At 44.5% G+C, this 144,179-nt stretch overlaps 1 protein-coding gene across 1 annotated transcript; it reads left to right on the forward strand.

Annotated features, from left to right (window-relative positions):
* Positions 1–25,196: 25,196 nt before the first annotated feature.
* Positions 25,197–111,394, forward strand: klhdc4 (kelch domain containing 4). The gene is made up of 11 exons (XM_078400872.1): positions 25,197–25,525; positions 37,210–37,301; positions 52,457–52,535; positions 61,389–61,487; positions 62,003–62,139; positions 78,826–78,918; positions 82,655–82,814; positions 92,649–92,727; positions 100,579–101,205; positions 104,826–104,930; positions 109,238–111,394. The coding sequence occupies exons 1-11, from the start codon at positions 25,427–25,429 to the stop codon at positions 109,405–109,407; spliced, it is 1,740 nt and encodes a 579-aa protein (XP_078256998.1). The 5' UTR covers positions 25,197–25,426; the 3' UTR covers positions 109,408–111,394.
* The last annotated feature ends 32,785 nt before the right edge of the window (positions 111,395–144,179 follow it).

Raw genomic sequence — 144,179 nt, forward strand, 5'->3', positions numbered from 1 at the left:
AGACTTACCAAGGACATTTCATGGCCCCTTTTAACCCTCCTGCTTCCCTGTTTCAGTTCTTTCCAGCCTGTGTTTATAGTTCTTAAAGATGTTGCCCAATTTCAGCTTCCTAAACCTTGCATATGCTTCCCTTTTCTTTTTAATTACATTTACAACATCTCCTTCCTTTAGGTATTCAAGTTTGGGGAAACATCAGCCATGAAACTAATTGGCCAAGCCCCCTAAGATTAATTTTGTACGTTTCGTTAAGATAAGCACAGGTTGTGAATCTAGCTGCTTTCTGAGGACAGTTATTAAAAAATGGTTGTCGGAAGCATCATCGCAAACTCTTTAGTCAATTTAAGTAGGCTAACCCAAGCTAGTTTCATGTTACTCCCCTGTCCCACTGTTGACCTTTGTCAAGAGCTTAATTTCTTGAATCCTGGCTGCCTTGACCAAGATAGCTATGGAAGGTATCAGGACCCCTAACAAAGCCAATCAACACTGGTTTTAACTTCTGGCAACCATTAACCATTATTTATTAAAAGACCATTTATCACGATGAACTTCAGAACCAGCATGTTCTAGTAAGAAGCAGGAATAAGGATGAGTCAAAAGAGTCAAGAGTGTTTTATTGTCATATGTTCCAGATAGAACAATGGCCAATGGCATTCTTACTTGCAGCAGCACATAGAAAACTGTAAACAATATATTTTGTTTAGTTTTCACAAGTTATAAGAGTAGAAATGGGCCATCGAGTCTACTCCACCATTCAATCATGGCTGATCTCTACCTTCTAATCCCATTTTCCTACTTTCTCCCCATAATCCTTGACACACGTTCTAATCAAGAATTTGTCTTTCTCTGCCTTAAAAATATCCACTGACATGGCCTCCACAGCCCTCTGTGGCAATGAATTCCACAGATTAACTACCCTCTGATCAAAGAAGTTCCTCCTCATCTCCTTTCTAAAAGAGCGCCCTTTAAGTCTGAGGCTACGACCTCTGGTCCTAGACTCTCCCACCAGTGGAAACATCCTCTCTACATCCACTCTATCTATGCCTTTCATTATGCTGTAAGTTTCAATGAGGTCCCCCCCTCAACCTTCTAAACTCCAGTGAGTACAGGCCCAGTGCTGTCAAACGCTTATCATATGCTAACCCACTCATTCCTGGAATCATTATTGTAAACCACCTCTGACCCTCTCCAGAGCCAGCACATCCTTCCTCAGATATGGGGCCCAAATTTGCTCACAGTACCTCAAGTGCGGCCTGACCAGCGCCTTAAAGAGCTCAGCATTACATCTCTGTTTTAAGAATCAGCGCGGAACCAGGCCCTTCGGCCCACCGAGCCGCACCGACCCCCACACATAAATACTATCCTACACACAATAGGGACAATTTTACATTTATATCAAGCCAATTAACCTACAAAGCTGTACGTATTTGGAGTTTGGGAGGAAACCGAAGATCTCAGACACACCCCAAATGGTCACGGGGAGAACATACTGAGAGCACCCGTGGTCGGGATCGAACGCAGGTCTCCGGCGCTGTAAGAGCTGTAAGGCAGCAACTCTACCACTGTGCCACCGTGTCGCCCAAGTCTAATGTATGGCATTTCATGGCAAAGGTACAATTCCAAATAATTCTGAGCAATGAACTCGGTTAATTTACTGCCTGATACTGTCTGTTGGTTTATCCATTTCCATCCCCATAAACAACGTTTGTTTTAGTTATATTTTTAGACAAAGAATGATCTTTTGTTCATGTTTATCAAACCAGATTAATCAGGCATCGATGAGAATCAAAATGAACCAGTGATCCGGAAAATCTGGATATTAGAAGCTTTCCCTGGGTAACCTTTAGCAACCTTGAATTAGAATTGTAAAAAAGGCTGCCATCTCACCCTGAGGGAGAGATTATCGTCTGCCAACTGGTATTTGCTGTTGAGAGGATGTGCAACACACAATACATTATTTTTGGTAAAACTTTCACCAATATATAGAGCACAATTTTAGGTTCTAAATTTTAGGGCTAACTTATTTATGTTATTAAAATGGTAAGCTCAACCAGGTAATATGAATGAAATACTTATTTCAAGAATATTTACTTAGAACCATAAAAGCCTATTCATCGGCTTGTTATTAAAGTAATACAACAGAAGTTAATTTTTCAGGCGATTGTATGTATAAAGTTGGCTGCCATGGGAAGTTTATAAACTGAGTCAGCATGTTGGTATAACATCGTGAGAATGGATCCTTCTTATCATTTGTCAAATCGTTTTTTCAAGGCAAATGATAACGTAGCTCCTGAAATTTGCATGAAATACTGCCAATGCAAAGTGTTCCACATGCACTTTGCACACAGGATTTAAATACGGAAGCTATTTTGTTTTCTCCTGAGTTGCTTTACCTTGACACGTGATGGAAGGCAAACTATTGATTGCACGATTTCCTGCATGTAGTTATGGAGAAATGCTAAAGTTCATAAGTTCCAGGAGCAGAATTAGGCCATTTGGCCCATCAAGTCTACTCCACCATTCCATCATGGCTGATCTATCTTTCCTTCTCAACCCCATTCTCCTGCCATCACCCCATAACCTCCAATACCCGTACTAATCAAGAATCTGTCAATCTCCGTCTTATATATATACATGTACGGCCTTCACAGTCGTCTGTGGCAATGAATTCCACAGATTCACCACCCTTTGACTAAAGAAATTCCTTATCATCTCCTTTCTAAAGGTATGTCCTTTTATTCTGGGGCTATGGTGTCTGGTCCTAGACTCTCCTACTAGTGGAAACATCTTCCCCACATTCACTCTATCCAGGCCTTTCACTTTTCTGTAAGTTTCAATGAAGTCCCCCCTTGTCCTTCTAAACTCCAGCGAGTACAGGCCTAGTGCCTTCAAATGCTCATCATATGTTGACCCAATCACTCCTGGAATTATTGTCATAAACTTTCTCTGGATCTGCTCCAATGCTAGCACATCCTTTCACAGATATTGGGCCCAAAACTGCTCACAATACTCCAAATGTGGTCTGACCAGCGCCTTATAAAGCCTCAGCATTACACCCCTGTTTTTGTATTGTAGCCCTCTTGAAATAAATGCTTGCTTTGAATTTGCCTTCCTTACAACCGATTCAACTTGTATATTAACTGTTTGGGAATCCTGCACCAACACTCCCAAGTCACATTGCACCTCTGATTTCTCAATTCTCTCCCCATTTAGAAAAATAGTCTACATCTTTATTTCTACCAAAATACACGATTCCACACTTTGCTACGCTGTGTTCCATTTCCCGCATCTCAGCCCACTCTCCCAACCTGTCCAAGTCCTTCTGCAAAGTCCCAGCTTTCTCCACACTACCCTGCAAACATGGCCACAAAGCCTGCAATTCCCTTTGTCCAAATTATTGATACACTGTGAAGAGTAGTGGCCCCTGCACCGAGCCCTGCGGAACTCTGCTAGTCACTGGCAGCCAACCAAAAAAAGTCCCCTTTACTGTCACTCTCAGTCTTCTGCCGTCCAGCCAACCTGCTAAAGATAGACAAATGCAAAATGCTGGAGAGAAGGAATGGGTGACGTTTCGGTTCGAGACCCTTCAGACTGACAGAGGGAGTTACATAGATAAGGAAGTGTGAAGGTGTGAAAACAGAGCAAAGGGAATGAAGTTCAAGGAAACTGTAGGATCATTGTTAGCTGGGAGAAGGTAATAACAAAGCAAACAGACATAAAGTGTAGTTGGAGATGGTAAGACCCGTCGGAGAACTGGGAAGGGGAGGGATGGAGAGAGAGGGAAAGCAAGGGTTACTTGAAGTTAGAGAAGTCAATGCTCATACCGCTGGGGTGTAAGCTGCCCAAGCGAAATATGAGGTGCTGTTCCTCCAATTTGTGATGGGCCTCACTGACAATGGATTACCAACCGGGAGATCAGGTAGGTTTAGGCAGACTGAGCAGAGGTGTTTAGCGAAACGATCGCCGTGCCTGCGCTTGGTCTCGCCGATATATAGGAGTCCACGCCTGGAACAGAGAATACAGTAGATGAGGTTGGAGGAGGTGCAGGTGAACCTCTACTCCCCTGAAAAGACAGTCGGGGTCCTTGGACGAGTCGAGGGGGGAGGTAAAGGGACAGGTGTTGCATCTCCTGCGGTTGCTGGGGAAAGTACCTGGAGAGGGGGTGGTTTGGGTGGGAAGGGACAAGTTGACCAGGGAATTACGGAGGGAACGGTCTTTGCGGAAAGCGGAAAGGAGTGGAGATGGGAAGATGTGGCCAGTGGTGGGATTCTGTTGGAAGTGGCGAAAATGTTGGAGGATTATGTGCTGAATGCAACGGCTGATGGGGTGGAAGGTGAGGACAAAGGAGACTCCGTCCCTGTTATGACTGGGGGTAAGGGGAGCAAGAGTGGAGCTGTGGGATATCAAGGAGACCCTAGTGAGGGCCTCATCTATGATGGAAGAGGGGAAGCCCCATTCCCTAAAGAATGAGGACATCTCCGATGTCTTGGTATGGAACACCTCATCTTGGGCGAAGATGAAGGAATTGGGTGTAGGGCATAGAATCTTTACAGGAAGCAGGGTGGTCTATCTTCTGGCTTAAACCAGCATCTAAAGTTCCTTCATACACATTTTGCCTGCTATCTTAGCGCAACGGTAGAGTTGCTGCTTTACAGCGAATGCAGCGCCGGAGACTCAGGTTCGATCCTGACTACGGGTGCTGCACTGTAAGGAGTTTGTACGTTCTCCCCTTGACCTGCGTGGGTTTTCTCCGAGATCTTCGGTTTCCTCCCACACTCCAAAGACGTACAGGTATGTAGGTTAATTGGCTGGGTAAATGTAAAAATTGTCCCTAGTGGGTGTAGGATAGTGTTAATGTACGGGGATCGCTGGGCGGCACGGACTTGGAGGGCCGAAAAGGCCTGTTTCCGGCTGTATATATATGATATGATATGATATGATACCATGGGCTCACTTCTTCTTTAACAGCCTCATGTGTGGCACCTTGGTGAGATTGGTGAGACAATTGGTGAGACAATATGGCCGCGCCGTTGTGTTTGGCTGCCTGTCGTCGCTCACCTGGAGATCGTAGTGTTCTTCGAGCCACTTTGGTTTACGACCGCCGAACCCTCCTGTTGATCCGACCCTCCGTCGTCGACTTCTTCAGTCCAGGTCCCGGACAAAGTTTCTTCCAGCGATCGCTCCTCGATCAACTCCCGGTAGATGTGCGGGCCCAGCCTTACATCCACCGCCGCACGCACCGCGCTAGGAGGCGGGGTAAACGCGCGGGAAACTTCGAAAATTTAAAATACCTCGCCCGCGCTCATCCAACAGCGGCCTACCTCGCCCAGCGCTGCGAAGTCGGACCTGGTCGACCTTACAGCTCCATCCACCGGCGCTCCCTCGAGCTCAGATATGCCGCTCTTCGACCGATCATCCCGGTCCCTGGACTGCCTGCCCGTGGGCTCCCAGCAAGGCCATCTGTGAAGCGCAGCGGCGTGGTCTCCCTGAACCTCCGCCCGCTGGCGTGGGAGCCGCTACCGGACCGAAGCTCACCTGCTGTCCCTGCTGTCCCTGCTAAAGTGGCCCTAATCAACGTAAGATCCCTACAGAACAAGACCTTCATCCTCAACGACTTCTTCATCACCCGTGGATTGGACTTCTTACTGCTCACAGAATCCTGGCTTAACCCTGGTGAGCTTGCTCCACTCGTGGAACTCTGTCCTGATAACTGTCACTTCTTCACCTCGCCTAGGCTCTCCGGACGCGGTGGGGGCTTAGCCACTGTGTTTAAGAAACATTTCAACTGCCGCCTCCTGAACGCTGATCATTTCTCCAGTTTCGAGGTGCAACTAATTAAAGTAGGCCTAGCCTATCCCCTCTTAATTGTTCTTGTGTATCGCCCACCAAAAATGCATAAGGACTTCATCACCCAATTTGCTGATCTGATTTCTAGCATTTTGCCCAAATTTGACCGGATCATGATTCTTGGTGACTTTAATATTCATGTTTGCTGTCCCACTAAGCCTCTTGTGAGTGAATTTATGCACCTGGTTGAGTCCTTCAATCTGACTCTTCACACCACGGGACCCACTCACAAGTTAGGCCATACTCTCGACCTAGTGTTATCGTCCGGATTCCCATTCAACAACATTGAAACTACTGAAGCCTGTCTATCGGACCACAGCGCTATCATTGTTGCCGCATCTCTGCCTTTATCTCCCGCAAAATCTCATCTCCCTGTTCGCTACTCCCGCGACATAAATTCATTGACTGCCAGTAATTTCTCCGAGGCTCTCACAGCTGCCCCCAACATCTGCACTATTGAGGCCTCTCCCCCCCATCTCAGCACTGAGGATCTCGCCTCTTTATTTAATATCACTTGCTCTTCCATCCTGGATTCTATGGCTCCCCTTAAAATGAAAAAGCCTAAGCCCAAAGGTCGGCCGTGGCTCAATCACTCCACCAAAGCCCTAAGAAGGGAGTGCAGAAAATCAGAAAGGAGGTGGAAATGTGACAAGCTTCAAATTTCCTTCGAAATTCTGAGAAACAATCTTCTCAAATACCAGGAAGCAGTAAAGTCTGCTAGAGCACAATACTTCTCCGACCTTATTTCCAAAAACTCTCATAACTCCAAGGTCCTATTTAGAACAATTACCTCTGTCATATGTCCCGCCCCCAGTACCAGCTTAGTTGGGTCCCCTGCTAAGTGCGAAGAATTCGCTAAATTTTTCACCAACAAAGTTGAGAATATTAGAATGAACATTTCCCTTCCCACCCGTGACCTAGCTGTCTCACTAGTCTGTTCATCTAAATTGGACTGCTTCCAACCCGTCACTCTATCCTCCCTTGCAAAGCTTGTCTCCGCTATGAAACCTGCAACCTGCCCCCTTGATCCAGCCCCCACTGCCCTTCTGAAGGATGTCATTGCAATAGCCGGTCCCAGCATCCTCTCTATTATCAACAGTTCTCTGGCCACTGGCACTGTTCCAACCAGTTTCAAGCACGCGATGGTCCAGCCCCTACTGAAAAAACCTAACCTAGACCCCACCTTGCCTAGCAACTACAGACCCATTTCCAAACTGCCATTCCTGTCAAAAGTCCTTGAAAAGGCAATCCTAAACCAATTAGTGCCCTACCTGCACCAAAACACCATCCTGGAAAGTTTCCAGTCAGGTTTCAGAGCCCACCACAGCACAGAATCTGCCTTGTTGAAGGTACACAACGACCTGCTTCTCGCCATCGACACCGGCGACTGTGCAATCCTGCTCCTTCTCGACCTCAGCGCAGCATTCGATACAGTGGACCACACCATCCTTATTGACCGTCTCCGGTACGCAGTTGGCATTGATGGCACTGCCCTGAGCTGGTTCGCTTCATACCTCAAAGATAGGAGTTTCGCCATCAACATAGGCAGTTATTCCTCTGCTCCAGCTAGCCTCTCCTACGGAGTTCCACAAGGCTCCATCCTAGGCCCCATTCTCTTCTCTCTATACATGCTCCCCCTTGGCCAAATCATTCAAAGGCACGGCATTTCTTTCCACTGCTATGCCGATGACACTCAGCTTTACCTCCCCCTGAAACCCAACAACCAGTCAAATTTAAACAGCCTCTCACACTGCCTTGAGGACATAAAATGTTGGATGGCACAGAACTTCCTCCAATTAAATGAGAGCAAGTCTGAGGTCATCCTATTCAGCCCCCCCGACTCCATCAAATTGATAACAGGCAGTCTTGGAAGCCTATCCTGCCTAGTCAAACCGCATGTCAAAAACCTCGGCATGATATTTGACTCTGCATTAAAATTTGATAAGCAAGTCAACGCTGTGGTAAAAGCCAGCTTCTTCCAACTTCGAACCATAGCTAAAATCAAACCTTTCCTCCAATTCGACGACACAGAAAAAATCATTCACGCTTTCATTTCCTCCCGCCTAGACTACTGCAACTCCCTATACACTGGGATCAGCCAATCTTCCCTGTCCCGCCTGCAACTGGTCCAAAACGCCGCAGCGAGACTCCTGACGGGTACCCGTAAAAGGGACCACATCACCCCGATTCTGGCCTCTCTCCACTGGCTCCCTGTACGGTACAGAATCAACTTCAAGCTCCTCCTATTCACGTATAAAGCCCTAAATGGACACTCCCCCCCCACATCAAAAATCTTCTAACCCCCCTCTCTAACTCCAGGTCCCTCAGATCGGCCGACTTGGGGCTATTCACTATCCCGCGGTCTAGGCTTAAACTCAGGGGTGACCGCGCTTTTGCGGTTGCAGCTCCTAGACTGTGGAACAGCATCCCTCTCCCCATCAGAACTGCCCCCTCCATCGACTCCTTTAAGTCCAGGCTCAAAACATATTTCTACTCCCTAGCGTTTGAGGCTCATTGAGGAGGCGCTGTGAACTGTTTGCGTGCTACTGTATGTTTTCATTTTTTTTTCTATTGGAACCTAATCAAATGTACAGCACTTTGGTCAACGTGGATTGTTTTTAAATGTGCTATACAAATAAAATTGACTTGACTTGACTTGACCTTATCAAAGGCCTTCTGAAAATCCAGTTAAACAACATCCACTGATTCTCCTTTATCTATCCTGCTATTTACTTCTTCAAAGAATTCGAACAGGTTCATCAGGCTATATCTCCCTTTCACAAAACCATGCTGACTTTGGCCTATTTTATCGTGTGCCTCTAAGTATTCAGAAACCTCATCCTTTATAATGGACTCTAAAATCTTACCAACCACTGAAGTCAGGCTAGCCGGCCTATAGTTTCCACTCTTCTGCCTCGCTACCTTCTTGAACATCGGAGTAATATTTGCAATTTTCCAATCGTCTGGAACCACTCCTGACTCTAGTGATTCTTGAAAGATCACAACTGATGCATCTACAATGTCTAACGCCACCTCTTTCAGAACTCTGGAGTGCAGTCCATCCGGTCCAGGTGCCGCTTTAATCAAAGACCTGACAATGAGAAATTGGATTGGGCATCTAGCACCGAAATGCAAGTTTCATTTGTTCTTCATCTTTACCACATCATCTTCTCAGACAATCTCTGGGGATCATGGATGATCCAGTTACACTCCAGTTTATCTGGGGTCTGAGGTGGTCAATGAAGCCAATGTGGTAACTGCAGACTGTTTCACAGTAGATGCAGGTGTGACTGACGGAGTGGGTAGATGAAGGAACTGGAGATGCTGGTTTAAACCGAAGATAGACAAAAAATGCTGGAGTTAAGGGCCTGTCCCACTTTGGCAATTTTTTAGGCGACTGCCGGCGACTGTCAAAGTCATAGCAGATCGCCGAAAAAAATAACCGTACGACAATGTCCACGACAATGCCCGCGACAAGGTAAGACAACGTACCACATAGGCGACGGCAAGCTGCCGAAAACCGACGACTTAAGTCTTCGCTACCTCGGATGTCCACTACGACAGGGACCACGGCAAGCAAGACAACCAACGAAAACCTGCACTTATGTGGAGGTGTCACAAGCACAACTCACACGTGAACAAACCCACAGCAAGGTCCGTCCAGTGAAATTTTGCATTTGTTTGAAGTGCCCGTTTAAAAAAAAAATCTTTAAAAAAAAATCACCAAGATCAACTTTATTCAACAACAATTTTTTCCTATTAAAGATGTAAAACTGCATGCATCACGGACTCCGCCCACAATCCACACCTGGCTGTTGCAGCTGCTTTTCAGTGGACGGGTTTAGACCACAGGTGTCATGCTCGGAGGCAGCATTCACGTGTGAAAAGGGCTGGCCAGACCTTGCTGGCCAGACCATGGTCAGGTGTGCATTTCCCCTACAAACAACACAGCAGTAAAACTCAGTATATCTCTTTAGTAGTGTCTGTCTATTCTGAGCCTTTAATAAATGTCGTGAAATGCCTGTGTATGTGCTTGCCTCATTGATCTAAACAAATAAAGAGTTCTCATAGCCTAGCGCCTGTGCCAGCGTTTGATTTTAATGGTCAAAATGAATGCTAATAGAATCTGTGAATGACATGTCATGAAAAAGTACAGGCGCCAACCTTGCATACCTGGGGTCAGCACGCGACAACGCCCGCTGCAATAAGCTACGGTGCCGGGCAATAAGCCAGCTGTCGCCGAGAAATTTCAAACCGGTTGAAATCTTCGCGACGCGCCGAGATCCACTACGATTCTTTGAAGACTCCCCACGATCATGCCAGCGACACTCCGGCGAACTGTGGGGACAGCCTAGTCACCATCTGTCGCCTTAACATCGCCTAAGTGGAAGTGGTGGAGGCTGGCTCGATTTTATTATTTAAGAGTAAATTGGATAGGTATATGGATAAGAGGGGATTAGAGGGTTATGGTCTGAGTGCAGGTAGATGAGACTAGGTCAGGGAGAATGGTCGGCGTGGACTAGTAGGGCCGGACAGGCCTGTTTCCATGCTGTAGTTGTTATATGTTATATGTTAAGTGGGACAGGCCCATGAGTCGTCGGTTTTCGTCAGCTTGCCATCGCCTATGTGGTACGTTGTCTTAGCTTGTCGCAGGCATTGTCGTGGTCATTGTCGTGGACATTGTCGTACGGTTATTTTTTTTGGCGATCTGCTACGACTTTGACAGTCGCCGGTAGTCGCCTAAAAAATCGCCAAAGTGGGACAGGCCCTTAACTCAGCGGGGCAGGCTGCATCTCTGGATGGAAGGAATGGGTGACTTTTCGGGTCGAGACCCTGTTATAAGGGAACAGGTTCAAGGATCTGACTAGTAGAACAGAAAAAGGCTCACTCGTCTGTTTAGTTACAAATCAGATTTATTAGCGCTATGAGGCTTTAAAAATAGCGCTACAAGCCACGGTGCTGTGAGGCTTTAAATAAAGCGCTACTGACCAGCGCTATGAGGTTTTAAACATAGCTCTACCGACCACCGCTATCAGCCATGGGCTCTTATTGCAGACCCTTCTTCAGTTTGTGATGTGGTCTTCGCCTGTTGGCTCTCTATATTCCGACACATGACCTTGAGGTTCTTAATACCATACCAACTAAATGCTCCTCTCTTTATAATCATCTTAGGCAAGAGATTCCCAGGAGGTCAGTAGTCACGTTGCATGTTTTGAGGAGACTTTGAGCAAATAGTTGCATTTGTTTTCCATTGTTCTCTCGGCAATTTTTCCTCAGGTAAAGGGCGCTACCTAATAATGTCATCAATATGTATGGCCTATTTTAAAATCAGAAATTGAATCAAAAGTTTGTTCTGACCAACATGATTAACTCACAATTAAACTAGGAACACATCATGTTGAAAGTAGAAAACTATGTGCAATTTAAAAGATCCCCCTGGGATATAGTTTTAAGGTTAACAAAAATCCTGCCATTCAATTTTTATTTGAAAAGATCATGGCTTCTGCAAATTTGTGAACATAGATCATTGACTCCATGATTATGGATCCTATGACTGTAGCTTATTGCAGAGGGTTGTGGCCGTGTGTGAGGGCTGGATGGCATCCGCCCCACTCCATGGTTGAGGGAAAGCCTCTCTTAGGAGACCCAGTGACCTGTGACTGCTTCCCATTTCCAGTGATTAGTTTTTGACTTACGCCCTATATTGTTCACACAATATGCAATACTACTTTTCTTGTGAACTGAAAAATAATTCACTGAATGGGGATAATTTTAACTTCGGACAAGGCTGTGTAATATTAAACTATCTGTTTTTCTCTTTTGTTAACCAAAGGAAACAAAATATTTGGATGATATTCAATGGGCAGTTTATTCAAGATCACCCACTTTAACTAATCCTAAAATTACAGAGTCAAAGTTCAGCCACGTTGTGATTAATTGCAGGGTGCAAACAAGTAATTAATTGCTTAATTTCTTTGCAGCACAGACACAGTATTTACATTGTACTAATTCTCTGTGTCCCCTTAAGCAACCCTGAATAATAGCCAGATTGGCTCCTTGGAGATAGAACAATAGCAACCTGTATTCACATAGAACGTTTAAGGTAGTAAAACATTTTAAATATTTCACAGCAGAAATGGCAAACAAAATTTGATGAGTCACAGGATTTATTAGAAAATATAACCACAAGCAGTGACAGAAAGGTGGATTTTTTAAAGTATCTTGAAGTAAGAAAAGGCATTAGATGGGTATTTGTCAGAGAATTCATGTGCATTTAAGAAACAAAGGAAGAATGCATCAACTAGAACAATCATCAAGAACACCGTAGCCAGAAAAATGAAAAAGACAATGATTTGTTTTTATAAATGTCAAACAAAATTTCATATCCAGTCATATAAATAACCTAAAACCTTGGTCTTAGGAGGAAGACAAAGGGAAGGTAAGGCAATTTTAAAACATAGTTCTTTAGCGACTGCAAACATGGCTGCCAATGCTGACCTGGTTGAATTAGGGATGATCAAGATAATACTTTATGGCTGGAGAAGGTAACAGAGATAGGAAGGGGCAACAGAATGGAGAGATTTAGAAACGAAACATGGGAGATTAATGTCAACGTGTTGTTTGACTAGAAGCCAATTTAGGCCAATGAGACAAATATTCATATTGTGTGAATTTGGACACATGAGCAGAGGTTGGATAACCTAGTTCAGAGAACATGAAACATGGGAGGCTTTATGTTCTAAATAAGTTGGCATAGTCAAGTTGAGATGCTGTTATATACAGAAGGGACTTTTTGCAAACTGTTCATTTTTGAAGCAGGCTTTTTAGTCAAGTCAAAAGCAGGACCTCCAGGGCGGTTATCTCCGGTTTGCTTCCAGTTCTTCGTGCTGGTGAGAGCAGGAACAGGGAGATACAGGACCTGAATGTGTGGCTGAGGAGCTGTGCAGGGGGCAGTGATTTAGATTCTTAGACCACTGGGATCTGTTTTGGGGTAAGGGGGAATTGTACATAAGGGACGGATTGCACCTTAACAGGGATAGTTAATGACCCCAGAAGCTCACAAAAGGATAGGAGAGTATGGCCAAGTGTAATAGGGATCGATGTGAAGGGTGAGATGAGTAAGGAATTAAAAGTATTGTATATGAATGCGCGAAGTATAAGAAGTAAAGTAGATAAGTTTGAGGCTCAGTTAGAGGTTGGTAGATATGACATTGTCGGGATTACAGAGACGTGGCTGCAGGAGGATCGGGCCTGGGAACTTAATATTCAGGGTTATACATCCTATAGAAAGGACAGGCAGGTGGGCAGAGGCGGTGGGGTAGCTCTGTTGGTGAGGGACGAAATTCAGTCCCTTGCGTGGGAAGACATAGGGACTGACGAGGTAGTCACTGTGGATTGAGTTGTGGAATTGTAAAGGTAAGAAGACACTAATTGGAGTTATCTACAAACCCCCAATTAGTAGCCCGTATGTAGGGTGTAAGTTGCAACAGGAATTAAAACTGGCATGTAACAAAGGTAATGCCACTGTGGTGATGGGGGATTTCAATATGCAGGTAGACTGGGAAAATCATGTTGGTTCTGGACCCCAAGAAAGAGAGTTTGTAGAGTGCCTCCGAGATGGATTCTTAGAGCAGCTTGTGCTGGAGCCTACCAGAGAAAAGACATTTCTGGATTTAGTGTTGTCCAATGAACCAGATTTGATAAGAGAATTCGAGGTAAAGGAACCGCTTGGAGGTAGTGATCATAATATGATTAGTTTTAATCTGCAATTTGAGAGGGAGAAGGTTAAATCGGAAGTGTCAGTGTTGCAGTTGAACAAAGGGGACTATGAAGGCATGAGAGAGGAGCTGGCCAAGGTCGACTAGAAAGGGATCCTAGCAGGAATAACAGTGGAACAGCAATGGCAGGAATTTCTGGGTATAATCCGGAAGATGCAGGATTATTTCATTCCAAAGCGAAAGAAAGATTCTAAGGGGAGTAGGAGGCAACCGTGGCTGACAAGGGAAGTTAGGGATGGAATAAAACTAAAAGAAAAGATGTACAACACAGCAAAGAGTAGCCAGAAGCCAGTGGATTGGGAAACTTTCAAAGGACAACAGAAGGTAACAAAACGGGCAATACGGGCTGAAAAGATGAAGTACGAGGGTAAGCTGGCCAAGAATATAAAGAACGACAGTAAAAGCTTCTTTAGATATGTTAAGAGAAAAAGATTAGCAAAGTCAAATGTGGGGCCCTTGAAGGCAGACACGGGTGAAATTATTATGGGTAACAATGAAATGGCAGAAGAGTTGAACAGGTACTTCGGATCTGTCTTCACTAAGGAAGACACAAACAATCTCCCAGATGTACTAGAGGACAGAGGATCTAGGGGGATAGAGGAACTGAAAGAAATTTGCATTAGGCGAGAAATAGTATTGGGTAGACTGATGAATGAATGAATATAACTTTATTGTCATTCAAAACTATACACCAGATGAGTGCATATTTGAACAAAATTCCGTTGATGGGACTGAAAGTTGATAAATCCCCAGGGCCTGATGGTCTGGGAGGTGGAAGGTGGTTCTCGAAATAGTGGATGCATTGGAGATCATTTGCCAATGTTCAATAGATTCAGGATCAGTTCCTGTTTATTGGAGGATAGCTAATGTTATCCCACTTTTCAAGAGAGAAAACGGGGAATTACAGGCCAGTTAGCCTGACATCGTTGGTGGGGAAGATGCTGGAGTCAATTATTAAAGGGGTAATAACGGTGCATTTGGATAGCAGTAAAAGGATAAGTCCAAGTCAGCATGGATTTATGAAAGAGAAATCATGCTTGACTAATATTCTGGATTTTTTTGAGGATGTGACAAGTAAAATGAATGACGGGGAGCCAGTGGATGTAGTGTATCTAGACTTTCAGAAAGCCTTTGATAAGGTCCCACATGGGAGATTGGTGAGCAAAATTAGAGCACATGGTATTGGGGGTAGGGTGTTGACATGGATAGAGAATTGGTTGGCAGACAGGAAGCAAAGAGTAGGAGTAAACGGGTCCTTTTCAGAATGGCAGGCAGTGGCGAGTGGAGTGCCGCAAGGCTCAATGTTGGGGCCGCAACTGTTTACCATACATATTAATGAATTGGATGAAGGAATTAGAAGCAACACTAGCAAGTTTGCAGATGACACAAAGCTGGGTGGCAGTGTGAACTGCGAAGAGGATGTTAGGAAGTTGCAGGGCAGTGTGGAGAGCCAGTGAGACAGCCTATGCTGAATATAGACATCAACTCAGGAGAAACGGAATAGGTGAGGTTTCGGGTCGAGACCCTTCTTCAGCCTATGCTGTTGATCTGTAATAGCGATAGGAAAATGGAAGCAGATCCAGATAATTTTCAAGGCAGTTGATTCGTGCCATAACCAAGCTCTCAAAGTACTTCAATCACGGTGGATGAAAGTGCTACCGGATGATAGTCATTGGGGCAGGTCACCATTCTCTTTTTGAGCATCTGTATGATACATGCCATTTTGAACCAGGCGAGAACGTCAGGCTACTTTATTATGTAGACACAAGGAACTGCAGATGCTGGTTTACCAGAAGAGACACAAAGTGCTGGAGTACCTCAGCAGATCAGGCAGCATCTCTGGAGAATACGGTAGGCAGAATTTCAGGTCAAGACCCTTCTTCAGACTGATTGTAGCGGGGGGGGGGGGAAGCTGGAAGAGAGGTGGGAATGGGACAAAGCCAGGCAAGTGATGGTGAATACAGGTGAGGGGGGAGGGTTGATTGACAGATGGTTGGACAAAGGCCAGAGATGAAAAGACAAAATGTATGAGATAAGGGTAGAAATGTGAAGCCAGAGGAAGGAATATAGGAGGAAGGGGATGGGGGGTAGGGGAAATGGAGAAATGGGTGAGCATCCAGGTGGTGCTCAGGGGGAAAGGGGGGGGGGGGGTGGGGGTGGGAAGGAGCTGTTTACCTAAAATTGGATAATTTGATATTTACCCTGCTGTGTTGTAAGCTACCTAAGTGGAATATGAGGTTCCTCCAGTTTGCATGTGGCCTCACTCTAGCAATGGAGGAGGCCCAGAACAGAAAGGTTCGAATGGGAAGGGAAATTAAAATTGTTAGCATCTGGGAGATCCAGCAGGCCTTGGCAGACTCAGCATGTGTTTGGCAAAACGGCCAGCTAATCTACACTTGGTATCGCCTATGTAAAGGGAGCCATATTAGGAGCAGCAAATGCAGTGGATGAGATGACAGGTGTTACATCTCCTGCAGTTGAAGGGGAAAATCCCTGGGAATGGGCAATTTGGGTGGAAGGGATGAGTGAACCAAGGAGTTGCGAATAATGTGGTCTCTGCAGAATGCAGAAGGGGTTGGGGATGGGAAGATGTGACTAGTGGAGGGTCACTTTGAGGTGCCAAAATGGCAGAGAATGATGTGTTCGATGCGGAGCCTGGTGGTGTGAAAGGTAAAGACCATGGAATGCTATCCTTGTTCTGTCTGGGGAGAGGGGTAATGAGAGCAGAACTACAGGACGCAGTGGTGATGCAGGTGTGGAACGCACCTACAACAGCAGGGCCAAAACACATTTACTAAAGAAAGAGGTCAACTCGGATGTATTAGAATGGTAAGCCTTATCTTGGGGGCAGGTGCAGTGGAGACGGAGAAATTGGGAGTAGGAGGTGGCATCTTTGCAAGAGGCAAGGTAAGAGGAAGTGTAGTGCAGATGACCATGGGAGTCTGTGAATTTAATACTATATGTCAGTCGGTGGTCTGGCCCCTGTGCTGGGTGCAAAGAGATCAAGAAAGGGGAGAGGTGTCAGAGATAGTCCAAGTGAATTTGAGGGCAGAGTGGAAGTTAGTTGTGAAGTTAATGAAACCAACGAGTTATGCATGGGTGCAGAGGCATCTCCATTGTAGCCGTTGATGTAGCGGAGATAGTGCCTTTGTACATTTGGAAGAAGTGCTATTCAATGTAACCGACAAAAAGGCAGGCATATCTGGGGACCAGTAAAAAAGCAGGCATGGCTAGGGACTAACCTTTGCACCTTTTGTCTTTTCACCTCTGGTCTTTGTCCAACCATCTGAGAATTAAAACCCCTCTCATCTGTATCCACCTATCACTTTCCGGGCTTCCCCCACCTCCACTTAGCTTCCTCCCCTTTACTACAATCAGTCTGAAGAAGGGTCCTGACCTGAAATCTCACCTATCCATGTTCTCCAGAGATGCTGCCTGACCCGCTGAGTTACTCCAGCACTTAGTGTCTTTTATAGACCACTGTACTATCTGTATTTATGGTGTTTGTTCAGGAAGCAGGGAAAACAAAATATTTAGAATTTGTCTACAACCTTCTGTTTCTTTGATATTATATTGATTCCAAGATGAAATGAAAATAGTTCAGTTCACAAAGTAACCTCAGCTGCCATCTAATCTAACTTTATCTAACCATTTTACCTCTATATTGCTTTGCTGAATAGAAATCAACAAATCATAATTTGAAAATGACCAATTGAGCTAGTATCGGCCACTATTTGTGAACAAGGGTTCCTCACTTATTGCATCCTTGACATGATGAAAAGTTTCCTAATCGATCCAGAATGATCTAGTTCTTGGCTTAGCAGTTTGGCCCCATGTCCCAATCAGTACTAGTGAACGGGGCGGCACGCTGGAGTAGCAGTAGAGCTACTGCCCTACAGCACCAGAGACCCGGGTTCGATCCTGACTACGGGTGTTGTCTCCCCGTGACCTGCATGGGTTTTCTCCGAGATGGTCAGTTTTCTTCCACACTCCAAAGACGTACAGGTTTGTAGGTTAATTGGCTTGGTATAAATGTAAAATGATCCCTAGTGTAAATGTGCGGGGATCACAGGTAGGTGCGGACTCCTTAGGCTGAAGGGTATGTATCCATGCTGTAACTCTAAACTAAACGTCTCTGCCAGGTATTCTATTTCTGCTATACACAAACTCATCAGCACCTGTGTTTCAGTTAACAATTTGTAGGTGGCGTTGGAGATGTGCTTGAAGGGTCATTGTCCTGAAATATAAATTCAGTTTCTCCACAGAAGGTTGTCGCACCTGCCGAGTGTTTCTAGCATTTATTGTTTTTCTTTCAGATTTCCAGCATCTGCATTTTTGATCTAATGACAGCATTTTAGTTTTGTGTTGATAGACATCCTAACTTTCTTTGGATTAGTACTGTTCCTAGCAAATTGCTGTGATCAAGGCTGTCCAGGTGACTGGAGTTGGTGTGCACCACAATCAGCCTCATGAAGGCCACTGACAGCTCCATTCAGGGGCCACACACAAGAAATAAAATTGAGATAAGGAAGGGTATGGTGAGAAAACGAGACATCAAAGGAGATGTGGTTCAAGGAAAATGTAGAATAGATCATTGTTAGCGAGGAGAAAATGATAACGAAGCATACAGAGATAAAATTTAATCAGGAGTGCAATCAGACTGGTCGGAGAACTAGGAAGGGGGAGGGATGAAGAGAGATAGAAATCAAGGGTTACTTAAAGTTAGAGAAGTCAATATTCATGCCGCAGGGGTGTAAGATGCCCAAGCGAAATATGAGGTGCTGTTCCTCCAATTTACGCTGGGCCTCACTCTGACAGTGGAGGAGGCCCAGGACAGAAATGTTAGTATAGGAATGGGAGGGGGAGTTAAAGCATTTAGCAAACGGGAGATCAGGTAGGTTTAGGCAGATTGAGCAGAAGTGCAAGTGAACATCTGCCTCACATGAAAAGGCTGTTGGGGTCCTTGGACAGAGTCGAGGGCGGAGGTATAGGGACAGGTATTGCATCTCTTGTGGTTGCAGGTTTAGCATGACTATAGGTGTACATGAATTCATTCCTGCTTATGTCTTGCAAATTGACAAGGCATTGGAACTCTTTCATCAATATTTTGTAATTTATATAAAGTAGCAGGGTATGGAAAAGGTCATTTTAGAAAATTATATTGTATCGCGCAAGTCAGGCAGGGAATTACAAGTTTAAACCAGTACCAGGCAAATTCAGCACTGATTAACCTGACTAGATCAACCAGTTTCTAGTTATCGCAGGTTTTATGAAATGTTAATATTCTATATTTAAATCTATCTTTTGAATTTGTGATGAGATAAAATAAAAATCATTAAATTTTTTAAAGTATCTCTGCTTTAAATATCCAAGAAAAGAAAACAGATTAGTTATATTATATGAAAAGGCCTTCAAACTAAATTAAACACTTGACCTGTGCATGAATATGAAAGATTGGTATGTTGACTGGCTTGCAGCACCTCCCCATGGAGAAAATAAAGTGCTGCAATTATTTCATTTATTTGTTGCAATTGCTCATGATGGCAATTAGCAATAAGCGAGTTCGGTAATACAACTGTGCATGCCCAGGTCATGGGTCATTCGGGATAAACGTTCTCGCCAGCTGAGCTACTGTGTGTATACAGACCTGTGTTTCATACGTGTTTTCCAGTTTTGCTTCTTCAAGGTAAGAAAATACTGCTTTCAAAACTATTAACTAGGTGTATTTATGGTTCATCTGTACAAAACTACGATGACTTTGATGGTTTCATTGGCTTTTCCTTGGTCGCTTGCTGGCCCGCTTCGGTGAGTGAGCGAGACCGTGACGATTAATAACAACCATTTTTTATTGTTTTTGTTTTGGAGGCGGGGAGAATGAAATGTATGATTTCTATAACTATCAATAGATAATATGAAAAGTATTTGTTTGGTTTTGACCTCTTAGTATACTAGTCCACGGTCAGGGACTGTATGCACGTTTGTTGACTTCTGAATGAGTTCTGCATGTACATGTGAAAGTAAAGTTGTGTAGTACAAAACTTAATCACGAGTCTCCTGACTAATCATGTCTCTTCTGATTCCCATTATATTGGATAATTTTAATCAGTATTTGACATTCTAATTTTCAGTTATAATCTTGTGATTGTATAAATTAGTTCAATATACTTGCACCATTTTCTTTTGCATTGTAACTTGTATGTAATGGACATACTTACAGATCATGATTTGATAAGGTCCACGCAGCCGAAACAGATAATAAATAAATGGCCAGCACTAGGATGCGTTCTCGACTGCACAAGATATTTATAGAACGACCACGGCATTTACAGTTGCAGGCTTTGACATGGTCTGACTACAAGAAACACAACACTGTGAAACTATTGGTTGGAATTGCCCCAAACGGCATGATCACATTCTTAACAAAAGCTTGGGGTAGGCGATCATCTGATACACACATTGTTAGGAAGCGTGGATTTTTTAACTTAGTTGATCCTGGGGATTGCATAATGGCAGATAGAGGACTTCCCATTCAAGAAGACGATGTTTCGCCAAGCCTATTTAGAGATTCCCCCTCCCTCCCAGCGGTAGTTATCAGCAAATGACCAGAGGAAAAGTACACAAAACCAAGAAGGTTGCATTGTGTATGTGTATGTGACAAATAAAATTGACTTGACTTGACTTGACTTGATGTCTGCATTCATGTCATCTAAAGTGGTTTAACATCCTGAGAAACACTTTACCCATCACTTTAGTTCCGCAAATTGTTGATACTTTCACCATGTGCGCAGTATTATGTAATTTACTGCCTCCATTGGTGTGTAAATGAGATGTTGTTGCACTTGCAGATCATGTTAATCAGAAGTTCAACTTTATGTTCAACCAGATTTGATATGAACTGAAATCCAGAACTCAATCAGTAAATGTACAGAAGTTCATACAACTCTTAATTTCTTTCATTTCATTTAATCATTTATCAACCATTGTTTCAGTGTACATTGGACATTAAGTTCTCAAGCAATGCTCTTTGTTTATCCCGAATGACCTTTGACAAATCCCATGATTCCTCACGTTTAGAGTGCAAAATAAATATATTGTAGCTTTATTTGTGTATTTTTCCCCTTCATTTCTCAATGGCCTTTCTAAGTTGTGCACAAAAACATTAAGTAACTTATTTCCATTGTGGTGTCAGGGATGGCGCTGAGTACGATGCTGTCCCTAGCATTCAGAGCGCATGTGCTGTGGCCCTGGCGATCTCGGGCTTTTAGAAACATAGAAAATAGGTGCAGGAGGAGGCCATTCGGCCCTTTGAGCCAGCACTGCCATTCATTGTGATCATGGCTGATCGTCCCCAATCAATAACCCGTGCCTGCCTTCTCCCCATATTCCTTGATTCCACTAGCCCCTAGAGCTCTATCTAACTCTCTCTTAAATCCGTCCAGTGATTTAGCTTCCACTGCCCTCTGTGGCAGAGAATTCCACAAATTCACAACTCTCTGGGTGAAAACGTTTTTTCTCACCTCAGTTTTAAATGGCCTCCCCTTTATTCTAAGACTGTGGCCCCTGATTCTGGACTCGCCCAACATTGGGAACATTTTTCCTGCATCTAGCTTGTCCAGTCCTTTTATATTTTATATGTTTCTATAAGATCCCCTCTCATCCTTCTAAACTCCAGCGAATACAAGCCTAGTCTTTTCAATCTTTCCTCATATGACAGTCCCGCCATCCTAGGGATCAATCTCGTGAACCTACGCTGCACTGCCTCAATTACAAGGATGTTCTTCCTCAAATTAGGAGACCAAAACTGTACACTTGGCAGCTCAGTCCTGGTCTTTGAAAGAGGAATTGTGAAGATCTCAGGCTTCTCCCTGCTGTTCACCCTTGCCTCGAGAGGAGGTGTTGGTGGTCTCGGGTTTATCCTGACAATTTAGCTTTGGGCTTGAAGAGACGATGATGGAGGTCTCGAGGTTATTCTGGCGTTTGTCTTTGCCTCTGTGTGTGGGCACAGTCCCTCAATGGCCGTGGACAAGAATAGTCACTGGCATCTTAGGCTTGCCCCAGCCACTCGTGTTAGCCTCCGCTGGCTGTCGAAGGTTTCTTCCTGGTTGCCCAGACCTGACCACACAGTGGCGCTGGTGGTTTGGGTTTGTCCCAGTAGCACAGTCTTCCTCAAACTTGCGACAGAGGAACACAGCCAACAGGGACCCTTCCCCTTCCCCTCCCCTTCGCCCCCTCTCCAGCATTTTGTATCTATCTTCAGTATAAATCAGCATCTGCAGATCCTTCCTACACATTAATGCATTGCTATATTAGACAGGAGCAGTCAGTTAAAGGTCTTCAATAACAGGTGTTCCACTGATCTTTGCAATAGGTGGTGTTGGAGAATCCACAGCAAGTTGTTGGCATATTGACACATGAGGGAGTAGACGCACAGCAATCCATTGCAAATAAAGTAGGGGTTGCTGAAAACAGGTGCTGCATGTCATGCTTATGTTGGTGAGTTTGAGATATACAAATAGTATTAGTTGCTTTCTTCATATGTGGAATGAATGGAAAGGTTCCTGAGGGGGAATGATGCTGTCAAATGGTCTGGTTTGGTCTGGTTCAGCCACCAAGCACGACATCCGGAGGCTGCAGCGCATCGTTCGATCAGCTGAGAAGGTTGTTGGCTGCAACCTTCCCCCCATTGACGAACTGTACACTGCAAGGGCCAGGAAGCGAGCGGGCAAGATCATCTCTGACCCCTCTCACCCTGGCCACAAACTCTTTGAAGCACTTCCCTCTGGGAGGCGACTCCGGACTGTCAAAGCAGCCACAGCCAGACATAAAAACAGCTTTTTTCCACAAGCAGTAGCTCTACTCAACAGCCAAAAGTCTGTAGCCTTCTTATGCTCTGTTATTTTATTTTATTCTTCACATGTTTAAATTATGTTTTATTTTTAATTGTCTACTGTATATCGTGTTGTTAGTCTTGCAAACAAAGCACCAAGGCAAATTCCTTATATGTTTACACGCTTCGCTAATAAAATTTATTCAATTCAATTCAATTCAAATGTCACCTATTCCTTTACTCCAGAGATGCTGCCTGACCAGCTGTGTTACTCCAGATTATTGTGTCTATCTTCGGTGAAAACCAGCATCTGCAGTTCCTTATTACACCTTAATGCATTGTTATTTTAGACAGCAGCAGCAAGTTAAAGGTCTTGAATTTTAGTTTAGCTTAGTTTAGGTTTAGTTTAGTTTAGTTCAGGTTTAGTTTAGTTTAGTTTAGAGATACAGTGCAGAAACAGGCCCTTTGGCTCATACCGACCAGCGATCACCCTGTACACTAACACCAACCTACACACTAGGGACAATTGAAATTTTACTGAAGCCAATTAACTTAGTGTGGAAGGAAACCGGAGCTCCTGGAGAAAACCCACGCAGTCACGGGGAGAACATACAAACTCCGTACAGCCAAGCACACGTAGTCATGATCAAACCAGAGTCTCTGGCACTGTAAGGCAGCAACTCTATTGTTGTGCCACCATGCCATCCCAAACAGGTGTCCACTGATCTTCGCTATAGGTAGTGTGAGAGAATCCTCAGCCCTTTGTTGGCATATTGGCACATGGGAGCGCAGCAATCCAATGCAAATAAAGCAGGGTCTCTGTCTGATAACAGGTGCCGCATGTTATCTTCATGTTGGTGAGTTTGAAATATACAAATACTCTTAGTTGCTTGCTTCATATGTTGAATGAATGAAAATGTTCCTGAGGGTAAATGATACTGTCAACATTAGATTGGAGGACACAGAATAGAGAACCATATTCATGAGCAAGAAATGGAATGTAAAGCCAATATTTTATATGCAATGCTGCTGGATGTGGTGGGGGCACAGAGACAAAGTAATTTTTGATAAGTTTAGGAAGGATCTGCAGATGTTTGTCTCTACACTGAAGATAGAGATAAAATGCCGGAGTAACTCCACGGGACAGGCAGCATCTCTGGAGAGAATAGGTGGCATTTCAGGTCGAGACCCTTGTTCAGACTGAGACTGAGGGGAGAGGGAGACAGAGAGATATGAAGGGTAAGGTGTGAAAATACAGATCAAAGGAGACTGTGACCATGGACCTCGGGCGAGGTTTCATATGAGGACATTGAGAAACTCTTAAAAAAGGCTCCATCAGAGATTTTTGTGAGTCGCAAGTTTGCAGATGCAAGCAGGAATCAGAGAAAATTGCTGGGGAATGTGTAGGAAGAAACTGCAGATGCAAGTTTAAACTGAAGATAGACACAAAAAGCTGGAGTAACTCAGCTGGACAGGCAATATCTCTGGAGAGAAGGAATGGGTGGCGTTTTGGGCCGAGACCCTTCTTCAGACCGAGAGTCAGGGGAAAGGGAAATGAGGGATGTAGATGGCAATTCCACCGGGTGGTGCTTCGACGTCTGTCTGTCCTTTTCGTCTTTTTTTGTTATTTTTAGTGAGTTTTAAAAGTATGTGTTAATGTTCTCTGGTTTGTTTTATGTGGGAGGGCGTCAGGGGAAACTTTTTTTCAATCTCTTACCTGTTTTCCGGATCGTATCTCCGGTCGCTCTGCAGCCTAACATCGTGGAGCTGGCGGCCTTGCTCGGGACTGACTTTGAGCTCCACCGCGGGGCCGTAGACTTACCATCGGAGCCGATCCCTTGCCCGGGATTGACGCTCCAACCGCGGCCTGCGGACTTTAACATCGAGGAGCTCGCTGTCTCGGGTTGAGACCGACGTCGGGAAACTCCAAAAGCCGCACGATGTTCGACTAGCCCCGACCCGGGGTAGATCGCCCGGCGAGGGGGAGCTGAGATCCCCCCCACCCCCCGATGCAGGAGCTTGATCGCCCCGATGAGGAAGGCCCACCGCCGGCTACGGGAGTCAAGATCGTCCCGTCAACGGAAGGTTAGAGGCCCCTGACCGCTGGAGGACAAAGAAGGGAGAGATTGAACTTCATTTCGCCTTCCATCACAGTGAGGAATGTGGAGGAGTCACTGTGGTGGATGTTCATGTTAAAATGTATTTAGTGTGTCCTGGTGCTATGGCTGCAGATGCTGGTACAATGAAGTTCCTGTATGTTGCAAAACATACTTGGCTAATAAAGTATGATGATGATGATGATATAAAGAGATGCAGAACAAATGAATGAGATGCTGCCTGACCTGCTGAGTTACTCCAGCATTTTGTGAATAAATACCTTCGATTTGTACCAGCATCTGCAGTTATTTTCTTGCAAACGAGTAACAACGATAAAGGAAAGAGGCCATTGTTGGCTGTTTGTTGAAATTGCTGGGGATCTGACCTGACCCGCTGCCTCTTCTGCCATCTACAGCTGCCTCTTCTGCCATCTACAGCTGCCTCTTCTGCCATCTACAGCTGCCTCTTCTGCCATCTACAGCTGCCTCTTCTGCCATCTACAGCTGCCTCTTCTGCCATCTACAGCTGCCTCTTCTGCCATCTACAGCTGCCTCTTCTGCCATCTACAGCTGCCTCTTCTGCCATCTACAGCTGCTTCGTTGAGTCACTACCTGCTGCTGGCCTTGATGTCCATGTTGTCCATCCTGGGCGGGCGCGGGCGGCGGCAGTTGGGGGAGCGCCACCTGAAGGCCCCACTGTTGTTTCACGGATTTACTGGGACGCAGAGCTCGCTCGGGCGGGCGCCGGCGTTTTGTTCACTGAGCTGCTCAGGCGCTCTGTGCCGCCGCCCGCCCGCCGCCGGCAGCAGTAGTTGACCCGGATACGCATGTGGGTTGTTTGCGGCTAAACAACACACACAGTGCTGGGAGAGGGGGAAACCATGGGCAAAAAGAACAAGAAGGACAAGAAAGGAAAGGGAGTTGAAAAAAACGCGGCTAAAATGGAGAAAAAGATCTCCAAACGGTCGAAGAGAGAGGAGGTGAGGAGAGGAGAGGAGAGGAGAGGATGGAGGCCGAGTGCTGCGAGGCTTGTTCCCGGCCGGCGGTTGTGTGCAAAGTCTAAACGTCCTGTTTCTCTTTTCCACTTGCAAGATTTGACCCCAATATTAACAATTAATGTAGGAAAGAACTGCAGATGTTGGTTTAAACCGAAGACAGACACAAAATGCTGGAGTAACTCGGGTGTCTATCGTCAGCAAAAATGAATGGCTAGTGTTTGTATAAGAAAATAACTGCAGATGCTGGTACAAATCGAAGGTGTTTCAGACAAATCAGTCTGAAGAAGGATCTCGACCCGAAACGTCACCCATTCCTTCTCTCCTGAGATGCTGCCTGACCTGCTGAGTTACTCCAGCATTTTGTGAATAAACACCTTCGGCTAGTGTTTGTAAGTCTGCTCGGTGGGCGATAGGATTTCCTAATTAATTCAGTGAGATGGGACTTTAAGAACTTTCACTTATTCATGCATGCTATTTTTTTTTAAAGTCTAGAATTGCAATTGGTGTTTTCCTTCAGTGGAACTGAACCTGCATTTGGATCACGGGAAAAGGGAGAAAATGTGTAGGAAGGAACTGCAAATGCTGGTAGAATATTGATTTATCTAACTTCAAGAATGAATATTGATTTCTCTAACTTCAAATAACCTTGCGTCCTCTCTTTCTCTGTCCCTCCCCACCCTAGTCGTATGAGTTTCACTGTTTGGATAACTCATTATCACCTTCACCACAACCAATAATGGACCATTGTGGGCTCATCGTTGAGCCTTGATCATCGTTGCATTTTGCATATCTTTCATTAATTTGTTCTATGTATCTTCCATATCTCCCGAAGATAGACACAAATTGCTGGAGTAACTCAGCGGGACAGGCAGCATCTTTGGAGAGAAGGAATGGGTAATGTTTCTGGTCAAGACCTTTCTTCAGACTGGGAGTCGGGGAAGGAAAATGAAAGATATAGACAGTGATTTATGTAGCGAGATATAGAACAAATGAATAAAAGATATGCAAAAAAGTAACGATGATAAAGGAAACAGGCCATTGTTAGCTGTTTGCTAGTTGAGAATGAGAACCTGGTGCGACTTGGGTGGGGGAGGGATGGAGAGAGGGAATGCAAGGGTTACTTGAAGTTGGAGAAATCAATATTAATACTGCTGGGTTATAAGCTGCCCAAGCAAAATATAAGATGCTATTCCTCCAATTTGCCATTTAGCCTCACTCTGATAACGGAGAAGGCCTAGGATGGAAAGGTCAGTGTGGGAATGGGAAGGGGAATTAAAGTGTTTGGCCACCGGGAGATCAGGGAGGTCCAGGCGGACGAAACAATCGCCCTGGCTATGTTTGGTCTTGCCAATGTGTAACAGTCCATATCTTGAACAACAGATATAGTCGATGAGGTTGGAGGATGTGCAAGTGAACCTCTGCCTAACCTGAAAGGACTTACGGGATCACTGGACAGAGTCGAGGGTGGAGGTATAGCGACAGGTGTTGCATCTCCTGCGGTTGCAGGGGAAGGTACCTGGGGACAGGGGTGGTTTGAGTAGGAAGGGATGAGTTATCCAGGGAATTGCGGAGGGAATGGTCTCTGCGGTAGGCGGAAAGGGGTGGAGATGTGAAGATGTGACTCGTGGTGGGATCCCGTTGGTGGTGGTGAAAAAATTGGAGGATTATGTGCTGTATGCGATGGCTGATGGGGTGAAAGGTCAGGACCTGGGGGGACTCTGTCCCTGTTGCGACGAGGGGGAGCAGGGGCAGAACTGCAAGGTACTGAGGAGACATAAGTGAGGGCCTCATCTATGATGGAAGAGGAGAACCCATGTTCCCTAAAGAACGAAGACAACTCGGATGTTCTAGTATTGAACACCTCATCTTGGGCACAGATGCGGCATAGACGGAGGAATTGGGAGAAGGGGATAGAGTCTTTGCAGGAAGCAGGGTGGGAAGAAATGTAGTTGAGATAGTTGTGGGAGTCAGTGGGTTTGTAAGAGGGGCATTCAATAGTCTATCTCCTATGATGGAGACAGGGATCAAGACAGGGGGAGAGGTGTTGGAGATGGTCCAAGTGAATTTGAGTGCAGGATGGAAATTGGTGGTGAAGTTAATAAAGTCAATGTTAATGTCGGGGTTGCTGCAGAGTGAGTGGAAGGGTTGTATGTTCTACATCTCTTGTTTCCCTCTCCCCTGACTCTCTGTCTGAAGAAGGGTCTCGACCTGAAACACCGCCTATTCCTTTTCTCCAGAGATGCTGCTTGACCTGCTGAATTACTCCAGCTTTGTGTCTACTATGGAGAAAGAATGTGTGAGTTTTTACTTGGAACTCAGATATTTGAGGTCAACGTCAATAAAGTTCAAAGTTATGAAGGGCTTCAGTAGGGTAGATGGTAAGAAACTTTCCCCCCTAACAGATGTGTTTAAAATTAGGAAAAAGTTTTAGGGTAAGAGGCCTAGAGGTGATCTATAAGGAAATTTTTTCATTCAGAAGATGGTTAGAATTTGGAACAAACACACTGGTGGTGAAAGCAGGTACTCTAACCTTTAAATATTTAGTCAATCTCTTGAATCACTAAGTCGTGAGAAGTAATAGATCAAATGATGGTAAACTGGATTTGTACAAATGGCATTTGATGGTTGACGTTATCATGGTTAGCTGAAGGATGTATTTCTGTATTGCATGTCTGACGGAACCATCTGAATCTGGGTTGAGCTCAACACCAAATGACTGCAGAGAAGCAATTATTTTAAGATAACATTTTTGATGATTACATTAAAATAAGTGGTATGGTAGACGGATAAGACGAATAATTCTAGTCTTATCAAGAATTGCAATGGGTTCTTGATCAGTTGGGCAAGTAGGCCAAGGAATGGCGAATGGAGTTTAATGCAGTGCAGGACCTTCAGTGAAAGGTAGGCCCTGGGAAGTGTTGTAGAAAAGAGGGATCTAGGAGTACATGTACATAGTTCTCTGAAAGTGGCATCACAGGTAGAGAGGGTTTGGCACGTTGCCTTTCACCAGTAAGGGAATGGAGTGTAGACATTGGGTCATTATGGTACCGTTCTACAGTACGATGGTGAGGCTGCGTATGGAGTTTGCTGTTCAATTTTGGTCACCCTGCTCGAGACAAGGTGCCATTAAGCTGGTCAGGTGCAGAGAAGATTTACAAAGGTATTGCTAGGAGCCGAGGGTCTGAACTATCGGGAGAGGTTAGGCAGGCTAGGACTTTATTCCTTGGAGCTCAGGAGGCTGAGGGGTGATCCTGTATAGGTATATAAAATCATGTGGGGAATAGATGGTGTGAATGTGCAGCCATCTTCCCAGCATAGGGGAATCAAGAACTAGATGGCATAGGTTTAAAGTGAGAGCGGACGAAGGAACCCGAGGGGCAACTTTTCTGACAGAGGGTGCTGGGTATACGAGCTGCCAGAGGAAGTAGTTGAGGCAAGTGGGATGACATGTAAAAGACATTTGGATAGATAATATGGATAGATATAAGAAAATAACTGCAGATGCTGGTACAAATCGATTTATTCACAAAATGCTGGAGTAACTCAGCAGGTCAGGCAGCATCTCGGGAGAGAAGGAATGGGTGACGTTTCGGGTCGAGACCCTTCTTCAGACTGATGTCAGGGGGGCGGGACAAAGGAAGGATATAGGTGGAGACAGGAGATAGAGGGAGATCTGGGAAGGAGGAGAGGAAGGGAGGGACAGAGGAACTATCTAAAGTTGGAGAAGTCGATGTTCATACCACTGGGCTGCAAACTGCCCAGGCGAAATATGAGGTGCTGTTCCTCCAATTTCCGGTGGGCCTCACTATGGCAATCGAGAAGGCCCATGACAGAAAGGTCAGACTGGGAATGGGAGGGGGAGTTGAACTGCTCGGCCACCGGGAGATCAGTTTGGTTAATGCAGACCGAGCGCAGGTGTTCAGCGAAGCGATCGCCGAGCCTGCCCTTGGTTTCGCCGATGTAAATAAGTTGACATCTAGAGCAGTGGATGCAATAGATGAGGTTGGAGGAGGTGCAGGTGAACCTTTGTCTCACGTGGAAAGACTGTTTGGGTCCTTGGATGGAGTTGAGGGGGGAGGTAAAGGGACAGGTGTTGCATCTCGTGCGGTTGCAGGGGAAAGTGCCCGGGGTTGGGGTGGTTTGGGTAGGAAGGGACGAGTGGACCAGGGAGTTACGGAGGGAACGGTCTCTGCGGAAAGCAGAGAGGGGAGGGGATGGGAAGATATGGCCAGTGGTGGGGTCCCGTTGTAGGTGACGGAAATGTTGGTGGATGATATGTTGGATCCGCTGGCTGGTGGGGTGGAAGTTGAGAACGAGGGGGATTCTGTCCTTATTGTGGGTGGGGGGAGGGGGAGCAAGAGCGGAGCTGCGGGATGTAGAAGAGACCCTAGTGAGCGCCTCATCTATAATGGAGGAGGGGAAGCCCCGTTTTCTGAAGAACGAGGACATCTCGGAAGCCCTGGTATGAAACACCTCATCCCGGGCGCAGATGCGGCGTAGACGGATAGATATATTTGGATATATGGAAAGATTTAGAGAGATATTAGCCTAATGGGGGAAACAGCACTAGCTTAAATGGGGCATCTTGAGATGTCCCATGGTTGAGATGCATCCAAGGACCTGTTTACTCTTGAGTAACATATAAGTGTAATACTCTTCAGTAACATATACATGTCTTGGTGTGGCATTAGTTACTTCAGTAACATGATTTCATTTTGGAGTTATTCCCTGTTCAAATTCTTGCTATCATTGAAAAGCAGCATTATAATTTCACCTCTTGGGATGGACTTGTCCAGTTTTAAGTACAGACCGATACTTGGGAAAGATAACATGTTTTGTTATTATGGGGTGTTACCCGAGTACGCTGTGTTGCCAACTATATTGCAAATAATAAATACTCCTCTTTAAACCAAACAAAACCATAGGAAAAGCGATCTAACTGGCCCTTGCCGAGGGGGTATTGGTGATTTTGAAGCACATTAAACTTTTTCACAGACAGGGTGGTTAGTATATGGAACAAACAGCCAGAGGAGGTAGTTGAGGCAGGTACAATAGCTGTACTTAAAGACATTTGGGCGGCACGGTGGCGCAGCGGTAGAGTTGCAGCCTTACAGTGAATGCAGCGCCGGAGACTCGGGTTCGATCCTGACTACGGGCGCCGTCTGTACGGAGTTTGTACGTTCTCCCCGTGACCTGCGTGGGTTTTCTACGAGATCTTCGGTTTCCTCCCACACTCCAAAGACGTACAGGTATGTAGGTTAATTGGCTGGGAAAATGTTAAAAAAATTGTGCCTAGTGTGTGTAGGATAGTGTTAATGTGCGGGGATCGCCAGGCGGCGCGGACCCGGTGGGCCGAAGGGCCTGTTTCCGCGCTGTATCTAAATCTAAAAAAAATCTACATGGATAGGAAAAGTTTAGAGAGATATGGGTCAAATGCGGGCAGATGAGACTAGCATAGATGGGAGATCTTGGTCGCCATGGGCAAGTTAGGCTGTTTCTGTGCTGTTTAGCTCTATTACTATGGGATTATAAAAGAAATGTAAAATGTGAGAGTAGGTTCATGGGAAACATAAACAAGCTTTAAGATCTCTACGTTTACACATGTATAGATAAGCTGAAGTTAAAGATTATGGCACATGATTTACAGTGAGAATGGTAGAGAAATATATTTAATCTGTCTTCATGGAAGACACCTTTCTCCTGGAAATAATGGGTCTAGAATAAGCATACATTCCATAGATTTTAGATGCATTCCAACAGATTGGATATTTTAAAATGGAAACAGTATGCCAGCCTTTACTTAAAGATGGACACCAAAAGCTAGAGTAAATCAGCGGGACAGGCAGCATCTCTGGAGAGAAGGAATGGGTGACATTTTGGGTCAAGACCCTTCTTCAAGATGATTTGAGCACAAAAATGAAGGCATCTTATTTGAATTGCAAACATCTCGGGTGAGCCAGCATGTGGAATATATATCTTGTTTTGGTCCATTCTCCCCCGTGCAGGGAAGGATCTTCTAGCTATGAATGGAATGGTTTGCCTGATTGATCCCTGGGTTGGTGGATTTGTTATACAAGGGAACATGAAGCAGAGTAAGCTATAGTCTAGACACAAGGAACTGTAAATGCTGGTTTGCCACAAAAAAGGTGTGAAGCGCTGGATTAACTTAGCGGGTCATGTAGCATATCTGGAGAGCATAGGTAGGCAACGTTTTAGGTTGGGACATCGAAGGAGCGTCCCAACTAGAATCATCGCCTATCCATTTTCTCCACAGATGCTGACTGACCTGCTAACTAACATGAGCACTTTATATCATTTTTGCATTATCGTCTTTTGATTTTTGAGGCGATCTCATTGAAACTTGCAGGATGGCATGGTGATAAAGCGGTAGAGCTTCTGCCTCACAGCACCAGAGACCTGGGTTTGATCCTGACTATGTGATGCCTCCCTTGTGTACAACGTTAGGAAATAAAAGGTATGAGAAACTGCAGATGTTGGAATCTGTGGCACAAAATCAGACCCGGGTTCGATCTTGACTACGGGTGCTGTCTGTACGGAGTTTGTATGTACTCCCTATGACTGTGGGTTTTCTCTGGGTGCTTCAGTTTCCCCCCTATCCCAAAGATGTGCGTGTTTGTAGTTTAATTGGCTTCGGTAAATAAAATTACAAATTGCCTCTAGTGTGTAGGTTAGTACTAGTATATGGGTGATCGCTGGTCAGCACATAATCGATGGGCCGAAGGGCCTGTTCCCGTGCTGTATCTCTTAAAAAAAGTAAAATCTTTGGGATTAGAAGCAAAGTAGCACTCTTGTAAAATGTCAGCCATGATCATATTTGATGGTGGAACAGTCACATGATCAAATGATCTTTTTACCAAATGATCTTGCTTCTATTTCTTTTTTTAATTCATGATTTACAGTGAGTCATCCAGCACAGAAACGGACTCTGGCCCAACTCCTTCATGCTGACCCAGATGCCTCATCTAAGCTGGTCCCATTTGGCCCATATCCCTCTAAACCTTTGCTACCCATCCAAGGGTCTTTTCAATGGTGTTATTCTTCTTGCCTCAACTAGTTCCTCTGGCAGCTTATTCTGTATACCCACCCCTCTTCGAGTTAAAAAGCTGCCCATCAGGTTCTTGTTAAATCTTTCCCATCTCACCTTAAACCTCTGTCCACTGATTCCTCAACCCTAGAATAAAAGACTGATTCACCTTATTAATTACCTTCATCATGATTTTATACACCTCTACGGGTGCTGTCTGTACAGAGTTTGTACGTTCTCCCCATGACCGTGGGTTTACTCCGAGATCTTTGGTTTCCTCCCACACTCCAAAGAAGTACAGGTTTGTAGGTTAATTGACTTGGTATAAATGTAAAAATTGTCCCTAATGTGTGTGTGTGTAGGATAGTGTTAATGTGTGGCGATCGCTGGTCGGATGGCCGAAGGGCCTGTTTCCGTGATGTATCTCTAAACTAAGCTAAAAACTATACAATCACTTCTTCGTTTCCTGCGCTCCAATGTATAAAGTCCTGGCCTGCCCAATCTCTCCCTGTAGCTCAGGTCCTCGAGTCCTGGCAACATCCTTGTAAATATTCCTGCTTTCTTTCCAGCTTAATGACATTTGAATAAGTTTATCAGAATTTATTATGAAGCTATTGCAAATAAGGGTAGTTCTCAATGCTGCAGTGGTACTCCCAGTAAGAATTACAATAATCAGAAACTTGGGATGCAGTGCCTTGTGTGGTGAGCATTGTTTGAGAATTTTAAATGAAAATCTGGAAATTGTATAGTTCTGGTGCCATAGGAAGAGAACACAGTCAGCATTAAATGACAGAACAAAAGGGGAACATGAAGAATAGTGCTTTAGCAGGGGCTGGATCTAATCGGTGCAGCACTTTGAACAGCAGGACTTCATGCTCTTGTGTTTTTTTCCGCTCCAGCACAATCAATAAATGGAAGGTATAATTACTTAAATGATGATTATCATTTAGACCTTTTTTAAACACTGTTTAAGCACCCCTGCATATGATCACTTAGGAACTTTATGACAATGTAATTGATTGTCACACCATTCCCCTCTCCTTCAATAAATCATCCTGTTGGAGTAAGAGATTTTTGATAATTTCAGAAGTGCCCAACTCTGTCATCTACAATAATTGAACACAAGAAGAACTTGTGTAAGAAGGAGCTGCAGATGCTGGTTTACATCGAAGATGAACACAAAATCTGAGTAACACAGTGGGTTAGGCAACATCTCTGGAGAAAAGGAATAGGTGACAATTTGGGACAAAACCAGTCTAATGAAGGGTCTCGACCCTTTCCCCCAGAAATGCTGAGTGACCTGCTGAGCTACTCCTGCATTTATGTCTATCTAAAAGAAGAACTTGGTCTGTTTCTGTGTGTAATCTCAGTTCATGTTTGAAAAGGAGCCATCATTTTCGAGTTAGGAAAATTGAAGGTGTCACATTTGTTTCCACCCAGATAGGCTCCATACCTTTGATCTCCAACATTACTCCAATGAAGCTCATGGAATAAAAACAGAAAATGCTAAGAAATGGATCAGACAACATCTGTGGATTAAGAAATATCAGAACTGGGAATGAGTCAAAAACAATTTAGTTTAACTTTTAGAAAATGTGTGGATGCAATGAATAGAGCAAAGGAAATATTGTAATAGGACAAGGCTCTAGTTGAATCAGATAAGATATCTGATCAGTCAAGATAAATGTAGACTGTGGAATTGAAGAAGTTATTCAATACGTGGATGGGTTCAGCTGAGCATCTGACTGACGAAGGAGAACTATTGAGAACTGTTTAAGGAAGGCCCTCAGACCTTCCTGATATGGATGGAAGTGTAGATTCATTGGATGTTTAAGGTAAAGATAAGCTGGTTGGGACTGTGGACCAGGTAGGTGCCGAAGCAGCAGAGGACATCTGAACTATTACAGATGTAAGTGGGAAGGAACAAGGATAGAGTCAAGGAGTCAATTGCAGTGGGGCAAGAACTGGTTGCAGCCGTGTTTCCCCATGGGGATGAACTCGTCCTGCCGGTGGATTTTGTGCAGGGTGTGGATAGAGTCTGGTACACTACAGGGCAAGAAGGTGTGGAGGGAATGTCTCCTAGGAAAGTTAGGTCACAAGTGCTTGGGAGTCATTGGTGGTGAGGGACATTGTTCGGACAGAGGTATGAGGAAGTGTCTGAAGGATGAAATTTGGCCTCTATGAGAAAGATCTAATTTCACCAGACCACCACATTTGTCGGAGGTTTGATATTGATATCAGGATTGATTTTAGTGATCAAAATACGTCTGGTTTAGGAGGACTAGGTTAGAGTAAGTGAATGGGAATACGAAATGTCCCAGAGTTATCAATGAATAGATCAAAGAAGGGCGGCACGGTGGTGTATGGTAGAGTTGCTGCCTTACAGCGAATGCAGTGCTGGACACTCGGGTTCAATCCTGATTATGGGGGCTGTCTACGGAGTTTGTACGTTCTCCCCGTGACCTGGGTTTTCTTCGAGATGTTCCCAATGTTGGGGGAGTCCGGAATCAGGGGCCACAGTTTAAGAATAAGGGGTAGGCCATTTAGAACGGAGATGAGAAAAACTTTTTCAGTCAAAGAGTTGTAAATCTGTGGAATTCTCTGCCTCAGAAGGCAGTGGAGGCCAAGTCTCTGAATGCATTCAAGAGAGAGCTAGATAGAGCTCTTAAGGATAGCGGAGTCAGGGGGTATGGGGAGAAGGCAGGAACGGGGTACTGATTGAGAATGATCAGCCATGATCACATTGAATGGCGGTGCTACTCCTGCACCTATTGTCTATTGAGATCTTCGGTTTCCTCCCACACTCCAAAGACGTATAGGTATGTAGGTTAATTGGCTTGGTAAATGTAAACGTTGTCCCTAGTGTGTGTCAGAAAGTGTTAATATACGGGGATCGCTGGTTGGCGCGGACCGGGTGGGCCGAAGGGCCTGTTTCCGCGTTGTATCTCGAAGTTAAACTAAAAGAATAGATTTAAGAGGCAAGTGGGAAAGGTCTACCTGAGGAATGCTGGAGTTCTAGAAAGGGTCCACACTCTGCGGTGAAGATTTCCTGTCAAAGGAAATGGAGACTGCAGAAGAGTTTAACGTCATGCCGGGCCTGAATTCATTAAAATAAAGATGTGCAGGGATTAAGCTGTACATCTTTTCCAAGGACTCATTGTTTAGGATGGGGAAGAGGAAGATTGAAAGGAATTGTGTAAACCTGGCACGGTGGAACTGGTGGTGATAAAATGAGTAGGAAGGAACTGCAGAAGCTGATTTACACCGAAGATAGGCACAAAATGCTGGAGTAACTCAGCAGGACAGGCAGCATCTCTAAATGTAACACCTCATCTAAAAGTTGGATAGTTTGGACTCTTCGCTAGGTCCAAATTGTATAGGGATCATCAATTCACCTTTTGACTATATACTTTACTTCCTGAAGGAACATTGAGTTTAACTGTTGCAAGCATTGACCCTCTACAAAACAGTAAAGAAAAATTTCACTTGACTGCAAAAAGCAAGACATTAGTGCAAACACAATCTTAAATACAAGTAGATGTTAGTGGAAGAGGTGGGCCACAGGGTTTCATTGCAGAGTGAGATTTGGGTTTTGTAAATTAGTTCAAGGATGCAATGGTTGTAGGAAAGTAGTTGCTGCTGAACCTGATGGTGGGCAACTTTAGATTTCTGTACCTCCTGCTCGACAGTAGCAGTGAGAAGAGGGCCTGGCCCAGGTAGTGATGATCCTTGATGATAGATGCCATCATCTGGAAATGCTTTTGATGGCTGTGCCCCTGATGGACTAGACTGAGTCTACCCACCTCTGCAGCTTCTTGCATTCTGTGCTCTGGAATTCCTGTACCAGGCCATGATGCAACCAGCCACGATACCTTCCACTGTGCATCTGTTGAAGTTTGTTTAGAGTATTTTGTGACGTTAAACTGCTAAACTCTTTAAACTGCAGGAAGTCGAGGTGCTGCTGCACCTTCATGATTCCATCTATGTGCTGGGCTGAGGACAGATCATCTGAGATGTTAACACCCAGGGATTTCAAGCTGCTAATTATCTCCACTGCCAACCTACTAATGAAAACTGGCACGTGGTCTCCCAACTTAGATTGTTGCTGAGAAGCAAAACTGGTAAACAGTGCTAGAAAGTTGCAGTGAAAGGAAATCCGTAATAATTTTAGGATGGCACGATGGCGCGGCGGTAGAGTTGCTGCCTTACAGCGAATGCAGCGCCGGAGACCCGGGTTCGATCCCGACTACGGGTGCTGTCTGTACGGAGTTTGTACGTTCTACCCGTGGATTGCGTTAGATTTCTCAGAGATCTTCAGTTTCCTCCCACACTTCAAAGACGCACAAGGTATGTAGGTTAATTGGCTTGGTAAATGTAAAATTTGTCCCTAGTGGGTATAGGATGGTGTTAATGCGCGGGGATCGCTGGTCGGCACGGACCCGGTGGACCGAAAGGGCCTGTTTCTGCGCTGTATCTCTAAACCATATTTATAAACATAATTTATTGTGTGTATTTACTTTTATCACATTTTCTTAACGTTATTTGTATGTAATCATATTGCTTGTTATGATTATAGTCCTTTTAAGTGATTTTGTTGAATATATCTGTTTTTCATACTTAGGAAGATCTAGAAACGTTAATAGATGAATTCAGACAACTTGATGCAAAGAGGACCCAAGTGGCAGAAGTGACATGTACTTTTCCTTTGCCACGGTGAGTAGAGCAGACATGCTGGTTATTGCTTTTTGATTCTAATGATGCCTTGATTTCACCTTTGTAACTTTGTGTTCAGAAAAGAAGTGACAAAACAAGGTGTCATATTTCAGAATGTGATCTGACTATTGTAGGAAAAGGCAAGAATAGGGAACTACTTTCAATATATTCACATTTATGTTGCAAAGCAAATAAGAATTTCATTGTTCTATCTGGGACATATGACAATAAAACACCCTTGATTCTTGATGGACCTGTGATCATAAAATCTTTCAACACAGGATAAGGCTATTTGGCTCACTTTGGCTGTCTTGACTTTCTGAAGAGACAGCTATTTTCACCTTATTCTTCTGGCTTTGCCAATAACCTGTTAATTTTACCCACTTTTCTTTAACAAATTATAATGTTTGTATTCAGCTGATGTGACTAATATGTTTCAATGTTTCCTATTTTTGTGATTTTAAATTCATGTCTCATATTTATTGAGTAATTGAAGAGTGGGTATAGTAATTCCTTATCTAAATTATTCAAAGTCATATTTTTATAGAATTATTAAAATCCAAAGCAAAGAAATAAGCCATTTGGCCCAACTTGGCTTTAAATCCACAAGTCTAACCTTAAAAAATCTATATTCTTTATCTTACATTCTCCTTTCTGTAATTAAGCCTCTTGGTATCTATGTCACCAATATTTTTGGCTACTTATAATATTTTCTTTGTACCCCTTTGCATTGTATTTGTAAACAGGTTTCCCCTGTTTTTGATTTAATCATGCCAGTCATTTTATTATCTATTTAATTGGACTCAACCTATGAAAGGAGGAGTTGGCTGCGCCTAACGGCTGCGGCTCTCTGGCAGTCTGTTGTCTTTTTTTTTGTTTTTTTTTTTTGTTTGTGTCGGTGTTGGGATGGTTTTTGTTTCTGTTTTTGGCTGTGTGTGTGTGGTGGGGGTGTGTGGTGGGGGTGTGGGGTGGGGTGGGGGGGTGGGGCGGGGGGAAACCTTTATTTTATTAGGTCTCTTCCCCGGGGCGTGGCTCGGCTGCGGGCCTTAACATTGCCGGCTCAGCTCGGCTGCGGGACGTTTCAGTGCCCGGTGCGGCTCGGCTGCGGGCCTTAACATTGCCGGCGCAGCTCGGCTGCGGGACGTTTCAGTGCCCGGTGCGGCTCGGCTGCGGGCCTTAACATTGCCGGCGCAGCTCGGCCGCGGGACGTTTCAGTGCCCGGTGCGGCTCGGCCGCTGGACTTAACATCGCCCGGTGCGGCCGCGGGACGTTTCAGTGCCCGGTGCGGCTCGGCCGCGGGACGTTTCAGTGCCCGGTGCGGCTCGGCCGCTGGACTTAACATCGCCCGGTGTGGCCGCGGGACGTTTCAGTGCCCGGTGCGGCTCGGCCGCGGGACGTTTCAATGCCCGGTGCGGCTTGGCCGCTGGACTTAACATCGCCCGGTGTGGCCGCGGGACGTTTCAGTGCCCGGTGCGGCTTGGCCGCTGGACTTAACATCGTCAGCGCTGTTCGGCCGCGGGACGTTTCAGTGCCCGGTGCGGCTCGGCTGCGGGCCTTAACATTGCCGGCGCAGCTCGGCCGCGGGACGTTTCAGTGCCCGGTGCGGCTCGGCCGCTGGACTTAACATCGCCCGGTGCGGCCGCGGGACGTTTCAGTGCCCGGTGCGGCTCGGCCGCGGGACGTTTCAGTGCCCGGTGCGGCTCGGCCGCTGGACTTAACATCGCCCGGTGTGGCCGCGGGACGTTTCAGTGCCCGGTGCGGCTCGGCCGCGGGACGTTTCAATGCCCGGTGCGGCTTGGCCGCTGGACTTAACATCGCCCGGTGTGGCCGCGGGACGTTTCAGTGCCCGGTGCGGCTTGGCCGCTGGACTTAACATCGTCAGCGCTGTTCGGCCGCGGGACGTTTCAGTGCCCGGTGCGGCTCGGCCGTTGGACTTAACATCGCCCGGTGTGGCCGCGGGACGTTTCGGTGCCCGGGGCGGCTCGGCCGGGGGGCCTTCCATCCCCTTGCGGGGGCTGTGCGTGTCGTTTGCCTCGGTAGGGGTCGAGCTGCCTGTCCGTGGGTGCGGGGGGAAGAGAGGGGAAGTTTTGTTGCCTCCATCACAGTGAGGGGGTGTTTGGAGTCACTGTGATGGATGTTTGTGTTGGGGTCGGGTGTCCTGTGTTCTTTTCTTTTTGCTGTATTTTGTGTGACTGCTGAAATTTCGCTCGGTGTTGTGCCGAGTGACAATAAAGTGTTGTTATGTTATGTTATGTTATAAAAACAGTTTTCCCACATTTACCTTTCCAATACTTTCATAATTTTAAAGACTTGTGTCTTTGTTCTTTTCCCCACATTATTATTTTCTGGACATAGGGGACCTTGTCTACTCAATCTTTTCTAATGAACTCCATCCTGTCAACTTAATCACCATGTTGGTTTGTTTTTAATCATTGGTGATATCTGAAGTCTCATCTCCAACATAATCACAGTGAATTACTTCTCTACATACAGTAGATATCTTTCCCAAAGTGGAATATCTGAAATTGAATGCTTTAAAATCTAACCTCAAAAGGAACGATATTGAGGATAAAAGTTGGAGGGGTTTAGTTCATGTTCCTCAAGCTCCCTCAATCAAAACTGGCAAATATTCTGGGAAATAAAGGGGAAGAATTTGTTTTGCCATGTTCAACAATTAAACCCCTAATAAGATAAAAGGAGGGATGTCAAAAGTTGCAAGTGCTCTGGTACATCGGGTAAATTGTGCATTGGCTAGTAGTGTACAGCAGTAGTGTAGTAGAACTGTAGTGTAGTAGTTGATACAAAAATCATCGCACCAGAAATCCGCTTTGGTAAGATGAGAATCTTGGCTTAGTTAGTGGAAGAGCAAGAATAATGTTGTTTTCTAAAAGCATCATAGTGATAAAGCTGATTCTAAGATGTATGAAATTCAGTAAAGTTAAGGACAGGCAAAGGTTTAAGAAAACTGACCTACAAATATATGTCTATCCCCTACTCCCAATTCCTCCGTCTACGCCGCATCTGCGCCCAGGATGAGGTGTTTCACACTAGGGCATCAGAGATGTCCTCATTCTTCAGGAAACGGGGCTTTCCCTCTTCCATTATAGATGAGGCTCTCACTAGGGTCTCTTCTACATCCCGCAGCTCCGCTCTTGCTCCCCCTCCCCCCACTCGTAACAAGGACAGAATCCCCCTCGTTCTCACCTTCCACCTCACCAGCCAGCGTATCCAACAAATCATCCGCCAACATTTCTGTCACCTACAACGGGACCCCACCACTGGCCATATCTTCCCATCCCATCCCCTTTCTGTGTTCCGCAGAGACCGTTCCGTCCGTAACTCCCTGGTCCACTCGTCCCTTCCTACCCAAACCACCCCATCCCCGGGCACTTTCCCCTGCAACCGCACGAGATGCAACACCTGTCCCTTTACCTCCCCCCTCAACTCCATCCAAGGACCCAAACAGTCTTTCCAGGTGAGACAGAGGTTCACCTGCACCTCCTCCAACCTCATCTATTGCATCCGCTGCTCTAGATGTCAACTTATTTACATCGGCGAAACCAAACGCAGGCTCGGTGATCGCTTCGCTCAACACCTGCGCTCGGTCTGCGTTAACCAATCTGATCTCCCGGTGGCCGAGCACTTTAACTCCCCCTCCCATTCCCAGTCTGACCTTTCTGTCATGGAACTCCTCCAGTGCCATAGTGAGGCCCACCGGAAATTGGAGGAACAGCACCTCATATTTCGCCTGGGCAGCTTGCAGCCCAGTGGTATGAACATCAACGTCTACAACTTTAGATAGTTCCTCTGTCTGTCTCTTCCCCTCCCCCTTCCCAGATCTCCCTCTATCTTCCTGTCTCCACCTATATCCTTCCTTTGTCCCGCCCCCCTGACATCAATCTGAAGAAGGGTCTCGACCCGAAATGTCACCCATTCCTTCACTTCTGAGATGCTGCCTGACCTGCTGAGTTACTCCAGCATTTTGTGAATAAGTACCTTCAATTTGTACCAGCATCTGCAGTTATTTTCTTATACAAATATATAGAGATCAGAAGGAAAGGAAAATGACATTTTAAAGGTACTTTCAAGCCAGGAGTGGAAAAAGCTCAAAGAAAAGTTGGTATGTTTATTTTTGCTAAATGATGAGATTAGATGGTGTGCATTGTGGTCATTCAATATATGCTTTGTATATAAGGTGTGGCCTTTCTGCAAAGTTTATTGGAATGCAAGTGGTGTTGAAAGAAGGTTACCCTTTGAGAATTAATATAGATTTTTTTTAGATTTAGAGATACAGCGCGGAAACAGGCCCTTCGGCCCACCGAGTCCGCGCCGCCCAGTATTAACACTATGCTACGCACACTAGGGACAATTTAAAAAAAAACATTTTACCCAGTCAATTAACCTACACACCTGTACGTCTTTAGACAATAGACAATAGACAATAGACAATAGGTGCAGGAGTAGGCCATTCAGCCCTTCGAGCCAGCACCGCCATTCAATGCGATCATGGCTGATCACTCTCAATCAGTACCCCGTTCCTGCCTTCTCCCCATACCCCCTCACTCCGCTATCCTTAAGAGCTCTATCCAGCTCTCTCTTGAAAGCATCCAACGAACTGGCCTCCACTGCCTTCTGAGGCAGAGAATTCCACACCTTCACCACCCTCTGACTGAAAAAGTTCTTCCTCATCTCCGTTCTAAATGGCCTACCCCTTATTCTTAAACTGTGGGAGGAAACCGAAGATCTCGGAGAAAACCCACGCAGGTCACGGGGAGAACGTACAAACTCCGTATAGACTGGGCCCGTAGTCAGGATCGAACCTGAGTCTCCGGCGCTGCATTCGCTGTAAGGCAGCAACTCTACCGCTGTGCCAGCGTGCCGCCCAATATATATATATATATAGGTTAACCCAACTTTGTTAAACACCAGTTTTTCCACAAATGTTGCTGTTCCATTGTTTTAGTTTATATTTCAAATGGTTTCAGCAGTGTTTTGTTCAAACTGCTGGTTTCTGGAGTAATTGCTACCTTGCTAACTTTGGTCTATAAACTATCTGATATGTATATTCCACTGTTCTTACTGGATTCTCTTCTCCCCAGCAACTTAAAAGACTCTTTGTCTTCTCAACTTTTCCAATTGTGCGATGCCATGCCATTTGAACTGCTGAGCATTCCCAGCATTCTGTGTTTGGATTTTTATTTCCATTACCTGCAGGTTATGTTACCACACACATTTAGGTGGCACGGTGGTATAGCGGTAAAGCTATTGGCTCACAGCGCCAGAGACCCGGGTTTGATCCTCATCCTAAAGAGGGGGTGCTTGTTTGTACGGAGATTGTAAGTTCTCCCCGTGACCTGTGTGGGTTTCATCCGAGATCTTCTGTTTTTTTCCCCACACTCCAAAGACGTACAGGTTTGTAGGTTAATTGGCGGTGTAAATGTAAAATTGTCCCTAGTGTGTAGGGTAGTGTTAATATGCGAGGATCGCTGGTCGGTGCGGACTCGGTGGGCCCATGGGCCTGATTCCGAGCTGTATCTCTAAACTAAACTAAATTTAGAAGTTGGCAAGATTTTCTGCAGACAGTGAAAATGACAATGTCAATAATGATCATAAGAATCAGGATTAATATAATTAAAAGGAGAGAGATAACACTGAGTTGAATTGACTTCTTGGAGAGAAGGCAGAAACAAAGAACTGTAGATGCTGGTTACTACACAATAGGACACAAAGTGCTGGAGTAATTCAACAGGTCAGGCAGCATCTCTGGAGAACATGGATAGGTAATGTTTCGGGTCACAAAGTTTCTTGAGACTGGTTCAGACAGGGAGAAAGTTTGTGTGGTGGATGACTTTAATTTCCTAGTATTGATTGGGGCTTGCTCATTGCAAGAGGATTACATGGGGAAGAATTTGTTAGGTGTGTAGAAGGAGGTTTCCTTAAGCAGTACGTGGATAGTCCGACTAGAGGGGGGGACATACTGGACCTTGTGTTGGGAAACGAGCCTGGCCACGTGACTAGTGTCACGGTGGAAGAAAGATTTGGGGATAGTGATCACAACGCTACATTATTTTATTGTTTTAAACAGGGGCAGGTTTGGATGTTGGGGGAAGGCACTTAATTGGGGCAAGGTAGATTACAATGTCATTAGACAGGAGCTAATGAATGTCATTAGACAGGAGGGTAGATTGGGAGCAGTTCTTATTGGGTAAATCCACAGATGACATGTGGGAGTCATTTTAAGACCAGCTGATTAAAATGCAGGATCAGCACGTTCCAACAAGTAGGAGGGATAAGGATGGCAAAGTAAGGGAACTATGGATGACCAAGGAGGTTGTAAACTTGGTCAGGAAGCATATGCCAGGTTTAGCAAGGTGGCATCAGATAGGGCTGATGAGGAATATAAAGCAAGTAGGAAAAAATGCAAGTGGACAGTTAGAAGGTCCAAAAAGAGGCCATAAAATGGAATTGGTGTGTCTGATTAAAGAAAATCTTTAGGCTTTTGGTATGTACGTTAAAAATATGAGGGTGACCAGGGAGAAGGAGGCCTCAGTGGTAAAGGAGGGAATCTATACCTTGGGTGAATCTATAACTGTATGTTCCCTCGTAACATTCAACCTTCCAAAGTGCAACACTTCGCAGTTGCTTGGGTTAAACTCCATTTGCAATTTCACCCATTTCTGCAGCTGATATACTAGTGTATCTTCTGATAGCCTTTCTCACTGTCGAAGGATGCAGGTGAGGAACTACACGAGTACTTTGCATCTGTATTCACCGAGGAGAAGGACTTGGAGGACAGGGAGATCAGTGTGCAGAATACAAATATGCTAGGGCAGTTTGAGATGGAGAAAGATGGTTCTGCTGAGGCTCTTGAAGAACATTAATGTGAATACATCCGCAGGGCCTGATGGGATCTATCCCAGGTTCGTGAGGGAGGTAAGCGAGGAGATTGCAGGGGCCTTGTCGAAGATCTTTGTTTCTTCTCTAGTCACAGGCCAGGTCCCAGAGGACTGGAGAGTGGCCATTGTTGTTCCTTTGTTTAAGAAAGGAAGTAGAGTAAATCCAGCAATCTATAGGTCAGTGAGCCTCATGTCATTCGTAAGCAAACTCTTGGAGAGAATTCTTCAAGATAGGATTTACTGCCATTTGGAAGAGAATGGGTTAATTAGGGCCAGCACGGCTTGGTATGTGGCAGGCCGTGTCTCACTAACGAGTGAGTTTCTTAAGGAGATGACAGAGGAGGTATGGCGGATGTTGTATAAATGGATTTTAGTAAGACTTTTGATGAGGCCCCTCATGGTAGGCAGAAGACTGAGAGCGGCACAGTGGCATAGCGGTAGAGTTACTGGCTTACAGTGCCAGAGACCTGGGTTCGATACCGACTACAGGGTGCTGTATGTACAGAATTTGTACATTATCCCTGTGACCGCATGGGTTTTATCTGGGTGTTGCAGTTTCCTGTAATGCTCCAAAGACGTACCGGTTTGTAGGTTAATGGGCTTCTGTAAAATTGTAAATTGTTCCTAGTGTGTAGGGTAGTGCTAGTGTACAGGCTGATCACTGGTCAGTGTGGGCCGAATGGCCTGTTTCCACATTGTCTCTCAAGTCTAAAATAAAGGATTCACAATGACTTGGTCTTATGGATTCGGAACTGGCATATTCATTGACGACAGAGGGTTGTGGTGGAAGGTAGATATTCTGGCTGGAGGTCTGTAATCAGGCGACATCTGCTGGGATCTCTGCTGTTCGTGGTGTATAGAAATAACCTAGACGTAAATGTAGAAGGGTTAGTGAGTAACTTTGCTGACAGTGCCAAAATTGAAGGAGTTGCAGACAGTGAGGAAGGCTGTCAGAAGATACAGCAGGATATAGTTCAGCTGCAGAAATGGGTGGAGAAATGGCTGATGGAGTTTAACCAAAGCAAGTGTGAGGTTTTGCACTTTGAAAGGTTAAATGTAAGAAGAGAGCATGCAGTTAATGGCAAGACCCTTAACAGCATTAGTGGTAGGCACGGACATAGTGCAGAGGGATCCTCCTGCACTCCAAGTAATAGAGTCCCAGCCTATTCAACTTCTCGATATAGCTCAGAACGTCTAGTCCTAGCAACATCCGAGATCCTCTGCAGGGACTAGGATGCAAAGAGTCACTGCTCTGCCATCATGCAGAACTATTGAAGAAGGGCTGTATTATCATGAGGCGATGGAATATGGGGAAACAATTATGAAGTGGTGGTGGTGCTGGGAAGAAATAGTGGTGTGAGAACTATTACCATCTTGTACTGTTTTTCTTTCAAAATGCAGACTTCCACCTGTTTTACTGTGGAGAATTTTTTTGTTAATTTCCCCTACTTGTTGATAGTGTTACAACTGCTAAAAATCTTTTTAATAATGCTGGCCAAGGATTATTGTTGGCTTGGTAGATATACTGTTGACACAGGAAAGCTATTGCAGCTGCTGCTTCACTGATAGGTTTGTACAATCTGAATGGAAAATCTTTCGTGTACATTATGGTAGAGTGATTCAATCATGTATGAGAATAAATACAATAGACCTCACAAGTGGCTTCAAGAATTGCAAAGTGATTAATGTTTATTGAATGCAATGCAGATAGCATGCCAGCTTTTTACTGTGTGCTCTTTTGAAAGATATCTGCAACCTCTGTTATAATGATGCTGTTCAATGCATTTGGACCAATGGGAGGATAATGCGATGTTTGATCCGCGTCAGTTAAAAGCCTCTGCTAAAACCTATTGCAGCATAATGCGGTACAATGACCTGGGAAGCATTGATAAAGGAGAAAGAACAATCTATCAGAAGATAGACACAAAACGCTGGAGTTACTCAGCGGGTCAGACAGCATCTCTGGCCTTTTCTCCGGAGATGCTGCCTGACCCGCTGAGTTACTCCAGCTTTTGTCAATGTCTATGGCTTTGCCCTCATCAATACCCTCAAAAAACTCCCACACACAAAACCATGCTGACTATCAGCCCCTGTCTTCAAATGTATGGAGTTTTCACTTTCTCCCTGTGACTGCGTGGGTTTTCTCTGGGCGCTCTGGTTTCCTCCCACATCCCAAAGACGTGCCGATTTGTACGCTGATTGGCTTCTGTAAATTGTCCCTAGTGTGCACGGGTGATTGTTGGTGGGCACGGACACAGTGGGCTGATCAGTACACGGGTGAGTGTTGGTGGGCACGGACACAGTGGGCCACAGGATCAGTGCACGGGTGAGTGTTGGTGGGCACGGACACAGTGGGCCACAGGATCAGTTTCCACGTTGCATCTCTAAACTAAACACAGTCAAACATTTTCTAAAGAGAGTGATGGATCTCTCTTTTAACTTCATTCTACAGTATCTTGAAAAGATATGGTATCTTTGCAGGGGAAGTGGGCCAACATCTGCCAAACCTGTGCAGGGCTGCTCCCATGCTTAATGTGTGGGACGCTTAATATGCTTATATATGCTCCCAGGCTTAATAAAGGCTTTAAATAATGGACAGTTTTCCATTAGGATAATAACAATATTCCTTTCTGATGGTTGGCATTTCACATTCAAGGGTTTGTAAATGTTCTTCCATGACATCAGGAATATAAACCCTACAGTCCTGAGCAACATAAACTGTTATTCCTTGTAGCTCGGGCTCCACTGCATTTTCCACTGCTCTCCTTAAAATGTGTGCAATTACAGCTGAACTATACCAATCCCCAGCTCGCTTGCCAGAGATTTCACCCAACTCTATTAGTTTATGTATTGCAAATGTTGCTGTTGGATGCTCCCCAAGTTCATAAGTTCATAAGTAATAGGAGCAGAATTAGGCCATTCAAGTCTACTCCGCCATTCAATCATGGCTGATCTATCTCTCTCTCTCTCAACACCATTCTCCTGCCTTCTCCTCCTAACCCCTGACACCTGTATTAATCAAGAATCTATTTATCTCTGCCTTAAAAATCTCCATTGACTTGGCCTCCACAACCTTCTGAGGTAATGGTCCTATGCAACTTTTAATCCTTGCTTTGTTGCACTGACTGGATTTAAAGAGTTTTTCATTGTGGCTTTTACTTTTTGCAGCTGTTTGTGGAGGGCATTAATTCAGATTGGTTCATTGGAGGTGGGGGTTCACTTCCTGCTGTGGAATGTATATCTTGGTGTGAGGTTTGAAGAGAATGTTAGGTGAAGCTTTGACTGGTATGGCAATTAACCATATTAAATTCTACAGTTAATTTAACAACCAACAATCCTTACTCTAGTCATTTTTGCAGTGTTAACTTGGCTCCATTGTATGGCAGATATTGCAGTCTATTCTGATTAATGTGTCATATCTATAAGTTCATAAATGATAAGAGCAGAATCAGGCCATTCGGCGCATCGTTTACTCCGCCATTCAATCATGGCTGATCTATCTTTCCCTCTTAACCCCTTTCTCCTGCCTTCTCTTCATTACCCCTGACACCTGTACTAATCGAGAATCTATCTATCTCTGCCTTAAAAATATTGATTGACTTGGCCTCCACAGCCTTCCGTGGCAATAAATTCCACAGATTCACCACCCACTGACTAAATAAATTCCTCCTCTTTTCCCTAAAGGAACATCCTTTAATTCTGAGGCTATGACCTCTGGTCTTAGACTCTCCCAATAGTGTAAGCATTCTGTCCACATAGTTGTTAAAAATAATTGTTTCTAAATTGTTTAAATATCTAGTTAAAATCTTAGCGAACGATGAAAGATGTAACTTCAAGATACTTAGATGTTATTTACAACATAAACTAAAGTAGTCTTGAATCTCTATTGAAGTCAATGCTATCTCAGAATCTTTACCAGTTTTAATCTTACATAGGATCAGATGGTGATTTATCTTGCAATCCCAGGAAGATTGTTTTCTGCCATTAGTTTCCAGGTGCTCCGGTTTCCTCCCAAACTCCAAAGACGTACAGGTTTTGCATTGGCTTTGGTAAAATTGTAAGTTGTCCCTAGTGTGTAGGATAGTGTTAGTGCACGGGGATCATTCATCAGCGCGGACTCGGTGGGCCGAAGGGCCTGTTTCCGAATTGTATTTATTTTTATTTTTTTTAATCTGTTTATTAGTTTTTACAATTATTTCAACAATGAACAAACAATACGCGTAAAGATACACCCCCACCCCCTATCCCAGACGCAGAGATAAACATTGACATTAGTAAAACAAATACAAAGTTAAAAAAATAATAATAATAAAATAAAAAAATAAAAAAAATAAAAACAATTTGATTACAGACAAGGGAGGAAGAGTGTAGGCAGACATATAAGCAGTCAGCACTTTGGTTTATCCCCATTCTCTAAAACAATCATTAAAGTTTTTGCATAATTTAGAAACGGTAACCATGTTTCTTTAAAGCTTTCCTGTGAACCTTTGAGAGAGAATCTAGCTTTAAGTGATATAACACATCCTTGATCCATCTATTATGAGTGGGTGGCAATACATGCTTCCAATTAAGAAGTATAAGACGTCTAGCCAAAAGAGAAGTAAAAGACATAATTACTTTTAGATATCGGGGGGGTATTAGTTCCGGAAGGGACACCAAAAAGAGCTGTAAGAGGATTGGGTAGAATATCTATACCGGATATATCCCTAAAAGATTTAAAAATCCCCGTCCAAAATTCAGACAGGCGGGGGCACATCCAAAACATGTGAATCAAGTCGGCAGGTGTTTGTCGACAACGGTTACATGCGTCACTCGTGCCGCGAAATATTCTTGCTAGTCTAGCGTTAGTGTAATGCGTGCGATGCAAAATTTTACATTGTATTAGACTATGTCTAGCACAAATTGAGGAAGTGTGAACAAGTCCCAGCACAGTTTCCCATGTCCGATCCGTCATGCCAAACCCCAAATCCTGTTCCCAAGCTACCTTAAGATTATGGAGAGATTCAGGCTTAATGGAGTCTATTTCAGTGTGTATAATTGAAATCAGCCTCTGCGCATTGGGATTCAAAAGAAGAATAGAATCAATTTCAGAGTCAGTGGGCTGACTTGGAAATTCTGGAAATTGCCTTTGTAAGAAGTGCCTGACCTGAAAATAGCTAAATAGATGTGATCGGGGCAAGTTGAACCGTTCAGACAGGTCTGGAAATGACAAGAAGGTCCCATCACCATACAGATCATTAACAGTTCTGATACCCTTATCAAACCAGGTTTGAAAAGTAAAATCAGTACATGATGGTTTAAACAAATAATTGCGATGTATTGGAGAATACAGGGATGGCCTTGTAAGACCAAAGTGTCTCCTGAATTGCATCCAGATCTTTAAAGTGTGTGTAACGGTGGGCATAGAACAGGCAATAGAGGTAAGCGGTAAACCTGAACAAACTAAAGAGCAAAGAGAGTACTGGCACGAGGACAGCTCCATTTGTGCCCAAAGAGGAGTGTTTTCCAGATTAGACCAGTAGAGAAGCTTCTGAATATTACATGCCCAATAATACTTAAGGAAATTTGGAAGGCCCATCCCCCCCATTGACTTGGACCGCTGGAGATACTCTTTCCTGATGCGCCGTGGTTTGTTTCCCCATAAAAAGGAAGATATGGTCTGGTCCAATTTTACAAAAAAGCTTCCCCTAATAAATATTGGTATATGTTGAAAAAGGTATTAAAAATTTGGTAAAGTAACCATTTTAATTAGGTTAATGCGACCGGCCAGTGATAAGGGCAGAGTAGACCAACGGTTAAAATCTTGTTTACAACGTTCTAGTAAGGGGAGAAAATTTGCATTAAAAATATGGGAGAAGGATTTAGTGATGACAATGCCAAGGTATTTAAACCCACTATCCATGCGCTTAAAAGGGAAAAGTGAATGAGGCATTCTTGTGGCTGCGGGGTTTATCGGAAAAAGCTCACTTTTCTGAATGTTCAGTTTGTACCCGGAGAATCTACCAAACTGTTCAAGCATAGATATAATAACTGAAACGGAAGAGTTGGGGTTAGATATAAATAAAAGTAGATCATCCGCGTACAAAGACACTTTGTGGGTGACCCCCCCCCCCCCTCTGACAATGCCTTTGAACCTAACCTCGCTACGGAGCCAGATAGCCAGAGGTTCTATGGCGATTGCGAATAACAACGGTGATAGAGGACAACCTTGTTTAGTACCTCGTTTGAGGGGAAAGAAAGGTGAGTGTAAGTCATTAGTGATAACGGAAGTTACAGGGGCTGAATATAAAAGTTTAATCCATGAAATAAAATCTTCATTAATCCCCATTTTCTGAAGAACAAAAAAAAGATAGGTCCACTCTACCCTGTCGAAGGCCTTCTCAGCGTCCAACGAGAGGACAATTTCAGGGAGTTCAGAAATTGGAGCATGAACTATGTCCAACAGGCGCCTTGTATTAAAAAAGGAGTGCCTCCCCTGGATAAAGCCTGTTTGGTCCGTTGATATTAAATCTGGGACCACGTGTCGAAGACGGTTATAAAGGACTTTGGCCAAGATCTTTTGGTCCACATTGAGAAGAGAAATTGGTCTTCTGCTACTTCACAGAAGCGGGTCCTTATCTTTCTTAAGCAACAAGAAAATAGAGGCTTGAGACAATGTTTCTGGCAACTGGCCTTTCTGGAACGACTCATTGTACATAATTTGTAGTTCGGGGCCTAGAAGATGAAAAAATGTCTTGTAAAACTCCACCGTATATCCGTCAGGCCCTGGGGATTTACCATTTTGCATGGCTTTAATGGCTTCTTGGATTTCAAGAAGTGAAATCGGTCTTCCGAGGTTGCTGGAAACCATTTCATCAAGTACAGGATAGCGTATACTGTTAAGAGGGTGATCCTGGTCCCAGATATCTGGGGGGCTTTCAGACGAGTAAAGATCGGAATAATAGTTTGCAAAGGCTTTGTTTATATCTCTTGTATCAGACAGAATAGCACCAGTGGGTGATTTAATTTTAGTAATCAGCCTGGAGGCAGCAACTGAACGAGCTTGATAGGCTAGAAGTTTACTTGCTTTGTCCCCCATCTTAAAAACACGTTGCCTAGACTTAAGCAAAAGTGTTTCAGCCTTGGTTGTTGATAACATGTCAAACTCAGTCTGGAGGTGCAGGCGCCTATTGTACAGAGCAGGAGATGGGGATATCGCATACTGATTGTCTAATTTTAAAATTTCCTCAGAGATTTGAGACAGTTTCTTTGCCTCTGACTTTTTGGCATATGAAACAAAAGATATTATCTGACCCCTTAAATAAGCCTTAAAAGCTTCCCATAGAATTGATTGGGAGACATCAGGAGTTTTGTTAATTTCAAAATAAAATCCAATTTGAGAGGTAATATAGTCCTTGAATATCTTATCAGACAGCATTGGGGAATTAAAGCGCCACTGCCTCGATGGAACATAGCTTTTTAATAAATTGATCTCCGTACTTTATAAACTCCACTGGCTCCCCATCCCCCAGAGAATCCAGTACAAAATCCTCCTCATAACCTACAAAGCCCTCCATAACCTGGCCCCATCCTACCTGACCGACCTCCTCCACAGGCACACTCCCACCTGCACCCTCCGCTCTGCCGCTGCCAATCTCCTATCCCCCCACATCCGGACCAAACTCAGATCCTGGGGGGACAGGGCTTTCTCCATCGCTGCTCCCACCCTATGGAACTCACTACCCCAAACCGTTAGAGACTCCTCCACACTCACCACATTCAAAACATCGCTGAAGTCTCACCTGTTCAGTACTGCCTTCAACCACTGAAGGTCACCTCACCTTCTGTCTCCTTTCTCTGTTCATTTATTTATTTACTTATTTATCTATTTATTCATTTCCCTATGTTCTCAAAATCTCTGTAAAGCGTCTTTGAGTATATGAAAAGCGCTATATAAATAAAATGCATTATTATTATTATTATTATAGAAGTGGGGGCGTGGTCAGATATAACAATGCTGTGGTACTCAGATGACTTAAGGTTTGATAAAAGTCTGTCCTCCACAAGAAAGAAATCTATCCGAGAGTATGTTTGGTGGGGATGAGAAAAAAAAGAATATGCTTTGGCTGATGGAAAGAAGACCCTCTGAACTAAATTAAATAATTATCCTTTATAGGATATGCACACTGAGCTCTCCTTATCCGCTTTGAGTTATTTCATTTTGAAGAACAATTATTTTGTTTAAATAATAAATGTAACTTGTTTTTCCATTTCTTACAGGTTGAATGCGTCACTGTCATCTCACCCTGAGAAAGACGAATTGATTCTCTTTGGGGGTGAATACTTCAACGGCCAAAAAGTAAATTCATTGTATTATAGCTTTGATTTGGGTTTGCCTCAGAATTCAGTATTTTTGGTCATAGGAAATAAGAAAGTTCATACATTTACTGCCTTTTGGGGACCATGGGATGCCCTGAAGACATGGCACACAATTTAATCACCTAGAGTGAGAGTGTGACGATGTGAATCAATTTAGATGGCTGAGGGAGAAGGCTGTTCACCATCATTTGAGGAAGAAAGTTCCAAAGACTCATGACCCTCTGAGAGAATAATTCACCCTGTCTGTGTCTTAAAGGAAACTCTATTTTTAAACCATGATCCCTAGTGCTTGTGTCTTTTACACGAGGAAGCATTCTTTCTATGTCCACCCTGTCACCACCCCTCAAGGCACCTCTTACTCTTCTAAACTCCATTAGATCCAACCTTTGCTCATAAGACAAACCATCAACGCCAGGTAACATAAAATCAAAAAACTACAGATGCTGGAAATCTGAAACAAAAATAGAAATTGTTAGAAATCCTCAGTTGACCATGGAATCTGAGTTGACATTTTAGATCAAAAACTCCATCAGAAAAGAAGTATCTCAAAACAAGTTGTCCTCTCAATGCCAATGTTGACATTTGCTTATCTTTGTAGTTTCCTGAAGTTCCTACTCTGCTTTGTAGCTTCTTAAATTCCCCTTCACAATTTACTTTCCTATTCTGTCATTATTATCAGCAAGTTTAACAACTATAATTTCTTTATCTGGACCATTGATTAAATTGTAAAAAGTTACATCTTCAGCACCAATCCCTGTGCCCCAACAAACAATACATTTTTCCAACCAAAAAAGTCTTGATACCTACTGATTTTGATTCTATTCCTGATTAGCCAGCCAATCTTCTAGACATACCATTATGTCACAGGTTGAACACAGATTTTCCTGCTACTGATGGTCTGTCCACCCCATTTATTTGGACAAAATTATGAGTTGAAATTCCCAGAGCGGCCACAGATGGCGTTGCGGGAGCTCTCTCCAGTTGTGTCTCTCCGTGGTGGAAGAGTTATTTGTTTACATCTAACCATTGAAATCCCTCCTTGACCTTGTCTAATTGTATTTCTGCTGGCACAATGTTGAAGTTTTTCGTTATTTCAACTATGCCTGGCCTCCACAGACCACCCCACAGCCCCATCTCCCACCATTCTGGTCAATTTTCTGCTTACCCACTGGAACTATGAATTTCCTGTCAAGCCTTCTCTAATTTACTGAGCACCTTTAAAAGGCTGCTTCCCAAAATCCTTTTTTTTATCCATGCTCTCAATCTTCTCTCCTAACTGTTTCTCAAAGACCCTCGTTTTAACGACCCCTTTATAACGGATTTCGGATATAGCAGACAGACCTGCCAACCCATCCCCGGCTCCCAATATCTCCCTGGCTGCTTACAGTGCCGGCTTCTGACCCCACACCTGACTCACAAGCTGCACCCATGAGCCCTTCTTCACCCACCACACGGTCTGGTGGCCAGGCTGTTGTTGTGGCTCACGTTGTAGCCCCTGTGGACAGCGCTTTCTTCAGGGGGCCGTCACTGACAGAATGCACCCGATCACCGCGGGTTCCCTCCCCTCTCAGATAAGAGAAGAAGGATCATTTTATTTTGTTAGTCATTGAGCAAAATGAGGGGAACAATAAAATTGTACACAATGGTTTGTTTGAAATGTGAGATGATTTGCAACACATATCGAACTAAATTGTTGATAGGTGATATAAAGTAGAATAAATTCATTTGGCGGTTTGCTGCTGTTGTAGGTAGCAATTAAGTCAGAGAGGTGCAGCATGCAAACAAGTCTTCTGGCCTGCTGAATCCACACCAGCCATCAATCACCCATTTACCCTAATCCTACATTAAGCCCATTTTTAATTCTCCCCATTCTCATCAATTCCCCACAGAATCTACCACTCATTTACACACTTATGGCAATTTACACAGGCTAATTAACTTACCAATTTGCACATCTTTGGGATTTGGATATTGTACATCTTTGGCATTGGGGAGGGTTGGCACGGTAGCACAGAGCTGCTGCACCAGAAAAATCTAGTCCAAAGACAGGAATTCAAAAATCAAGACAAAGATGGGAAACAGATCTGAATATTAGCATTGATGAACCAAGTTGGGAAAGATTGTGTTTAGAAAGTATGAAAAATACTATTAATGTGAGATATAGTTTAGTACAATACAATTTTTTACATCAACTATATTTAACTCCGAAAAGATTAAACAATTTAAATCCAAATTTACCTGAAATTTGTTTTAGATGCAACCAGGATGTGGGTACTTTTTTACACTCCACATGGGCATGTCCTAAGGTAACTCCTTTTTGGAAAGACCTAAAAAACTTTTTGGAACAATTGATGAATAAGACCATACCATTGGATTCAAGGTTGTTTTTATTGGGAGATACTAAAGGAATATTACCAAGATTAATTTTAGATAAATATCAGGAAAGATTTCTCAAAATAGCAATAGCAATAGCAAAAAAATGTGTGGCGGTCACTTGGAAAGATCACAATGAAATAAGAATTGCAAGATGGTATGCAGAAATGCGTAGTTGTATCCCATTAGAAAAAGCTACTTATAATCTGAGAAATAAATATGATTTATTTTTGAAACTTTGGAACCCATTCACTTTAAAACTAGGATTAACAATTGGAAATATTTAATTTCAGGATTGTTTTGATACCCCTAAAAAGAATTTAATAAGAAATTAGCCGGAAGTGTTTCCTTCTTGTCTCCAGGTTTCCTTCTTTCTTCTTTCTTTCTTTCTTTCCTTTTTTTAAATTTTGTTTATTTATCTATCTTCTTCTCCTTTTTCCTCTTTTTTCTAACTGGGGGGGAGGGGGGTTGTGGGTGGGGAGATAATACAGAACAATACAGGTATAATCGAATTTAAAATGTATAATCGAATTTATAATGTAGGTACCATCGCGTACTATGAGTTCATACATGTATTTGTTTTGTTAAAATTTAAATAAAAATTTAAAATAGAGTTTAGAGATACAGCACAGAAACAGACCTTTCGGCCCCCCGAGTCCGCTCTAACTAGTGATTCCCGTACATTAACACCATCCTACACAGACTTGGGACAATTTACAATTATACCAAGCCAATTAACAACCCTGTTTGTCTTTGAAGTGTGGGAGAAAACCAGAGATCCTGGAGAAAACCCACGTAGGTCGTGGGGAGAACGTACAAACTCTGTACCGTCAAGCACCCGTAGTCAGGATTGAAGCCGGGTCTCTGGTGCTGTAAGGCAGTAACTCTACTGCTGCCCTTGAGGATCTCCAGTTAAACCTAGCAAATAATTTCCACCTTGCCTTTAATGCTGCAATATACATTGATGCTAAATCAAATTACAAATTACACCTAGACAGCTGGATCAGCATGTGAACAGGTTTATTTATTTACACGCTGCAGATTTCAGAATCGCAGAACAGCTGAAACCTAACTGCATAAGAATTTTTTTTTTTTTACCAAACTCTTACAAAAAATATAGCCTGTAATAGTACATCTATCTGTAAACTTTATAATATTTGGGGAGGAAATTCACTTTTGTTATTACAAGCAGAGTTGGATGGGGAGATTTGGTTGTTAAACGTGCAAAAAGCAACAGAGACAATTAACCAGACTGAAGAAGAGTCCCAACCTGAAATGTCACTTATCCATATTCTCCAGGGATGCTGCCTGAACCGCTGAGTTAATTCAGTACTTTTTTTTGTGTGTAATCCAGCAGCTCAATGTTTCTACAGAGAAAATTAACTGTTTCTGTGTGGGTTTGATCCATTAGTAATTCCAGTAGGAGTGTGAAATACCAGGGAATTCGGATGAAATGATCCGAAAATGTTACTTTTGTTCCTGGTTTTGGGTTAATTTGGACATTGAGCATTTTAAATTTGCATTCATTGAGTCTTAGTTTCAGTGTGGAAACAGGCCCTTCGGCCCAACTTGCCCACACGTGTCCCAGCTGCACTTGTCCCACCTACCCGTGTTTGGTCCATAGAAACATAGAAAATAGGTGCAGGAGTAGGCCATTCGGCCCTTCGAGCCTGCACCGCCATTCAATATGATCATGGCTGATCATTCAGCTCAGTAGCCTGTACCTGCCTTCTCTCCATACCCCCTGATCCCTTTAGCAAAAAGGGCCACATCTAACTCCCTCTTAAATATAGCCAATGAACTGGCCTCAACTACCTTCTGTGGCAGAGAATTCCACAGACTCACCACTCTCTGTGTGAAGAAATGTTTTCTCATCTCGGTCCTAAAAGACTTCCCCCTTATCCTTAAGCTGTGACCCCTGGTTCTGGACTCCCCCAACATCAGGAACAATCTTCCCGCATCTAGCCTCTCCAACCCCTTAAGAATTTTATATGTTTCTATAAGATCCCCCCTCAGTCTTCTAAATTCCAGCGAGTACAAGCCCAGTCTATCTAGTCTTTCCTCATATGTAAGTCCCGCCATCCCAGGGATCAATCTGGTGAACCTTCTCTGTACTCCCTCCAAGGCAAGAACGTCTTTCCTCAGGTTAGGAGACCAAAACTGCACACAATACTCCAGGTGCGGTCTCACCAAGGCCCTGTACAACTGCAGCAGAACCTCCCTGCTCCTAAACTCAAATCCTCTTGCTATGAATGCCAACATACCATTCGCTTTCTTCACTGCCTGCTGCACCTGCATGCTTGCTTTCAATGACTGGTGCACCATGATACCCAGGTCACGTTGCATCTCCCCTTCTCCCAATCGGTCACCATTCAGGTAATACTCTGCTTTCCTGTTCTTGCCGCCAAAGTGGATTACCTCACATTTATCCACATTATATTGCATCTGCCATGCATTTGCCCACTCGCCTAATCTATCCAAGTCACTCTGCAGCCTCCTAGCATCCTCCTCGCAGCTAACACTGCCACCCAGCTTCGTGTCATCCGCAAACTTAGAGATGTTGCATTCAATTCCCTCGTCCAAATCATTAATATACACTGTAAATAACTGGGGTCCCAGCACTGAGCCTTGTGGTACCCCACTAGTCACTGCCTGCCATTCCGAAAAGGACCCGTTTATTCCTACTCTTTGCTTCCTGTCCGCCAACCAATTTTCTATCCACCTCAACACTGAACCCTCAATACCGTGTGCTTTAAGTTTGTACACCAATCTCCTATGTGGGACCTTGTCGAAGGCCTTCTGAACCTGTCCTATCCATGTTCCTTTCTGTTTCTTAAATGTTGGGATGGTCCCTGCCTCAACTACCTCCCCTGGCAACTTGTTCCATACACCCACCACCCTTTGTGTGAAAAGGTCACCCCTCAGATTTCTACAAAATCTTTTTCCCTTCACCTTAAGCCTTAATGCCTGTTTAACTGCAATGCAGTCACTCTATTCATTCCACTTTGATAAATCCCAATGGTATTTGTGAATATCATTAATACAAGAATTCTCCAAAGCCTCATAAAAATGTAAATAAATGCTGTTGCTTGAAAAAATGTTGAAGGACTTGCCAGTACAAAATCAACAGCCTAGCTGTGTTTGTAAGAAATATCCAGCAATTAACCTGAAACTGTAGTAGGATTACAGACTAAATTTTAAAACTAAATTGAATATCCATTTCTAAAATTGTGCTTCCCACCTCCCTTGTAATTTTTTTTGCATGATCTGTGCTCAATGGTTTAGGCCGAAGATAGACACAAAAAGCTGGATAACTCAACGCGACAGGCAGCATCTCCGAAGAGAAGGAATGGGTGACATTTCAGGTCTCGACTCGAAACATCATCTATTCCTGCTCTCCAGAGATGCTGCCTGTCACGCTGAGTCACGCCAGCACGGACATTCAATATGATCATGGCTGATCATCCAAAATCAGTACCCCGTTCCTGCTTTTTCCCCATATCTCACTCACTCATTTCCTTCCTACACTCAATGACTTCGGGTTGGGCTAATTTAAATAGTTAATGTTAAAATGGAATTAGAAGCAGATATTTGTCCAGGTCCTTGGGAGAATAATATTTTGTGTCTATTATGCATTTTTATTTCATCACTAAATAAAATGTCAAGCATTAATACAAATGTCACTTTAGTCCATCCTTTTCCATTTTATCATCCTAAGGAGCAACCAAGGCAATTGTAGGTTCTTTGCTATGCTTGTTGAAGGATGCGTTTCAGCTAGGGTTGCTAACTTCCTCTCTCCCAAATACGGGACAAGATGATGTCACCGGGCGCCGCCATTGGTGGAGCCGGAGCACGTGGCCGCTGGCTGGGTGAGGTCACGTGGGGCGCGGGGCGATGACGACGCTCTTTGTCCCTTATTTGGGAGTGAGGAAGTTGGCAACCTTACTAATACGGGACAAACTAATTTAGCCCAAAATACGAGATGTTCCGGCTAATACAGGACAGTTGGCAACCCTAGTTTCAGCATATATCCTGTGAACAATTGTGGATTTGGAGTCATAGTCGGATTGGTTTGGATTTAGTCCATGTGTTGGATCCGGGTCATATGTTGTACACCAAGACCTGAAAGCACTTTTCTTCATGGAGATGTGAAGAGAAGATATGCCTAGAATGCAGTCATGTTGTAATTTAGGAAACATGTTACATCCAATTGCACACCAGTGCGGTCTGACATCCAGCCATGAGATCCATTACCAGATCCACTTGGCTCTAAAACGTATTGGACCTGAGATCCAAAGGGCAGTTTTTTTTTCCATCTGTGGTGAAAATGATTGCTTCTGAAATCAAGACAGCAGGTGAGCAAATATGTAACAGAAGCTCTGGTTATTGAAATTGGTGAGAATTAAGTAGATTTTTTATTTTTATTGGCTGGAGTTACAAAGCTTACGATTAATGGACAGTCTTCTCAGTCCCCAAGTATCTATGTACAAGTTCATACAGTGTCTTGAGCACAACTATTTTTTAGCTGATCCTAATAATGTTGCATCAGTAGGAATGTTTGCTAATGCTTGCACTCATTAGTTCCATTTACAATTTGCATGCATCAATAATCTTGGAGCTATAACAGGTTACGTTTGTGTCACACAAATGCCACGTCGTGGCCTTCACTTACCAGGAAGAGCCTAATGGACAAGTAACTAGACAAGTTACTTGTCTACTGAGCTAACAGTTTTTCCAAAGTCTGTCAGATACAAGTCGGTCTGTATTTTTCGCCAACTATTTTCAGCCAAAAGTTGGTAATTTTGCTGCTTCACAGTGCCAGACCCAGGTTTGATCCTCACCTCAAATGTTGTCGGTGTGGAGTTTGCACGTTTCCCCTGTGACCACTTGGGTTTCCTCCAGGTGCTCTGATGGTCGGAGTGGACGTGGGCCGAAGGGCCTATACTATGCTATATCTCTAAACTATACTAAACTAAACTTATCCTTCTCCTTCTATGGTCGCCATCATTTCTTAACCAGTTCTGAAGAAGATAAAGGTATACATTCTCAAATATTGAAACTAGCCTTCACAGTAGTCCAAAAATATTGTGATCAGTTGATTTTGGAAGAGAGAAGTCTTTTTAAGCATATCATATTTTAATGTGATATTCATTTAATCTCATTAACTTAGGAAGTGAAACTCTTAATGGTGATTTTACAATAAGAAGCATGCATTCATTTTGTTTTCACACCAGAGCGTTTTAAAGTCATCCAGGCATTTGTGAAGGGCAGTTACTGATTATAGTGTTGAAAATGCAGCAGCTTGTCAGCATGCAGCAAATCCCCAGAGAAAGCAATATGATAATGACCGAGTAACACTTTTACCATGACAATCGTTGAGAGATAAAAAATAGGTTGCACAGTGGGAGACTTTTCCTTGTCATCTTGGAATGTTGCCGTGCAGTTTTTTTGTATCCACCTCTTAGGACAGATGGAATATTGTTTCATCAAAAACATTTTTACTTTTAGACCTGTGAGAATGCAGCACAGGTGCCTTTTTAACTTGTATATGTTGTGTAAGGAGTTGTTAGTATTAGGTATAAAATACCTAAATGCATGTGCCCCATAATTTTAAATGGCAAATACTTTTATTGAATGTGCGTAGGGAACAGATTATGCTTACAATAACATGTGTCGACTTTTATCCTGCAAAAATGTGTTGAAAAATTGTGCAGGATTTAAAAGTAACTGCATCAAAAGAAATTGAGAATTTCCAGATATAGATTACTTCAGAGCATTCATCACTTGTTGGAATATTTTCAGCTTATCTAGATCACTGTACTAAACGAGTAAATGAAATAGTATTCAGGTTTTGATTTGTGTTGCCACTGCTGGATACTTTTTTCTATGCTTATTCAAATGATGCAGAAATATATCCATCATGCATGCCATCTCATCAGCTTTTGTGAAATTGTGATTATTTCTGTAGCATTATCTTGTCTCACAAGAAATAAACATTTTTACAACTGGGGGGAAAAATCCAAGACGGTTTTATGGTGGTGTGATTTTTGAATATAAACTCTAATTTAAAATAATTCAAAGCACCAATCCCATTTTGTAGACTTAGTCATTTTATATTTTGGAAAATAATGTGTGTGTTGGCAAGTATTATTCAGCCATGTGTTTCTGATGTTGTCCAATTTTACTTTTCATTGAAGTTTGGTGTGGGTCAAATCTTGTGATTGAACTGAATTTATCTGTTTCCAACCATCTAAATTAAATTAACATTACACCAAGGTATTTACCCAGATTAAGAAAGAAATAGACAATCAAATTCCTTGGATCTATCTTGGACAGTTGTTGCTAAAAGACGATCTTTGCCTCATTCAATTGTGAAATAGCACATCATGAAATTGAGACGAGCATGAATTATTTATTTAGTACTTTGCAAATGGAGCTCTTAATCTCTGCCCTCTTACAGACTTTTCTCTACAATGAGTTATATTTGTACAACATCAAGAAGAATGCATGGGCAAAACTGGAAATCCCAAATCCACCAGCTCCACGCTCTGCCCATCAGGTAAAATTAAGTGTATAAATATGGCCAGTGAGAGAGAATTTTTTTTTTTTTAATCATCTATGGAAATTTGTATCTCCAAGCAATTATACATACAAGTAAACAGGTGGTCAATTATGATATTTTAACTATCTTATTCCACATCCACCATAATTTAAAAAAATTGCTTTTGCCCCTGATTCAGAATCTGTTGGGTTTTAGAAATCATTTTAGTTACATTCATTCATGTATTTCAGTATTGATGTGTTCGAGTAAGTGAGAACTCTCAGCATGGAAGTAAATTTTGTTCATGCTACTGAGGAAATTCTCAATTTTGTATCTCTCTGCATATGATGAAATCAAAAGTTTAGTCTAGAAGTGTGTTAAAAATCCTGATAAATTTTCTCAATTGCAATACAAGAAGAATCTAGCATTATTTTCATTTGGCACTGTAAATTGTAATATATTGCATAACATTCCTTTTCCAATAATGTACAGCGTTTGAGCTAACAGCATTGTCTGCTTTGTTTTGTGAATAGGCTGTGGTTGTTCCTCAAGCAGGTGGACAACTTTGGGTGTTTGGAGGAGAATTTGCATCCCCAAACGGTGAACAGTTTTATCATTATAAGGATCTTTGGGTGCTGCATCTTGCCAGCAGAACATGGGAACAAATCAAGTAGGAGTTTATTTTTATATTTAGTGACAGTTTTATCTCCCATTTCCCCTATCATTCAATCTTAAGAAGTATCTGTCATACTTATGTTCAATATGTTGAATAGTTGTTGCTTGTGACATTGTGAAATAAGTGGGAGAAATCTATATGCCAATATGTACCATTATGGATCCAGAGGACTGAAAGGCCTGTGTCTGTGCTGCAGATTCTGCAACAATGGTACAGAGGAAATTCATGCCAAAAAGGTTGTGTTGGTCCCACCTCATTACCAGGTTTGCTGCATATGAATAAAATGCTTTTAAAGTTCCAAATTATTACAGTCACATTTTGATTAATTGACACTTTATCACATTTGACATGTCACAGCGAAATTCTTTGTTTTGCGTACCACACACAAAGAATGCCATGTATCGGGAGCTGACAAAGTTACAAAATAGTCCCCAATGGTTCCTCTTTGTTTTTGGCGGCCCTCTACACCGAGTTCCTCTTTGTTCTCGTGGCGCTTCCTTGTCCAACCTCCGGCACCCACTGCGGGCTGGTCCATGACCGGCATCTACCGAGTCCTCACTTGAATGGCTCCGCGGCACTCGCCGGGAGCTTCCAACGGCCTTCCTCGCTCCTCGATGGCCCACTTGGCTCTCGGCGATTGCTCGTGTATCCCTCCTCACTCTCATGGCCCATCGACCTCCCCAGCAGGTGTGGGCTTGGCCCCGCTAGGTGGGAACACTCCCGGCCTCGCTGCTCACTGGCAACCTTTTAACCTTTTTAAAGATTACCTGATTATAGAGACAAGGTGACAGTTATGGATCTGTGCAAGTTGTTAATTGTTAATAATATTGGAAATTACTCAATGTCCTGGCCAATCTAATCATGTAAGGCACTTCCATGGAATCTTGGATCAGCATTTCATCTTTTGAAGCAAAATAAGTAAATTACTGTTCTTGGTCAATCAGTTAAATTGCTGGAAGGAGTCTTCTGTTGGAATATGTTCATCTCTCCAGGAAACATTTGGGTGTTTGTCAGACGTGAACACTAATTTGGTTGGAGATAACGTGAAATAGCCCGTAATTTGCTATGTTTCAATGCTTTCCCGTTGACAATTGCAAATTGTTTGTGTTACCTTCAGCTGCTTGACAATGCTGCACTAACTGCCTGGTACGAGTGACTGAATGCATGATTGCCAGAATGAGGATTACCTCACTGGAAAAATAACTATTCAAATAATTAATCATTTCAGCAGTATAATTTAATCCATATTAGAAAAAAACCCATGGCCAATCAATCTAATGAAGGTGTCATTCTGCTAAACTTCCTATGGCTGTATGGTAATTCACATATCACTGTACCTTAATTGGTATATGTGACAATAAAAGACCTTTGAAACCTTTGAAGCAATTGAACTACTGAGATGAACTGTAAATATGTGGGTGTTACCACCAAAAGCACTAACCTACACCTTTGCAATCGGTTAAGGTGGTTCAGGTTTCGACTTTGCAAGATAATGGATATAAGGAACAGCTCGGGGATTTAGAATTAAGAATAGTAATTTATCTGTGCGTTGTGGAAGACCTGATTATATTCACCTATAGTATTTTCTTTGACTGGATAGCGTGCAAACAAAAGCATTTCACTGTACCTCAGTACACGTGACAATAATAACCTAAGCTACACTACAGAAACCGTGAGTGAGACTATTACGTGTCATATGTCATCTGCCCTCTTAAGAGTCTGAAGAAGGGTCTCGACCCAAAACGTCACCCATTCCTTCTCTCCTGAGATGCTGCCTGACCTGTTGAGTTACTCCAACATTTTGTGAAATAAAAACTGCCCTCTTAAGAAATCAGAGCGTAACTTAAACACAGGTAAAATCTTACGTAAGAACTTTTTTAGACAAAGCAGCAGTTCTTCTTGTGGCTTTCGTTTTGCTCAGTTTAGAATTCGTGTTCGTCTTCTCGTCTGTGCAGCCGACTGTCATCTTCTGAAATTAAGTTATTGTGGAAGACTGGAATGCTAAATAATGGCTTGACTGTGATTCAGCAAAGAAAAGGCGCTGGAGTGCAGCAACATCGTGCTTGCAACTGGGCAGGATAGTATTAAATATACCCGTTTGAAACTCCTAACATTAACGTCTGGCACTTTAAAATATAAGAAGTACTTTTTTTTTTTAAATTGTTTTCCAAGGAGGTTTAAGAAAAGTGGCACAAATCAATGATGTAACTAACCATTTAGATGAATGAACGATCTTTTGAATGCCTGACAATATGGGGATCCTTGCCCGCAACATGCAGCCACAGAAATTAAGTAACTGGAAGCACCAGGGAGGCCTCCATTCTGCCTGGAAACATGGCCGCCGAGCGGCCTACAAGTTAGATTGAGGCGACAAGACCTATGACAATTCCACCCAACGTCCTTTTGCCAATGTACAGTCTCCAGAAAATAAGATTGAGGGTAGGGTAAGATTGCTTCACCGAAGGGACATGGAGGAATGCAATGTACTCTCTTTCACACAGAGAGTCTGAAGAAGGGTCTTGGCCCGATACGTCACCTATTCCTTTTCTCCAGAGATGCTGTCTGATCTGCTGAGTTACTCCAGTTTTATGTGTCTATCTTCGGTTTAAACCAGCATCTGCAATTTCTTCCTTCACAGAGATGTGGCTTAGCCCCAGTTCTCCAGACTTGGATCTCCAGTCAGAAGGTTTATCAATCTATTGCTTGGACTTGAGGGGCTACTTGAGTAGCCCACAGCGTCTACCTCATGATATCCTCCACGGCGTCTACCTCATGGTAAACTCTTCATACTACTAGGTCGGCTGGGTGATGTTTAAGGATTTGGTAATGGACCCTAATGAATGTACCATGGTTGTTAACTGATTTCATAAGGAAATGTGTGGAGGAGTGCGCTCCCACCCAGACCATCCCAGTGTTCCTAACCTGAAGCCTTGCAATGAACCAGAAGATCTGCAAGCTATTGAGGACCAGATCTGCAGTTCACAAGGTACAACCTTCTGTAGGCTATTGCAAATGCAGAGACACCCTTCTGAACTAAATTGGAGGCTCAGGCAGCTGGTAGGGCTTGCCTTATCGACCCTTGGATAACCTGAAGAAGGGTCAGTCTGAAGAAGGGCCTCGACCCGAAACGTCACCCGTTCCTTCTCTCCAGAAATGCTGCCTGTCCCGCTGAGCTACTCCAGCATTTTGTGTCTACCAAGGATAACTAGGTATGCATTTGGATAGTCAGCACGGTTTTGTGTGTAAGTGATCATGCCTAATTCTACCTCAGTAACCGAACATCATGAACCATTTACTCCCTCTGGCCAGGGTTCTGGAACTCCAGCCCGTCCGAAGTCAGCAGATCACTTGCCATAGACGTTGGCGGCTAGATTTTGCTGGCTGATATTTCGGCCATTCAGTGACCTAAACCGTTGTATCTGGTACCGTTGTAGTCCTCTCTGAGGCCATGACCTTTCTTGGCCTCTTTTCTTGCCTCCAGTTCCCTCCCCTATACTTTTAGTCTGAAGAAGGGTCCCGATCCAAAACATCCAGAGATGCTGCCTGACTCGCTTAGTTACTCCAGCACTTTGTGTCTATCTTCAGTATATACAAGCATCATCTTCAGTATATACCAGCATCTGCAGTTCCTTTCAATACGCCATGAACCAGGTCTTGCATGACCGTGAACTGTTTTTTTTATTGGTTTTGCACTAATGTCTTGTTTTTCACTCGTCTTCTTGTCACTGTCTTGGAGAATTTAATTATAATTTATGTGTAATTTGTTTTGTGCATCATCTGAGTTTGTGTACCTGTGATACTGCCGTAAGCAAGGTTTTCATTGTACCTGTACCTCAGTACTTGTGCTACAACAGTAACTGACTTCTTGATTTCCACCATCTTTAGGATTTTATATTTGTATTGCTCAATACTTCATGACATTGCGTTTTTTAATCTTTATAGTTACCTGAAAGACACTTTTTGTCTGATTTTATGTCCTTCACTAGCCTTGTTGTTCCATCTACTACAGGCCCACCACCGATTTTCCGGCATCTTTGGTTCCAGAGCCTTTCTGGTTTATCCATTTTGCTGGACCAACAACGGTCATGGCCTCTGAGAGGAATCCAACGGTTCCAGAGCGGTCCCTCTTGGCTGCTGAGTAGCTGAGATATTGGCTAGTAAAGTCTGGCCGCGGAAGTCGGCTATGAGAACTGATCTGCCGGCTTTGGCCGGGCCGGAGTTCCAGACCCAGGGCTATAGGCGGCAAATTCGAACTGTCGATCGGCCTTGAATCAGCTATGGGAACAGATCTGCTGGCTTTGGCTGGCCGGAATGCCAGAGCCACAGCCAAGGGGCAAATTTGAACCGCTGATCGGCGCTGAAGTCGAGATTTACCGCCTCACAGGGCCTAAGCACCACATTTTTAGGGGGATTTCAAGTTAGTGCTCATAATTTTGTCCAGATTAAAAGAGTTTAAAATGTCCAGATTTTGTCGGGATTAATTTTGTCCAGATTAAAAGGACCACCAGTTGGCAGAAAATAGGTGGTGGACCTGTATTTTGAAGCAAGTGGTCCATAATGTTGCAGAAGCTTTGAGAACTTTGTTTCAATTTATTGTTAAAACAATTTATAGATCATGATTTTTCATTTTGATCAAAATGAATATAAATCAATTTTGTATTTTCAAGGTGGAAGAAGGAAGGCACAAGTGTTCAGAAATTTGTTTTTCACCTCTTTTGGCTCATTGAGACGTCATTGCATAAAGCACTCATGTACAATTGGGTAGCTAATGATTCAAGCTGGTTTTGAGAATTTGGATCAATGATGGAGAAAGAACATTTCAAGTCAAGTCAAGTCAAATTTATTTGTCACATACACATACTCGATGTGCAGTGAAATGAAAGTGGCAATGCCTGCGGGTTGTGCACAAAAAGAATTACAGTTACAGCATATAAATAAAGTTAATAAGTTACTAAACATAGCACAAAAAGTGTCGACAAAAAATTAGTCTCTGGGGTTATAAAAGTTGACAGTCCTGATGGCCTGTGGGAAGAAGCTCCGTCTCATCCTCTCCGTTTTCACAGCGTGACAGCGGAGACGTTTGCCTGATCGTAACATCTGGAACAGTCCGTTACTGGGGTGGCAGGGGTCCCTCATGATCTTGCTTGCTCTGGATCTGCACCTCCTGATGTATAGGTCCTGCAGGGGGACGAGTGTAGTTCCCATGGTGCGTTCCGCCGAACGCACTACTCTCTGCAGGGCCATCCTGTCCTGGGCAGAGCTGTTCCCAAACCAGACTGTAATGTTGCCGGACAGGATGCTCTCTACAGCCCCAGAGTAGAAGCAATGAAGGATCCTCAGCGACACTCTGAATTTCCTCAGTTGTCTAAGGTGGTAAAGGCGCTGCTTAGCCTTACCCACCAGTGCGGCAATGTGCGTTGCCCACGTCAGATCCTCTGCGATGCGGACTCCCAAGTATTTGAAACTGCTCACCCTATCCACAATAGACCCATTTATCTCGAGTGGCGTGTACGTCCTTGGATGTTTAGCCCTTCTGAAGTGCACAATCAGCTCCTTTGTTTTAGTGACATTCAAGAGGAGGCTATTGTCCTGACACCAGAGTGCCAGATCAGCCACCTCCTCCCGGTAGGCCTTCTCATCGTTGTTGGAGATCCGGCCCACCACCACAGTGTCATCAGCAAACTTGATGATGGAGTTTGAGCTGAACCTGGCCCCACAGTCATGTGTGTACAGGGAGTACAGTAGGGGGCTAAGGACGCAGCCCTGGGGGGATCCTATGTTCAGGGTGAGGGAGCTAGATGTGTGTTCCCCCATCCTGACCACTTGGGGCCTGGCAGTGAGAAAGTCCAGGACCCAGGCACACAGAGGGGTGCTAATCCCCAGTTCCAGCAGCTTCTCAACCAGTCTGCTGGGGACTATTGTGTTGATTGCTGAACTAAAGTCAATGAACAGCATCCTCACATAGCCCCCCTGGCTGTCCAGATGAAAGAGAGCGGTGTGTAGAACCTGGGAGACCGCATCATCCGTGGACCTGTTCGGACGGTATGCGAACTGTAGTGGGTCCATGTTGCGAGGAAGGAGGGCGCAGATGTGCTTCTTAACTAGCCTCTCAAAGCATTTCATGACAACCGAGGTGAGGGCCACCGGTCGGTAGTCATTTAAACACGCTGGAGAGGCATTCTTTGGCACCGGTACAATGATGGATCTTTTGAAGCATGCAGGGACCACGGACTTTGCCAAGGAGAGGTTGAATATTGTGGTGAGCACTGGAGCAAGCTGAGTAGCACAAGACTTTAGTACTCGCCCAGATATACCATCTGGGCCCCCAGCTTTCCTCGTGTTCACACGCGTCAGAGCCCACCTCACCTCATGCTCGGACACCGAGAATGTGTGCACAACCCCGGCGGTGGATCCCCCTCCAGCCTCGCTAGCCAGCGCCCCTTCGGTGCTGTTTTTAGACGGCGAGCTGGTGGTGTTACCCGTCTCAAACCGTGCGTAAAAAGAGTTCAGGTCATCAGCTAAGGAGGAGCCGGCACTTCCGGTTGAGGGGGTGCTGGACCTGTAGCTAGTTATAGTCCGTAGCCCCTGCCAAAGGCGCCTGGTGTCCTGCTGCTCCATCTGTGACTCCATCTTGTCCCGGTACCTCTTTTTTGCATCCTTCACTGCCCTTCGCAGTCGGTAGGACTCTCCCTTGTAGTCGTCCATGTTGCCGGATGCCAGGCCGGAGTTGTAAGCAGCGGTGCGAGCATTCAAGGCCACGCGAATAGACCTGTCCACCCAGGGTTTTTGGTTAGGGAAGATACTGACCCTTACCGTGGGGATGATGGTATCGGCTATTGTGGCAATGAAGTCCGTAACCGCTTCCGCAAACTCATTTACGTCTCTGGAACTTGCTTGGAACATGTTCCAGTCGACTTCGCTCAGTGCATCCTGCAGCATGGCCTCTGAATGGTCAGCCCAGCGCTTTACGTCCCTCGTCACTCGCTTCCCGTACTATCCGTTGTTTGTACTCCGGCAGCAGGAAAATGGCAGCGTGGTCAGATTTCCCAAAAGGAGGGAGAGAAACGGCCTTGTAGCCTTTCCTGAACGCTACAAAGTTCTTTCCCCCCTGGTGACACACGTGATGTGTTGGTAGAAGTTGGGCATGACCTTTTTGAGATTTCCCCTATTGAAGTCTCCAGCCACCAGCACAGCCGCATCAGGGTTCTTGTTTTGGTGTTGACACAACCCATCATGTAGGGTGGACAGTGCCACGTCGGTGTCCGCATGCGGTGGGATATAGACGGCTGTGATGATCACCGAGCTGAACTCCCGGGGTAGGTAGAATGGTCGGCATAAGATAGTTAATGGTCGGCATAACTGTATAAAATTAAAAACGATGCATTAATTAAAACAATAACAAAGCAATGAATCTCACATAGGAGGGCAGGAACTGCTTATGGCATCAAGGGTGGTGGCACTGTTGTAGATCCCTGCCTGGGGAGAAGTTTATAGAGCTCACGCAGTATGTACTTATACACTCAATACGCCCAAACATCTTCACTAATCTACAAACAACATTCAACTATGCTTTTTAAACTAGTTGTGGCCGCAGGGGTTATTTATGTTCCATGTGTCTGTGGGAAGAAAAGTCTAGTCTCACGATTATTTTTTGTTTAGTTTAGAGATGCAGCACAGAAACAGGCCTTTCACCACACCCAAGATAGACACAAAATGCTGGAGTAACTCAGCGGGACAGGCAGCATCTCTGGAAAGAAGGAATGGTGACGTTTCGGGTCGTGACCCTTTTTCAGTCTGAAGAAGGGTCTCGACCCAAAACGTCATCCATTCCTTCTCTCCAGAGATGTTGCCTGTCCCTCTGAGTTACTCCAGCATTTTGTGTATCTTCGGTGTAAACAACATCTGCAGTTCCTCCCTGCACGGTTGGGGCAATTTACTTACAAACCCATATGTCTTTGGGATGTGGGAGAAAGCCAGAGCACCCAGAGGAAACCCACGCAGCCACAGGGAGAACATGCAAACTCCACACAGACAACACCCGAGGGCAGGATTGAACCAGGTTTCTGGCGCTGTGAAGCAACCACTTACCAGCTGTGCCACTGTGTGGCCCATATATGTACTTAAGGCTGCATGATCTGAGACCTTGTGAGCTACCGGTACTTTCAAGTGAGTCAAATTATTTTCCAAATAAATTGTTTTTCTAAGTGAGCCTGTTTGCTCGACAGAGGGGTTGTTAGCAGAAAACCCATTTTAGCTCAAACCCCATTGCATGATGGTGTGCAGCAAATACATTTCCCAGATTGGCCAAAACGTTGTACAAAATAACATGAGCGTGATTCACACCCTGAATGATGTGTTAAAACATAGTGTTTCCTGATGGAAACTGCATGTAAAACTCTTCATGTTTTTTAATCTTTATTTATTCTTTTTGAATCTGGGCAGTGCTGGCAAGGTCAGCATTTATTCGCCTTTGCAATTGACCTTTAAAAATGGTGGTGAGCAATGCTTTGAATCACTGTTGTCCTTGTGGTGAAACTACTGTTGGAAAGTGAGTTCTAGTCTTTAGATCCAATGAGTTGTCAGTTGTCATGAGCTTTACAAACTGAGACTGTTCAGTGATGTGGGAAAGGGCTTCTTAAACTATTTCAATGTCATTCACCCTTGAGTATCACAAAATTTCATTCACCCTCGACTAAATTTTCTTGTTATCCCTTGTGCATAATTTTATATACATTAAGTCATTCACCCTTCATTCACCCCTCTCATTTCATTCACCGCAAAATAATTTCATTCATCCTTGGGTGAACCATTCACCAGTTTAAGAAGCACTAATGTAGGAAACACGTTGATGTCAGATGGGAACCCTTTAAATTGCTTTCATTTGATGATCTCAGCAGGTGTTTGTTTCTGTCTAGATTTGCATATGTTTTAGCTCGTAGCTCCCTGCACCAATTTAAAGGAATCACTTAAGGGAAGAAATGGGCACTGAGCAAATAGTGACATGTACCCCTGAAATCAGCTGTTATGTAGTTTGTCCCTTGAATTGGCTTCTTCGGTGTTCTGATTGGTACTATTTCACCCAGAAATGATTCCAAGTGTTGCCTAATTCGAGGATGTTGGTTCATGTACTGTTAGGCCTTTTAAAATGTTAAATTGATTAAATTTGTAGGCAAATATGTGCAAAAGCGGGGGTGGTGCACATTGGACAGAAGCTGATATTTTGGAGTTGAGTAAATCTGTTAAAACTGAAAAGACAAACCTTCCACATTTTATAATATTTTACATGCGAATAAACAGTTTTATTTTCTTAAAATGTGTAACTAAGTGTAAATGATTGAAGCTATTTGTTATTTACAACAAGATTGTAAACATTTTTGTAAATAACATCATTCATATTCATGCTATAAATATCGAGTAGCGGAAATCATGCCCCTTGGTGGCATCATTCTTTCCAACAGGAACTCTTTGCACGAGGGCATTAGTTTCCAATAAGCCTCTTTGGTTGCAGTGTTGTAGCTAAACATTTACTGAATATGCATGAATGATTTTGGGTGGAAACAAACAGCAAAACATACATAGGGAGATTTGTGTATATCTGCAGGAAATATTTACAATACAATACAATACAATATATCTTTATTGTCATTGTACAGGGGTACAACGAGATTGGGAATGCGCCTCCCATACGATGCAATAAATTAATTAGCTAGTCAGTATTAATTTAAACAACCCAATGAACCAAATTGTAACAGTTTTAAAACAGAATAAAGTGCAAGTAGATCTGTGCCGGTTCACTGTGATGTGACCATCCGGCTCAGCAGGACCGGTTCATAGCAGCTATGGCCCTGGGGATGAAGCTGTTCCTGAGTCTGGAGGTGCGGGCGTAGAAGGCCTTGTATCGTCTGCCCGATGGTAGAAGTTCGAACAGACTGTTGCAGGGATGTGCGGAGTCTTTGTGGATGCTGGTGGCTTTTCTGAGGCATCGTGTGTTGTAGATGCCCTCCAAGGCTGGTAGCTGTGTTCCGATGGTCCTCTGAGCTCTATGGACTACTCGCTGAAGAGCTTTTCAGGTTACACTTTAGAAAAGATCTCTTTGCAACTTTAAATGGTAACCATATTATTTAGTTTATGATATGAATAATCTAACCATTTTGCTTTGTTGTTGCTGCTGTGTTTTTCATGTTCAACCATGCTGCAGGAGCATGGGTGAGATACACCAACATTGTTATATTGTCCTCTTTGCAAGAAATGTCAAATTGGCAATTGTGGTTGAGCTGCTGCCTCACACCAGAGACCCGGATTCGATCCTGACCTCCGGTGCTGACTGTGTGGAGTTTGCATGTTGTTCCTGTGACAGCGTGGGTTTCCTCCAGGTGCTCTGGTTTCCTCCCATATCCCAAAGATGTTAACTGCCCTCTGTAAATTGTTCCAAGTGTGTAGGAATTGGATGAGAACATAGAACTTGTGTGAATGTGTGATCGATGGTCTGCTTTGACGGTCAAGTCAAGTCAAGTCAATTTTATTTGTATAGCACATTTAAAAACAACCCACGTTGACCAAAGTGCTGTACATCTGATTAGGTTCCAATGGGAAAAAAAATGAAACATACAGTAGCACGCAAACAGTTCACAGCGCCTCCTCAATGAGCCTCAAACGTTAGGGAGTAGAAATAGGTTTTGAGCCTGGACTTAAAGGAGTCGATGGAGGGGGCAGTTCTGATGGGGAGAGGGATGCTGTTCCACAGTCTAGGAGCTGCAACCGCAAAAGCGCGGTCACCCCTGAGCTTAAGCCTAGACCGCGGATAGTGAGTAGCCCCAAGTCAGCCGACCTGAGGGACCTGGAGTTAGAGAGGGGGGTTAGAAGATTTTTGATGTGGGGGGGGAGTGTCCATTTAGGGCTTTATACGTGAATAGGAGGAGCTTGAAGTTGATTCTGTACCGTACAGGGAGCCAGTGGAGAGAGGCCAGAATCGGGGTGATGTGGTCCCTTTTACGGGTACCCGTCAGGAGTCTCGCTGCGGCATTTTGGACCAGTTGCAGGCGAGACAGGGAAGATTGGCTGATTCCAGTGTATAGGGAGTTGCAGTGGTGGGCCGAAAGCATGCTTCCACATTCTATCTTTAATCTAAACTAAAATTTACTACTGCTGGGAAGAGTAGTTGTCACCTTGTGAAAAATATTATTACTGTGTATTTTCTTTTGTTATTTAATGGTTTTGCTTTTGATACTTGCTATTATAGTCAAGAAATGATACTTTGCATTAATATAACTCTTCATATTAAAAAAATCAGGCTGCCTCCTATGAAGATCCATTGTAGAACTGAATCTTGTGTGTTGAGTTGTCGATAGTTGATAAGGGATATTGAGGGTTTGGTCTGAAAAGAAGAGGTGGTATATGTCAAGGAAAAGCAGCTGGGATCAATTGGGTCCCTTGAAGAATATAAGGAATGTAGGAGTAAACCATCAAAAGAACATTAGGAGGACAGAAAGGTTCTGTGAACAATCCCAGTCAGATAAAGATGATAATTCTAAAAGGTTTTATTAGTATATTAAGAGTAAAATGGAGCTAAGGAGAGAGCCCCCTGAATCAAAACCTTTTCTACAGATGGAGACATGGGAAATTAGTCTGGTAATAAGGGCCTATCCACTTAGGCCATTTTTTATTTATTTTTGGCGACTGCCAACGACTGTCAGTCGTAGCAGGTCGCCGAAAAACCGGAGACTGGACCCCCCCCCACGACAATGTCTATGACAAGCTACAACAACCTACCACCTAGTCGACGTCAAGCTACTGTCAACCGGTGACCCAATAGTCGCGACTTAGGACGTCCACCTACGACCACACAGGCGACAACCTACTACCACACAAGCGACAACCAACGACCACACAGCGTCAACCGAAGTCAACCGACGTCCACCCGCGACAAGCTACGACCCTGTCGGCGACAACTGAAGGCAATTCACGTCATTTTGACCTCCGCTTTTGACGCCGGTACCTGTTGACGTAGGTTGACGTAGATAGTCGCCAGTGGAATTCACCGAAGTCAGCACCGACGACAACCTACGTCACCTGGCGACAACCTACAACCGCACCGACGTCAGGAGACGTCAAGCTACGCTTATTGGCGTCAAATCCACTGTCGCCGATAAATTTTCAACATTCTGAAAATCCAGCGGCGACCAGAAAGACTCTTTGGGCGACTGAGGAGACGACTCACGACCGTACAGGCGTCACCACGACAACCATGTGGCCACAACCTAGTCGCCTGTAGTCGCCTCAAAAATATCGCCGAAGTAGGACAGGGGTTTAAAGTGAATACTTTTCTTCTACATTTACCATGATGCAGTACATGGAAGTTAATGCGTTTGGAGAAAGGAAGTGATATTCTGGACCATTATGTAAGAGGAAGTGTTGGAGGTCCTGCAATACAGAAGGTGATTAAGTCCCCGGGCCCATCCAGATGTACCCAAGGAAGTTAAGGGGATGGAGGGAGGACATTTTTGTAACACTCCATTAGTCACAGGTGATATACTACGGGAGGAGGGGGGGAAGGACCCTGTTTCCCTGCTGTATCTCCAAACTAAACTAAGCAAGGACAGATTTGGTAAAGTCACTGTGACTTTGTGCATGTGAAATCATGTCTCATGAATTTGATTTTCCAGAGATGCTGTCTGACCCACTGACTTACTCCAGCTTTTTGTGTCCATTTTCGTTTTAAGCCAACATCTGCAGTTCCTTCCTACACAGGTGGTAGTGCAGTGTTGTTTCTCAGATTGAAAGCCCGTGATCACTGATGTGCCACAGGGTCCTCTGTTGTTTGTCATGCATGCTAATGATTTGGATGAGAATGTAGGTGGCATGATTAGTAACGTTGTAGATTGTACAGAAATCGGTGGAAGAGAGGGCAGTAAAGAAGCTTGTAAAGGTTACGGCAGGATCGTGATCAATTGGAAAAGGGGGTGTTGGAATGACAGATGCAATTTAACTCAGACAAGTACAAAATGAAGCATTTTACAAAAGTAAGCCAGGACTGGATGTACACAGTGTATGGTAGGGCCCTGGCGAGTATTATTGAACAACGAGACCTAGGAGTACAAGCTTCTACTCTGGGACTGTAGAGAGCATCCTGTCCGGCAACATTACAGTCTGGTTTGGGATCAGCTCTGCCCAGGACAGGATGGCCCTGCAGAGAGTAGTGCGTTTGGCAGAACGCACCATGGGAACTACACTCGTCCCCCTGCTGGACCTATACATCAGGAGGTGCAGATCCAGAGCAAGCAAGATTATGAGGGACCCCTGCCACCCCAGTAACGGACTGTTCCAGATGCTACGATCAGGCAAACGCCTCCACTGTCACGCTGAGGAGAGGATGAGACGGAGTTTCTTCCCACAGGCCATCAGGACTGTCAACTTTTATAACTCCAGGGACTAAATTTTGTCTACACTATATTAACTTTATTAACTTTATTTATATGCTGTAACTAATTCTTTTTTGTGCACAATCCGCAGGCATTGCCGCTTTCATTTCATTGCACATCGTGTATGTGTATGTGTATGTGACAAATAAACTTGACTTGACTTGATGTAGTTCCCTACAAATGGCAACAAGGGTACCCAGGGAAGTAAAACAAACTGCTGGAGGAACTCAGCAGATAAGGCAGTCTCTGAAAAAAGGTCCTGTTCTGAAATGTTATCTTTAAATTTCCCTCCACAGATGCTATCTGCCCAGCTGATTTCCTCCAGCAATTTGTTTTTTGCTCAAGATTCCAGCATCTTCAATCTCTTGTGCCTTCACACAAGACTGCAGTCTCTTGTGCCTTCACATGAGTCTGCATAGGTTGGAGAGCTTGAATTATATTGAGATAGAATAGGTTTAGTCAGTTTTCCCTGGAGTAAAGCTGACAATAGAGATGTATAAAAGTATGAGAGGCTGAGAGAGGGTAGGCAGCCTGGGGCTGTTTACCATGGTCGGGGTATCTCAAAAACCAGAGCTATTGGTTTTAAGGGGACAGGGAGAAGGTTTAAAGGGGATCTGAAGGATAAATCTTTTGTATCAATTCAAGTTAGGTTGAGTATATTGTCGTACGTACAGTTGTCATAAGTACAGTAAGGTGCAGAATACAATGAATATTTTGCTTGCAGCAGCATCAATAGACAATAGACAATAGACAATAGGTGCAGGAGTAGGCCATTCAGCCCTTCGAGCCAGCACCGCCATTCAATGCGATCATGGCTGATCACTCTCAATCAGTACCCCGTTCCTGCCTTCTCCCCATACCCCCTCACTCCGCTATCCTTAAGAGCTCTATCCAGCTCTCTCTTGAAAGCATCCAACGAACTGGCCTCCACTGCCTTCTGAGGCAGAGAATTCCACACCTTCACCACCCTCTGACTGAAAAAGTTCTTCCTCATCTCCGTTCTAAATGGCCTACCCCTTATTCTCAAACTGTGGCCCCTTGTTCTGGACTCCCCCAACATTGGGAACATGTTATCTGCCTCTAATGTGTCCAATCCCCTAATTATCTTATATGTTTCAATAAGATCCCCCCTCATCCTTCTAAATTCCAGTGTATACAAGCCCAATCGCTCCAGCCTTTCAACATACGACAGTCCCGCCATTCCGGGAATTAACCTAGTGAACCTACGCTGCACGCCCTCCATAGCAAGAATATCCTTCCTCAAATTTGGAGACCAAAACTGCACACAGTACTCCAGGTGCGGTCTCACCAGGGCCCGGTACAACTGTAGAAGGACCTCTTTGCTCCTATACTCAACTCCTCTTGTTACGAAGGCCAACATTCCATTGGCTTTCTTCACTGCCTGCTGAACCTGCACGCTTCCTTTCATTGACTGATGCACTAGGACACCCAGATCTCGTTGAACTCCCCCTCCTCCTAACTTGACACCATTCAGATAATAATCTGCCTTTCTATTCTTACTTCCAAAGTGAATAACCTCACACTTACCTACATTAAACTGCATCTGCCATGTATCCGCCCACTCACACAACCTGTCCAAGTCACCCTGCAGCCTTATTGCATCTTCCTCACAATTCACACTACCCCCCAACTTAGTATCATCTGCAAATTTGCTAATGGTACTTTTAATCCCTTCGTCTAAGTCATCATGGGCACAGATGTGAGATAACCCACAAAAAACAAGTTATTCTTAAATTACATCTATCCTACCATTTAGTGAAAGTTTTTTTTCCTCGTGACTATTCAGAAAAAGCAAGACGTTAGTATCAGGTTGTGCAGGTTGGTTCAAGAACATGACAGCTGTCGGATGTAGGGTAGGTGGGTCTGGTATGATCTACCAGAGGTGGGAATGGAGGCAGGACCAGTAACAATGTTTAACAGGCATCTGGACAGGTACAGGTTCATTGGCACTTTGTTGTCGGGTACCTAAGTACAGTGACATTTATTTTTGGAAACAGTTCAGTGACAATACTGCTATATGTTAGGCACAGTCATACTAAATACACGAGGCTCAGACTGTGTAGTACATTATCAACACACAAGAATAGCCATGTTTCAGGTATCATCTTGTACCATTCAAGTCCAAAGTTTTTTTAAATGTTAAGAGTCTTAACTTGGACAAAGGCCTGTTATCCTGGGAGCGGCACTGGTTTGGAGTTGTTGGGATCGTCCTGTCCAGGCGATGTGTTGATATCCTCTATCACTGCTACATGCAGCTGCAGGCCGCATCTGATCCGTGCGCTCGGCCTCGGGCTGCTCAGGGCCTGCAGCGGTCCACTCTGCTACTCCACCTCAACATCAGCCTGGCCTCCGGCCCACCCTCGGCCTCTGTGCCCTGGGCTTCCGGCAGCCGACCCGGAGCACCTCCCGAGGCTGCGGGAAGTTAAACCCCCAGCATCGACAATTCCTTCCTTCCGTCCGCCGCTGCCACCGTCATTCCACGTGCCAGGCTCAGTCACTGCCCCTCTTCCCCCACAGCCGCCTGGCCAGGGACCGGAACCATGCAGATCTCAGAGCCCATCCATGGAGTTGCTCCTGGACCAGTGCTGCTGGAGGCAGGCTTGGGACCAGCAACTCTCCATTCCCAGCTGCTTTAAAACCCCTTCCGCTGCTCATGAGAGAACGGTGCTCATAGGACTGGGGCGGACTGCACATTCCGCTGTCACTTCAGCAGCCAGAGGGCGGTAGTCTCTGAGTAATGAAAGCGTTCCTTTTTGCAGGCATATTTTGTTCATAAAGTGAAAAATGCACAAAAGCACTCAATGTGGTAACCATAGCTCCACAGTATTGAAATGAATCCCATCAAAAGCACATAAAACTGTTAAGAAAAAATAATGACTAAAAGTGAAGTGAAGAACCTAGTTCTATCGTTTTGTAGAAACAATTGTATTTTCCTTTTGTCCTTTTGTCCTTTTAATTACATTGTAGGAGTTTGTTCACATATGGAGGGATCTATCCATGAATTGGGCATTGGTAACCCAGGGCTGGCCTGGACTTGAATGTGCAAACTATGGTGTGATATGAAGTGTATTTAGGCAAGTGGATTAGTGTAGATAGGCATGAAGGCCAACAGAGACCCAGTGGACCTGAGGGCTGTTGCATACACTGCATAACTGGCTTTATTGAATCTATTAAGGATCTGTTGGCTTTACTGTGCTTTGTGATTATTTAACTGAGATTTAACATGTATTATTATTAAAAGGGTGACTGGAGGACCATCGGGGAGAAGTGGACATCGTATGGCTGTTTGTAAGAGACATATCTTAGTGTTTGGTGGATTCCATGAAAGTACAAGGTAATAACTGTTTTTAATAATTATTATTTCACATTTACATTGAAAAAATCATCAAGCTTTCTTTAATTTTGAATTTTGAGGGGGTTTTGTCTGGTTTCATAATCCTAACTTTGTATCTCAGACATAATTGAATCTACTGGTGAAGTAAAAACCAGAATGGATGTTGATGTGCTACATCTGCCATTTTCACTGTGCTTCCACATGGTCCTGACAAAGATTCAAGGTTTTTAGTGCCATCCTGGATGTTCCTACTCCACTTTGTACAGTCATGGCATTCCCATAGAACTATAAAAAACACTAAGTCAATTCTCTTATCCACTCTAAGTGAGTGAACTGACGGTTCCAGGCTTTCTAGTGTGCTAGTTACAAGTTCTGGCTGCCTACTATAGCTAGATGACCAAACTTGGGTTGACCTGGTTTTTCAAGTTGAGTTGAATGTTGAAGTTGAGTTGAATGTTTTCCAATTTGAAGCGTAACATTTCGATGAGAAAGATTGAGTAGAGGGATGACATTCCAGCAGCCTTGCTTGATCCTAGTTGGCACTGTTATTGGGTCTGATGGTGGGCCTGTTGGCTAGAGTCCAAGTTTGTATGGCATTTACAGAATGGAGAGATATTTTAGTGGGCAGGGCCACCAGATTCGAGACAATGAAAACTTCAAATTCCTTGGAGTCAATATCACCAACAGCTTCTGGACCACCCATATTGAAGCAACGCACCAAGAAAGCACGCCAACGGCTATACATCCTTCGAAAGCTTAGGAAGTTTGATATGTCCCCTACAACTCTCACCAAAACCACAGGTACACCTTAAAGCATTTTATCAGGATGCATCACAGCTTGGTTTGGGAACAGCTCCATGCGTGACCGCAAGGTTTTGCAGTGAATTGTGGACGCAGCCCAGACCATCACACAAACCAACGTCACTTCTGTTGACTTCATCTACACCTCGCGCTGCCTCGGCAAGGCCAGCAGCATAATCAAGGACGAGTCGCACCCTGGCCACTCCCTCTTCTCCCCTCTCCCATCAGGCAAAAGATATTCAAGTATGAAAACGCACACCTCCAGATTCATGGACAGTTTCTTCCTAGCTGTTATCGGGCAACTGAATCATCCTACCACAACCAGAGAGCAGTCCTGAACTACTATCTACCTCATTGGTGATCCTCGGACTATCCTTGATCGCACTTTGTTGGCTTTACCTTGCACTAAACTTTATTCTATTATCATGTATCTATACACTGCAAATGGCTCAATTGTAATTATGTATAGCCTTTCCACTGACTGGATAACACGTAACAAAAGCTTTTCACTGGACACATGATAATAAACTAAACTGTATTCTCCATATTGTGTCTTGCTTAACTCGGTCAAAGGTTAAAAGAAAGACCACAAACAGTGTTGTTGTCGCTCCCTGCATTTTCCCAGTCATGTCCATTGTCCCTATAGGTAGTCAGGATCACACCTTGATCAGCAGATTAAGAATAAGGGGTAGGCCATTTAGAATGGAGATGAGGGAAAACCTTTTCAGTCAGAGAGTTGTAAATCTGTGGAATTCACTGCCTCAGAAGGCAATGGAGGCCAATTCTCTGAATGCATTCAAGAGAGAGCTAGATAGAGCTCTTAAGGATAGCGGCGTCAGGGGGTATGGGGAGAAGGCAGGAACGGGATACTGATTGAGAATGATCAGCCATGATCACATTGAATGGCGGTGCTGGCTCGAAGGGCCGAATGGCCTCCTCCTGCACCTATTGTCTATTGTCATAAAAGGTCGTTGAGGAAAACACTACAACGACTTTCCTTGTGGCAGTCAGTAGGGAGAACCCTCTTTTTATCTCCTTTCTCAAAGATGGTTATAATAGCAGCATCTTTCTGGTTCTGGTTGATTACTGCGCAACCACCTCATATGTGGTTCTCTCGCGCAGGTCGGAGTGAGTAGAGTAGTGATTAAATTTTGAAGTGGGCCTGTTTGACCAAGTTGAGGAGATCTAGTTGCTCAATCCCCTTTTTAAATTACTGAATATCGGGAGCGGCACGTGTGTTGGGTGGTGACATATTCCATTCCCTTATCGTCCTTGGGTAAAGGGCATATTGATAGCAAAGTTTATTGAAATTTAGCGAATTGATGATGTAGGGATGTAGATGATGTATTTTGTCTTGTTTCATGGCGGTTGGTGCTCTGGGATGATGGAAGATTTGATGACGTGATTTTGTGAATCTCCTTCTAAATTGCAATCAGTGCTAGCCTGATTCTGCGGAGCTCTAGGGTGACCCATCCGAGAGAAGTCAGCATTTTGTTCACGCTTGATTTGCGCTTGTAGTCATTACATACAAAGCGAGCTGCTTGGCGTTGTACTTTCTCCAGGGTGATCTTGTTGTTATTGAAAGGATCCCATACAGCTCCACAATACTCCAGTTTGGGCCTGACCAAGGCTTGTAGGTGTTCTCTGATGGATGTACTACATGCGTGGAAATTTCTTTTAGGATCTTTGAGGATCCCTGTTTTTTTTTTGCTTGACATGGGCAATGTTGCTGTGTATTTGCCCTCTGCTGAATCTTGGAACCCCTGGCAGTTTCATTTAATGACATACTTAATTTGTGCATTATGCAGTTAAAAAAAATGTTTTAAGAATTTGCTTAACACAATATGACAGCACTGTCGACATGAAACTGCAGATGATGATTTACAAACAAACCCCTGCAAAATGCTGGAGTAACTCTGGGTCAGACAGTATCTCTGGAGAACGTGGATAGGTGACATTTTGGGTTGGGACCCTTCTGCAGACTGCACTGTTGTATTTCACGATGACTATGCATGTGATTGATGCTGGATCAATATGTGACTGGCTTTCAATTGAAAGTCTTTTTGAGGTGGTAATTTTAGAACTGTTTTTAATGTTTGTTTTAATATCACACTAATCATTCATTCTTACTGATGCTTTGTCACTTGGACTATTTTCTCTTCTGAATCAAATACCTGAAGACGTAATCATGTTTTCATGGTTCATAAGTTACATCTTAAAGTTGCGCCAAAGTATAATGTACCACTTTCTTTAATTGGGAAGAGTGTTTAAAAATAAGCACAATCTATATCGTCCATTATAAAGAAGCCACTTACTTGGATGATAAGGAGATATTTGTATATCTGTTTTTAAAAAACCCTAAATACTTAAAAATTTGGAAACTCCCAAATTGGAGCAATCTAACAAAACTGGAAAAAAGATGAAAACTTTGCATATTCCTGGATATATCTGGATAATTGAGAAGTATGGAAGTTATTAACATTGTGCAATAGGAATCAAATCACTCTTACAATGATAGGTATAATTGATTTAGTCATCAGCAGATGTGAAAATACCAAGTTATGAAATAATTTCTGTTTCACAGAAGTATTGCATTATTTTTCTTTCATTTGAATGATATTAAATGTCTTTTGTAGTAATTGCAATATCACAAGTTGAAGTTCACAAAACCTTGTTACAGTCAGTTCAATGAATCATGTTGCATTTTTTACTTTTATGAAAATAATTTCTTAATTTTTCATTTATGTAGCTATTGGTTGTTTTCATTTTCATTATTTCCTAATCATGATATTTACAAAACTTTATTTTCAAGGTAGAATTCACATTTATCTCTACTGCAATAATAAATACAAATGGAGTGTAATACAGTACATTAAAATGGTTAACTGCTTATTATTTAGATAGAGGGGCTGAATAGCATTTATTTGTGTTTCAGGGATTTTGTGTATTATAATGATGTTTACTCCTTTAACCTGGATAAATTTACATGGACAAAGGTGTGCCCATCTGGGACTGGTCCTTGCCCTCGTTCAGGCTGTCAGATGGCCTCCACACTTGATGGCAACATAGTAATTTACGGAGGCTACTCAAAGCAGGTAATTTATTCACTTCTGAGTCTCTTCCATTTGTTCAGTTGAGCATAAAATAGTCCAGGGAATATCAATGTAACAGGCTCAAGGGTTTAATGTAGAACAGTACAGGAATGGGTCCGTCTGTCCAAATGTTTGTGCTGAACATAATGCTAAGTTAAACTGATCTGATCTACCTGTACATAATCTCTATCCCTCTATTCCTTGCACTTTTACCTGCCTATTTAAAAGCCTCAAATGCTGTTATTGCATCTGCCTCCACCACCACCCCAGGCAAAGCAATCCAAGCTCCCACACTCTGTAAATGAAATGGATGGATTTAAACGTGATTGGCGGGGGGTGGGATCTGATACAGGACCAAAAAGCTGGAAGTTGGTATGGAGGGTGAGGAAAGTTCTGTCGACAGAATAGGGAAAGGCAGGGAGCGAGGAAGACCAGGTGGTTTGAATTGCACTTATTTTAACGCGAAAGGCCTGACAGGCAAGGCAGGTGGACTCAGGGCATGGATAGGTACATGTGACTGGGACATTGTAGCCATCACTGAAACCTGGTTAAGGGATGGACAGGACTGGTAGCTCATGTTCCAGGATACAGGAGCTTCAGTAGAGACAGAGGTCAGGGTAAAAGAGGAGGGGGTGTTGACATTGATTAAGGAGGATGTCACGGCAGTGGCCAGAGGTGACATTATTGATGGATCGTCCACTGAGGCTGTATGGGTGGAGCTGAGAGACAAGAAAGGGATGATAGACACAAAAAGCTGGAGTAACTCAGCGGGACAGGCAGCATCTCTAGAGAGAAAGAATGGGTGACGTTTCGGGTTGAGACCCTTCTTCAGTCTTCTCTCCAGAGATGCCGCCTGTCCTGCTGAGTTATTCCAGCTTTTTGTGTCTATCTTCGGTTTAAACCGGCATCTGCAGTTCCTTCTTAAACATGAAAGGGAAGATCACCTTGTTGGGAATGGCCCCCAAATAGTCAACGCGAGTTAGAAGAGTAAATATGCCAGGAGATTATAGGAAGCTGCAGTACTAATAAGGTTGTTTTATTAGGGATTTTAGCTTGAGTTTGAGTTTAGTTTATTGTCATGTGTACCCAGGTACGGTGAATAGCTTTTGCTGCATGCTAACCAGTCATCGGAAAGACAATACATGATAACAATCGAGCTATACGCATTGTACAGATACTTTCCCAATATTGATTGGGAATGTCCTAGTGCCAAAGGTTGAGATGGACCAGAATTTGTCTAATTATGTTCAGAAAAGTTTCCTCTGTAAATAGTAGTGGGCCCTTCACGGGACACTTGATCTAGTCCTGGGAAATTAGGCGGGGCAAGTGGATGGGATGTTCGTGCATGAGACTTTTGGAACCAGTAACCACCATTCTAATTGGTTTAAGATGGTTAGGATAGTTAAAACAGATAGCACGCAAAAAAGGAAATCAGTAGGGCAATTGGGACAGGTGATAGCTCTGGCAGATAACATTAAGGATAACCCCAAGAGATTTTACATTCATAAAGGGGTAAAAAGGTATCCAGAGAGAGAATGGGACCCCTCAGGAATCAAAACAGTCAACTCTGTGTGGAGCCACTGGAGATGGGCGCGGTTCTCAATGAGTATTTCTCCTCTGTTTTTACCGTGGAAAAAGATACTGGAGATACTTGGGGCAGTCAATGGAAGTGTCTTGAGGGCAGTCAGTATTATCGTTGAGGAGGTACTGAAGATCATAATGTGTAAGAGACATTTGGACAGGTTCATGGCTGGGATGGGTAGAGGGTTATGGGCCAAGCACGGGCAGGTGGGAGTGGTGTAGATGGGGCATGTTGGTTGACGTGGGCAGGTTGGGCCAAAAGGCCAGTTTCCACGCTGTATGACTCTGACTCTATCTCTTCAGCCTAAGCCTCAATGTCCCACTCTTACGCTGGCCACTTTTACTATAGCTACTCCAGTTAAGCTTACCTCCCTTTTATTGGCAGCTGTTTGTTAGCCGAGTTATGAGATTTGCCTTTTAAATCCTCCCCCCTCTCGCTGTAAATCCCAAGAGATGACTTACCAACTGAGAGTCTTGACTTTTCCATTCCTCCTGCTTTTGCTGCAAATCGCAACAGATGGGATTTACCCACTGTGAGATTTGCCTTTTGAATTCTTCCTGCTCTCACCGGAAATCTTAACAGATGCTTCCCAATCCTCTAGCTTCCTACTAATTTTTACCATCATATCTGCTTTTATGCTTTTGCTTTTATTTTATTTTATCTTTTGCTTTTATGCTGTATTTGACTTCCTTCGTCAGCCATGCTTGCATTATTCTCCCATTAGTATGTTTCTTCCTCTTTAGGATGAAAATGTCTTGCGTCTTCTGAATGACTCCCAGAAGCTCCTTCCATTGCTGCTGCACCAGCATTCCTGCCATGGTCCCCTTCCAAGCAACTTTATCCATCTCCTCCCTCATGTTACCTATACTCACCTGTAATACTATACAATTGATCTTGGCTTCTCCCCTTCAAACTACAGGTTGAATTCTATCGTATTACTAGACCAAGTGGAGCCGTTGGGCCCAAACCTCTCCTGCATTGGTGCAGCACCCTCTCCCCCCCTCCCCCCCTCCCCCCTTCCCCCTCCTCCTCTCCCCCACTCCATCCCCTCAACCCCCCTTATCCTCCCTTCTCCCCCACTCCATCCCACTCAACCCCCCTTATCCTCCCTCCTCCCCTCCCTCCTCTCCCTCCTTCCCCTCCCCCCCCCACTCCATCCCGCTCAACCTCCCTTATCCTCCCTCCCTCCCTGGGAGATAGATTTAAACTTTAAAATGTGAATAACTTTAAAAATATAACCGATTTCAATGGAACTTCTTCCATTGGCACCAAAGGGACGACGGTGAGTAAGGTGGGCCTAAAATTGTCGCGCTATCGTGTGCCGTTTTGGCTGTAGTTCAGGAACAAACAAACAAACAAACAAACAAACGAGAGTTTTAGAATATAGATGATGATCACTGCCTCCGAAGGTTTCCTTCACTTTAAGCTCAGTAATCAAATCTGATTCATTGCACAACACCAAAGCTCTAAAAAGCCATCTCTTAGGCATTCTACAAATTCCTTCTCTTGGGACCCAGTACCAACCTGATGTTCCAGTCTACCTGCATATTGAAATCCCTCATGACCACTGTAACATTGCCTCTCTTACATCTTGCACTCGACATCCATGCTGCTATTTGAGGGCCTGTATATTACTCCCATCAGGGTCTTTTTACCCTTGCAGTTTATTTACTCTACCCACAAGGATTCTACATCTTCTGATGGGATGTTTATCCTTTGATGTTCTGATCCTCTTTCAGCCAGTATTCCGTGATGCCCACAACATCTATCTGCCCATTTCTAACTGCTTTATGAGCTCACCTTCAGCAGGAGGCCTAACTCCTCTTCCATCCATCTTGTTAAATTAGTTCTACGATACAATAGAACTTTATTCATCCCAGGAGGGAAATTGATCTGCCAACAGTCATTTTTAAAAAAATACATGAAACATGAAATTAAAGTGATGAGTGGAAAGGATTGGCGATGTGCAAAGATTTGAGGAGGGGGGAGGAGAGTCAGTCAGTTGTACAATTCGATAGCCACAGGGAAGAAGGATGTCCTATGGTGTTCTGTACTGCATCTTGGTGGAACCAGTCTGTTGCTGAAGGTACTCCTCAGCTCGACTAGTGTGTCATGGAGGGGGTGAGATGTATTGTCCAGTTTGAGGAGCATCCTCTCATCCAAAACCACCTCCCATGAATCCAACTCTTCCCCAGGACAGAGCCAGCCTTCCTGATGAGTTTGTTAATTTCTAATGATTTTGCTATATCTAAATAAGCAAGAGCCAGTTCATAAGTTTTAGGAACAGAATTAGGCCATTCATCCCATCAAGTCTACTCCATCATTTAATCATGGCTTATCTTTCCATCTCAACCCCTTTCTCATGCCTTCTCCCCATAACCCTTGACACCTGTACAAATCAAGAATCTATCAATCTCCACCTTAAAAATATCCATCGACTTGGCCTCCACAGTCTTCTGCGGCACTTAATTCCACAGATTCACCACCTTGTGTCTGAAGAAATTCCTCCTCATCTCCTTTCTAAAGGTATGTCCTTTTATTCTGAGGCTGTGGCCTCTGGTCGTAGACCCTCCTACTAGTGGAAACATCCTCTCCACATCCACTCTATTCAGGCCTTTCACTGTTTGGTAAGTTTCAATGAGGTCCACCCCTCATCCTTGTAAACTCCAGCGAGTACAGGCCCAGTGCCGTCAAACACTCTTCATATGTTAACCTAATCATTCCTGGAATCATTCTGATTAACCTCCTCTGGACCCTCTCCAACACCAGCACATACTTCCTCAGATATGAGCCCCAAAACTGCTCTCTACTCCATTTGAGGAAGGACGTCCTTGCTATTGAGGCAGTGCAGTGTAGGTTCACGAGGTTAATCCCTGGGATAGAGGGATATGAGGAAAGATTGGAAAGACTAGGCTTGTATTCACTGGAGTTTAGAAGGATGAGAGGGGATCTTATAGAGACGTATAAAATTATAAAAGGACTGGACAAGCTAGATGCAGGAAAAATGTTCCCAATGTTGGGGGAGTCCAGAACCAGGGGCCACAGTCTAAGAATAAAGGGGAGGCCATTTAAAACTGAGGTGAGAAAAACTTTTTCACCCAGAGAGTTGTGAATTTGTGGAATTTTCTGCCACAGAAGTCAGTGGAGACCAATTCACTGGATGAATTTAAAAGAGAGTTAGATAGAGCTCTAGGGGCTAGCTAATTAAATTATTGCATCGTATGGGAGGCGCATTCCCAATCTCGTTGTACCCCTGTACAATGACAATAAAGATATATTGTATTGTATTGTATTGTATTGTAGTGGAATCAAGGGATATGGGGAGAAGGCAGGCACAGGTTGCTGATTGTAGATGATCAGCCATGATCACAATGAATGGCAGTGCTGGCTCGAAGGGCCAAATGGCCTCCTCCTGCACCTATTTTCTATGTTTCTATGTTTATTCTCAGCATTACATCCCTGTTTTTATATTCTAGTCCTCTTGAAATAAATGCTAGTGTTGCATTTGCCTTCCTAACTACTGATTTGACTTGCAAATTAACCTTTTGGGAATACTGCGTCTGTACACCCAAGTCCCTTTGAATTCTCTCCCCATTTAGAAAGTAGTCTACGCCTTTATTCCTATTACAAAAATGCATAACTCCACACTTTGTATTCCATCTGCCACTTCTTTGCCCACTCTCCCAATTTATGGAATTTCACGAGTTTGCCAGTGAGCGATATGTAAAGGAATTTTCACTTGCTCAACTTTGAAGATATTAGGTGCAAGAGATCTGGGGCTCCTTGTTAAAACTGCAGATTGTAGTCTCCACCATGCATCTTTATCAAAGCTTCTTCCCCTTGAAACATTGGTTACTTGAAAGGTCTGTGCAGCTAGGTAGATCGCTGAGAACCATTTATATATTAATTTCTGGAACAAATGATAGAGATAATTTAAAGGAAATCCTGTCAAATTCTGAATGGATAGAAAATAAAACTCTGGTTACAGTTTGTTAGTTTGAAGCATTTAAAGTCTATCGTTTAGCCTGCTCATGCTAGAAATTCATTTGATTTTCTGTTTCAGAAAGATTCTTCTGTTTTCCTTTCATTTTTTAATAACCTTTCTAATTCCTACTTCCTTAATTTGTTTTTTCTACAGTTTAGTTCCTTTCCATACTTTCCATCAAGTATTCACCTCTTTCCTCTTTCAACTTCTTTTCTTTTCCCACCGTAATATTTTGTCTCTATACTGAATCTGTTGTAGTCTGTGGCCTATTAGAAAAAACAGGCAGACAACCGAATTCGTTTAACCTCTTTATATATATATAAGAAAATAACTGCAGATGCTGGTACAAATCGATTTATTCACAAAATGCTGGAGTAACTCAGCAGGTCAGGCAGCATCTCGGGAGATGCTGCCTGACCTGCTGAGTTACTCCAGCATTTTGTGAATAAATCGTTTAACCTCTTTATTCTACTCACCCAGGTGGGAGAGAGTCTAGAAACTGGAGCGTTTAGAAACGCTCAGGAAGCTAGTGTAGTCTCTCTCTCCGAATGCTCTCAATTACGTACATTTTATACCCTTAATACATGTGCCAGTACATTTCCGTTGCTACCTTATATGGCAAGTTTTACAATGTCCTATAAATCTTTATGTGTCTTTCGGGACCTCCGTGTCCGTTGTGTCCATCGTGACCTCTTCTTTCTTGGGAACAAAGGGCAGTCCATATGGCAAGATGTTCTTCATAACACTTCAAAGGATGGCTAACCATCAAAGCCTTAAAGCCAGTTACCCAAATCAAAGGATGGTCAACCATCAAAGCCTTAAAGCGAGTTGCCCATATCAAAGGATGCACTTAGCCATAAACCGTGCTTCCATGCTGACAACAGGATGTCCTGGCAACATAATCGAGCTGGAGCTTTACACCTTTTTTACACCCCTGCAATAAAACCCATATGGCCACATTCGTAATTTGAGCCCTTACAAATCACTATCCACTCTTCGAAGGTATTTATTCACAAAATGCTGGAGTAACTCAGCAGGTCAGGCAGCATCTCAGGAGAGAAGGACTGTTGATGACTTAAATGTGGCTTGTGTCCATTTCACTGTTTGTTATTCTCAGTCATTGTGCTTTTCCTTGTTTCCAACCAGCAGTTTACACCTCTTCAATCACCTCAGACCAACAAAATCAATGTAGTTTGCATGGTGGCGTAGCAGTAGAGTTGCTGCCTTGCAGCGCCAGAGACCCGGGTTTGTTCCCCAACTACTGATTTGGATGAGAACCTACACGGCAAGATTAGCAAGTTTGCTGACGATACAAAAGTGGGTGGTTTTGCAGATAGTGAAGATGGTTGTGAAAAATTGAACCAGGATCTTGATCGATTGGCCAGGTGGGCCAAGGAATGGTTGATGGAATTTAATACAGAGAAATGTAAGGTGTTGCATTTTGGGAATTCTAACATGGGCAGGACCTACAAATTGAATGGCAGGGCTCTGGGGAGTGTTGTAGAGCAGAGGGATCTAGGAGTGCAGGTGCATGGTTCCTTGAAGGTGGCGTCGCAGGTAGATAGAGTGGCCAAAAAGGCGTTTGGCACATTGGCCTTCATCAGTCATAGTATTGAGTATTGAAGTTGGGAGGTCATGGGTATGATGTATGAAATGTTGGTGAGGCCACATTTAGAGTATTGTGTTCAGTTCCTGTGCACCATGTTATAAGAAAGATGTTGTCAAGCTGGAAAGGGTACAGGGATGATTTACAAGGATGTTGCCTGAACTAGAGGATCTGAGGTGTTGAGAGAGGTTGAGTAGGCTGGAACTTTATTCCTTGGAGCGCTGGAGGGTGAGGGGTGATCTTATTGAGGTGTATAAAATCATGAGATGAATCGATTCCACACCTGTTTCCACACTGTATCACTCAATGTCTCTTGCCCAGAGTAGGTGAATCGAGAACCGGAAGACATAGGTTTAAGGTGAAGGGGAAAAGACATAATAGGAATATGAGGGGTAACTTTTTCACACAAAGGGTGGCGGGTGTATGGAACAAGCTGCCAGAGGAGGTAGTTAAGGCAGTGACTATCCCAACATTTGAGAAACAGTTAGACAGGTACATGGATAGGACAGGTTTGGGGGGATATGGACCAAACGTGGGCAGGTAGGACTAGTGTAGCTGGGACATGTTGCCGGTGTGGCCAGTTGGGCCGAAGGACCTGTTTCCACACTGTATCACTCAATGACTCCATGACTACGGGTGCTGTCTGAACGGAATTTGCACGTTCTCCCCCTGACCACGTGGGTTTTCTCCGAGATCTTCGATTTCCTCTCACACTCCAAAGACGTACAGGTTTGGAGGTTAATTGTGTTGGTATAAATGTAACATTGTTTCTAGTGTGTAGGATAGTGTTAAGGGCGGGGATCGCTGGTCGGTGTGGACTCGGTGGGCCGAAGGGCCTTTTTCCGTGCTGTATCTCTAAACTAAATTAAATTAAGTTGTTGTTCGTGGACTCAAGGTATTGCTTAACAATAACTTGATTTTGGGTGGAGATAACATATGCATCTTTGCATTATAATTTAGGAATAGTGTTCATGTTCAATGTTTAATACATTTTCATAGAAATTCTATCAATAAACATGATAGTAATTTCTGAGATATTTTGACAGTTCAGGATAGAAGACGTCTACATTTACCAGAGCCATTCTCTGGTACTGACATTTAGTGAACAGTTAGAAAAATCACTGTTTGGTCACAATAAAAGAACCATGTGTCTTGCCAATGTCGACGGGCATTTTCAATTCAATGTTTGGTTGAGAAATTAATTGAGAATGGCGCAGGAACTAGCATTAAAAAGGAACAAAATTAATTTGGAACTGTTATATTAACTAAATGGAAAACCAAATTTCCAGGAGCTTAGATAGTCACAAAGTGCTGGCATAACTCAGCGGGTCAGGCAGCATCTCTTGAGAAAAAGTTTGGGTTATGTTTCGAGTCCAGACCCTTCAGACTGAAATGTAATCCATCCGTTTGCAGGATGCAGTCTGCCCCGTTGTTACTCGAGCACTTTGTGTCTCACCAGCACCTGCAGTTCTTAGATTTGTTATTTTTTTAGATTTTTAGATATACAGCGCGGAAACAGGCCCTTCGGCCTACCGAGTCCGCGCCGCCCAGCGATCCCCGCACATTAACACTATCCTACACACACCAGGGACAATTTTTACATTTACCCAGTCAATTAACCTACACACCTGTACGTCTTTGGAGTGTGGGAGGAAACCGAAGATCTCGGAGAAAACTCACGGGGAGAACGTACAAACTCCGTACAGACGGCGCCCGTAGTCAGGATCGAACCTGAGTATCCGGCGCTGCATTCGCTGTAAGGCAGCAACTCTACCGCTGCGCCACCATGCCACACCGTTCTTTGTTTCTACATTTTCCTGGAGCTTACATGTGTAACAGTTGCGCAGGAATTTTACAGGATTCTGTGATTACAGTCAGTGCTTTGTCAGACTGGGTGAGAGCCTAATGGAAGGACTATTGTTAAATCTAAATGGAAAAATAAATCATGGATTTCTAATGACCAGGGACTGTGGAATAAAAATATTTCTTGATACACAATTCTAGCACAATGAATATATAATCAGTCCAGTAAATGTTTGCAATGAGTGGCAGGGCTTTGGGGAATGTTGGAGAGCATAAGGATCTAGGAGTGCAGGTACATAGTTAATTGAAAGTGATGGCACAGGTAGATAGGGTGGTCAAGAAGGCTTTTTGCCCATAGGTCTTCATCACTCAGGGTACTGTGTTAGATGTTGGGATGTGATGTTACAGTTGTACAACATGTTGGTGAGGTCACATTTTTAGAATTGTGTTCAGTTTTGGTCACCCTACTGTAGGAAAGATATTGTTAAGCTGCAAAGAAGGCAGAGAAGATTGATGAGGATGCTGCCAGGGCGTAAGGCCCTGAGCTTTAGGGAGAGGCTGGGCAGGCTAGGACCATGAAGTGTAGGAGGATGAGAGGTTAAGACTTTATTACTTAAGACTTTATTCCTTGGTGCGTAGGGGGGTGACGGGTCATCTTCTAAATCATGAGGGGAATAGCTAGGATAAATACACAGCATCTTTTTCCCGAGAGTAGGGGAATCAACAACGAGAGAAACAGCTTTCTCCTCCATTTAACATGTATTGTAACTTCTCAAAGTAGCTACCAACTTTAAAAAATATATATTTTGTATTTTTTCAACATGGTAAATGTTTTATATTGTATATCTTTTCTTCCTGTAGCGAGTGAAGAAAGATGTGGAAAAGGGCATTGTATATACCGATATGTTTCTCCTGAAAAATGAGGGGAAGGAAGATGAAGGTATGTGCCATGTGATTAATATGTTGTAGAGCATGGAAACAGGCCCTTCAGCACAACTTGCCCATGCCGACCAGGATGCTCCATCTACACTAGTCCAATGTGCCCGCGTTTGGCCCCTATCTTTCTCAACCTTTCCTATCCATGTACCTGTCCAAATGTCGTATAAATGTTGTTATAGTACCTGCCTCCTCTGGCAACTCATTCCACACACATGTCACCCTCCACGTTGCCCCTCGGGTACCTACCAAATATTTTCCTCCTCGTCTTAAAACTATGTCCTCTGGTTCTTGAGCCCCCTTCTCTGGGTAAAAGTCTGGGTGCATCTACCCTATCTATTCCCCTCATGATCTTATACACCTATGATAAGATCAACCCACATCCTCCTGCGCTCTAAGGAACACGCAATACTCCAAATTCCTACAGAGCTGCATTGCTACTTCCTGACTCAATACTCAATGCCTCTAGCAATGAAGGAAAGCATACCATACGCCTTCTTTACCTCCCTATCTACTGATGCTGCCACATTCAGTGAGCAATGAACTTGGTCACCAAGATCCCTCTACACATCAATGCTGTTAAGGCTTGCCATTAACTGTATACTTTTCTCTTCCATTGAGCATCCCAAAGTGCAGTAACTCACTCTTCCTCGAGTTAACCTCCATCTGCCATTCCTCTGCCCATTTCTGCAGCTGATCGATATCCCGCTGTATCTTCTGGCAGCCTGCCATCAAAACCCTCTGTCTGCTATAAATTAGCCTGTTCTGAATCCATACAACTGAGGCATCATGAATCCCGTACATCTACATCATCTTTATCCACAGATTACATTGTTATCTGGTTATCAACCTTGCCCCATTGAAGTGTCTTACCCCCCCCTCCTCCCCAACATCTAGACCTATCCCTATTCAAAACAATTTAAACTTATGTAGTTGTGATTATTATCTCCAAAATGCCCTTGCACCGTAATGCCGCCATCTGGCCAAGCATGTGTCCCAATACAAGGTCCAGCAGGATCCCACCTTGAGTTGGACTATTCACATACCGACTAAGGAAACCTTCTTGGATACGCCGAACAAATTCTGCCCCATCTAATTCTCTTGCAATGAGTAAGTCCCAGTCAATATTGGGGAAGTTAAAGTCTCCCACGACGACAGCCCTGTGTTTCTTGCATCCTTCCGTAATCTGATTCCATCCTCTATCTTCCGCTGGCTTTTGGTTTGCCTATAATGTAATCCCATTAGAGTAAGTGACTCTTTCTTATTTTTGAGCTCAACTCGTATGCCTCAGTTGACATACCCTCCAGTATGTCCTCTCTGAGTATCGCCATGATATTTCCCCTTATTGGTAAAGCAACTCCTCCATCTTTTATCATCCTCTTTATCGTGTCGGAAACGTCCAAACCCTGGCTGCCAGTCATGTTCTTCATGCAACCAAGTTTCCGTAATGACCACATCATCATTCCAAGCACTGATCCAGTCTCTAGGTTTATATGTTTACCTACAATACTCCTTGCATTAAAATAAACACACTTCAGCCCTTTATTATATCCATATTTATGAACCTCTCCCTGCATGTCCTTCCTTTGAGACTTATTTGTCATAACCTCGCATTTCTCATCAGTCCTTCCATTTGCTGACCTGCTGCTCTGGTTTCCACCCCCCTGTCATTCTAGTTTCATCCTCCTGTGTGGTGCTAGCAAAGCTCCCTGCAAGGGTGTTGGTGCTCCATCGGTTCAGGTACAACCTGTCCCTCTTGCACAGATCATTTCTGCCCCAGAAGAGATCCCAGTGGTCCAAGAATCTAAATCCGAATTCCCTGCACCAACTCCTCAGCCACGCATTCATCTGTTACTCCTGTTGCCACCTTCACTAGCACATGACACTGGTAATAATCCAGAGATAACCACCCTCAAGGTGCTGCATTTTAATCTTTTGTCCAAGTCAAGATGCAAGGCAAGAGTCGAGTGTTCCATTGTCATATGTCCCAAAAAGGAACAATGAAGTTCTTATTTGCAGCAAAATGCCAGATATGTAAACATGGTACTTTGTAAACACCATCAACAAAAATACCTGTTTTGCAGGGGAATGGCCACAAGGGATTCTCAAACTCTCTGCCTACAACCATTCCTGGTAGTCACTCTTCTATTCTCTGTCTGCACCTTAAGTGTGACCACCTCACTATAACTCCTATATGACGTCCACTCTCCAGGATGTACCGGAGGTTGTTCAGCTGCAGCTCCAGTTCCCTAACGCGGTCTTTAAGGAGCAACATCTGGAAGTACCTCCTACATATGTTGTCCTCGGAGTCGCTGGATGTCTTCCTGAGTTCCCACATGCCACTGGCCAAGTATTCCACTGCACTGCCTTCTATCTCATCCACACGTAGACTCTGGAAAAAAAGTGACAGACCTAATCTTATCCCTCACCAAAGCCTCTAGAGCCAAGCCCCAATGTCCTAATCTTACTGTGTCCATTCCCACTATGCCAATCCCAATAATGGCGCCAGAAATGGCGGCACCGGCATGTGTAATATATGCAAAGAGAATTTCACTGTATTTGTGATAAATGTAGCGCCACTGAACTATGTCCACTTCAGTTATGCCACCTTTCTTTTATCGGTAGCTGTTGATTAATCAGTTCGCCAACCTATGGGACTTGCCTATTAGAATTGAACTTTACTTTAGACTTTAGCGATACAGTTTGGAAACAGGATCTTCGGCCCACCATGTCCGCACCGACCAGCGATCACCCCATACGCTAGCACTATCATACACATTAGGGACAATTTACAATACTTACTGAAGCCAATTAACCTGCACGTCTTTGGAGCGTGGGAGTAAACCGGAGCACCCGGAGAAAACCCAAGCCCACAGGGAGAACTTACAAACCGCACACAGACATCACCCGTTGGCAGGTTGGAATCCAGGCCTCTGGAGCTGTAAGGAAGCAGCTTTACCACTGCACCACTCTGCCACCTTTGCTCCTTTTCACAGCTAAATTCCAACTGGTAAAAACTTTCAACTGTGGGACTTGCCTTTGTGAATTGCTCCTGTTCTCACAGCTAAATCCTGACAGATAACAAGTATCACATTATTTAGATAAAGGAATTTCTCTGGAACCTTCTGTTGCATCCACGAAGCTCGAAGCAGATTGAAGCTCCCGCGTCGGGGTGGTGAAGCTCCCGCGTCGGGGCGGTGAAGCTCCTACGTCGGGGCAGTGAAGCTCCTACGTCGGGGCGGTGAAGCTCCCGCGTCGGGGCGGTGAAGCTCCCACGTCGGGGCGGTCGAAGCTCCCGCGTCGGGGCGGTGAAGCTCCCGCGTCGGGGCGGTCGAAGCTCCCGCGTCGGGGACGGTCGGAGCTCCCAAGTCGGGGCGATCAAAGCTCCCAAGTCGGGGACGGTCGGAGCTCCCTAGTCGGGGCGGTCGAAGCATCCACAGTTGGGGCGGTCGAAGCTCCCGCGTCGGGGACGGTCGGAGCTCCCAAGTCGGGGCGATCAAAGCTCCCAAGTCGGGGACGGTCGGAGCTCCCAAGTCGGGGCGGTCGAAGCATCCACAGTCGGGGCGGTCGAACCATCCACAGTCGGGGCGGTGGAAGCTCCCGTGTCGGGGCGGTGAAGCTCCCGTGTCGGGGCGGTCGAAGCTCCCGCGTCGGGGCGGTGAAGCTCCCGTGTCGGGGACGGTCGGAGCTCCCGCGTCGGGGCGGTGAAGCTCCCGTGTCGGGGACGGTCGGAGCTCCCGTGTCGTGGACGGTCGGAGCTCCCGCGTCGGTGCAGTGAAGCTCCCGTGTCGGGGACGGTCGGAGCTCCCGCGTCGGGGCGGTGAAGCTCCTGCGGCTTGGAGTTCCCGAAGTCGGTCTCTGACCAGAGACCGCGAGCTCCGTGATGTTAAAGTCCCGCAGATTCCCGCGGTGGAGCTCAGAGGTCGATCCCTGGCAAAGGAATCGCAAGCTCCGTGATATGTCCGCAGGCACCCGCAGTGGAGCTCTCGAAGTCGGTCTCCAGCAAAGACCGCCAACTCCTCGATGTTAGGCCGCAGTCACGGTAAGAGATTTGAAAAAGTTTCCCCCAACTTCCCCCCCCCCCCCTCCCCACCCCCCACATAAAACAAGCTAAAGAACACTAAAAACATACATTTAACACATACAAACAAGCAACAAAAGAAGGAAGAGACAGACTGTTGGCAAGACAGCCATTGCTGGCGCCACCCGGTGGATATCATATGGTAACCAGGTAGCAGTGAAACCAGGAGTTGGAGCTCGGTGAACAAGATGAAATTATTTACTCAGCTTTTTATTACTGGTCTTTTTTGTAAATAAAGCATTGCAGAGATCGTTTTTGCTCCTGATTTTATAATTATGACACTCTTTATATCTTGGATACGTGTACCCATAGATTGTTTATCTGCTCCATTGAGACATACATTTTCCAAGGCATACATATTGTTAGTCTACTAACAAAAAATGTATTACAGACTTGTATGTTTGCCGATTATATGTCAATTCTTAAAATTAATTAGGGCTTCCTGTATTTTATCAGCATTGTCCCATATATTTACTAAAATCTCAATATGGTATCATTGCAAATTTTAAATTTGTGTTTCTGAATTTTGAATCTGTCATGTATCTGTCAAACAAGTTGGACCACAGAGCAGATTCTTTGGAAAATCCTTCTTACCATTTTCCACTCGGGGAAACTACCTTTAAGCACACACTATTTTGTCATTTATTTTCCCTGAGTCCATGTGTTCTGACCTTCCTCGCGAGTCAACTCTTCCATTTTAACAAGTATGCAATATATACTTATTATTAAGTTTATTGTTCCAAAAAACAAATACATGGCATTGTAAAAACTAAAATTAGCATTGAACGCATACATGATTATGTACCAAAACATTCTGAATTAAATCACTTAAAGTTATCTATGTGTCATTATCTGAAATATCAAATGGTGATAATGCTATTTGATTGAGCATTGACTTTTAGAATTGAGAATTTTATTTTTGTTTGATTTATCATGTCTTGCCATTTAAATACCTACCATAATAAACAGTTTTAAATGCCTTTGGGACTCAATTACAAAATGTTGTTAGGACTTTCACAAAGTGAGAGAGGATTGGTAATTAGTCCTACAGCTTGAGCATTAGGAATAATGACTAATTTGCCTCTAGTTCACAGCCTCCTCCCTCCTTAAATAAATGAGTACTTAGATTGCCTGTCAATAAAGAGAGACCCATATCAGGCAAGTATTTCATGATATCGTCTTCAGTTGTGAGATTTTGTTTGCACTTTGTGGAGCAAAACAAATATTCAATGGGATTACTCATCTGATTACGGTTTTCTTTAAATTAAAGGTGCGATATCAGTGTACATAAAATTCATTAAGCAATATTTACTTAAATAAATATCACAATTCTAATGATGGCAGAAAGGCTTAGCAGTTGTCCGATTTGCTTTATCTGTTTCTGACCTTCATTTTTCCTTTCCATGTTCAAAAACGAATATATAAACTAACATATAACCTTTATTGTTTATATTGGGGCTAGTGAAACTTCACATTAATCATTTGTCCAAATATAGAGAGAGATGTGCACTCTCCTTTCTAAGGTCCGTTCTTAGGCTCCTAAGGTCCTTTCTTAGGCTCCATTCCTCAGAACTATCCCATCTTGCATATACAAACTTTATTATTTCCGAGGTTCCTGGATTTCTTCATTTCATGAACCCTGCTGTGTTTGAGACCTGTTAATTGGCCATTGGTATTTACTGCCATTTCCCCTTAACTGTATCATGACTTGCAGTTGCAGGCAAGCACACCATATGCCTCCTTCACTGCTCCATCTACTTGAGTTGCCACTTATAAGGAGGTATGGACATGGACCTCTAGATCCCTCTGTACATCAATGCTGTTGAAGTTCATGCCATTAATTGTATATTTTCTCCTTGCATTTGACCTCCAAAAAATACACCTTGCTTTTGCTCAGATTAAACTCTATCTGCCATTTCTCCGCCCAGTTCTGTGGCTGATCTATATCCTGCTGTATACCTTGACAGCCTTCCCCACAGTCCATGACCCCAGTAATCTTTGTGTCATCTGCAAATTTACTAACCAATCCATCGGCATTTACATCCAAACAGCAGAGGTCCCAGCACAGATCCCTGCAGAACTCCACTGATCACATTACTCCAGCCTGAATCCAATCCTCCCACCATAACCCTCTGTCTGGTATGAATAAGCCAGTTCCGAATCCATACGACTTAAGTCATTATTAATCCCGAGCACCATAATCTTCTCGATCTGCCTACCATGGAGAACTTTATCAAATGCTTTCATAAAATCGATGTAGACAATATCCACCACACTACCCTCATCGATCACCTTGGTCACCTCCACAAAAAAAACAATCATGTTAGTAAGACACAACCTGCCGTAAACAAGCTATGCTGACTGTCCCTATCTAACCCATACTCCACCAAATGTGAGTAAGTCCTAGCTTAACGTATCCTCTTAAATAACTTCCATACCACTCTGAGGCTAAACAGCCTATCATTTGCTGGATTCTTTCTCCAGTCCTCTGGGACCTCTGGGCTAGCGATGACCTTTGTCAAGGCTCTAGTAATTCTTCTCTTGCCCCTCTGAATAACGTGGGATAAATCCCATCAAGTCCTGGGGATTTATCCACCTTAATGCTCTTCAAGAGCCCAACACCATCACCTCCTTAAGCTCAAATACCCCTTGCATATTAGTGTTCTCCACACTTATCTCACTGTCCTCCATTTTCTTCTCCTTGGTGAAAACAGATGCAAAGTACTTGTTTAGTACATCTCCTACATCCCTAGACTCCAAGCACAAATTCCCTTCTTGATACTTAAAGGGGTCCTACCTCTACCCTCTTGTTAATATCTGATTTGTCGAAAGGCATTTCTTGGCTGCTTTTGACCCTTCTATTTGCCTGCTTGAGTTATTTCCTTTATTTATATTCCACAAAGGCTCTGTGTGATTCCATCCTCTTAAATCTTACATATGCTCCCTTTATCTTTATGACCAAATTTACAACCTCATTGATTATCTTACTTTACCATCCTTATATCCCTCTCCTCACTGGAACATGCAGGTTCTGAACTTCAATTAACTGGCCTTTAAACGATTCCCAAATGTTAGATGTAGTCTTACCCGATAACAATTTATCCCAGTGTACCCTCCCAAGCTCCTGCTTTACCCTTACTGCTTGTGGTTGTAGTTTGCCATTCTCCTGTTTAGTACTTTCCCACAAGGTCCAGCCTTCTCCCTATTCAAAACAAATTTAAACCATGAAGTTGTGATCTCTATCCCCAAACTGCTCTTTCACTGAAACACCAGTTACCTGGCCCGGCTAATTTCCCAACACATGGTCCAGTATGTTCCCTTCCTGAGTTAGACTATCCACATACTATTTCAAGAAACTCTTGGATACACCTCACAACCTCTGCCCCATCTAAACCTTTCTCACAGAACAGGTCCCAGTCAATATTCGTGAAGTTAAAGTCATGCACCAAGACAAGAAACTGAAGATGCTTCTTCTTCTTTCGTGTCCATCATTCAAACGTTACATCACTGTCATCGTCCGTCCTGAAAAGGGCGCAAGCTTCCGGCGACAATCAGTGGGAGCCTCACTTGTACAGTAGACGATGGTGGTAGCAGAATTAGCGACAGATTTTCCAGTTTCCAGCCTCGTGACGTGGAGGCTTCTGCTATGGGGCCACTGAAGATGCTGATTTAGATAAATTAAAGAATTATTCATTTGCATTCACCTCCAGGTATTTGATATGAAACTGTTCTGCAGGCTTTGAGACCCTAATGTTGTTATCGCTTTTCCCACAGACAAATGGACCTGGGCTCGCTTGAGCCCGACAGGTGTGAAGCCATCAGCACGATCGGGAGCCTCTCTTGCTGTTACTGCCAACAATCGCATCGTCCTTTTTGGTGGTGTACACGATGAAGAGGAGGAGGAGAATATCCAAGGAGAGTTTTTTAATGACATTTCTATCTATGACGTGACAAAGAATCGCTGGTTTACTGGGAAGTTAAAGGAATGCAAAGGAGAGAAAAGAAAACGAAGACGTGGAGCGAAAGAGAAAGAAACTGTCGGAGAGGCAAATGAAAACCCAGAAAGCAGGAGTTCAACAGAAATTGTGAAGGAAGTTGTTACGGAAGATGGCACTGTGATGACCGTGAAACAGGTTTTGAACAGCCCTGATACCAAACCAATCGCAGAAATTGAGGAAGAGGAGGAGGAGGAGGAGGATGATGATGAAGATGATTCCGAAACAAGTACATCCGTTGAACCATGTGCTCGGTCCAGTGCCATGGCATCGATTAAACATGGTGTATTATATATCTATGGTGGAATGTTTGAAGAGGGAGACAGACAGTTCACTTTAAATGACCTTTACTGCATTGATCTACACAAGATGGAGAAATGGAAAGTTTTGGTGGAAACTGATCCAAGTAAGTTTGACTTTTGGTGAAACGAGGCATATTTCTTACTTTGATTTGAACTACCATTTGACATAGTCATATGTTTCCATGGGGGTAATCAGCCAATCAAGGGTATGCCAACGCTCAGAGCAATCCCATTCTTTGTTATTTCCCTGTGACCGATTTCACTGCATAATTGGAGTAACCTACCAACCAACACCCTTTGGGATGTGGGAGGAAAACCGATTGCTTGGGGTATCCACATAGTCTTACAGAGAAGGTGCAAATCTTGCAAAGGAGGCCAGGATTGAACCTAGGTCGTTGGGGCTGTGGGGAAGCAGCATTAACCGTTACTGTGCTTCCCCATAAATGTAACATTGCAGAAAGAATCCACTGGCCTCATTGAGGGTTGTTTGCTCCTAGTAGGGAAATCCCACCAATCCCATTCCCCTGCATGTTCCCCTCCATTAACATCCATTTGTGTCCATCCAGTTCCTTTGCTGGATTGTTTCTGGCTTCCACCATCCTTAAGATAATGAGTTCCAGAGCAGTGCTCTGTGTCTTTTTTTAAAGAAGGTTTTTCCTCTCTTCCCCCTTGTATTTTTTTTACCAGAATTTGAAATCTATGTCCTTAGTCTTGAACTACCTGGTAATGGGAAATCCCACACGTTCTTCAGAAAATGTAGTGACCACAATTGGTTGCTTTATTGCATTTTTGGCCAGACCAGCGGTTTATAAAGGTTCTGCATAACTTCACTGCTTTTTTGTTTTTTGTCTGTTTATGAATCCCAGGATCCAGCATGCATTATTAAGCTTTTAATGATCTGGGGGACATGTGCACCTCAGTTCCATTGTTGCCTTTTAATCTGTCTCTTGATCTTTCTGCCAAGGGGATTATTTGTAGAATTGCAGAATCTTTTTACCCTTGTTATATTTCCTCTGTGCATTTTGGCATCCTTTCCTTGAGCTCTAGCAAACTGTTACTATCCAAGTTTGGAATCATCAGCAAATGTGCACATTTTATCCAGCACATACTTAACTAAGACATACATTTTTTTCTCCAAAAAAGCAATAATCCCAGCTCATTCTTGGGAACAATGTTGCCTAACATGCTCTTGTTCTGAAAAAATAACTCTTTACTACTCTTATTTTGCCATTTAAGTTAATTTTTCATCCTTGTTACGAGTAAACCTTTTGAGTTTTACGAACAGCCTTTTATGCGGCAATTTATCAAACTCCTCCTGAGAATCTGTGTAAGCTAACAACTGCAGCATTCTCTTTATCAGTGTACCTCAGTAAAACATTGCGAGTTTCCTTCAACAAATCCATGTATTAACTCCTCTCCTGTATTAACTCAACTTCAAGTGGCTACTTTTTTTTACCTAGTTGTGGAAAAGGTTTTAGAAAAGGTAAAACTGCATGGGTATGACTTTTACCGCTGCTTGATGTTTCCCATTACTTAGGGAGTTCATGATGTGTAACAACAACTTGGGAAAAATTATTTAGTTTAGTTTAGAGATACAGGCCCTTTTGCCCTCCGAGTCCACACCGACCAGCGACCCCTGCACATTAACACTACCGACACGCACGGGATAATTTTACATTCATAACCAAGTCATTTAACCTACACACCTGTACATCTTTGGAGTGTGGGAGGAAACTGGAGATCTCGGAGAAAACCCACGCAGGTCAGGGGGAGAACATACAAACTCCGTACAGACAGCACCCATAATCAGGATAGAACCCGGGTCTCTGGCACTGTAAGGCAGTACCTCTATCACTGCGCCACCATGCCGCCTGGTGAAACTATTTGTGGGACTATTAATTGTAATTTTCTGATTAGTTCAACCCATTGGAACTTTGCAAAGTTAACAAAGTTGGGCATTACATATAAAATTATCTTCTTGTCCATTAGGTACTCCTGCACATAGTTATCAACTGCAAGCTTGCAAATTTTAGATCATATAAAATTATGAGAGGCATAGATAGGGTAGACAGTCAGAACCTTTTTCCTCGTGTGAAAATGTCCAACGATAGAGGGTATAAGGTGACGGGGAAAGTTTAATGGAGATGTGAGGGGCTAGCTTTTTGTGGTGGGGACTTGGAACGCACTTCCTGGGGTGGTGGTCGATGCAGATACGATAGTGGCATTTAACAGATTATTGGATAGGCACATGTAAGTGCAGAGAATACAGGGATATAGATAATGTACGGGCAGATTAGATAAGTGTAACTTGGCATCATGTTCGGCACAAATATTGTGGGCTGAAGTTTCTGTGCTGTACTGTTCTGTGTTTTATCCACCAAGTCTTTATAAATATCCATTATATACATATATAAGCCTATGTGAAAATAGCATCTCACATATAGAAATGTTTGGCTATAAAGTACACTGAAATATTGCAATTTATATTTAAAATTGATGTAAATCCCCAACTAAAGATTCCGATTGATTACCTATTGACAAACTCCCACAAAACATAAGCATTTCTATTCTACCTTAGAAATCATTTGAATGATTGGGCATCATTGAGTTGTCTGCAGTATAGGTTTTCAATCTTGTCAATGAAAGGTAACATTGAAAATAAATATTTCTTTAGTTACTTCAAGAAAGTAACACCTTAACTTATTTCTCAAAGGAAGACTGTTATTCCAAGAAGAAATGCTGTTAAGTTTTGTGAATGAACAGAATACATTTTTGGTCATTTAAGTTTCATATAGAGCTCTGTTTCTCTGACATTATGACCAAATAACAGTAAACTTTTGGGCACCAAAGAGAGGAAAAGATGCTGAAAATCAGATTCCAAATATTTCCCCCAATGTCTTGCCCAGACATTACCTGTGTACATAGAGTCGCTATGACCAATACATGCAAACCTTGAAACGAGATACAAATAATGTTTCATCTGGTCCTTTTTTTAAAAAGAAATACAATGCGAACTGATGTTGGTCTGAAAGCATGTGCTGTGGGTCATTCAGTCAGATGGAATGCAAATTTCTTTTAGTTTAGAGATACAGCGTGGAAACAGGCCCTTCAGCCCACTGGGCCCGCTCCGACCAGCGATCCACGCACATTAACACCATCCTACACCCATGCGGGACATTTTCTTAAGCATTTATACCAAGCCAATTAACCTACAAACCTGTACGTCTTTGGAGTATGGGAGGAAACCGAAGATCTCGGAGAAAACCCACGCAGGTCACGGGGAGAACGTACAAGCTCCGTACAGACAGCACCCGTAGTCGGGATGGAACCCGGGTCTCCAGCGCTGCATTCACTGTAAGGCAGCAACTCTACCTCTACACCACCGTGTGCGCCACTTTGAGGTGCAGCAAAAAGCACTGATGGCCAAAAAAACTCCAGGCCATCGGTGCTTTTTGCTGCACCTTAAAGTGGCGCAGTGGCGCACACGGTGGTGCAGCGGTAGAGTTTTCAGCCCGCTGTCTGAGAAATAGTCTTCCTTGCCCACAATGAAGAAAATGTTGTGAGGGTAATGTCTGGACTACTATTATAATTTAATTCAGAACATGCTGGTTGCATCTCATGGAGATAGCACTGTGAAGATCTATTTGATCTAAAGTACGTCATTCGTTGACTTAGATTTATATTGAAGGTGGCTATTGTTTTCTTTGCCTTCGCACTTCTGTAGAGACTCAGGAATGGCTGGCCGAAGAAGAGTCAGAGGGTGAGGAAGAATGTGAAGGAGCTGCAGGCGGGGAAGATGATGAAGAGGACGATGACAGCAGTGACGAAGGTCATTATTTTAGCATGGATCAGCATTATAGTTATTTAGTTGACTTCAATGTATTTCACCTCATGGATAATTGAAAGGATCTGCAGAAGGTTCATTTAACAAGCCAAAGACGTATGAAAAATCAGGGAGGGAGGGAATTGCAGATTAATACTAAAGGTGTTTTTTCTCCTTCCCAGTACTGACAAAGAGTCTTTGACTTGAACATTCTCTTTCCATACTTGCTTCCAGGAGTGTTTTCAGGATTTTCAGAAGATATAGTTTCATGGGTTTTTTTCTTCATAAAATGAACCTGCAATATTATTTTTTGTTTTCACCTTTAGAATTTTATCTTAGAGATTTGGCCATGTACATGAAACGCGATCTCCCGGTTACCAAACATTTTAATTCCCATTCCCATACTGAACTTTCGATCCTGGGCCTCCTCCACTGTCAGAGTGAGGTCACATGCAAATTGGAGGGACAGCACCTCGTATTTCGCTTGGACAGCTTACAACCCAGCAGGAGGAATGTTGATTTCTCTAATTTCAAGTAACCCCTGCATTCCCTCGCGCCCCTCCTCCACCACCCTAGTGCCCTACTATTCCATTATTCACATCCCTGTACACCATCGTGATCACCTCTTTCCCCACCCAACAAAGGACCATTGTGGGCTCCATCCTTCCTTGGTCATTTGTTGCCCGCCCTGATTTGTTCTGGCCTTTTCCTATCTCCAGTTCCCTCCCCTCTACTTTGACTGAAGAAGGGTCCCGACCCGAAACGTCACCCATCCATTTTCTCTAGAGGTGCAGCCTGGCCCACTGAGTTACTCCAGCACTTTGTGTCTATCTTTCTACACATGAAACCTAAACTAGCCTCAGGAGACGGAGCTGGCTAATGTTGTTTGGAAAGGGACACTAGCAGGAATGACGGTGGAACAGCAATGGCAGGAATTTCTGGGGAAAATTCGGAAGTCACAGGATCTTTTCATTCTAAAGAGGAAGAAAGATTCTAATGGGAGAATGAGGCAAGTGTGGCTGTCAAGGGAAGTCAAAGACTGTATAAAACTAAAAGAGAAAGCAAATAACATTTGAAAGATTAGTTGGAAGCTGGACGATTGGGAAGCTTTTAAAAAACGACAGGTTAACTAAAATGGCAATACGGGGAGAAAAGATAGTATACGAAGAAGGTAAGCTGGCCAATAAGATAAAAGAGGATAGCAAAGGTTTCTTCAGATATAGGGACATATTAATAAGCAAATAAAAAAACTTTGCTGTGTACCATGTATGTAGTCAATGCACATGAGATATGGTTTAGTTCTGACAGCACACATTTTCACATACTTTCTTACATAGGAGATCATTCAAGCCATCAGGACTGCCAGTACTCAGAGCATTACCATCAGTCCCATTCCAGCATTTGTCTCCCTTTATCCTTCCCTCTCACATGTCTGCCAACTCCCTACTGGTTCCCCTGCCGCCCACGTGCACTGACGGTCATTTACAGCAGCCAATTCCTCAATCAGCACATTTTTAGGATGTGGAAGGAAACCAGGGTAAATTTGGTACAGCAAGCGAAGTCAGGATGGAATCTGTGTTGTTGAGATGGTGTGCCGGCAGTACCAACTGCTTCAGTCTGAAGAAGGGTCTCGACCCGAAACGTCACCCATTCCTTCTCTCCAGAGATGCTGCCTGGCCCTCTGAGTTACTCCAGCATCTTGTATAACACCATTTACATCAGACTTTTTGTTTAATATTTCATTTTCTCTACTATAAAATATCAAGGATGAGTTGCACCCTGGCCATTCCCTCTTCTCCCATCGGGCAAAGGGTATAGAAGTGTGAAAACGCACACCTCCAGATTCAGGGACAGTTTCTTCCCAGCTGTTGTCAAGCAACTGAATCATCCTACCACAACCAGAGAGCAGTGCTGAACTACTGTCTACCTCATTCTTGCACTAAACGTTATTCCCTTATCATGTATCTGTACACTGTGAATGACGCGATTGTAATCATGTATTGTCTTTCCGTTGACTGGATAGCACGCAACAAAATCTTTTCACTACCTCGGTACATGTGACAATAAACTAAATTAAACATTTGCACTTTTATACCAATATGGGTAACATGGATTTGCCATTCATTTACTTTCTAGATCTGGGTAAATTAATTTAAAGAAATCATTAAAAAACAATTGATTGATTTGTGTGCTGTAATTCTATACAATTGTTCCATTGGCTGCTTTTTGAATGGGTTGCTATCCAACCCATTCCATTTAGTATGCAGAAATTATTTAATGAACATTCTGAAACTGCACTATCATGCTCGAATGGTTTGTCAATTTCTGCACAATTTTAAGCAAATCCCATGTATACTGCTTGTGTGAAATTAAGATTGGGCAGAATTGAAATACATTTATGAAAGGAATATCATGTTACACGGCATGGAAACAGGCCCTTCAGCCCAACTTGTCCATGCCGACCATGTTTCCCCATCTAAGCTAGTCCCAGTTGTCCACGTTTGGCCCATATCCCTCTAAACCTTTCCTATCCATGTACCTATTCGAATGGCTTTTAAATCCTATTAATTCCTGCCTCAACTATTTCCACTGACAGCTTAATCCATATATCCACCACCCTCCAAGTGAAAAAATTGTCCCTCAGATTCCAATTAAATCTTTCCCCTCTCTCCTCAAACCTATGTCCTTGATTCTTCCTGTCCTGGGTAATACTCTATGCATTCATCCTAACTACTCCCCTCGTGATTTTATACACTTCAATAAGATCACCCGCCAGTCTCCTACACTCCAAGAAATAAAGTCCTAGCTTACCCAGCTTTACCCTATAGCTCAGGTCCTCGACTCCTGGCCACATCCGTGTAAATCCTCTCCGTACTCTTTTTAGTTAATAACATCCTTCCTGTAGCAGGGTGACTGAAATTGAACACAATACTCCAAACATGTCCTCATCAAGGTGCTGTACAACTGTAACATAACATCTCAACGTATGTACTGCATACCCAGAACGATCAAGCCCAATGCACCAAAAGCCTCCTTTACCATGTGACACCACTTTCAGGAAACTATGTAGCTGTACTCCTAGATGCCACTGCTCTACAACACTCCCCAGGGCCCTGCCATTCCCTGTAAAGGTCCTGCCTTGGTTTGGCTTCCAAATCATTTGGAATTTTAGAGGTTTTCCTTTCAGAAGTGATGAGGGCAAATGTTTTTATTGATGTTCTATACTTGGTCTTTCGCAAAAGGCTTCAATAAGGTTCCAGACAGGAAATTATTAAATAAAAACTGAGCGCACAATATTACAAGCAATGTATTGGTGTTGATTCAAGATTGATTAAATGGGAGTAAACACTGGGAATAAATGATCTTTTTCATTTATTACTGAAAAGGTAATATGTCTGGTGCTTCAGGGATTAGTGTTGGGGACTCGGCCATTCAGTTCTTATCTCTTATTTTGATGAGTGTGTGTTAAATTTGTCCAAGTTTGATGATGTGTCAGTATGGGATATGTGAATAATCTAGATGTTTTATGGAGATATAGATATGCTGAGTGGGCAGATGACATGGCAGCTATAATATAATGTGGGGAAAAAGATGAAGCCAATCACATTGGTGGGAAAAAAAATAGTATCATGGGTGGGGAATATTTTTAATTATTTTCCAAAAGGTCTGAGTAACCTCTCTAAAATATAGTATTTTTGATATTCTGGGTCACTGCAGATTTATAAGATCAGCCATGACCTTATTGAAAGGCTCGGGCACAAGGAGCCTGACTTATGTACTTACAATTGATGTAGGCGTGTACAATGGTTAAGAAAATAAAATTTCCAAATTGACTTTCATTTTCATTAATTTCAAAACTATTTCCAATAACTGATTAACAGAAACAGGAGAAAGCCAGTTAAACCCTTGCTCCTCTCCATGAAAAGATCACAGCTGATATTGTGGCTCAAGTTTGATTTCATGCCTTCATGCAGTATCCTCTGATTCCCCAAGTATCCAAATATCTATCATTCTCAGGGTTGATGACGCTTTGGGTCGAGACCCTTCCTCAGTCGCCCATTCCTATCCAGTGCTGCTGCCTGTCCTGCCGAGTTACTCCAGCATTTTGTATCTATCTTCTAATATGCCTTCTGAGTTGCTTCCTTTATTTTAGGTTCTGTGTTTCATATCAAGATTCCTTTGTACACTAACGCTTCCTGGTGTTGCAACATATAATAGGGATGTAAATATGGACCAGTAGTTGTAAGTTTTTAGATTATAAGATTTATATTTGAGATTACAAGAAATCATTAATGATTTATTTTCTCTATTAGGTGATGACCATCCTGCAGTGCAGCCACCCGAGTCTTATTCAGAGTATTTGTCACGCACAGAGTCTTACTGGATTAAAGTGGCCAAAGATAATATGGGCCAGAATGCCAAAGAGAAGAAGACTTTGAAGGTGGCACAGGCAATGGCAAAGACTTTTTATGAGAGTGTGTGATGGCCAGAGGTTACAGTGCCCTCCGTAATGTTTGGGACAAAGACCAATCATTTATTTATTTGCCTCTGTACTCCACAATTGGAGATTTGTAATATAAAAAAATCACGTGGTTAAAGTACGCTTTGTCAGATTTTAATAAAGGCCAATTTTATACGTTTTGGTTTCACCATGTAGAAATTACAGCAGTGTTTATACATAGTCCCCCCATTTCAGGGCACCATAATGTTTGGGACACAGCAATGTCATATAAATGTCAGTAGTCATGTTTAGTATTTTGTTGCATATCCTTTGCATGCAATGACTGCTTGAAGTCTGCGATTCATGGACATCACCAGTTGCTGGGTGTCTTCTCTGGTGATGCTCTGCCAGGCCTGTAATGCAGCCATCTTTAGCTTATGCTTGTTTTGGGGGATAGTCCCCTTCAGTTTTCTCTTCAGCATATAAAGGGCATGCTTAATTGGGTTCAGATTGGGTGATTGACTTGGCCATTCAAGAATTGACCTTTTTTAGCTTTGAAAAACTCCTTTGTTGCTTTAGCAGTATGTTTGGGATCATTGTCTTGCTGTAAAATGAACCACCGGCCAATGAGTTTTGAGGCATTTGTTTGAACTTGAGCAGATAGGATGTGTCTATACACTTCAGAATTTATTATGCTACTACCATCAGCAGTTGTGTCATCAATGAAGATAAGTGAGCCAGTGCCTTTAGCAGCCATACATGCCCAGGCCATGACACCCCCACCACCGTGATTCACAGATGAGGTGTTATGCTTTGGATCTTGGGCAAGTTCCTTCTCTCCTCCATACTTTGCTCTTGCCATCACTCTGATATAAGTTAATCTCCATCTCATGTCCACAAGACCTTTTTCCAGAACTGTGGTTGTTCTTTTAAGTACTTCTTGGCAAACTGTAACCTGGCCATCCTATTTTTGCAGCTAACCAGTGGTTTGCATCTTGCAGTGTAGCCTCTGTATTTCTGTTCATGAAGTCTTCTGCGGACAGTGGTCATTGACAAATCCTCACCTGACTCCTGAAGAGTTTCTGATCTGTCGGACAGGTGTTTGGGGATTTTTCTTTATTATAGAGAATTCTTCTGTCATCAGCTGTGGAGGTCTTCCTTGGCCTGCCAGTCCCTTTGCGATTAGTAAGCTCACCAGTGCTCTCTTTCTTCTTAATGATGTTCCAAACAGTTGATTTTGGTAAGCCTAAGGTTTGGCTGATGTCTCTAACAGTTTTATTCTTGTTTCTCAGTCTCATAATGGCCTCTTTGACTTTCATTGGCACACTTTGGTCCTCATGTTGATAAACAGCAATAAAAGTTTCCAAAGGTGATTGAAAGACTGGAGGAAAAACGCGTTGCTGAGAGCTCTCTTATACCTGCAGAGGTAATAAGGAGGCAATTAAACCTACCTTGGCAATTACAAACACCCGTGAAGCCATGTGTCCCAAACATTATGGTGCTCTGAAATGGGGGGACTGTATAAACACAGCTGTAATTTCTACATGGTGAAACCAAAATGTATAAAAATGGCCTTTATTAAAATCTGACAATGTGCACTTTAGCCACATGTGATTTTTTCTATTACAAATCTCAAATTGTGGAGTGCAGAGACAAATAAATAAATGATGGATCTTTGTCCCAAACATTATGGAGGGAGCTGTATGTAGAAATGTACCATGGTGAATTTAATTTGTTAATGGGCTATAATTATTGCCTTTGAACTCAGCAGAAAACTACAGAAGTAATTTCAGCTATTTTATATATTTTGACACTGTAAGTTTGAAAGTTAATTTAAAATAGACTGACTTTACTGTTACTTTTTTCTAAATCTTATATTACACCAGAGGTAAGATCTTAGTTTTTGTCAATCATTTGATTCCTATACAGTACATTGACTGTGTTGCTCTATTACTGTTTCATATGTTTAAATATGTTGCTTTTTCCCCCTAAATTCTTAACATCAAAGGGAAAGTATTTGCATTTTTGCACTTCACCTACTATGATATAAAAAAATAACTCAAGATTCAAGATTCAATTTATTGTCACATGTACCATAAGATACAGTGAAATTTGAGTTACCATACAGCCATATTAAGTAAAAAGCAACAAGACACAGCCACATAAAATAAAATTTACCATAGACATCCACCACAACGGATTCCACATTCCTCACTGTGATGGAAGGCAAAAAAAAGTTAAATCTCTTTTCTTCTCCACTGACTATCAGATTTATTAATTTGCAGGTATTTCTGACGCCTGAAGGTAATTTGTTTAGAAATACAGCATTAACATAGGCCCTTTGGCCCACCAAGTTCACGCTGACCATCGATCACCTGTTCACACTAGTTCTATGTTATCCCACTTTCTCATCTGCTCCCTGCGCTCAAGGGGCAAGTTTCAGAGGCCAACTAACCTATAAACTCGCCGTCTTTGGGATGTGTGAGGAAACCCACTCTGTCACAGGGAGAACATGCTAGTTCCATGCAGACAGCAGCCGAGGTCAGGATTGGAGCTGCTTCTCTGCTGTGATGCAGCTTCTTTTATCAGCTGGAAATGGAAAATAATTGGTGGTATTAGCACAGGGAAGTTAAAAGCAAAGAAATCAACAAGTAATTGAAATGTGATAACAAGGAACTGCAGATGCTGGTTTATACCAAAGATAGACACAAAATGCTGGAGTAACTCAAGCAGGGTCTCGACCCAAAGAGTTACCTATCCATTTTCTGCAGATGCTGCATGACCCACTGAGTTTCTCCAGCATTTTGTGTCTATTTGCTGCTTAAGAACAGATCAGTACAGCATAGGAATGGACCCTTCGGCCCACAATGCTTGTGCCAACTTAAACTGATCTCACCTGCTTGTACATAATCCATATCCCTCTATTTTCTGCACGTCCTATCTAAAAGCCTTTTAAAAGCCACTATCTGCCTCCACCACCACCCCTGTGAATGTGTTCCAGGCCCCACTACTCTGTGTAAAAAAAAGCGTGCCTTGCACATGTCTATTAAACTTTGCCTCTCACCTTTTAGCCATGCCCTCCAGTGTTGGACATTTCAACCCTAAGAAAAAGGTTCTGACTTCCACCCTATCTATACCTCTCGTAACTTTATCTACTTCTATCGTCCCCCTTCAACCTCTGACATTCCTGAGAAAGCAATACTTCTCCCTGAAGCTGAAACCCTCTAATCCAGGTAGCATTCTGGTAAAACCTCTTCTGCACCCTTTCCAAAGCCTCCTTATCCTTCCTGTAATTGGGTGACCAGAACTGCATGCAATACTCCAAATGCATACCATACGCCTTCTTTAACCCGCTATCTACTTGCGCTGACACCTTCTGCGAACTATGAACTCCAAGATCCCTCTGCACAGTAATGCTGTTATGGGTCCTGCCATCAACGGTACATATTCCTCTAGGCTGCAACAAATCTATCAGCTCCAATCATCTAGGTTCCCTTGCCATTGGAATTAGTTGATTGATTTGTGAAGGACCGTGTGCTTCCAGGAGTGCAACATCAAGTACATGTTAAACAAACACATGCACAGGCGTCTTCGTTCTGACATTGGAACGTAGACCATCATCCTCGACCTCGAGGGATAGCCACGACGACAACGACATTCCCCTTACATTCAACCTCCCACTGTGCAACACCTCACACTTGCTCGGGTTAAACGCCATCCACCATTTCTCCACCTATTTCTGAAGCTGATCTATATCCCGCTGTATCTTCTGGTAGTCCTCACTGTCTGCAACTCCTCCAATTTTGGTGTCATCAGCAAAATTACACACCAATCCATTTACATTTACGTCCAAGTCATTTCGATACACCACAAGCAGCAGAGGTTCCAGCACAAATCCCTGAAGAACTCCACTGGTCACAGACCTCCAGTCGCAATATCTGTCTTCCACCATAATACTCTGTCTTCATTGCATATGCCAGTTCTGAATTCCTACTACCAATTCATTGTAAATCCCATACATCTTCTGCATCAGCTACCATGAGGGACCTAATCAAAAGCTTTACTAACAGCTCTGTGCACAACAACCCCACCTTCATCAATCTCCTTCGTCACCTCAAATAACTCAATCAACATGATAAGACATGACCTGTAGTGTACAAAATCATGTTGACTATCCCTAATTCGTTCATCTCATCTAAATGGGAGTAAATCCATTCACAAAGAATTTGAATTTAGTTAACTGTCACATGTACCGAGGTAAAGTGAAAAACTTTTGTAGCGTGTTAACCAGACAGCGGAAAGGCAACATATTATTTCATATTTATTTCATATTTCGAATACAGCACGGAAACAGGCCCTTTCGGCCCACCAAGTCCGCGCCGCCCAGCGATCCCCGCACATTAACACTATCCTACACACACTAGGGACAATTTTTACATTTACCCAGTCAATTAACCTACAAACCTACATGATTACATTTGAGCCATTGATAATGTCTAGGCTGAATAACATGAATAGCGTTTAGTGCAAGATAAAGCCAGTAAAGTCTGAACAAAGGCAGTCCAAGGGTCTTCAATGAGGTAGATAGTAGTTCAGCACTGCTTTCTGGTTGTGGTAGGATGATTCAGTTGCCTGATAACAATTGGGAAGAAACTGTCCCTGAATCTGATGGTGTGCGTTTTCACACTTCCTTTTGGCTGATGGGAGAGGGGAGAAGAGGGAGTGGTCAGGGTGCGACTCGTCCTTGATTTTGCGGGTGGCCTTGTCGAGGCAGCATGAGGTGTAGATGGAGTCAATGGAATGGAGGTTGGTTTGTGTGATGGTCTGGGCTGCGTCCACAATTTTCTGCAATTTCTCGCGGTCTTGGATGGAGCTGTTCCCAAACCAAGCTGTGATGCATCGCGATAAAATTCTTTCTATTGCGCATCTGTAGAAGTCCGTGGGAGTTGTTGGGGACATGCCCAAACTTCCTGTACTTTCTAAGCAAGTAGAGCGGTGTGCTTTCTTGGTCGTTGCTTCAATATGGGTGGTCCAGGAGAAGTTGTTGGTGATATTGACTCCTAGGAATTTGAAGTTTTTAACCATCTCTACTTTGGTGCTGTCAATGTGTGTACTACTAGTATGAGTAGCACTTTGCTTCCTGAAGCCAATCACTATTTCCTTTGTCTTGCTGAGATATTAAGTGAAAGGTTGTTGTCTCGACACCAGTTCACGAGGTTCTCTATATCCTTCCTGTACTTCGTCTCATCATTATTTGATATCCGGCCCACGATGCTGGTGTCGTCTGCGAATTTGAAAATGGAATGAGACGTGTACATGGCTGCACAGTCGTGGGTGTACAAGGAGTAAAGAAGGGGGCTGAGAACACATCCTTGCCGAGCCCCCGTGGTGAGGATTATCGCAGAGGATGATTTGTGCCTTATCCTCACTGATTGGGGTCTGTTGGTCAGGAAGTTGAGGATCCAGTTGCAGACATGAGTGCTGACTCCAAGTCCTGCGAGTATGGTGATGAGTTTGGAGAGCATAAACTGTGAGGAAGATGCTATGAGGTTGCAGGGTGACTTGGACAGGTTGTGTGAGTGGGCGGATGCATGGCAGATGCAGTTTAATGTGGATAAGTGTGAGGTTATCCACTTTGGTGGTAAGAATAGGAAGGCAGAGTATTATCTGAATGTTGTCATGTTAGGAACAGGGGACGTACAACGAGATCTGGGTGTCCTAGTGCATCAGTCACTGAAAGGAAGCATGCAGGTACAGCAGGCAATGAAGAAAGCCAATGGAATGTTGGCCTTCATAACAAGAGGAGTTGAGTATAGGAGCAAAGAGGTCCTTCTGCATTTGTACAGGGCCCTAGTGAGACCACACCTAGAGTACTATGTGCAGTTTTGGTCTACAAATTTGAGGAAGGATATTCTTGCTATTGAGGGCATGCAGCCTAGGTTTACTAGGTTAATTCCCGGAATGGCGGGACAGTCATATGTTGAAAGACTGGAGCGACTAGGCTTGTACACACTGGAATTTAGAAGGATGAGAGGAGATCTTATCGAAACGTATAAGATTATTAAGGGGTTAGACATGTTAGAGGCAGGAAACATGTTCCCAATGTTGGGGGAGTCCAGAACAAGGGGCCACAGTTTAAGAATAAGGGGTAGGCCATTTAGAACTGAGATGAGGAAAAACCTTTTCAGTCAGAGAGTTGTGAATCTGTGGAATTCTCTGCCTCAGAAGGCAGTGGAGGCCAATTCTCTGAATGCATTCAAGAGAGAGCTGGATAGAGCTCAAGGATAGCGGAGTCAGGGGGTATGGGGAGAAGGCAGGAACGGGGTACTGATTGAGAATGATCAGCCATGATCACATTGAATGGCGGTGCTGGCTCAAAAGGCCGAATGGCCTCCTCCTGCACCTATTGTCTATTGTCTAAATGTCTTTTCAATGTTTTTATCATACCTGCCTCAACTCCTTCCTCTGGCAACTTGTTAACCTGTTAAACCTTCCCCATCTCATCTCAAACCTATGCCCTCAAGTTCTTGATTCCCCAACTGTAGGGAAACGACTTTGTGTATTCACCCGATCTATTCCGCCCAAGATTTTATACACCTTTATAAGATCACCCCTCAGCCAGCAGCACCACTGGTAATAAAGTCCTTGCCTGCCCAACCCCCCCCTCCCTATATGGTGCAGGCTCTCGACTCCTGGTCAGAATATGACCAACTCTGACTCTGCTATCAAAGATACTTTGATTGTTATTTTCTTGCCTTACTCTTTATTCCCTCTATGTTCTTGGCTTTTGTCCTTTCATTTAATAGGACAGTTAAATGAGACAGATTTTTTAACAAGCCTTTCAAGCTTGAAAGGGCTCAGAAAAGATTTACGAGGATGTTGCCAGCTATAGGGAGAGGTTGAGTAGGCTGGGTCTCTATTCCATGGAGCGTAGGAAGATGAGGGGAGATCTTACAGAGGTAGACAAAATCGTGAGAGGAATAGATCGGGTAGATGCCCAGTCTTTTACCCAGAGCAGGGGAATCGAGGACCAGAGGACCTAGGTTCAAGGTGAGGGGGAAAAGATTTAATAGGAATCTGAGGGGTATATTTTTCACACAGTGGTGGGTGCATGGAACAAGCTGCTAGAGGAGGCTGTGACAATAGACAATAGGTGCAGGAGGAGGCCATTCGGCCCTTCAAGCCAGCACCGCCATTCAATGTGATCATGTATTTAAAGCTGCTCACCCTATCCATTGTCAGAGTGAGGCCCAGCGCAAATTGGAGGAACAGCACCTCATATTTCGCAAATTGGAGGAACAGCACCTCATATTTCGCTTGGGTAGCTTACACCCCAGTACATTGACTTTTCTAACTTCAAATAGCCCTTGCTTTCCCTCTCTCTCCACCCCTCCCCTTCCCAGTTTTCCCACCAGTCTTCCTGTCTCCGACTGCATTCTATCTTTGTCCCGCCCCCTCCCCTGACATCAGTCTGAAGAAGAGTCTCGACCCGAAACGTCACCCATTCCTTCTCTCCAGAGATGGTGCCTGACCCGCTGAGTTACTCCAGCATTTTGTGTCGACCTTCGATTTAAACCAGCATCTGCAGTTCCTTCCTATATGTTCTATTCTGTCGTCCATCCAACGTTTATTGCCGAGGTTTCGATAGCTCCCCACCTCTACATGCCTGATTACGTTTCCAGAGTTATTCTGTCCATGTAATAGCCATTCCCTCAGACTGCACTCCCAAATTCCATAAATAATCTAATCTCTGATAAGCAAGTCCTTATCTACAAAAGCTACTATTAAGTTCTAACAATCTTACTCTATTAAGAAAGTATCAAAAGATTCTCTCTGCATTTGGGTGCATATTGAGCCAACTGCCTCATTTCTGTGCAGGTTGAAATGCGCCTAAAAATGCAACTAACACATTCTTCAGGGTCTACTTTTAGTAGGTTCTTCCATAGGGTATAATTTCCTTCCTATATCTTCAATGATGTACAATATTAATTTCTGTCAGGATACAAGAAACTGCAAATGTTGGTTTACAAAAAAAGGCACAAAGTGCTGTAGTAATTAATCATCAGTTCAGGCAGCAACTCTGGAGAGCATGGATAAATGATGTTTCAGGTTGGGACCCTTCAGACTCCAATCTTGAAGAAGGGTACCGACCCGAAACATCACATACACCGATCAGCCAAAACATTACGAACTGATGAGCCAAAACATTTTAACCACCTGCCTAATATACTGTTGGTCCTCCGTGTGCAGCCCCATACACAGCAGGGTGCGATGCACTGTGTATTGTGACACATTCCTCCCGTGCCCACCATTAACATTTTCTGTGACTTGTGCCACAGTCGACCTTCTGTTGGTTCGGACCAGTCGGGATAACCTTCGTTGCCCTCGCGCGTCGATGATCCTTGGGCACCCAACACCCTGTCGCCGGTTTATGGTTTGTCCCTCCTCGGACCACTGTCGGTCGGTACTCACCACTGCTGACCGGGAGCACCCCACAAGCCTTGCCGTTTCACAGATGCTCTGATCCAGTCGTCTGGCCATAACAATGTGGCCCTTGTCAAAGTCGCTCAGGTCTTTACTCCTGCCCATTTCTCCTGCATCCAACACATCAACTTCAAGAACTGACTGTTCACTTGCTGCCTAATATATCCCACCCCTTGACAGGTGCCATTGTAACAAGATAATCAATGTTATTCACTTCACCTGTCAGTGGTCATAATGTTTTGGCTGATCGGTGTAGTCTATGCTCTCCAATAATGTCTGTCAGTTCTGGTTTATTTGCCGTAGCCAGTTTAATATGTAGTATAATCTCTTCCCTCCACTGTCTCCATTCTACAGAGAGGTTATCTGCTGAGGAATTTAGCAGCTCAGGATTATAACAGAGATAGACAAAAATGCTGGAGTAACTCAGTGGGACAGGCAGCATCTCTGGAGAAAAGGAATGGGTGACGTTTCGGGTCGAGACCCTTCAGACTCTCCAGTGATGCTGCCTGTCCCGCTGAGTTACTCCAGCATTTGTGTCTATTTTCGGTGTGAATCAGCATCTGCAGTTCCTTCCTACAGGTTTATATGACCCATTATATTACATAGTATCTCAGATGAATCACCCAGCTTGCTTACACCGACCGCACACATCCATGTGTTATGTCACGTGGATTATGTTTGGCATTCAGTATTCAAATTCAGTGGATGGAAAATAATCAGGAAAGCAATGATGAAACTGAAAGGTAAAGTAAGGGGCCAGCACAATGGCAGAGTGCCAGTGACCCGGGCTCAATCCTTTCTACGGGTGCTGTTTGTATGGAGTTTGTTCATTCACCCTGTGACTGAGTGGGTTTTCTCTGGGTGCTCAGGTTTCCTCCCACATTCCAAAGACGTGCAGGTTTGTAGGTTAATTGGCTTCTGTAAATTGCCCCTAGTGCGTCGGATGGAACTAGTGTAAGGGTGATCGATGGTTGCCGCAGACTCGGTGGGCTGAAGGACCTGTTTCAATGCTGTATCTCACAATCACATTCATACTTTATTAGCTAAGTATGTTTTGCAACATACGAGGAATTTATTTTGCCGTACAGCCATAACAATAAAAAGCAACAGAACACACAAAATACATTTTAACATGAACATCCACCACAGTGACTCCTCCACATTCCTCACTGTGATGGAAGGCGAAAACATTTAAATCTCTCCCTTTGTCCTTCCGCGGTCGGGGGCCTCTAACCTTCCGTTGACGGGACGATCTTGACTCCTGTAGCCGGCGGCGGGCCTTCCTCATCGGGGCGATCAAGCTCCTGCATCGGGGGGGGGGGGGGGGACCTCAGGTCCCCCGCGCCGGGCGATCTACCCCAGGTCGGGGCTAGTCGAACGTCGTGCGGCTTTTGGAGCTCCCGACCGGTCTCAACCCGAGACTGCGAGCTCCTCGATGTTAAAGTCTCTAAACTAAATGTTAAAACAAGGTTCATGTGATTTGATGCGCAGCAAGAGCCGTGGGGCAGCCTCTGTACAAGGGGTGCTTCTGTGAAGAATATTACCAACATGTCTCTGGAACGTGAGAGGTTCAAGGGAGACGTATATAAAGTTATGAGAGGCATTGATAGGGTAGACAGTCAGAACCTTTTTTTTCCCCGCGTGGATATGTCGAACACTGGAGGCCATAACCACAAGGTGAGAGGGGGAGAGTAGTTTAATGGAGATGTGCAGAGCATACCTTTACACAGAAATAGGTGGGGGCCTGGATCACATTGCCTGAGTTGGTGGTGGAGACAGATGCACTAGTGGTGTTTACGAGTTTTTCAGATAGGCACATTGAAGTGCAGGGATATGGATAATTTACTCAGAGATGAGATCAGTTTAATTTGGCCTCATGCTCAGTACAACCATTGTGGGCCAAAGAGGCTGTTCCTATTCTATGTTTTAACAGAAAACTCATAAGTCGCAGGTCTATACATTCAATTGTATATAGTATTGGGCAGATGATAATGCAGAAGGAGATTTAGCATTTTATGTGCAGAATCTTTTTATGGGGTGGTTTTCATAACCACCCCATCCAGCAATGTCGGCCATCTGGAGGATGAACGGGTGCAATCCCCAGGTGGAATTACTGACAATCGGAAAGCTATGTGGATTGGACATAAGTCAGTAAATAACCCAAGAAAAAGATAAATGTTCAAATGTGATAAAATCCCAATCCATTGATATTCAGTGCCCAGTTCCAGGCTCTTTCCCACCGTCCATGTTTTCGAAATGTCCTCTGCATCTCAGTCATGTTTCCAAATAGTCTTGGTGCTCGCGGGGCATTTAGGGACAACTGTCTTCCCTCCTTCACCAGTGCCTTCCAATCAGCATGCAGGCACCATGTTGATGAACACATGGTTGCAATAAATCTCCTTCATGTCTCATCCAAGTCATTTCGAACGATAACCAAGTTTACTGTTATTGAATTTTCTTCCCAACGGTGTCATCCATTCCTTTTCTCCGGCAGTGATGTGTCTCATAAAACCGTGGATTATGCCATTGTGACCATTGTAATACACTCCCAGCAGAGATAGAGACATAATATTTCCCCAGCAATTGAGCAACACTCACAAAAGCATTAAGCTTTACATCGATCACAAGCTTACACTTGTTATTACAATGTGTAAATCCACAACCAGACTCTCATATTATCTTTGTCCTGTCCCCTCCCCTGACATCAGTCTGAAGAAAGTTCTCGGCCCTAAACGTCACCCATTCCTTCTCTCCAGAAACGCTGCCTGACCCGCTGAGTTACTCCAGCATTTTGTGTTTAAACCAGCATCTGCAGTTTTCCTTCCCACCCATCTATCATATTCATTATTTCTTCTGGGCAGGCCCAGTGATTCCCTGTTTGACATCTGTCCAATCTTGGTTCTTCATCAATTGTTACAGCATGATCAGTACCATTGTGCTCTGTTATCCAAGCTCCCTATTTCTATCGTTCAATATTATGCACCTGCTATAGGGTAAAAGACTGGTGTGGAACGTGGAGAACAACTCCAATGATGCACGTTGCCTGAGTATCTTGGCACATCTGATCCACTTCACTAGACTAGCTAGAGTCAGTACTTGTAGATGAGTCAGGTTGTATGTCCAGACTCCACTGCTCATTTGTTAAGTTGATATCCGATTGGCGATGTGGAGGTTGGCTAATTGTAGAATGCCACCATGTACCTGAGACATTGGCCATGGGAATAAACTCCACACACCTGTTCCCTCTGCTCTTCCCGAGAAATATTACTCTCTGACATTCTATTTATTATCCTCTCATATGGTTTGAGTATTTTAGCTTCCTTAAGAAATGCTTGCACTGTCTTACTCAATGTCTCAGCATCTTCAAATAGTTGCTGACATTCTCTTTATCATCTCGATCTTCCCTCTCAGCTCTTCTAATTGTTCACTAAGTCCTGATACACCTATCAGATTAACTGTGGATAGCTCTGCTACATATCCTACGAGTCCTCTTCAAATTCAACGTGTTTTTATCCCCTTTTCTCAGTAACTGCCCCTTTAACAAATATTGGAATAATTTCCTTGTGGGTGTAGAGCACCATTCTGGAATGTCCAACGCAGTAAGGTTCAACATTACCTGAATGTGACGGTAATAGAAGACAAGGGTTACTTTTCTTCACTAACCCGTGACCGTCCTAACACCCTCATCACAGAGGGTCAGTCTCTCAGTAGTTGTGGTCAGGGTTAAGTAAGTTAACACCCATTTAACCAAACCATACTACATTGATCTTCGCATACTACCGTGGTGAGACCTCCGGACCTACTGAGTTTGAGTTGAGCTTATTGTCACGTGTACCGAGGTACAGTGAGCTTTTTTTGCGTGCTAACCAGTCAGCAGAAAGACAACACACTCGATTGCAGTCGAGCCATCCACCGAGTACAGATACACGATAAAGGGAATAATGTGAATAATGTTATGTGCAAGATAAAGCCAGTAAAGTCTGATCAAAGATAGTCCGAGGGTCACCAATGAGGTAGATTGTTGTTCAGGACGGCTCTCTAGTTGTTGGTAGGATGGTTCCATCTGGGAAGAAACTGCCCCTGAATCTGGAGGTTTGCTTTTTCACACTTTTATACCTTTTGCCTGAGAGGGGAGAAGAGGGAGTGGCCAGGGTGTGACTTGTCCTTGATTATGCTGCTGGCCTTGCCGAGGCAGCTTTAGGTGTAAACCGAGTCAACGTTTGCGTGATGGACTTGGCTGCATCCACAATTCGCTGCAATTTCTTGCAATCATGGATGGAGCTGTTCCCAAACCTACCTCCTGCACCCATGCAGATCTCATTGACTTCATTCACTTTACTCATTTCCATCCTGCACTCAAATTCATTTCGACCATCTCCGACATGTCATACCGTTTCTTGCTCTCACCCTTCTCCATCACAAGAGACAGATTATCGACTGACATCGATTATAAACCCACTGACTCCCACAGCTATCTAGACAACACCTTCCCACCCTGTACGGAGTTTGTACGTTCACCCCATGACATGCGTGAGTTTTCTTCGAGATCTTCGGTTTCCTCCCACACTCCAAAGACGTACAGGTTTGTAGGTTAAATGGCTTGGTAAATGTAATAATTGTCCCTTGTGTGTGTAGATAGTGTTAATGTGCGGGGATCACTGGTCGGCGCGGACCTGGTGGGCCGAAGGGCCCTGTTTCTGCGCTGTATCTCTAACTGAACTAAACACAGCGTGTGCCCTGCTCTGACAACAATAATAATGAAGCAGCTGCTCCCTCCTGTCTAGCATCTGATCAATGGCAGCAGCTGGATCGCAGCAATGATAAAACCACTAAATGTCATGAACTGGTGGACTCTCTTATTGAAGGGAGTCAGTGTCATTGTATTTGTATTTGTCCACCCACCATCTCATGTCTGGATGCTGATGGGTTGCATGCAGGCATGGACTGTTGCATTTACTGAGTGTGTTTGGCTTAGAGATACAGCGCGGAAACATGCCCAGTGGGGCCACGCCGACCAGCGATCCCCGCACACTCACACTGTCCCACACACACCAGGGACAAGTTTACATTTATACCAAAGACAATTGACCTACAAAGCTGTGCTTCTTTTGGAGTGTGGGAGGAAACCGAAGATCTCGGAGAAAACCTGCACAGGTCACGGGGAGAACGTACAAACTCCGTACAGACAGCACCCGTAGTCGGGATGGAACCCGGGTCTCCGGCGCTGCAAGGCAGCTGCTCTACCGCTGCGCCATCGTGCCGCACACTGATTTGTTGCAAATGGAATTGAACATTGTGCAAATATCAGCAAACATCCTACTTCTGATGAACCAGCTGGAGATGATTCAGGCCAGATGTTCTTTGAGGAAGTGCTGCAGTGATGTCCTGTCGCTGAGGTGACTGGAACTCCAACAACTGCGACCATCCCTCTTTGTACAAGGCGGTCCACAACATTAGATGCCCATTGACTTCAGCTTTATCAGGATTCCTTCATGCTGCAAATGCTGTGGTGAGATGTGAAGTTTATTAGTGCCAGTGAGTAGATTATTGGTGAACAAGATAGACACAAACTGCTGGAGTATCTCAGCGGGACAGGCAGCGTCTCTGGGGAGACGTTTTGGGTCGAGACCCTTCTTCAGACGTCTGAGTTACTCCAGCATCTTGTGTCTTTTTTCGGTTTAAACCCGCATCTGCAATTCCTTCCTACACATTATTGGTGAGCAAGGTGGCTTGATGGCACAAGTTCACAAGTTATTAGAGAAGAATTAGGCCATTCGGCCCATCAAACCTACTCCACCATTCAATCATGGCTGATCTCTGCCTCCTAATCACATTTTCTTACTTTCTCCCCATAACCCTTGACACCTGTTCTAATCAAGAATTTGTCTATCTTTGCCTTAAAAATAAGCACTGACTTGGCCTCCACAGCCCTTTGTGGCAATGAGTTCCACAGATGAACTACCCTCTGACTAAAGAAGATTCTCCTCACCCCCTTTCTAAAAGCATGCAGTTTAATTCTGAAGCTACAACCTCTGGTCCCAGACTCTCCCACCAGTGGAAACATCCTTTTCCACATCCAGCAATGCTGCTGACACAATAGACAATAGGTGCAGGAGGAGGCCATTCGGCTCTTCGAGCCAGCACCACCATTCAATGTGATCATGGCTGATCATTCTCAATCAGTACCCCGTTCCTGCCTTCTCCCCATACCCCCTGACTCCACTATCCTTGAGCTCTATCTAGCTCTCTCTTGAATGCGGTTTGTTCACCAAACACTTTGTTCACAAATGCTGGAGTAACTCAGCAGGTCAGGCAGCATCTCAGGAGAGAAGGAATGGGTGACGTTTTGGGTCGAGACCCTTCTTCAGACTGACCTACCTAACACTTTGTTGATGATTAACAGTAGACTGAGGTGGTCATTAGCTGGATTGGACATACTGCTTTTTGTGAACATATCACATATGAGCAATTGCCCACGTTCTCAAAGAAATGCCACTATTCTTCCTGCAGGGGAACAGCTTGGCTATAGCTGTGGAAATTTCTGGACCATTGGTCTTCACTAGTTGCAATACCGTCTGATCAAATAGCCTTTGCTGTAATTTTGCTCACAACAATGATAAAACCATTAAATGTAATAAGCTGGTGTAAGACTCTTCCACACCATGGCATCGGAAATGTTCTCATTCTTTAGGAAACAGGGGTTCCCATCTTCCATTATAGATGAGGGTCTCCTCAATATTCCGCAGCTCCGCTCTTGCTCCCCCTCCCCCCATTCGTAACAAGGACAGAGGCCCCCTTGTCCTCACCTTCCACCCCATCAGCCGTCGCACACAACATATAATCCTCCGACATTTCCGCCACCTCCAACGGGATCGCACTACTGGCCACATCTTCCCATCTCCACCCCTTTCTGCTTTCTGCAGAGACTGTTCCCTCCAAAACTCCCTGGTCAACTCGTCCCTTCCCACCCAAACCACCCCCTTCCCAGGTACTTTCCCCAGCAACCGCAGGAGATGCAACACCTGTCCCTTTACTTCCCCCCCTTGACTCCATCCAAGGACCCAAAAGTCTTTCCAGGTGAGGCAGAGGTTCACCTGCACCTCCTCCAACCTCATCTACTGTATCTGCTGTTCCGGGTGTCAACTTCTCTACATTGGCGAGACAAAGCGCAGGCTCGGCGATTGTTTCGTTAAACACCTCCGCTCAGTCCATCTTAATCTACCTGATCACCTGGTGGCTCAGCACTTCAACTCCCCCTCCCACTCCCAATCTGACCTTTCTGTCCTGGGCCTCCTCCATTGTCAGAGTGAGGCCCAGTGAAAATTGGAAGAACATCACCTTATATTTCGCTTGGGTAATTTACACCCCAGCGGTATGAACATTGATTTCTCTAACTTCAGATAGTCCCTGCTTTCCCTCTCTATCCCCTCCCCCTTCCCAGTTCTCCCACTAGTCTTCCTGTCTCCGACTACATTCTATCTTTGTCCCGCCCCTTCCCCTGACATCAGTCTGAAGAAGGGTCTCGACCCGAAACATCACCCATTCCTTCTCTCCCGAGATGCTGCCTGACCTGCTGAGTTACTCCAGCATTTTGTGTCTACCTGTAAGACTCTCTTGTTGAGGGTTATCAGTGTCAGGCATTTCTGTGCCATGAATATTATTTTCCATGTACCAGCTCACACCTGGATGTTGGCACTGAATTTGCTGGCTTGACCTTGCACTCAACGTTATTCCCTTATCATGAATCTACACACTGTGAATGGCTCGATTGTAATCGTGTATGTTTTTCCGCTGACTGGATAGCACGCAACAAAAGTTTTTCACTGTACCTCGGTACACGTGACAATAATCTAAACTGACTAAGGTGATGTGAATCAAATTGCCAGAAGACTAACTTGTGATAGTGGGGATATAGGTGAGTGGCTGAGACTTGTGTTACTCACTTGATGGACCCTCGCATCACTGAGGAGGTGATGACTTTGGAGCATCTACCTTTCACCACCTGGTGAAATGGTATGGCTAGACAGCAGATTGGAAGGCATGTACTGCAAACATCTTTAGCAATATCAAACTCTACTGGTTGGCGTTAAATTTGGCAGGTAGAGAATCATAGTGTCACACAGCACAGAAACAAGCCCTTCAGCCCAGCTTGTCCATGCCCACCAACATGCCCCATCTAAGTCAGTCCCACCCGCCTGCATTATCCCTCTGAATGTTTCCTATCCATGTACCTGTTCAATTGTTAGTTAAATGTTGTTACTGTACCTGGCTCAACTACCTCCTCTGGCAGTTCATTCCATACACCCACCACCCAATGTGCGAAAAAGTTGCCCCTCGGGTTCCTTCTGCAGTTGTACAGGGCCCTAGTGAGACCACACCTGGAGTATTGTGTGCAGTTTTGGTCTCCTAATTTGAGGAAGGACGTCCTTACTATTGAGGCAGTGCAGCACAGGTTCACGAGTTTAATCCTTGGGATGGAGGGACTGTCATATGAGGAAAGATTGGAAAGACTAGGCTTGTATTCACTGGAGTTTAGAGGATGAGAGGGGATCTTATAGAAACATATAAAATTATAAAAGGACTAAACAAGCTAGATGCAGGAAAAATGTTCCCAGTGTTGGGGGAGTCCAGAACCAGGGGCCACAGTCTAAGAATAAAGGGGAGGCCATTTAAAACTGAGGTGAGAAAAAACTTTTTCACCCAGAGTTGTGAATTTGTGGAATTCTCTGCCACAGAAGGCAGTGGAGGCCAATTCACTGGATGAATTTAAAAGAGAGTTAGATGGAGCTCTATGGGCTAGTGGAATCAAGGGGTATGGGGAGAAGGCAGGCACAGGTTACTGATTGTGGATGATCAGCCATGATCACAACGAATGGCAGTGCTGGCTCGAAGGGCCAAATGGCATCCTCCTGCACCTATTTTCTATGTTTCTATGTTCCCTTTCCCTTCTCACCTGAAACCCCTGTCCTTTGGTTTTTGATTCTCCTACTCTGGGTAAAGATACTGTGATACTATTTCAGGTGATATTCAGACATATGGAGGACAGAAAGCAAATCAATCAAAATGCTGCCTGTCAATAGCTTCGGTGTAAAGTCCATTTGCATTATTTTAAGATGCTTGTCAAACTCTTTGTGTAGGTGACCTGTACAAAAGTGATGGCTTGCACGTGAACAGGAGGGGCAGCAACACACTTAGTGTGGAGGAAAGAACTGTAGGTGCTGATTTACACCGAAGATAGACATAAAATGCTGGAGTAACTCAGCGGCACAGGCAGCATCACTGGGTAGAAGGAATGAGTGAGGTTTCGGGTCAAGACCTTCTCTCCAGAGATTCTGCCTGTCTTGCTGAGTTACTCCAGCATTTAGTGTCCATCCTTACAGTGAGGTTTGCTAGTGCTACTTGAGAGGGTTTAAACTAGAATGGCAGGGGGGTAGCAGCCAGAGCACCATGTCAATAAACGGAAGGGCTGAAGAGAAAGAGCTTGTGAGAAGTAAGTCTCAGAGGAAGGATAGGCTTAGTTTAGTTTCGTTTAGAGATACAGCGCGGAAACAGGCCCTTGGGCCCAATGGGTCCGCGCCGACCAGCGATCCTCGCACATTAACACTATCCTACACACACTAGGGACAATTTTTACATTTACCAAGCCAATTTACCAACATACCTGCACGTCTTTGGAGTGTGGGAGGACTCCGAAGATCTCGGAGAAAACCCACGCAGGTCACGGGGAGAACGTACAAACTCCGTACAGACAGCACCCGTAGTCAGGATCGAACCCGGGTCTCCGGCGCTGCATTCGCTGTAAGGCAGCAACTCTACTGCTGCGCCACCGTGCCACCATGACCGCCCAGATCTATGAACACAGGGTGGGGGTGGGGTGGGGGTGGGGGGGGGGGGGGGGTAATGCAGGCTGGTGTGTTTACTTCAATGCTTGGAATACTGTGGGTAGCGCTGATGAACTTGGTGCCCAGATCAATGCTTGGGATGATGTTGTGGTCATTATGGAGACGTGGGTGTAAGAGGGCCACGACTGGCAGCTCAATGTGCCAGGGTTTCAATGTTCCACACGTGGTAGAGAGGGAAGTGAAAACGGTGGAGGAGTTACTTTACTAATCAGGGAGAATGTCAAAGAGGACATACCGGACCGCAGGTATGGGGTGGGCTAAAATATAAGAAAGGAGCAATCACTGTAATGGGATTATATTACAGACCACCCAATAGCAGTGGAGGACAGAGGATCAGATACGCCGAAAGATTATGGAAGCTTGCAAGAACCACAGGGCTGTTGTAGTTGGTAGCTTTCACTTCCCCAATATTGACTAGGACTTACTCAGTGCAAGAGGATGAGACCGGGCAGATTTTGTCAGGTGTATCCAAGACGATTTCTGAAACACTATGTGGATAGTCCGACTCGAGGAGGGGCCTTACTGGACTTTGTGTTGGGATCATCTGGGAAATGAGCCTGGCCAAGGTTGAGGTGTCATGGTGGAAGAGCATTCTGGAGATAGTCATCACAACTCCATTGGTTTTAATGTAATCTGAAGAAGGGTTCTGATGTAATCTGATTCTAATGTAATCTGAAGAAAGGTTCTGACTAGGGTTGCCAACTATCTCACTCCCAAATACGGGCCAAGGTGATGTCACCGCCCCGCACCTTACGTGACCTCACCCAGCCAGCGGCCACATGCTCCCGCTCCACCAATGGCGGCCGCCCGGGCCGGGAGGTGGGTTGCTACGCAACCTCTGTTAGGCGGTGCTCGGGCCTCCGGACCTAGACTGTCCGTAGCTAAAATGTTGGAAACCAGAGTGTCGAGACCTAAACTGTCGGGGCCTACAGTGTCGGGACCTACAGTGTCTGGGCCTACAGTGTCAGGGCCTACAGTGTCGGGGCCTACAGCGTCGGGGCCTACAGTGTCGGGCCTACAGTGTCCGGGCCTACAGCGTCGGGGCCTACAGTGTCAGGACCTACAGTGTCAGGGCCTACAGTGTCGGGGCCTACAGCGTCGGGGCCTACAGCGTCGGGGCCTACAGCGTCGGGGCCTACAGCGTCGGGGCCTACAGCGTCGGGGCCTACAGCGTCGGGGCCTACAGTGTCGGGCTTACAGAGTCGGGGCCTACAGTGTCGGGGCCTACAGTGTCGGGGCCTACAGTGTCGGGGCTTACAGTGTCGGGGCCTACAGTGTCGGGGCCTACAGCGTCGGGGCCTACAGCGTCGGGGCCTACAGTGTCGGGGCTTACAGTGTCGGGGCCTACAGCTTCGGGGCCCACAGCGTCGGGGCCTACAGCGTCGGGGCCTAGAGCATCCGGACCTACAGCACCCCCCGGGCCTAATACGGGTCAAGGGCGGTCCCAAAACGTCAGCAATGCATTTTCTCCAGAGATGCTGCCTAACCCACTAAGTTACTCCAGTATTTTGTGTGTACAGAGGTATTAAGATTGTTCTGAATAGGGATAGCTCTGGATGTTCATAAGATCATAAGTGATTGGAGCTGAATTAGGCCATTCGACCCATAAAGTCTACTACCCATGCAATCATGGCTGATCTATCACTCCCGCCTCACCCCATTTTTCTGCCTTCTCCCCATAACCTCTGTCACCTCTGACATGTTGGGGGAAGGTACTGCACTGGGGGAAAACAGATTACAATGTCATTAGGCGGGAGCTAAGGAGGATTAATCGGGAGTAGTTGTAATTAGGTATGTCCACAGTTGACATGGAGGAGTCATTTAAAGGCCAATGATCAAAGTGCAGGATCAGGTAGACACAAAATGCTGGAGTAACTCAGCGGGTCAGGCAGCATCTCGGGAGAGAAGGAATGGGCGACGTTTCGGGCCAAGACCCTTCTTCAGACTGATGTCAGGGGAGGGGGCGGGACCCCGCCACAAAATGTCACCCATTCCTTCTCTCCCGAGATGCTGCCTGACCCGCTGAGTTACTCCAGCATTTTGCGTCTACCTTCGATTTAGACCAGCATCTGCAGTTTTTCTCATACACAAAGTGCAGGATCAGCACGTTCCAGTAAGGAGGGGGGATAAGGATGGCAAGGTAAGGGAACCATGGATGGCCAAGGAGGTTGTGAACTTGGTCAGGACGATAAAATAAGTATATGTCATGTTTAAGAGGGTGGCATGATGAGGAACACCACAAGTAGGAAAGAACTTAAGCAGGCAATTAGAATGGCCAGCAGGGGCAATGAAATGTCATGGGCATGTCGGATTAAGGAAAATCCCAAGACTTTTTACACAAACATTAAAAGCAAGAGGGTGACCAGGGAGAAGGTGGGAATGTTCAAGGATAAAGGAGGGAATCTATGCTTGGAGTCGCAAGATGTAGACGAGTACTTTGCAAGACCAGTGTGGAGAATACAAATATCTAGGGGGGTTTGAGATCGAGAAAGAGGTGATGCTGAGGCTCTTGAAGAACATTAAGGTGGATAGGCCCCCTGGGCCTGATGGGATCTATCCAGGGTTATTGAGAGAGGGATGAGATTGTGCGGGCTTGATCGGGATCTTTGTTTCTCATTTAGCCACAGGTAAGGTCCCAGAGGACTGGAGAGTGGCCAATGTTGTTCATTTGTTCAAGAAGGAGAATCCAGGGAACTCTCGGTCGCTGAGCCTCACATCAGTGGTAGGGAAACTATTGGAGAGAGCTCTTCGAGATTTTGCCCCCATTCGGAAGAGAATTAGCTAATTAGGCATGGGCAGCATGGCTTTGTACACAACAGGTCGTGTCTTACTAACGATGTGGTTTTTTGAGGATGTGATGAAGGAGACTGATGAAGGTAGGGAGGTGGATGTTACATACATGGATTTCAATGAAGCTTCTGATAAAGTCCCTCATGGTAGCCTGATCCAGAAGAATAAAATGCATGAGGTTCACGCTGATTTGGATAAATGGATTCAGAACTGGCTTATATAGTCAATAGTCAATTTATTGACTATTCAGAGAAGACAGAGGGCTGTGGTGGAAGGAAGATGTTCTGGCTGGAGGTTTGTGAGCAGTGGAGTTCCACAGGGATTTGTGCTGGGGCCTCTGCTGTTTGTGACATATATAAATGACGTGAACATAGATGGGTGGGTACGTTTGCAGACGACACCAAAATTGGAGGAGTTGCAGACAGTGAGGAGTGCTGTCAAAAGATACAGTGGGATCTAGATCAGCTGCAGAAATGGGCGGGAAAAATGTCAGATTGTAGGGGCACAGGGATTGGTCCAGACCATCGAACCCTCTGATTGGCCGAAGAGGTCAGGTGGTGCGCAGGAGAGGGAACAATCAGTCTGGTTTTGAACTCCAAGAAAGACAGTTGAATTTATGGTTGTCTGTCGTTTACAGCGTTGGTTTTGTCACAGTTGTTAGCTTTCTAATAAACGTCTACCTCAACGCACATCGCCTTACGACTCACCATAGTGGTGACCCCGACGTGATCACAGATCACCAAGATGCCCCATCAGGAGGCATCGACACCGAACGCAGTCGGCGTTCATCTGCCCCCGTTCTGGGCCCACCAACCACGCCTGTGGTTCGCCCAAGCGGAGGCACAGTTCCACCTCCAGGGCGTAAAGGAGGACGAAACCAGGTTCTACCACCTATTGAGCGTCCTGCCGTCGGAGACGTCCGCACGTCACCGACCCGCCAGAAACCGGCAAGTATGCGGGCCTCAAGTCGCTGCTGCTGAAAACCTTCGGCCGCAGCCAACAACAGCGGGCCAGCACACTCCTGCACTTACCTGAGCTCGGGGACCGACCGCCGTCAGTCCTCATGATGGAGATGATGACTCTGGCGGGAGAGCACACCAAATGCCTCATGTTCGAGGAGGCATTCCGCGAGAAGCTGCCAGAGGACGTCGCGTAGTTCTAGCAGACGTCCCGTTCGGGGACCCGATGGATTTTGCAGAGAAGGCGGATGCGCTGGTCGCGGCAAAGACGAAGCGCGCCGGCCGGCTCGGTAAATCGGGTTTCCACACCAGTGAGCGACCGACCGCGCGGCCAAGATGGCTCCCATCCGCCCGCCACTTTTCAAAAAAACCGCCAAACTGCCACATCGACGGCAGCCATTTTGAAACAGGCTCACGACATAGAAACACACCAGCACGGCTGGTGTTTCTTTCATAAATGGTGGGGAGCAGCGGCACGCAACTGTAGAAGCCCCTGCACGTTCTCGGGAAATGCCTCGGCCGATCAAATGTAGAGGCAATCTCGATCGGCCAGAACCATCGCCTCTACCTTGCTGAGCAACATACCGGTACCGTTTTCCTCGTGGATACCGGGGCGATCGTTAGCATTGTGCCCCCATCCTGCCAGGAAGCGCGATCAGGTAGGACCGGTCCCCCACTCATTGCGGTGAACGGCAGCCCTGTCCGTACCTACGGAACACGGGACATGTCCCTGTCCTTTGGTTCCAGGACCTACGACTGGACTTTCATCATCGCGGATGTAGGCCAGGCAATCCTGGGAGCAGATTCCTTTGGGCTTTCTCACTGATCCCTGACGTCCGCAGGAAGAGCCTGCAACCGTCGGCCAGTAACGTTGACCCTCCCGCTCTTTCGGTTTCCGTGTCGCCCAGCCCGACCGTCCAGGCCGTCACCACGACCTCCGACCCGTTTGCTGCGATACTCGCTGAATTTCCGGAGTTCCTGGTCCAGCGTTTCGACGCACCTGCCGCCAAGCACGGAGTCGTGCACTTCATCCCCACGGAGGGACCGCCTGTTTTCGCCCGAGCCCAACGCCTACCCCCTGATAAGCTGGCAGTCGCTCGCGAAGAGTTCCTCACTTTGGAACGGCTGGGGATCGTGCGCCCGTCGGACAGCCCGTGGGCCTCACCGTTACACATGATCCCAAAAGCATCTGGGGTGGAGACCATGTGGCGATTACCGGCGTCTGAACGCCATCACCACGGCTGACCGATACCCGGTCCCTCATGTTCAGGATTTTTTCTGCCAGCCTAGAGGGTGCCACGGTATTCTCAAAACTGGACTTAGTCCGAGGGTATCACCAGATCCCGGTTCGCCCCGCAGACATCCCTAAGACCGCCACAATCACCCCGTTCGGGCTTTTCGAGTGGCTGCGGATGCCTTTCGGCCTCAAAAACGCCGCCCAGGCGTTTGTTCCAACGCCTCATGGATCATGTGGGTCGGGGTATGCCTTTTGTGTTCATATATCTGGACGATATTCTCGTGGCAAGTCGGTCGGCTCACGAACACCGGTCCCACCTGCGCTCCATATTCCAAAGGTTGCAGGACCACGGCCTGATCCTACACCCGTCCAAATGCCAATTCGGACTATCCTCGGTCGATTTCCTGGGTCATTGGATCACACAGGCCGGTGCCGTTCCCTTGCCCGAGAAGGTGGCTGCTATCCGCTCCTTTCCCCGCCCCGACACCATCAAAGGGTTACAAGAATTTGTAGGCATGGTGAATTTTTACCACCGATTCGTCCCGGCGGCAGCTCGGATCATGCGCCCCCTTTTCCAATGCCTCGCGGGTAACCCCACCGAGCTCGTGTGGTCCCCTGCTGCCGATGCGGCTTTCGCGGTGGCCAAGCTGGCCCTCGCGAACGCCACCATGCTCGTCCACCCGCGCTCCTCTGCCCCCACCGCCCTCACCGTCGATGCCTCCGGCGTGGCGGTGGAAGGCGTCTTAGAACAGCAGGTTAACGGCCTCTGGCACCCTTTGGCGTTTTTCAGCCACCAGCTCACTCGCCCCGAACTGGCTTACAGTGCCTTTGATCGGGAACTCCTGGCCCTCTACCTGGCGATCCGTCATTTTCGCTATTTTTTGGAGGGTCGCTTTTTCGTTGCCTTCACTGACCACAAGCCACTGACGTTTGCTTTTTTGAAGGTTTCCGATCCGTGGTCGGCCCGCCAGCAGAGACACCTCACTTTCGTTTCTGAATTCACCACCGACGTTCGGCACATTGCGGGTAAACTAAACGCCGTGGCGGATGCCCTGTCCAGACCGGCGGTTTCCCCGGTTGCCGAGGTAAGTTCCGGGGTGGATTTCCAGGAGCTCGCGGAGGCTCAGCGCCTGGAAGACACCCCCTCCCTGTACCCCCCCACCACCTCGGGGTTGCGGTTGGCACAGGTAGCCTGTGGTCTCACTCGTACCAAACTCTGGTGCGATGTTTCTCTGCCCCGCCCCCGCCCGGTAGTGCCCACTTCCATGCGGCACCAGGTTTTTGATACCATTCACGGCCTGGCACATCCGTCCATCCGGGCCACTTCGGCTCTGGTTGCGGCTCGCTTTGTCTGGCACGGGCTGCGGAGGCAGGTGGCCGCCTGGTCCCGCTCCTGCATTCCTTGTCAAACCTCCAAGGTACACCGGTACACTCGGCCCCCCGTCCAGCAGTTCACGGTCCCCGCAGTCCGATTCCTCCACATCCACGTGGATCTCGTCGGCCCGTTACCCCACTCCAGGGGCTACACCCACCTCCTCACGGTAGTCGAGCGATTCACCCGGTGGCCGGAGGCGCTCCCGTTGTCCGACATCTCAGCAGCCTCCTGCGCTCGGGCTCTGGCACTAAATTGGGTTGCCCGTTTCGGCGTCCCGGACGTCATCACTACCGACCGGGGCGCCCAATTCACCTCGTCCCTGTGGGTGGCTCTGACTCAGCTGTGCGGTTACAACAAACCACCGCCTATAACCCCCAGGCCAACGGGATGGTGGAGCGGTTCCACCGGCAGCTCAAGGCGTCCCTCACTGCCCGCCTGTCCGGCCCCGACTGGGCCGACCAGCTCCCATGGGTTCTCCTGGGTATCCGCACGGCTCCGAAGTCCGATCTCGGAGCTTCCCCGGCGGACCTCGTCTATGGCTCGCCCCTGCGGGTGCCAGGCGACGTTCTCCCTCCATGTTCTACCCTCCCTCCCTCCGTGCCAGCACTCTTGGCTTCACTCCGAGCGCGGGTGGGGTCCCTGGCCCCGGTCCCTGCTTCTCGTCACGGGGATCCCCCTTCACACGTCCCGCCGGCCTTGGGCGACTGTGAGTTTGTGTTCCGACGCATCGATGCCCACTGTCCCCCGTTCCGGCCGGTTTACCAGGGTCCGTTCAGGGTAGTGAAGAAAGGCACAGTCACCTTCACGTTGGAAGTGGGCACCCGACAGGAGGTCGTCTCGGTGTCCCGCCTTAAGCCTGCCTATTTGGACCCAGACCAGCCCGTTTCAGCGGCTCAACCTCCTCGCCGGGGCCGACCTCCGGCCGCAGCTCCCGTACAGCAGTTTCCCCCCTCGCTGCCCCCGTTCGGGACTCCTCTTCCCCCGGTCGCCTTGCCACTGCCGCCTCCGGCTCCGTCAGTTTCCCCTCCTCCCCTTTCGCCTCCGGCAACCCCTCCCACGGTGCCTGCTTCCCCGTCCCCACCCCCGGTTGGGCCTCCCTCTCCTCTCCGCACCCGCTCCGGTCGGGTGGTCCGGCGACCTGCCCGGTATCGCGCCGAGGGTTCTGGGGGGGGGTCATGATGGGGCACAGGGATTGGTCCAGACCATCGAACCCTCTGATTGGTCGAAGAGGTCAGGTGGTGCGCAGGGGAGGGAACAATCAGTCTGGTTTTGAACTCCAAGAAAGACAGTTGAATTTATGGTTGTCTGTCGTTTACAGCGTTGGTTTTGTCACGGTTGTTAGCTTTCTAATAAACGTCTACCTCAACGCACATCGCCTTACGACTCGCCATAAGATAGAGTTTTCTCCGAGCAAGTGTGAGTGGTTGCAGGTTGGGAGGTTGTATGCAAGGGGAAAGTATACAGTTGATGGCAAGACCCTTAACAGCATTGATGTGCAGAGGCATCTTGGAGTCCAAGGTCATAGCTCACTGAAGGTGGCAGCACAAGTAGATAGGATGGCAAAGAAGGCAAATGGAATACTTCCCTTCATTGAGTGTAAGAGTCATGAAGTCATGACACAGCTCCATAAAACTGGATTGGCCGCATTTGGAGTATTGCTTGCTATTCTGGGTACCCCATTACAGAAAGGATTTGGAGGCTTTGGAGGCTGCAAAGGAGGTTTACCAGCATGCTGCCTGGATTAGAGAGCTTCAGCTAGAAGGGGAGGTTGGATAAACTGGGATCCTTATCTCTAGAATGTCAGATGTTGAAGGGAGTATTGATAGAAGTATATAAAATGATGAGGGGCATAGGTAGGGTAGACAGTCAGGACATTTTTCTCAGGGTGGAAATGTACAACACCAGAGGACACAGCTATGAGGTGAGAGGGGAAAAGTTTAATGGAGATGTCTTTTAGGCATCGAGTGGTGGGGGCCTGGAACACATTGGCAGTGGTGGCGGTGGAGGCTAGGGTTGCCAACAGTCCCATATTAGCCTGGACATCCCATATATTGGGCTAAATTGGTTTGTCCCGTATTAGGCCCGGGGGGCGCTGTATGCCCGGACACTGAACGCCCGGGGGCCGCTGTAGGCCCAGAGGCCCGGACGCCGCCTAACGGGGGTTGCATAGCAACCAGCCTCCCGGCCCGGGCAGCCGCCTTTGGTGGAGCACATGGCCGTTGGCTGGGTGAGGTCACGTGGGGCACGGGGTGGTGACGTCACCTTTTGTCCCTTATTTGGGAGTGAGAAAGTTGGCAACCCTAGTGGAGGCAGATCCGATAATGGAATTTAAGAGGTTTCAAGATAGGCATGTGGAAGTGCAAGAAATAGAGGGATATGGATCATGCACAGGCAGATGAGATCAGTTTAGCTTGGTATCATGTTTGGTGCAGATATATAGGACTGAAGGGCCAGTTCCTGCAATGTACTATGTTCATACTGATCTTTCTGTCCTGGTCGCCCACCATTGCCAGAGTGAAGCCATGCACAAAGTGGAGGAACACCACCTCATATTCTGCTCAGGCCATTTACAACCTAACGGTATGAAAATGTTAAGGTCCTGCTCTTAAACCGCAGAGATCAATTTCACAAATTGAATATTTTAGCTAATTTATAAGTATGAATCCAAAGAAAAATTACATGAATGCATGTTTCATGAAATATTCAAAAAGCTCAAAGTTAATATTACATGTGAGCATTGTTATTTGGGTTGAAGGAAGTATGATTTGTACACTAGGGGGGAATACTGCGATTTTGATACCATTAACATCCCAAAAGACTACCAACCAACATATTGAACAAGGGTGTTTTGAAAGCATATTCATTGATATCAAATGTTATAAATGTAAAAACAATATTTGCATCACCTCAATGGGTTACTGAAGGGATTTAATTGAGTCACAATGTTTTAGATTTAACCATTTGCAACATTTGTAAAGCAAGGCATTCTTAATTATTTCTGAGGGAAAACAGATGGTGAAATAAATATGAAACAAAAGACAAAGAACTGATGAAACTTCGAACTATTTCTTTAAAATTAAATCATGGAGAATATAATTTGTCAACATTCCCTTTTAAAGCATAAAATCTTCACACATTATCAGAGAGTAAACATTTGCTTACATGCAAAATAAAACTTTTTTTTTTGTTGAAAAAGACTGACAAATTCATACCATTGAACTCTACTTTGAGTCACAAAAGGCAACAACTTTTTTTATGTTAATAGGCATTTTTGTGCTGTCTGAGAGGCAACTTGTATATTTGAACAAAATTCTCGCCTGCGTGTAATCAACTGCAGGAATTTCTGTCATGCAATGTTCAACAAAGTTTAAAATAATACAGAAACTGTAGTTGTACATTGGATATTGGAAACCATACAGAAACAGAATTGTATATTTGAAATTCATGACTTCCTGAAACCATAATTTAAAAACCGTAGCATCAATTGTTTCCAGACAAATTTCACAAATCAGAGTTTACAAACCATAGACGTGAATTGGGCTGAATTAGAAATCAGTGATAAAATAATTATGGCCATCAAATACAAAATGTTTAAAGGAAGTTTGGGAACAAATATAACTTTTTAAACAAAAAGCAATTATCAAAGAACTCATATCAGAGTATTAAATATTTAGAGGATTATTTTATTTATTATAATCTATGGAAACCCTGCATTCATTCAACAGGGATTGGAATTACCAAGCCAAGTTAATTTGCACTTCCTATTTTTTTATATTGATAATAAACTATCACCTCTCTCTGATTGCCAAAAAAAACTAATCACACAAATAACATTTCTGTACTGTTCAATGATTTACTACAGTTCGCAGTTGAATTCTAACCAAACCAGATGAATGCAATATCTTCTGACAGGCTGATGTGTACAATGTTGTTGCAATAGCTCGCCAAGCTCTGTGCAGAACTGGAACATGCAGACTGTACATTAATTGGCTAGATTACAGACGATGTACTTTCATCAAAGCCCCCAGCACAATATTTGTAAAGTAGATCTTTTTAGCAGTTTAAAAGCTTGTTGCATTTAACCTTTGTAGATAAACTGTTACACTGATGACACATGCAAAGAAAAGCACAGGGTGGTAATAATAGTCGGTACGTTTTACTAAAAATGAAACATGTGTGTGTTATCTATATTCCAAGATTTCAATTTTTTTTCAGCCAAAGTCTTTTTGTTATATTCTTCATTCAAAAGATCATGGCCTCCACCAGCTCCAGACTTCTCTATGACTGCAGTTTGGTCATTTGAAGGCACTCTTGTAGTTGGAATAGTTGTATAGAATTAATAAATTGCTCACTTTGCATCAATGGCTGCCAGTCCTAGATCTGAAACAATAATATTGGGAAAAGGAGTGCTGATACTTAGGTAATGTTATCCACGGAGCCACAAAGTCAGTCAGATGCTCTCTGACTACATTGTTTAATCAGATCAGGTTGTCAAGTGAAAACGCCCACAAAATGCATAGAAAGGTGGAGAATTGATGGAATAGTCTCCAGGTGGCCCTTGGTTTTAATGAATACGTTGTGGCTTGACAAAAGTCTAGTTATCAAAGAGTAGTTGATTTTGTTCCTATGAAGCACCATGGTATTCTGTTCTATGTTAAAGATGCAATATAAATACAGATTGTGTTGTTGATCTGCTTCTGGCCTCAACAAAGTCTTTAATCAAGATATTTGATTTTACAAATGAAAGATTACATTGCCAGTTACAGAAACATAATTGCCAGATCACATAATTATATTGTACTTCTTCATTAGACCTTTCCATGTCGTCTAGATGAAATACAACTGAGTGTAAAGTGCCTCCAAGAATGCTTATTGAATGTATTAAAGAGAGATTTCAATTTGTATTGATTTCTCTGGGGCTTTAGATGTGATTCATAGGAAGAACATGATCTCAATTTTAGTACCTTGGAATTCTGAATTTTCATATCCAGATATAATTTCCATTTTTTACTGGAACAACAAAGTTACATATTGCATCCACCCATAGCCCTCTCTGTTGGGCTGTGAGTCTGTGCCTGTAGTTCTCATTCTGTGTTTTCCTAAACATAAATGAGGCAGTAATTGGAAGCTGAGGAACAAAGAAGGGGAAAGTTTCAAGACTTTAAACTTTAGACTTTAGAGATACAGCGCAGAAACAGGCCCATCGGCCCACCGAACCTGTGCCGACCAGCGATCATCCTGTATACTACCACTCTCCTACACACCAGGGACAATTTACGATTTTAAGCCAATGAACCTACAAACCTGCATGTCTTTGGAGTGCAGGAAGAAACCGGAGCACCCGGAGAAAACCCACGCACTGACAGGGAGAACGTACAAACTCTGTACAGACTGCACCTGTAGTCAGTATCGGACCTGGGTCTCTGGCGCTGTAAGGCAGCAACTCTACACTGCGCCACTGTGCCCCTTTGAATTAAATTTATACGTGTCTGTTGTCTTCAGTGGGTTGACTTGGGATGAAAGGGTATCTCTAAAATATATTCTAAAAATTGTATTGTACAATGATGATTTCCCAGGTTTTCTCAAAGTTGATTTGTTTAGTTTAGTTTAGAGACACACCATGGAAACAGGGCCTGCAACCCACTGAGTCCACGCTGATCACCGATCACCCACACACTAGTTCTATGTCCTACACACGAGAGGCAACTTACAGAAGCCAATTGGCCTACAAACCTGCACGTCTTAGTGGGAAACTGGGAGGAAACAGGACCACTCAAAGAAAACCCATACGGTCACAGAGAGAACGTACAAAGTCTGCACAGGCAGCACCTGTAGTCAGGATCGAACCTGGGTCTCTGGTGCCGTGAAGAGACTGTGCAAAAAATACCCAGTATATTATCGAGGCATGAGAAACTGGAAATACTAAAATATGGAGCAGCAAATAATCTGCTGGAGGAACTCACTGGATCAGGCAGCATCTGTGGAGAGAAATGGGCAGCCTTCATTTTAGGCCGAGACCCTTCATCTGGACCCAAAAGACTGGCTGTGCATTTCCCTCCATGTTTTCCCCCTGACCCGCTGAGTTCTTCCAGCAAATTGTTTGATATATTGCCACTATGCTCAAATCAATCTGAGATACTCCCTTCAAAATTGAGGCACTTGTTGTAATGACATCTGGGAAGAGGCCCGACGGGTCTCACATGGACCTTGGGCTCACACGGTTATTGTGAGTCTTATTTAGTCGCGATCACCATCACAGGGGCTGTAATGACTCAGGCAAAACTTTACTATTTCAATTAAATAAAGTTCAGAATTCCTCTCTATTACGATGGGGTTTGAAATGAAATTGTTAAGCTTGGATGTAAGTAAACAGTATTCATTTGTTTAAATTTTAATCTTAAGGAACATAATCATCGGAGATTTGAAAATGAAAGATAATACATTTGGTCGAATGCTTCAGGGGAAAATGCGTTGCTGTGCAAGGCATTAATACAACTTGGAAATCAGTCGCTGAATTATATTTTCCAGAAATACTAACAATATTGTTTTCAATGAATTAGGTGGAGAAAGAAATTCCTCACCTCCAGCTTTAATATCCTTTGCCCGTTAGATAACTGCAAATCCAAAATTTCAATCATGTACAGTGACATAGGCACAGTGGCGCAGCGGTAGAGCTGCTGCCTTCAGGTGCCAGAGACCCGGGTTCTATCCTGACGACAGGTGCTATCTGTGCAGAGTTTGTAAGCTCTCCCCCTGCATGTGTGGGCTTTCTCCGGGTGCTCCAGTTTCCCCCAACATTCCTAACACGTGCAGGTTCTCAGGCTTATTGGCCTCTGCGAATTGTCCCTAATGTGTCGGATAGTTCGAGTGTACTGGGACCGCTGGTCGGTGCGGACACGATGGGTCGAAGGGCCCGTAATCACAGTGTATCTCTAAATATTAAACTAAATCCACAGTTAGAATGCTTGAGAATGTCTCCCTTTTTTGAGGGACTCATTCCATATCACCAATCTCTTTTGTCGGACTTTTATTATGGGAAGTAAATAATAATTAGTTTGTGGTAACCCAAACGCTTGGGATGAGGCACTGATTAAGAAGAAATTTAGTGGATGACTCATTTAGTCTTGAGTTACAGGTAGGGTTGCTAATTTCCTCACTCCCAAATAAGGGACAAAGGGTGACGTCACCGCCCCGCGCCCCACGTGACCTCACCCCGCACGTGGCCACTGGCTGGGTGAGGTCACGTGGGGCGCGGGGCGGTGACGTCACCCTTTGTCCCTTACTTGGGAGTGAGGAAGTTGGCAACACCACAGTAATGGCGGTCCCGTACGGGACAAACTAATTTAGCCCAAAATACGGGATGTCCCAGCTAATACGGGACAGTTGGCAACCCTAGTTACAGGTCAAAGAAGATTCATTTCAAATTTTTGCTACAGGATACTGGTGATGTTAAATCCATGTACTTATCTTTGAACTATTCAGTCACAGTGTGGCAAGTATTTTTTAATGCATTTTGAAAATGCTTACATTTGCCTTTTGCATGTGTACTTAGCACACATTAGTGCTTAGTCAGCATAGAGCCTCGAAATGCAATCATTGTTTAGTATGCATTTTCTCTGCTTGGGTTGCACAAATGGTTATTAAACAATTGTGCTTTTCTCAAAGCCCTGATGCATTGGCCTCGAAGGTTAATCTGAAACCTGGATTGAAGTATTTTGCCATTTAGTTAGGTGGAAATCTCAGGGAAAATCAGTTTATTTTGCTTTCAAGTGAGTTGTAATCTTTGCAACGAGGTTTTATTTAAATTAAAATCTCCGATTAACAGGGTATGGAATAAAAATAGTGAATTATCCTGAAAGAAACGTTTTCTACTTTGTAAAAGGCAGAGGACATTCAGAAATATTTTCTCTGTAGCTCTCGCTGCAAAACCTTGCTTTTTGGATAAAATCTAAGGACTTTAAAATCCTAAGGTTGAATGATTCTGATAAAGGCATGAATAAAGTCTTAAAGCACCAGAACTATTCAAACCAATCTAGGTAGACATGTCTGGGCAAAAGCACAATTCACAGAGTGGTTACTGATTTGTGTGAATGTTTCAGATGTGGTATGTTGTCTATAAAATGATATTTATTGACTATTGTTCAATGTACCCTCTATAAACTGGAGTACCACCTAAACTCTGATGCCTGGATTATATCCTCTTCACTAACTGTTCCAGTACTTAGAGAGTCATAGAGTCATACAGAACAGAAACACTTTGGCCCAGCTTGCCCATGCCGACTAATGTGGCCCATCTATACTAGTCCGACCTGCCCATCCATGTTTGGCCCAGATCCCTCTAAACCTTATGTAGGAAGGAACTGCAGAGGCTGGTTTAAACTGAAGATAGACACAAATTGTTGGAGTAACAGGCAGCATCTCTGAGAAGAAGCCTTGACCCGAAACGTCACCCATTCCTTCTCGCCAGAGATGCTGCCTGTCCTGCTGAGTTATTCCAGCATTTTGTGTCTATCTTCCCTCCGAACCTTTCCTATCCATGTACCTGTGTAAATGTCTTTTAAATGTTGTTGTTTCTGCCTCAACTAGCTGCTCTGGCAGCTCATTCCATACACCCACCACCCTCTGTGTGGAAATGTTTCTCCTCAAATTGCCATTAAATCTTCCCGCTCTCACCTTAAACCAATGTCCTCTGGTTTATGATTTCCCTGGGTAAAAGACTGCGGATCTACCCCCTTAGATGTTCCTCTCATGATCTTATACACCTCTATAAGGTCATCTCTCATCCTCCTATGCTCCAAGGAATATAATCCTAGCCTGCCCATATGATCCCTGGAGCTCAGGCCCTCAAGTCCTGGCAACATCCTCGTAAATGTTTCCTGCACTCCTTCTTTCGCAGGGTGACCAAAACTGAACACAATACTCCAACTATGCTCTCACCAGCACCTGCACATCACTAACATAGCATCCCAACCTCTACAGTCAAAACCCTGACTGATGAAGGCCAGTGACCTGCGTGGGTTTTCTCCGAGATCTTCGGTTTCCTCCCACACTCCAGACGTACAGGTATGTAGGTTAATTGGCTGGGTAAATGTAAAATGTCCCTAGTGGGTGTAGGATAGTGTTAATGTACGGGGATCGCTGGGCGGCACGGACTTGGAGGGCCGAAAAGGCCTGTTTCCGGCTGTATATATATGATATGATATGATATGTGGCGTAAGCCTTCTTGACCACCTTTACTACCTGTGACACCACTTTCTAGGAACTGTGTACCTGCACTCCTAGATCCCTCTGCTCTACAATATGTTCCAGAGCCCTGCCATTTACTGTGAAGGTCCTGCCCTGGTTAGACTTCCTAAAATACTTGCAAACTAAAAATGATTTTTTTGTCATGCAATAATTTTTTTTTTAAACATTTCATCCTTGGCCTCACATCCTTCCATGGTCTCATCCATTCCAGATCTCTGGAATCTCCTCCACCACAGCCCTTGTTCTCTGGTTTTGCTTCTTGGTTATCCCTGAACTTCATTGGGTTACCGCAGGTAGTCATGTCCATGGCTGAGGGCATGCCTGCATCGGGCACTGCACAGAAGAACTAGAGCTCGGACTGGGGTTTAAAACTGGCGCTGAGACCTGGTGCCTCTTGCATGTGGGCTCAATGGATTATGTGTGTACAGTTTGCTAATCGGGGATGTGCTTACTTTACTGGACTGAATGGAAGAAAATAATTTCACCATGCGTTTTCAAATGTCACAAATAAAAGCACCACTGAGGTTTCAACGTGAAATGTAGAGTTCAGTCTCTTAAACTCTCTGTTGCTATTCTCCTTAAAACCTATCTCCCAGTTCCAAACTATTAGCCATCTACCTTTCTACCTCCTTACAAAGGTCAATTTATAAAATTGTCTTCCAATGTTCAATATTTTGAGGTGGAGTTGAAAATTGAAGGTGCCATCAGGAATCAAAGACTTGCTACAGCACAGAAGAAGTTCGTTCAACCCATTGAATAAGCACCAGTTCTTTCTGAAATAATCTCGTCAGTCCCACTCTTTTCCCATAGCCTAGTAAGTT

The sequence above is a fragment of the Rhinoraja longicauda genome, chromosome 6 (assembly GCF_053455715.1).
Source record: "Rhinoraja longicauda isolate Sanriku21f chromosome 6, sRhiLon1.1, whole genome shotgun sequence".
Classification (NCBI taxonomy): domain Eukaryota; kingdom Metazoa; phylum Chordata; class Chondrichthyes; order Rajiformes; family Arhynchobatidae; genus Rhinoraja; species Rhinoraja longicauda.

What these genes read in the sequence shown, in the direction of transcription:
- klhdc4 (XM_078400872.1), top strand. Translation starts at nt 25,427, where the DNA reads ATGGGCAAAAAGAACAAGAAGGACAAGAAAGGAAAGGGAGTTGAAAAA. An exon ending in AGAACATGGGAACAAATCAA is followed by an intron (nt 62,140 to 78,825) that starts GTAGGAGTTTAT and finishes TATTATTAAAAG; the next exon opens with GGTGACTGGAGGACCATCGG. An exon ending in GGATTCCATGAAAGTACAAG is followed by an intron (nt 78,919 to 82,654) that starts GTAATAACTGTT and finishes TTTGTGTTTCAG; the next exon opens with GGATTTTGTGTATTATAATG.